This window comes from Podarcis liolepis (genome assembly GCF_965112155.1).
Source record: "Podarcis liolepis genome assembly, chromosome: 1".
In the NCBI taxonomy this organism is placed as follows: Eukaryota; Metazoa; Chordata; class Lepidosauria; order Squamata; family Lacertidae; genus Podarcis; species Podarcis liolepis.
The window spans coordinates 45,191,629-45,314,529 of record NC_139554.1 but is presented as its reverse complement, the minus strand read 5'-3'; the positions used below and the strand labels follow the sequence as shown (position 1 = coordinate 45,314,529).

Below are 122,901 nucleotides of genomic sequence, written 5' to 3'. Positions count from 1 at the left end.
TCGTAAAGGCCTTTGGCTATACATAGGTAAAGTGATTGACGAAGATGAAGATTAAATACTTTTTATTTTGACAACACTTTCCCTGGAGTTATCCAAATAATGGACACTTTCTGTTTATTCTACAATTGCCATTGGGTACTGTCCATCACAATCCTAACCATATCTACTCAGAAGGAAGTCCTATTGAGTATTCCTCACATCATTGCCCCCTACCCATGAGAGTGAAGCTCCTCTCACTGTAGAAAATGGACTAAATAATGAGGAGCTGCAGAAGGACACCTTAAGTGTTTGAAAGCAGAAACAAACAACGGGCTGCTAAAGATGTGGCTGTCTTGATGTAAAACAAATAGGTACCCAAGACAGCGATGATTTTGTGTAAGTGGGCAAACATTTCACTTATGCTTTGACTAATGGCAGACACTGTATTATGTAATCATCGGGATGGGAATCATTTAAGGGGACAGTTTTGTAGAGCAAGAAAAACCTTTATTGGTGCTAGAGTTATTGATGGTTTATCATTCCAGAGAAAGAGAAATACCTTTGTAAATAGCTGACCATTCATCACCTTGCCAGTTCATAAGGTTTTGCAGCTAGCTTGTACATCTATTTTATCTTCCAGGAAGAGCTGTGGGCTAAATAGAGAACTCTTGGTTGCAGCAACAAGGCTTCACAGGCAGATTTCCCTCATGACGCCTTTACCAGTGCTTGTATATATGTAAGCAAAACAAAGACTACAAAGCCACTGTAAGCTCTCACCGTAAGTTCATTCAAAGAAATTAAACGCTGTAGTGCTCTTCCTAGACTTCTTGCCACTCAGGGAAGTGGCAGGTTCATAACAATTTGGTGAAGTGGCATGGTAACATGGTAATTTGGCGGACGTTATGGACCACCAGTTTGTAATTCTGAACTTTGCTTTGTAATTGCTGGTGCATAGAGAGGTTGTGTCTGTACATCAGACCAAACCATCATTTAGAGTAGTGTGCAAGAACTAAAATGAACCTGAGTGAACTGCAACCCACAATCCACACACCCTCCTGCACAAGTGGGAGGACGCCTCAGTAGTGTTTACTGTCATTCCCTCCGAATTTTGGCATGCCATGACATCTGGACAAGGGATTGAAGTATATTAAAAAAAATCCTGGTTAGTTTCAGCCAGCCTATTGAATTGAAGTTGGGTTCTTTGGAAACTGACTAGAGTTTGTTATAACCCATTATCCCTGGTGTGATCAACACAACAAGCCACAATTTGGGGGAGATGAAAGTAAATGCTGCTGAGGTCCTCCTCCCTGCAGTCAGGGGAGAGGGGTCAAGCCTGAACCACTAATAGGGCTATGGGCATAGCCAGAATTTTTGTTTGGGGGGTGGGCCTTTTGTTAGGGGGGCAGAACCTCAGTTAGCTATGTATTTTTATTGATTTGGGAGGGGTAGCTGCCCTTCCTGGCCCCCTGGCTACGCCCATGAATAAGGCCCTAAAGAAGATGAATTATTTTACCCATAAGGTGTCCTAACTGTAATGTTCCCATTGGATCTGCAGGTCTTTCAGTCACGTTGACATGTAATATATATTTGAAATATGAAGAGACCATGATAGTTTCCTAAAGATAATTGAGATTATACTTTTGGAAACCACTAAAATTGCCTTATGCCTGAGTTATTGCTTAGAAACAATTGACCTAAATGGAAGTATTGTTATAAATTATTCTTAAAGTTTGGGATTGTAAATCTGATACGTAAAATTGGGCTTGTAAATCTGATAATAAACAACCTGATACCATAAATTCACTATTCAAGGATGGCTGTCTGCAGTGCTATGATTTTGATTCCCCAGGAGGAGCAAAGGTACTCTAAATGGTTTGCAAATTTGTGCTGAATGAGAGTGCATAGTTAGATAATATTAAGTATTGCAAATCCACTTTTGTGAATAGGTCTTCAAATGAATGTATTTTTATTACTAGCCTTTTTATCATTCCAGATAAACTTTATAGATTACAAGTGCATCACAATTGAAGGCTTTTTGAAGACAATCAAAGCACAAACATTAGATTGCCTTTGCAGTCTGCTGTTTGTGCTTTGCAGTAAAAACTAAACAAAAACAACATTGCAGTGTCCTATATTGTCTGCATATAATGCTATCCTTTAAGTCTGTAATCCTATACACACCTGGGAAGTTCCCTTGAATAAATGTGGCTTACTTCCAAGTAGACATGCATAGGATTATGCTGCACGCATTAGGTTCTACCTGGAAAATAGAAATAATTGAGCTTTTATTTCTATTGACCCTTTGGAGGCAACACTTGTCTGTTTAAATTGCTAGCGAGTATTAGCAACCACATATTTTTTTATTACGCCTATGTTCAATAATCACAAATCCCTTTCCTTTCTCTCTCTCTCTGGAATACCTATATTCTGTTAATGAAGAAAAACTGAGAAATACATTTTTTCTTTTTAAAAAAAGCAAAGCTGGCGTACAACCAATATGGACCTTCTTCTTTTTTCCATTGTTGATACTTTTCCTCATACAGACTGCAATTCTATATGCACTTAACATGGAAGGAGCTTCATTGAAATGCATAGGAACTGTCCTGTTGTTAAACATGCACTTCGAAAACGGTACCAAATGCAACATGTTGCAGCATTTTCATACTTCTCCTATTCCTATAATAAATCACACTCTAGACAGTTTCTTTTAGACAGAGCTACATCGGACACAGATTTACCAGCAAAACGAAAAAGTAAAAAGGCTGTTTCAAAATAGAGTATAGCAATGTGGCACATGAGGTAAGGGTAGAGAGAAAAGGCTTTTTTCACATATATGTGCCTCTTTAAAGCGAACAGTTGATAGGAATAAAGCCACTAACCTGTTTTAGTGCTCTGAGCATCTTCTCAGAGTGGGCGCTTGGTGCAGTGTGGCCAGTTTTGGAGGGGAGGCTGAATCCCCCAGCCTCAGGACGGTTTGGCTCCTGTCACATCAGTCTGGGAGTGCTGCACTTGAGAGGACAGACAGAGAAAATGGTTTCTCTCTGCCAGCCCTTGCTAATCCCCGCTGCATCCCTAATCATGCCTAAGAGATTTATTGTAGGAGACTTATGTCTTCATGTTAAACCCTGCAAAACATGCCACTTAACCAAATGTAATTTGAAACCCCTGTGACTGCTCTCAGGGCACCCACTTTCACCTGTTTACCCACCACCACCAGTCTTCACAGGTTCATTGGCTGCCCTTAGATTTCTGTATTAAAGCCCTCATAAGAAAAATTGGATTTAGCTTACGCTGCGTTCACTCTCCCGTTTACTGTACATTCACTGTGTTTTCAGTGCTGCGTTTTTAATCCATTACATTATCCAAAAGATTGTGTGTTTCCTGAGCTTTGTTATAAGATACTGCCGTTTGATGAGTTGTTTCTGAAAAGCATCACGTGAACACCTTTGCATAGGGTAAGGAGACATGCCTGCCTTGTCCTCTCATTTGATCTTTTTCCCTCCAAAGGGAATAATTTTTGGGCAAAACCATCACATGTGTATTAGGGAGCCAGCCCAGTTTTACGGCTTGTGCTCTTGGTAGCCTTTGCTTGCCTCCAATAAAACAACGAAACCTGGGCATAAATAAGGATAGTGAAGTAGAGAGGCTGGAGACAAAGCTGGGGCTCAAAACAACACAAAGTGTTTTCTTTCAGAAGCATGAATTTGCTGTATTTGTAGACTGGCAGGGGGGTATCAGCTTGCTTCTCCATTTGGGTTGCCTAATCTAAGTGAGCCAGTGTGGTGTAGTGGTTAAGAGCGGTAGTCACGTAATCTGGGTAACCGGGTTCGCGTCTCCGCTCCTCCACATGCAGCTGCTGGGTGACCTTGGGCCAGTCACACTTCTCTGAAGTCTCTCAGCCCCACTCACCTCACAGAGTGTTTGTTGTGGGGGAGGAAGGGAAAGGAGATTGTTAGCCGCTTTGAGACTCCTTAAAGGGAGTGAAAGGCGGGATATCAAATCCAAACTCTTCTCTTCTTCTTCTTCTAATGGCGGACGTTTTGCTGGAAACCGCTGTTTTGGAAGTGGAGCCTGCAAGTTACACCAAAAGGAATCTAGACAGATTGCTGTTCAGAAAGGGACAATTCCTTCTTTTGGAAAACCATTCAGTAACCTTAACTCTGTATACCACTTAAAACATGTTTGTCTACCAAAATACCCCGCTCAGGAATCAGGGCTAGGAAGGGCTTCAAATGCCTTAAGGCAAATAATGAATAATGTATGTGCTCCTGTTTTGTTGACTCCTGTCCTTATTAGCAGTGAAAAACACAAAACAATAGATGGCAGTATTGGCATGAATATCCACTTGTGTGTTTTATTTTAAAAATTCTTCCCCAGCCCTGTCCAAATTCTCTCTGCTGGTAGCCCTACCATTTGTCTCTACTGCCCTGCTTCTCACCTGTCATCTAACTGTATTGTTGTTGTTGTTTAGTCGTGTCTGACTCTTCATGACCCCATGGACCAGAGCATGCCAGGCACTTCTGTCTTCCACTGCCTCCCACAGTTTGGTTAAACTCATGCTGGTAGCTTCGAGAACACTATCCAACCATCTCGTCCTCTGTCGTCCCCTTCTCCTTGTGCCCTCAGTCTTTCCCAACATCAGGGTCTTTTCTAGGGAGTCTTCTCTTCTCATGAGGTGGCCAAAGTATTGGAGCCTCAGCTTCAGGATCTGTCCTTCCAGTGAGCACTCAGGGCTGATTTCCTTAAGAATGGAGAGGTTTGATCTTCTTGCAGTCCATGGGACTCTCAAGAGTCTCCTCCAGCACCATAATTCAAAAGCACCAATTCTTCGGTGATCAGCCTTCTTTATGGTCCAGCTCTCACTTCCATACATCACTACTGGTCTAACTGTATACTCTCCTCCATTCTCCTTCTTCATCCTCTTTTTGGCTATGTAAAAGAATGTCTTTAAACGCAGGAAGGTTGTTCCCCCAACACAGCTGCATTTCAAGTAACATTTGCATTTGCTGTACACACCAGAGAGGGGAGTCTTCGCCCAATGAACATTACTGATGGGTCAGGGCAAAGGTTCATATCTAGTCCCACATCCTGTTCTCATAGTGGCAACCAGAGGATCTAACGGGAAGCCTGCAAGCAGGACCCAAATGCAACTGTACTCTGTCCACTTGGGACTCCCAGCAACTGGTATACAGAAGTGTATAGCCTTGAACATAGCCATTATGGCTAGTAGCCACTGAAAGCTTTATTTCTTTAATGAAAGACAGCAAATTTTTAATAAAATTAATAAAAAATTAATAAAACAGCAAATTAATATATAAATTGTACAAATATAAGCCAAATTCTGACATTCTTAAAAGACTACAGTTGTGTGTGTGGAGCTTACTCCCAAGTAAATGGGATAAGGATTTCAGCCTAAACTAGGAAAATAAATAATGTGCAATGCAAGGCTTGCAATGCAAATATTATTGTAAAGCAGAGTTTCCCAAACTTGGGTTTCCAGCTGTTTTGGGACCAAAATTTCATCCCTTCCCCCATTCTTTCGGGGGGCAAGTTGGAGAGATTCTGCAGTCAGATAAATTGATGCTGGCTATGACAACCAGAACTTGCTGCTTTCTTGTAGTTAAGAAACTGGGGACGAGCAACTGCAATTTGATGCTCTTAACTGGGAGAACATTTAGTCCTCACTGTGATTCCTGCATCGAAGGAGTTGGGCTGGATGAAGCTAGGGGTCCCTTAAAACTCCACAATGTTATGATTCTAAGTAACATCTGAATATGCTCTGGGCACCTGCATGGATTTTTCTTTGTCTATGGTGGCTTATTCTTAAAAACAACAACACATACCTGTATTTATGCATTTTTATAACTGTTGTACATACATCATATGCTGTCCATCACACAATGCTTTTCTTCTAAAAAAATGTTTAGGGGTGCTCTCATTTTCCTACTCATATTGAAATACTGCGCCTCAATGAGGCCAAACTTAGATTCACAAAATGTTTAGGGGTATGCGTACCCCAGTGTCCCCCCAGAAAAAAGCACTGCCATCACATATCCATTTCCTAAGTACTACCCAGTCCACCTCTCCATTTCATTCTGTCACCTGCATATCCTGATCTTCTACCCATTTTTATCTCAAATCTTCCTTTGTTTGATATTATTTGCTGCTCACATGTTTACTTCCACTTGCAGGTTGAATTGAATATTATACTCTCTAAGATATTCTCCAAAACACTTCCACTCTTCTTTTAACTTTGTCTCATCTTATACTGTAAGCCTTTTGCTTCCTTTTGCACTGCGTTTGCTCCAATTTGGTGGTAAAACACAAGTTTTCCCAGGACAAAAAACACCATCACTTGGACACAGAGCTTTAAAGCCCAGACCTGCACCTAGAAACATGGCACAAAAGGAAATCTGGATGAGCCCTAGGACACACACATGAGAATAAATATGGTAAAATAAATGTCCTAAATTATTTACAGTATAAACTGAACTGAAAGCTATATTGTCCTTCTCTTCCACTATATTGTATTTCTTACTACATTTTAAAAATGTATTTGTTCATATCTTCCAGGCAATCTTTCGAACGAACAATTTTGTCATTTAATGGAAGAGACTTGAAGGCTTAGCATAATTAATGGGGCCACTTTCTTTGTTCCTCCCTGTGCTGTTCCCATCTGCAGCACTTATTTTCCTTCCTCTTTCAGTCTGGAGACACATGAGTCCTGTAGCACAGCATTAATACTCGACAAGGTCTGTTTTATTGGTTTACATGCCCTCTTTGGCCGCTTGAGACATTTATTAGCCTTTAGCTAATGTATATGGGACTTTCTGTCTTTTGAACATTAATTAAGAAAGCATTCCCAACTGGACATTGATGTTGTTATGAAGTAGGCTATGCTATGCTGTGTTTAAGAATATGTTGCACAACTGCATGGTTTAAATAGAGTCCCTTAAGACAGACAAAAGCTTTTTAACATTTATAAAGCGATGACACCGTGGCTTTCTGACTTTTTGTAAAGCAAACACCACTCAGAGTTGGTATAATGATACTGTGAATGCTTGTTCCATCTTACAAATAGTCAGCTGATGATCTCATGGCCAAGCCAAGTTAGATTCAATTATGCTAAGAATTTAGCACACTTATGAAGTTGTTATCTATGTTGTCCTAGGGTTCTGTCTTAAATTTGAACCAAGCTGAGAGAATTTGTTTCCTCACTTCAATTTCTTTTTTTAAAAAAATTATTACTGTATTGCTGCAGGTGCTGATATTAGTGACATAAATGTACACTACAGCTAAACTTTTCCAGATGACACAAGAAAGGAGTTTGTCCTTTTACCTTGCCATGCTGAATAATGCCTGCAATAAGCTATGCTTTGATATAATGGGTTAGGTGTCTCATATCTGTAGAATTCCACTCTCGTTTCAGTAGGTCTTATTAAAGGCTAAAGCCTATGATTAGTAAGGAGATTTATCCTACACTATATTGTGACATAAGGCGAGACACCTTTTCCCTTTCACTTGCTCTACACTTCTGTGGTTATTGCTCCCCTTCCCACAACCACTTTCTCAACTCCCATAGTCCATCAAGAAAAATCCCTTTGGAATCTCCTTTATACCTCTGTTCACATGTATCTGTACCTTTCTTACAGAGGTGGCACTCATGACCATTTATCTTATGTCTTAATATAGCCTTCTACAACTTGAACTTCAACTCTCCTCATCCCTGCCCATTGGCAACACTGGCTAGGGTTGATGCAATTTGGAGTCCAATGACATGGGGGTGGGCAGGCACCAAGCTGTGGGGTCAGACTGCTTTAATATACAGTTCCCATGCTCACATAGGCCCAACTCTAAGTGTGATGTTAACTTTTTGACACTTAATGTAGTGTAAACCACCCTGAAGGGCAGTATAGAAATTTAATAATTAATAATAATGCCCACCCCTCCCTAATCTCAACAGAATGAAAGAAGGCAGCATACAGTTCAAACAACATTTTGTTTCAGCTGATTTATTTAGACTATTTCTTAATCATCCTTCATCAAAAGATTCCAGGGTATTGTACATAATCCCTACAACATATAAAATATAATTTAAAACCAACACATAACCATAACAAAATAAATGAAAAACAAAGCTAAAAACATAATAATAATAATAATAATAATAATAATAATAATAATAATAACAACAACAACAACAACAACAATAATTTATTTATACCCCTCCCACCTGGGCGGCTTCCAACAAAATATTAAAAATACATTAAAACATCAGTCATTGAAAACTTCCCTAAACAGAGCTGGCACAACTGGTACCTTAAGTGGTTTACCATGCATGATATAAGAATATCTAGTGAACTTGTCAAGTTTCTAGCTAAGTACTTATCAATCAAGACACTAAATCCAGGGGTCAGTGTATAATGAGAATAGTGCTATCCTGGACTATAAGAGTCTCTCCTACCCCCTCAAAAATTATTAAGGGCAGAGGTCTATACTCTTGATCAGTCTTCACCCACCTAGTGCCCTCCAGATGTTTGGGACTACAGCTCCCATCACCATGGCCCTGCTGGCTCGAAGTTGTGGACAAACTCTGGAGGGTACCAGGTTGGTAAACATTCATCTAGATCTTCTGACGAGGGGCTATAGGAGTCAGTAGAAACTGCTACACCAGCAGAACATAAGCTACGCATAACACCTCAGATAACACCAGCAGAGCAAACTGCTGGCAGAGCTGTTCCATTACTTATTTTAAGTATTTATATACCACTGTTAATCAGAAAATACAGCTGCACTTTGGAGGGGTGTATATGAAATAACCAACACAGCTGGCTAGATTTTAGGACTCTACTTGGATGTAGTTCAGAATTTACTGCCACACTACTGGATTGCATCTCCTTTTTTCACCTTCCCTGACCTTTCCTCCATTCCTTAAATATGGTAAAAAAAACCATGGTTCTAATATCTTATGGCACTAGAAATTTGTGGCATCCATCACTGCACATGTGGCAGGAGGAATCAAGTACACTATATAGCATTTTTTTGAATCATGGGATCAAAATTCTTATTGATGTGTTAAATTGTAAGGTTCTGGAATAATTTTGTTGGTTACCAGTTTACATATGGAAATAAACGAGAGTAACAACAAATTATATTTTGAAATTGTGTTCTGTGTAATGGTAATCTATGACTTAAGGCAATCAGTCCTAAGTCTGCTTTCTGACCTCTAGAATTACTAGCAAAGCTATTTGACCTAAATACAATCTTCCAAAGCAGAGTATGCAAGATATTGTTTTTCAGGAAGCGGTAAGCAATGACAAAGAATTTCCCCAAGGCTTTATTTTATTCCAAAATGAATTTGGGTATAATGCATTACAATTATGTCTGAGAAAACGCTTAGCTCCACAGTTACATAGAGTATGCATTTACGTATGGTATCAAATGGTAAAATGATAGGGAGAAATATGATGCCTCTCTGTTATTTTATGTTGCACCCTAGTACTTTTAAACAATGGAGGCCTCCTGCATTATCATCTTGAATGAGGTATCATCCCATTTTGGGCAGATTGCAGAACAGTTTCCTACCACCCTAAAGTTCTGTAATATGAATGAACTAATTATAAAATTATAAATATAGATTCTGCCCCCCCCTTTTAAACATATTTCAATGTTGGTATATTGTAATGTGCTGGAATATAACTTTTAACTCAGGTATGGCAGAGATGCTCATCTGCTGCCAGTGAATAAGGTCACATAGAAACCCTGGTCTCCCAGGCAGCCTGGTACACCTGCTCCAGGCCTTGGAGGTCTAAGATGGCTGGGGGACCCCCAGAGACCAGTTCCTTTTCCATTTCAGCTTATAACTGAACTCCCTTCCTGGGATCTCAGAAAATCTCTGCACAGGCCTGCTCCCAGGTATGGCACTCTAACCACTACACAACCCAGGGATTTGACTCATGTTCCTTTTCTACTTTAAAAAGCCCTCTATGCACATTTATGTATAAATGTGTTGTGCATATTGGCATTTTAAAAATCACATTATTTTTGAAACATAGCTGTTCTGTTCAGAAGCCCCCTTTGCTCCCCAAATTTGTATCTTGCAACAGAGGGCTGGTGGACCATGTTGTTGTTGTTTAGTCATGTCCGACTCTTCGTGACCCCATGGACCAGAGCATGCCAGGCACTTCTGTCTTCCACTGCCTCCCGCAGTTTGGTCAGACTCATGCTGGTAGCTTCGAGAACACTATCCAACCATCTCATCCTCTGTCGTCCCCTTCTCCTTGTGCCCTCCATCTTTCCCAACATCAGGGTCTTTTCCAGGGAGTCTTCTCTTCTCATGAGGTGGCCAAAGTATTGGAGCCTCAGCTTCAGGATCTGTCCTTCCAGTGAGCACTCATGGTGGACCATGTTAGGACACAGAAATTTCCTTCCACAAAAATTATGGAAGAACGTGGGGCGGTTATCTTTTCAACCCCTTTATGTGTGTGTGTCTACTGACATTGGACACTGATGCTGGTTTTTTAATGAGCTTGAGCCCAAGGTTTTTTCTTTTGGGTTTTCCCAGCTTACTTTGGATATACTGCATAAACAACTATATATTGCACTTTTTACTAAAGACCCCACCAAAAACATTTTATTTTTCAGTATATTTCCCAGTTTAGTGGCTTCTGCAGCCTTAATCCTGAGTGGCTCATAGCAATAAACATTATCTCCCTTTTTGTTACAGGAAAACAAATGGCTTTTACCAGCGCGTGTTTCGGTACTTTAATATTCCAAAAAAGAGGAAACCCCAGCCTGTAAGAGAACATCGACAGCCATCTGTCAAGCCCCCATGACGCAGCCACCAACCACCACCTCTCTGCAAGCTACCATTAGGGAAATCCTTAAAAGACCCTTTCCGACAAAGGCCGGGCTAAACTACAATTCCCAGAATTCTCTTCAGACCAGCGCAGTACGAACAAACTCGCTGGATTCGCCTCATAAGCAAACGTGAGCACAGCGGCGTTTCTAAGAGACGGCCGCCCGCCGGGACGACTGATGGGGCCGCTATCCAATCTGCTCAACGGGCTCCTCGCGAACGACCCAATAGCGTTTCAAGGCGTCGGAAGGGTGGGCGGGCACCCTAGAGGGAATAGCTGGCTCACTGGCCCTTGGATGGAGGGCAAGGGAAAAGGAGGGGGCTTGTTGCGAAGGTAGAGCGAGCGAGGAGCGAGGGGGACGGGCCAGTCGCGTCCTGCGGGGACTGCAGCTGAGGCGGCGGAGAGTTGGCGACGAAGCGGTTAACCCTGCAGCGACAGAGACAACGGCCGTTCGGCGACTGCCGCTGAGCCGCTGACTGGATTGCCTGTCGCCTCCGTTAGCTGCCCCGCCCGCCGGTCCCTGCGCCTAGTCCGGCCCGGCCCCGCAGTCACCATAGAGACAGCGGCGGCGGAGGCGACGACGGCGCCGCTTGCTCGCAAGCCATGGGCAGGAGCCTGCTGCTGGGCTGCGCCGGGCTGAACCGGAGGGCGCCGTGGGACAACCGGTAATATCGCCTCTCCCCCCGTCCCCCCGCCACCACCTCAGCCGCGTTTCCTTCTCTCCTCGGAGGCCCTCGAGAGGAAGAGTGAACCCCGCGCCGGCCTCGCTCTGAGGGGGAAGGAGCGCCGGCCGCCGCGTTCCAGGTAGGCGCTTCCCCTCAGGGGCTGGCGAGCGGGGCATGGGGTGGGGGAGCACGGTCGTCACCCGGCCTTTGGCCTCCCCCAGCCAGCGAGAGGCCGCTTCGGCGGGGTGTGCGCAAGTGCCGCCTGGTCGGGGGGGGCGGCGGGAGGGATGCTGCTTCGGAGGCGCCGGGGGGGGGGGTTGGCGGGGCCTCGCGGGATGCGCCTCTGATAGAGCTTAATAGCGGAGGGAGCAGCGCCGGGTTTCTGGGATCGGAGGAGGAGGCTACACGGAGGGTAACCTTCAGAGCATCACCCGTAATTTCGTCCCGCCGGTTATCTATCCCGGTTTTCCGTGCAGGGGCAGGAGGGGGGCGGGGATGCTGCATTATTAGGGGGGGCGGAATCATCTCCCAGCCTCGGATGGGAGAAGATCTGGCAGCGCTTGGCCACTTCTGGTGTGTCTTCTCCTAAGGCCCCCTCTGTTCGCTTTGCAGGGTTGGGGAGCGGGGTAGCTGCTCGTTGTGGGTGTTTGGTAACTGGGCAGCAGCGGTGAGGCGCATCGCAGAAGTTTCCTGCCTGGTACCGATGAAATGGCAAGTGATGCTCTCGCGGGTTGAGAGCGGTTCTGCTGCAAAAATATAGGCTCTGCGGGGTGGTGGGAAAAGAGCTCTTTTGCTTATTTCGGCTAAGGTCTGGCTTTCCCTGCCTTTCTTTCATTTATTGGTGCGGAGAATGCTCCCCGAGGGGAAAACTAGGCTGCTTGACTTGTAAATCTGCTAATGTTGATGCTTCTGTGTTTCCTTTAGTCATACAAATATGCTCTGGCATACAGGCAGATGGAGGCTGAGGCTAAACATTGCCGCTGCTATCAGCAGTTACATGAAGATATGAATACAGATACATAGGCTTTCTTTTAAAAGAGAGAGGTATGGTCCTCTGCCAGAGATCTTTAAAGAGACCAACTGCCAGCAATGGGTGTAGAGAAAATCTGCTAGAGAGGGTTGGCAATGTTGTGTCTTTCTGCCATGAAACAGCAAGAGGGATGGTTAAATGATACTTCACCTTAAGTATAGCACCAAGTATTGGTGGGTTTCAAAATGTTGATAAAATATAGATGCTTTGAGATTAGCATTTTCTGTTAGTAACAGTAAGATATATCACAGATATATCCTACCATACAAGTTATTTAAGACTAATATATGTAGATGACTTCAGATTTTAAAAAATAATCAAGCAGTTTATAAGTTTCTTGAAATAAATAAACTTCAAAAACCTTTGCAGTATATTTTATATATTGTGTCATCTAGAATACTTTTTTTTGCCCAACTACAATGTTGAAAACTTTCATGTTGAAAGCAGTGAAGTAAAGAATATGACAGGATAGCACTTAACCAGAGAAAGAGAGTCTGATATTAGTGCAGAATATCCTGCACTAAATCAAACGTTCTTGGCACTGATAATCAATATTTAAATTATAAGTGAGATGTGCCAAGGCTTGAGTTTACATAAATTTCTGTGAGTAGCTGTTTCAAAATATTTTCAGTGGGATTCTTTCTTTAAATGTTTGGAACTGATCCCTGGTCTCTGATCAAGTCTTGTGAATAGTAATCTTGCCTTCCTTTGGTTGTGTGCTCATATGGGAAGTAGAAGAAACCCATGCAGATTTGTCCCAAGACAAAAGAGAAAAATTATCATAAACATGAAAGACAGTATTTGGCATCACTTGTTCTCTTGGGGTTCAAAAAAGCAAGGGAGCTTTGAAGTCCTTTAGACTGACTTAAGAAAGCATGTGGAAAACAAGGGATGGGATGCTTTACTTGTCTGGGCTTTAAGGTTTTGTGGGGGGCAGGTACTGGAAGGGTTTATAGCAGAATCAGAATGGGTGGGATGTGCTGTGTGTGTCTTCTAACACGTCCATTCAAGAAAAAATGATGCACAAAATGGGGTTGGTGTGAAGGTTAAAGGTAAAGGGACCCCTGACCATTAGGTCCAGTCGCGGACGACTCTGGGGTTGCGGCGCTCATCTCGCTTTATTAGCCAAGGGAGCCGGTGTACAACTTCCGGGTCATGTGGCCAGCATGAGTAAGCCGCTTCTGGTGAACCAGAGCGGTGCACGGAAACGCCGTTTACCTTCCTGCCAGAGTGGTACCTATTTATCTACTTGCACTGGCGTGCTTTCAAATTGCTAGGTGGGCAGGAGCTGGGACCGAACAACGGGAGCTCACCCTGTTGTGGGGATTCGAACCGCCGACCTTCTGATCGGCAAGCCCTAGGCTCTGTGGTTTAACCCACCACGCCACCCGCTGTGAAGGTTAGGATGCAGCTTATACCTCCTTGACACCGTCTTCTTAGGGAAAACATCTCCACATTTTAAGAACTGAGTTTGGAGTAAACAAGTTGCACATTGCATCCTAATTTAGTAAGAAAAGCGTAAAACACTTCCTAGGCTGGTAAAATACAAGGAATATATGTTTGGAACTTAATAGACTTTTTTGTCGGATAAAAGCTTGGTTAAATACAGATTATAACTTGTTCTGAATGACTACCGTAGTCCAGTTCACCAGTTTGTCTGTGACTGTATTTCTCAGCTGACGAAAATTTTAATCTGACTGATGTGATCTGTTCTAAGTGTAAGGTTCACATGACCTTACTAAAAACACAGCCCTAGAATTTTATTTTAGGAGTGGTGGCGGTGGCAGCAGAATACAATTATTACAAGTTGCAAAACAGAAAGCTGGTGTGTTATAATGGCTTGACATAAACTATGCAGTACATTGATTTATTCCTTGTTTTTCTGTTGGAGAAGCTGTGTCTAGCATCTCTTTAAGAGACAGAACATTGGGTTTTTAAAATAGCTTTTTAAGAACTTCAGTGTTCATATATTGCTGGTTTTTAATTAGAATTAATGATTACTGTATTTGAGTAGTCTTTGATACTCGGGCCATAAAAACATGTTGCCCCCCCCCCCCATGTCAGTAACATTTGAAAAATGTTACATTGCTTTAAGTTTATTGGAAACATATTGTAAAATGGTCTGCTAGTGCTAGTGTGTTGGGTTTCTTTTTTGGATAATACACTGGATGGAATAGGTCAATACTTTTCAGTAAAAAGATTCCTTCTGCCCCAATTCTGGTTTGAATCCTGAGATCTTATGAACAGAACTTAATTCATAAGACACCTGCTGGTAGAACTGGAGGAGGCCTTTCTTGCTGTGGAGGACAAGTGTGGGACTGTGGGGGAAAGGTTGAGTTGACGTCCTCCTTCTGCAAGTGGAAATCTCAGCTGGAGCAAAGGCCTTTCCATAAGCAGAAGGAGCCCTTTCTTCTGTTCATGGAAGGGCAACTGCAGACCCAAGCATATTTTCCTAAATTTAAGATTAATTGTACTTCATATAGCCTTAATGATTCACCTTTGCATCTTGGTATGTAGCATTAGTTTCTTGTGGTGTGGAAGGAGTTGCATTGTGGTGAGGATTGTAGTGGCCTGATGTGGCTCTGATTTCATTGCCTCATTGGGCAATGAAATGTCATTCAACATGGATGTGCTCTTTGGCAAAAGTGAGTGGGGTCTAGGCATGTCCACACTTATTCTGTATGAATTGTAATGTAATATAGAAGGCACTACAGCTCACTGAGGAGAACCTATTTTGTTTACAGAACTAGAAATCTCCCTTCCTTCTCAAGAGTGGTGTGGGTTTTTTAAATAACATCTTCATGGAAAAGTCAGTGTGGAGATAGCAATAGTACTGATGCTGCAATACTGGAATTTAAAGAACTGTTAACTGGTTCCTCATGTCCAAGGAAGCTTTTGGCTTGGATTTTCAAAAGCCATTTGTGATATAGTGTAGGAATCTTGCGTTCAAAGGGAGCGATATCAGAACTTTCATTGGGAATGAGCTACCTCTTGAATACATCTTTGGATGATGGCTACATTCTTTAGTATTGATTACTTGAAAAATAGTGTCTTCATTAGCTGGCATATAACAAAAACAATAGGCTGGATGAAAGTCAGTAAACTAAAATGGAATTGCTATAATAAAGAGGTGTTGTGGGTAGGTAGTTCTTATATCCAGGAACTGGCTGCACACCCTTCTTTAGAGGGGCTTGCCTTCTCCTTGAGGGGTATGTAGACTGGTGGTACTTCAAGATCCAGCTTCGTAACTGAGCCCATATGTCCTCAGTGGCGCCAAGTGTCCTTTTCCAGCTTCAATTGGTTCATTGGCTATGGCCATTCCTTCACAAGAGATGGCTTTGCCATAGTGATGTATGCCCTAGTAAGCTCCTATTTTGGTTACTATAATGTGTTTTGTGTTGGGGGGGGGCAAGAAGTTGAGGTGGAAGCAGCAGTTCATGCAGAACATGCTGTAAGATCATTGACTAGTTCATCCAAATGAAATCTCATCATACTGATTCTGAGGGAGTTACACTGCCTGCCTATATGCTTTTGGGCTGTATTCAAATTGCTGGTGCTGTTTACCGTAAAGTGATAAACAGCTTGCGGTCCGAAGATCTCCATAGCTTATCTCCATACCATCCTGTACATGCCCTAAGATATTCCAAGGAGCTCTTCTCTGTGTACAATGGTTGGGGGATATGTAGTGACTTTTCCCCAGGCACATACAGAATTTTAGTATATTATGTTGTGATAGGATTGCCTGCTCTATTGTTTTAGCTGCTTAGACTGTTCGCATTGGTTTTATGGTTGCATTTTATTCTATGTGATTTTATAAATTTATATTTTGTACCCTGTTCTGGGATCTATCAAGTTGAAGGGCAGGCTATAAATATTCTTAAATAAAATAACACAATGCTCAATAGGGGATTTTGCTGTTTTGTAAAAGTGACTGCAGTGTTTCCTTTCCTAATAGGTTAAAAGGGATTGATCCTTTTCTTAATAGCTTCCCAGATTCTTGTTTTTTGGGCTTCTTGTTCTTCTATCTCTACATTTGTAAGACAGTTTATTTTATTCACCACCTGTCATTAAATACTGCGAGTGCTAAAACAGTGGTCTTAACATTTCTGGTAGTTGATTAGAAGGTTAGTTTAAATAGTTGTCCATAAATGCAGTAGGTGCTACAGATATGTGAAATCATGGTTATAAATAGTATCTGTAGTTCTTTCACACTCCTCTATATGGAGGTCAAGCAAAGTCAGTTAAATCTGAGAGGAAAAAATGATTGTGATTCTTGCATTGGTAGTCTGCCTGTGGTTTCAGTAAATATAAACCATGGATTTCTTTTGTTTCTCATTTATGGGTGAGCAAGAATCATTAAGAATTCTCTGCTCCAAAGCAGTATGTATGGAAATATTATGTTGAACTTGTATTAGTTATTAAACAACAAATCTCCAAAGTACAGCAATAAGTTATGGGAGAAACAAACTATGGTGCCTTCATATTGGTGGAATGTTAGCTTAGTGAAGTCAGGATTCTACATGTGCTTAGCAGAAAAGGCAAAATGATATTGCTTTAAACTACATAAAATGTAGTAACACTCTGTGTACATATGCACCCAGCATCTGTGGCAACATTACTGACACATACTAATTGTAGCTTGGTGCATCATCACCGTTTCATCAATCATGCATAGAAGCAACCAATCAGTGCATGGTGATGGTAGAATGTCCCCAATCAATGCATAGTGATGGCAGAATGTCTCCAAGGCATCATTCCACTACTTAGGTGGTCACAAATCCAGCACACTGCATTCAGCAGTGTAAATCATCATGACACATCCCAGCATGACCCTGGCAACAGACACTTTTCAGGCATATTTGCCGACAGGGTTTGAAATCCTCCTATATCTCTTCCATGCAATAAAGCACATTTTGGGGGGACAGGAACACAAACAATAGCTTGAACAAGCCACAGTTCCTCATATTCATATGAAATGGGAACTGACAGTTTGTTGCGGACAGCAAGTAGAAGCTTTTGAACTCCTCCCTTTGTGCATGGAGGAGGAGACCATAAGCCCAATACAGGTCCCATTCACATTCATAACAATATTTTTTTATTTATTAACAAAATGTAAATACCACTTGATTTTAGTAAAGCCTCTAAGTTGTTCACAAGGAATAGTAAAACTCAATAAAAACAGTTAAAACATTTAAAAATAATTAAAATTAACAGCAAAAGAGAATGCATTTCAACATCAACTCAGTTGGTTAGAGCATGGTGCTGATAATGCCAAGGTTGCATGTTTGATCCCCATAAGGGACAGCTGCATATTCCTGCATTGCAGGGGGTTGGGCTTGATGATTCTTAGGGTCCCTTCCAACTATACGATTCTATGCTTCTATATGTCTGCATTGGCCTGCCTAAACGAAAACATTTTAAGCAGGCTCCAAAAAGAGTACAGTGAAGGCATTTGTCTGATGTCAGTAGGCAGGGAGTATAGGTAATGCCATGCTAAAAAAGAAATTTCTTACAGCTGCAGAATGAGTATTGTGCAGCACCCGTAAAAGTGCCAATTCTTCAGATTGAAGCATGGGAACCACTCACACACAGTGCCTCCATTTTGCCAGCATTGTGGCACCACTGTGTCCAGGTACCAGTCCAAGAACTGTGTGGCCTCTCCTGATTCAGATGTTATGGAAATATAGTAATAATAATAATAATAATAATAATTAATAATAATTCATTTCTTATACCCCACACATCTGACTGGGTTACCGCAGCCACTTTGGACATCTTCCAACAAAATATAAAAGAACAAAATGTCACACATTAAAAGCTTCCCTAAACAGGGCTGTCTACGAAAAGTCATATAATTGTTTAATTCTTTGACATCTGACAGGAAGGTGTTCCACAGGGTGGATGCAATAACTGAGAAGGCCCTCTGCCTGTTTCCCTGTAACTTCACTTCTCTCAATGAGGGAACTGCCGGAAGGCCCTTGGAGCTGGGGGCCTCAGTGTCGAAGCTGAACAATGGGGGTGGAGATGCTCCTTCAGGTATACAGGGCTGAAGCTGTTTCGGACTTTAAAGGTCAACACCAAGACTTTGAATTGTGCTTGGATATGAAAATTATGCAGTCTAAACATCCTTCACCCAAAATAAAAAATTTTTTTCTTCCAGTAGCACCTTAAAGACCAACTAAGTTAGTTCTTGGTATGAGCTTTCGTGTGCATGCACACTTCTTCAGATACACACATCCTTCACCCAATGAGACATCCTTCAGCTTGGTTGCAGTTTGTGGAGCTGCAGGCAGTTGTCAAAACAGTTGAGTCAACAGTCGGAGCTCAAGTGTTGAAAAAATTGTGATGAATATGAGAAACCATTATAGGGGTTGTTCTGTGGTTCATCATCTTTGGCCTCTTTTCGTATAATATAGGTGCAGCTTGTTTCACTTGCCTTGCCATCACCAATAGCTAGGCACATTTTGCCTCAGTCTTTAAAGTGTGCCTTATAGTAGTTCAGCCTGGATACTGCTAGTGCATGGGCAACTGAGACAGGCTCCATGCTCTCCAGATAGTCTCAGTTGGTATATCAGCTTAAGCTGGTAAAAAACACTTCTGGCCGTTGTTGCTACTTGAGTTTTCCCAATTTTTCCGGCTGCATATTGCATCCTTCTATGGGAGTGCACTCCTGTGCAAACTTACCCACTCACAATATCTCTGTCAATAGCAATTGGCCTAGTGAGCTGCTAAAGCTGTGGAAGATCTCTTTGTTTATATATAATCACCTGACCCTACTGGTGAATTGCCTCCAAGATTAAAAGTTGCTGCACATGAGCTGTAGATTTGCTGTCAATGGGTATCTGACACCTACAATAATTTTCGCGTCAATAATAGTGTGAGTATTTTTCTCCATTGAGTTGTATAGTGGTTTCTCCTGTAGCTGTCAACGATCCATTATTGATAGAAGGTATATTTTGTCCTATTATATAGGTTGTAATACAGCTTTCTTAAAGGAGAAAATAATCTATTTCAATGGACTTCACAGTGTGGTCTGGCAGGGGATAAGAAACTCTTACCAATCTCTGATGAAATAATTTGGTGTTGAAGGTCAGGAGAGGAGTTAGAATAAAGGAAAGCTGATATGGTAACGGTTTATGTAGAGAGCACAACCTTGGCCATGACCTCATTTTTTTAGCGTTATACAAGTCAATGGTTCTCAGCTTAACCCTCCTGCATATAGTATGGGGTGTTAAAAGGATAATGGATTATCCACAGGGGTGTTACAAGAATTAGTTTGATGCGTATGAAAGAATTGAGAATAATTATTGTTATATTCTAATGTTGCTCATTTGAGGCAGGGATAACACTCCTCAACTGGCATAAAGGTTTACAACTTTTTAAAAGGTATCTGTTGCAGATACTTTTATTTCTAAAGGAATGTACTTACACACACAGCAGAAAGCTGACTTCACTATGTAAAATATTTTTGTTTTGTTTGAAATTTTATTTCAGTTCTGAATTGTAAAATGGAAAAATAACTTTCTTACAGTAGAGTTAGGAAGGCATTCAGTTTGTCATTTTTTAATTATCAAGTTCTCATGAACTTGATAAGTATTGCTGTTTATCTTTATAGCCTCTGCTTAAATGGAAGCCACCTTTGGGAGCTGGATGGTCTCTATTGACGTAGGCTTTGCATAGCAGCTGCACCACCCCAGGAGATTGCAATGAGTGGAGGAGGGGAACAGCCAGATATCCTGAGTGTAGGAGTATTGGTCAAAGAAAGATGGAAAGTGGTAAGTATATTAAATCCTTCTTATTTCCTCCCCAGATATATGAAAGCACTAGACTAAATAAAAAGAAATAAAATTGCAAGGAACCAGGTAAAAGGAAGACACAGTCACAAACTGCACCCTGTTAGCAATATATGAAAGCATAGTAATATAGAATTGGAGAAATTTCCCCCTCTTGGACACCTTTTTTGCAAATAAATACACAAGTTAGCAGTCCCCTTGCCTGTACTTTGGTGTGCTGGTCTTTTCTGGCTGGTCTCTTTCCTGAGAGTTTATTTGTTTGTAACATTGAGCATAGTGGCTGTAGGTAAGTGATGTGGTTTTCCTCAGCTTGAAAAGCACTTCAAAACGTGCTGCTAGCTGTTGTTCATCTTTACCTTAATGTGGCCCTGTGGAACAAAAACCTCACATAAGATGCCTGTTACCTGTATTTATAAAAATATTTATATACCGCTGTATTGTAAATATATATCATAGTGGTTTGCAACAATATAGAATAGAAACGTTTTCAGCAGGCATTTAACAGTTTGCACAAGAAGGCAGCCACTGAATCTATATTGGCAGGGTGTTCCACAGGACTGGGCAAATGACACTAAAGCAGTGGTTCTCAAACTGGTGTGGCAGTCACACTGGTGTGACAGAAGAGGATAGCAACTGTCAGCTCTGTTAAATATGAAATATCTTTGTCTTGACGAGGAAATGAGAGTTTATTTATCTCAAATTAGGCCTAAAATAAATGAGATCACTTGGTAAAGGCAAGCTCACACTTCTTATTGCGTTTGTATACATACTTAAGGTACATATGATAGAGACTTGTTTATAATTATATTTTGGGAATGATTTATGTTCTTATGTAGCTGTATTGTTTTATACTTTCTGGATGTCCTATGATCATATTATAAAGGAGTTGTTTTCCATGTTATAAATCAAGCAATGCTAGGAGTTGTTTCTTTTTGTTTTCCAATGTATTTCTTATCAATAAAAAATTGGTGTTGTGTGAGCAATTTTTTATTCTGAAAGTGTGGGCCAGAGAAAAAAGTTTGAGAACCACTGTGCTAAAGGCTTGATTTCTTGTCACATTAACAGTAGTTAATAGATTAAGAAATAAAATTTAAAATGAGTCTTGAATTAAGTAGGGAAAGAGGTAACCTAATACAGTAACAGATTTAGTGGCTAGATAATATTCATAGTCTAGGCTTGTTAATTCAAAAGTTCTGTATTTTTTAAACAATGCAGAATTAATATTTTTATTCATTACAGTTCAAAAAGATAGGAGGTGGAGGGTTTGGAGAAATTTACGATGCAATGGACTTGCTTACCCGAGACAATGTTGCATTGAAAGTCGAGTCAGCTCAGCAACCAAAGCAGGTTCTGAAAATGGAAGTAGCTGTGTTGAAAAAACTGCAAGGTAAGGAGGATAAAAGATCCTTGTTCTGAATGTATGTCTGATTCTTGGAAATCTGATAGGCTCAGTGTATCAAAGTATACTATATTGGTCAGTATGGATTCCAAATATAATAAGGAAGAATTAAGATTTAGTGTGCAATCCTGTGCATGTCTATTGAGAAAGAAGCAAGTCCCACTGATATCACTGGGGCTCACTACCAGGTAAGTGGGTATAGAATTGCAGCCTTGCATTGAGGACAAGAATAGGGAAGTTTACTGATTTTTAAAATAATAATGATTCAAGTTGATGATGTGCCTTAAATCTGAGATAGGTGAAAAGATGGCAAGTATTGTTCTGAGAGAATGTGCGAGACTGATTGAGATGTGAACCTATGACTGCTGTCCTTGAAAAATGTTGTGAAATATTTTGAACACCACAAAATCCCTGAGCAACTTCTGAAATTACAGGATGACCTAGCTTACTCTCCCTGACAGTGTTACTAAATTTAAATATTTCTTTAGTAGAGGGAATTCCAACAGGTGTCGTTTGTACACCTGGTCACCTAACATAGCTTAAGCTGTATGAACATTTTTGATACTCAGCATGTATCTCTTTTGATACTCAACATGTATCTGTTCAGGTTTTTGGTTTCACTTTAATAGAGGCATAAATTGTGGTGCAGCAGAACCAAAACAAAGCAGAGTAAAAATAATTTTTTTCAGACCATTAATTTTGTAAGTGTGTCAATAGTCTTGGTGATAGCTGTCAATTTACCTCATGGGATTTGGGGGCCAATGGTGTGGGTTGATCCTCGCCACATGGTCACAGGCCGGAGAGAAGAATTGTGGGATGCAGGCACACTCCCCTCCGTTTTTTTCTCCTGCCTGTCGCAGCAGTACGTTTCTCCTGGTTCTCCTGCTTCATCTCAGATAAAAAGCTTGTTTCTAATTTATCAACAAAAAGCATTTTTGTTGCATCTTAATGGCCATGTTTGCAAATCACAAATTGGGTTTATGCTCAAATACAGGCAGTGGCAAACCCTGCTTATGTTCATCTTCATGCAACATTGTCATGGGGTGAGGTGTTTAAGAGTAACTAAAAAAATGTTAACACTGAAATATGTTTACTTCCATGAATGCTAACAACTTTTGGATAATGAGGCACTGTTTAATTATGAATTGGTGCAGAGAATTAGAGACAAAGTGGATTTTATTTTTGACAAGTTTCTTCCACGTGTCTAAGCTGTTCCTTAAGTTCTGTTTCCTTTTTTTGCCACCCAGAAATGTAAGTAATAGATTTAGGGATTTAGGGAAGCGCTTGGGGAGAGTGGGGTTAGTGAAAAGTAATCTTTCTACCACCTCCTTCCCCAGCAGCTTCCTGAAAAGTCTCTCTTGATGACTGGGGGCCCTCCTGAGTGGGGTATGGTGGGGTAGAGGGAATTGCTGAAAATAGGGTGGAGACATGTCCGGTGAGAGGGAGTCTCTGCCCAGTTTTGGGCTTATCTCTCCTTTCAGCCCCTGGAGCCACAGTGCACCCCATTCAGGAAGGTCCCTTGACTTTTAGGACAGGCTTCTCTAGAGGAGGTGTTGCCTTCCTCCAACCTCATTTCTGTAGGTGACTCTCCAGAGCTAAGGAAACATAAAAAGTTTATATTTTATTTCTGCAGGAAAAGATCATGTCTGCAAATTCATTGGCTGTGGAAGAAATGACAGATTCAACTATGTGGTCATGCAGTTGCAGGTAAGTTTGTTACATTTATTTGTTCTCTAAAACAGGTGTAGTCTACCTTTTTATACCTACTGCCCACTAATGCATCTTTCTTGATGGTAACATTTCCTTCCTGCCCACCAGTGCTCAATGGAAGGAGGATTCTGCCTGTGCCGTGGAACCCCCTACTGCCCACGTAGAATCCTGAAACGCCCACTAGTGGGCGGTAGGGACCAGGTGGACAACCCCTGCTCTAAAAGGATGTTCACAGATATAAATTAAATCTCCACAACCCCCTAAGAAAGAATGTCCAGCTAATGTAACATTGCTTATTTGATAGGAGAAGGGTAAATACAAACCACAGGCTGTTCTCCATGTGCCTTATCTGAAGCAATTGCAGAGGGTGGCTAAACAAGAATGGGATTTTTTAGTGGTACCTCCATGTCTTTGGAACGCTTATCTCCCAGGAAAATGTACATGGCACCATCCTTGTCATTTTTTCAGCACCAGGCTAGTACAGGTTTATTTACCCAGGCTGTTGAAGATTAAGTTGACCGCTACTGTGCTGCTCGTATTTTACAGGTGTAGAATAGATTTTTTCTTTTTTTATTGTTAGATGTGCAATTTATAAATTTTGTATTGCACATTGCTTTTAATTTGGGTTTTACTTGATTTTACTTATCTTGCTGTTACATTGCTTTGAGACTTCTTTGTGTTTAGCAACTACCAAACACAATAATAACAACTGCTACTGCTGTGACAGCTTATCATGCCTTGTGATCTGGGCCACCTCTTGGGGAAAAATTTGATAGCTTAATTGATACCCTATTCTCTTCTTGATCAGTTCAATGTAAAAAATAAATCTAATGTTGATTTATTTTGTCCATTATAAAATTATTATGAAAGCTAAATGGAAAAAATAAATATTATTGAAAATGTCTGTCTTCCTCATTTTGGATGGGCAGAGGGAAATTTCACTGAACGTACTTTACTTTCTTGCTTTTTCAGGGTCGGAACTTGGCCGATCTGCGTCGAAGCCAAACTAGAGGGACCTTCACAATCAGTACTACCTTGCGACTTGGCAAGCAAATTCTAGAGTCTATTGAGAGCATTCATTCTGTTGGTTTTTTACACAGAGATATTAAGCCAGTGAGTTTATCCACAAATTTTGTCAGAGCCAAGAATTTAAGTTGCAACTGTTGTCACTTATTAGGGGGTGATCGTGCAGTTAGAACAGTCAGAAAATTGGAGATAAAACTATTAAGATGACAGTGCATAGTTTAAAAGCTAATCCATGATTGTTTCTTTTATATATTGATTTTCAGTAACAGAACTCTTTAACTGTAATGGTCTTATCTAGCAAATAATAATTGCTTTCGGTTTTAAAAGTAAGTTCTTAATTTAGGAAAGCCTTAGATGATTGCATCCACTGAGAATATATTACTCTGTACTTTATTTCAAAGTATTAAGATGTTCTGTTTAACATGACTGAATAGCACAGTCCTATGCATGTCTACCCAAAAGTTTAAATAACTGTATCCAGTGGTAGTCCTACGCAGAGTAGTTTAAGTAATTGATTGCAGCCTTAATGTTGTATTCAGCGTTTGTCTTGTGTAGAGATTGTTGTTGAAGAACATGTATAGTACTATCAATCAATATGTCATCTTTTTCCTCCCCAGTCCAACTTTGCTATGGGACGTTTCCCTAGCACTTGGAGGAAGTGTTACATGCTAGATTTTGGCTTGGCGCGTCAGTTTACAAATTCATGTGGGGATGTCAGACCGGTAAGAAATTCTAATAAAACTTTTTATTAATAATTTTAAATTTGGTATATTGGACTGCTTTTAAAATAACTGTCAGGCTGAACTGTTTTATCCATGCTTGATGCATTACGCCAGAGGTCTGAGACCCAAGTTCTAATCTGGCCAAACCTCCAAGGGCTAAGTGAGTGGGACCAAACTATGGTTTATACAATCTATGGTTTAATGTTAATGGGCAACATGCTAGTATGTGCTGTTACAAAGTTTTCAGGGTAATCCTCCATCATTCTGCTGCCGCTATGCTCTAAGCAAAATAGGCAAAGTGTGGCTTGTCATGTCATACAAATAGGAACATGTGGTTTCTTTCACCCAAAACCCCCACGAGTGGTAACCAAGGTTTCTTTTTCACTTATTACTTGTTTTTTTGAGCAAAGGAAACCACAAGGCCAGGTTTGGATAACATGACAAGCCACACTCTGACTTATTTTGTCTGGCACAGTAGGAGCAGAGGGAGGGGGAGCACCATGTTAACTTTTTGTTTTAAACCATGGTTTACTATCACATGAAAGTGAGGTAATTGTGTGAGTGAGTAGGTTCATTGTCCCCTGGTGTTGTTGCTGTACATTTTTAATAACGTGTAAGGAGTGATTGGTGTTAGTGGTTTGGTGATTTAGTGCGAGATATAGGAGGGATTGGGAGGTTAGTTCGCTTCTGTGAGGTGTGGGAATAGAATGGGATGGGTGATACAGCATGAGTAGTGAATTTTGTACAATTTGTGTAATTGAAAAACAGAAGTTGGGTGAATGTTACATACTGTGAGTTAGGATATGACTTGGCAAGTTAGAGAATGAGGAGGGAAGGGGACCCTTACTCAATATGTTTCCAAAATTTGCTTCTGGATTTTGTTTGGTTTTTTAATTATTTTATTAATTTGTACTGCATCACTGTTTTTCAGTTTCATATACTATAGAAAAATTAGTATTTTGTTTTTGTAAAACACTTTGTGTTAGTATTAAGCAGTATTAAGGTAAAGGACCCATGGACAGTTAAGTCCAGTTAAAGGTGACTATGGGGTGGCGGCGCTCATATCACTTCAGGCCGAGGGAGGTAGCGTTTGTCCACAGACAGCTTTCCTGGTCATGTGGCCAGCATGACTTAATTGCTTCTGGCACAATGGGACACCGTGACAGAAACCAGAGCACACAGAAATGCCATTTACCTTCCTGCCTCAGCGGTACCTATTTATCTACTTGCACTGGTGTGCTTTCGAACTGCTAGGTTGGCAGAAGTTGGGACAGAGCAATGGGAGCTCGGATTCAAACTGCTGACCTTCTGATCAGCAATCTGAATAGGATCAGTGGTTTAGACCACAGCACCACCCACTCCCTATTAAGCAGTATATAAATATGTAAATAGAATAATAAATAAATAAAAAGTTGCTGGCTACTACTGACTTGTGAAACTTCTGTCTTATTCCCTGATCTCCCAAAATAAGGAATAAAAAGGTGTCTGACTGGAGCTTATTGCACTTTCAATTAGCAACGAGCATTAATACTTTGCATAAATCAACTAGGAGTATGTTTGCAAAGAGCTGAAAAAGTGCTTTGTATGAAGGGGACAGGGTTTTTTGTTTGTCTGGGCACTTAGTATCCTAGTCGTGGAGTGAATAGGAAACTAGCAATTAAAGTAAAATGCACTGGAATTTGGGTGCTGAAAAAAAAGGGAAATAACAAAATGGCTTCTTTAAGGTTGAATAAAATGGAACTATTTGAATAAGAACAGAAGAGCCCTGCTGGACCCATCCAGTCTAGTAAACTCTTCTCACAGTGGCTAACCAGATGCCTATTGTAAAGTCTGTAAGCAGGTCCTGAGTGCAAAAGCACTTTCACCACTTTTGATCCCCAGCAGCTTATAGTTAATAAATCTGGTTAAATAGAAAAATGTTTCTGAACTACTTAAAATGTGTTCAAAATGTGTTTACTTATTTACCATACCCATTTAAATTTTATTTATTTTACAAACATGTTGCCCCAATAACATAGATCAAACAGACCTGTGCATTCTTAGCGGGGGAAGACTCCAGAGTAGAAGGCCTACATTATTCTTTGTAGTGTGGCTTTTATGTACTGTATATCTTTAACTAACACAGTGTAACAGAATTTCTCCCCCTCTGTTGTATTGATAGCCCAGAGCTGTTGCTGGTTTTAGAGGGACTGTGCGGTATGCGTCAGTCAATGCTCACAGGAACAGAGTGAGTATTAGTACTTGCAATAGCCTGAATGTTTAGTTACTGAAACAATTACAAATGGTGTGATTATCTTAACTTTCTGTTTCACATGTCTTTTTCCTATAGGTGATTTATAATTGTAATACTGCCTGAAATATTTAAATTGTTGGCAAAAGAAAATGTCTACTTATGCACCTTTAATCATACTGGAGGTTCTTAGAATGGAAATAATACTGTGACTGAAATTTGCCAAATAAATTGATTACCATTTTAATTACATGGCATATTAAAAGAGTGCTAATTAATTTTTAGTAGGTATGGATGAAAGGGACACACATGCTCCACTCCCTATGAGAGGTTGATACAGACTAGGGTGGGGTTTGGCTTTGCTGGGAAAATGTTTTTCTGGTGGGATGTGAGAACTGATGGAAAGGATCACAGTCTTTTGGCCACTTTTGACTTTCTTTTTTTATTGAGGTGTTGCACAGCAGATGGTAACTGCTAGCTCTAGATGGTGGGTACAAAAGCACCAACAATATAATTCTCATTGTGATTACAGAAGACAGGTGGGATTCTGTTTATCTGTCTCCAGTTTTAAACCTTGAAGGTTAGCAGGAAGCCTGTTTCTGCTGTTGAACTAAAAGGTGATTTTCAGTGAAATACTAGATAATTATGTAGTTCAGGAAGAGGCAACTCTTCTTGCATATACTTCAAGACATGGCTGTTCACTCATAGCTGGCACAAGCAACTAGCAAGGCAGGCAGCTGATCATGGGTGTTCAGTGGTCCACTAACTGAGCCAATACCTGGACCTTGTACAATCTGTAAACAGCTTTCTTTGTTGGTCTCCTGGAACTTGGTATATCATCAGCAGGGTGGATTAAGGTTCATAGGAATGACACAAGGGTGTATATTTGCTAAGGGCAGACAAAATCTCTGGTTCAGGAGCAGGCCCAGAAAGACCTACAAATACACAAATCACTGCTTATCCAATAATTTAGCAAAGTACTTGAAACCACATAAAATACCGTATTTTTCGCCCTATAGGATGCACTTTTCCCCCTCCAAAAATGAAGGGGAAATGTGTGTGCGTCCTATGGGGCGAATGCAGGCTTCCTGGAGAGCGAGAGGGGTCGGTGCGCACCGACCCCTCTTGCTCTCCAGGCTTCAGGAAGCTCTCTGCAAGCCTTGGGAGCCCGTTGGGAAGTCGCGCTGGGCTCGCAAGGCTTGCAGACAGCAGCCTGCAGCCTGAAACCCGGGGAGCGCAGCAGAGCGCACCCCGGGCTTCAGGCAGCTCTCCGCAAGCCTTGGGAGCCTTGCGGACAGGAGCCTGCAGCCCGAAACCCCGGGAGCGCAGCGGAGCGTGCCCCGGGCTTCGGGCAGATATCCCCAGGCTTGCAGATAGCAGCCTGTTCTGGGGTCGAGGGAAGCTCGGGCTTCCCCTGCCCCAGCCCTGCGCCTGGGGGGGAAATATTTTTTTTTCTTTATTCCCCCCCCCCAAAAAAAAACTGGGTGCGCCCTATAGGGCGAAAAATACGGTAATTTAAGGAAAGAGGTGAAACACATTTAAACTAGTTTCTAGCTTGCTTTGCTTCTATGTATACTTCTGTGAGTATATTTATAGAGTTTCTTCCCCCATCTGTTTTGAATCTATAGAGAACATTTCAACTCTTTAAGCATTGTTTTCTTACAAGTGAGTCTTGCCACAAAATGTTGCAGTGTAGAGTGCTTCTTCTAGGGTTCCAACCAGCCATGTCCTTTCCCAGGCTATGTCTCATTCCATGTCTCCTCCCCTCTGGCAGTCTATTTCCACGCCCCCAATCAGGCCACTGAATGTTCTCAGTCTGTTCTTGGGCTGTTTTGTTTCCCTCACCCACCAAGGTACTTGTGTAAGCCCAAGAGTCTACTAATCTTCTTCCCTGTGCATGGATGGTGCTGATTTATTACGATGGACAATGAAGTGTTCTTATTGGGTTGTTCGTCTTTCACAAGACTCAGGCAGGATCAAAGAATTATGGGAGGTAGACCGTTTCCCCTCAATTTTTCCCTCCTCAGCTCTCACTGTTTTGTTGATTGTTAGTTAGCAGAGTCCTCTTTAACTACTTTCTTCGTTATTCTTAGTTACTTAGTAATTGGCTACTTTTCCTGTCTATTGGTCCTTTTATGCGTCCTCCACTGAGGTGTAAAAAAACAACAACCTTGTCTCCCTGCTAAACATCTTTCCCTGTTCTGCGTTCAGTGTTTTACTTCTATTTTCCATTAATTTCTTAATTTTTATCTTTATTTCTTGTTGCTGGCTATTGTCGTTTTGGCAGATGGGATGCCTTTTATTCCAGCTTTTTTTGCGGTGCAGGCTGCCTCGTGCAGTGACTGCGAGCTGCTTCCCTAACAGCCGCTCTGCGCCTTACCCTCACCGTCCTTTTGGACCCTTTATTCAGCGCATTTGCTTTCCTTCAAGAATTGCTGCTTCTACAGAGAAAGAAAGGGACAAAGAAAATAAGCTTCAACTCCTTGTTCTCCTGTCTGCTTCAGCAGCGCAAAGGGCTGTTTCAACACGTTTCGCGTGCAGTAATATTTGAATCAGCAGTCTGGTTCAGAGGCTCAATTTCCTCCCAATAAATTTCAATGGCGTCCTTAGAGTCTCTGCAAGGTTTGGGTGCCTCTCCGCATAAAAAAGCGAAATAAACATAGAATGTGGTCCTCTGCTTCCTGCAGTCGCTCAAATCACTCCTCCCATGCTAAGGGCCATTGTTTTCCAGTGTTGTCAGTAAGGTAAGGTCTACCCATGTAAACAAATCTCCTTCAGAGCAATCCATGGCTCAGCCACAGAGTGCTGCTCAGTTATCTAGTGAGATTTTACTGCCATCTGCTGGCAATACTAATAATGACATAGCCATATCCTCTGATCCTGAGCCGGAATTTCAGGGTTTTGCTGATGGCCAATTAGGATCTACTGTAATGAGCAAAGTTCATTGCCACCAATGGGTCAAGGTTTATCAGAGGTTTTGAATGTGAACTTGTCTGCTTCTTTAATTGATCAGTTGAAGGATGCCCTTCTTGCCTCCTTATCATCAGACCTTAAGCATGACATGTCCCAATGCTGCCTTTCCTGTGCGTACTAAATCAAAGCTTCTTGTACGCATATGCCACATTCTGCAGGGAATTCCTCCCCTAACGCTTTTCAAGTTATGTCTGAGGAATTACAGGAGGCTGATTTTACTATGCCATTATCTCATGCATCACTGGATGTCTGGGAAGAGCCACAATCTTCCAGGCTGTTTCAAGATTTTCAGGCAGCAACTTTGCTGTGTAAGATTATGAGCACTTTGTCCTCTAAGCAAAGTTTCTGGAAGTTTTGTGTCTTTTCTAACAGATACGAGTCCATCAAGCAACTTCATGCGGGTTCCATCTCTTCTAAAATTGATAGTAAAGGCAGAGCTAGATGCTCCTATGCATTTGAAAAGGACTAATGGATTGGTGAATAAATTATATTCTTTAGAGCCAGAATTTATGGCTCTAAAGAAGTCACTTTCCATTGATCCTCCTTCTGCATCTTTCCTCACATCATTTGGCCCTAAAGGATGAAGATGCTCAATTGCATGATATTACAGATAGGAGCATCGAGTTTGCCCTTCGCGAAGTACATGAGGCTGCTTCATTCTCATTGAGAGCTGCTTATATAGCTTCCTCCTGCACACATGCCTGTGTGGTATGGTTAGAGGATTTGCTCCATAATCCTCCTCAGGATGTGGTCACATCACATCCTTTCAAAACTCATAAAAGCACAAGCCTGCATGGCGGATGCAACTGTGGATGCTATGCAGTTTGCGCCAAGAGCCATATCTGCACAGGGAACAGTGTGCTGCACTTTGTGGCCTAAGAACTGGCAGGCTGACTCTGCCGCTAAGGCTAACTTGTCTGTGATACCTTTTGTGGGAGGCCAGCTACCTGTACTTGGAGAGTCAGCTCTGAAAGATATTTTGGTGTAATCAAAGGATAAGCGTAAGGTTTCTTTAAGTCAGAAGGCTGATAGAAGGTATGCTAGGCATTTTGTTCCATACCCCACTCAGTTTCATTCCTTTCACTGCTCAGGTTCCAGAATAGGCAGTGAGATTCAAGTCTCAACCCTTTAAGCAGCGTTACCAAGGTAGACAGCCATTCCATCACTTTTCTGCCGCCCCAGCCACCAAGGGTGGTAAGCAGCATACTCAATGACCCTGTGTCACAACAGGTAGGGGGGTGCCTAAAATGGCTTCTCCCTACTTGGCAGCAGACCATATGATTTATTATATGCTTGAGTTTTATTATGGAGGGTTCGTTTTCTTGACATGCAAGTTTTTTCATGTTGCTGCATGTTACTTTCTTTACTCTTGTTCCTGTTCACGTGTTAGCTAGGAGGAGGTAGGCCTTGTGTTTAATTTAGTTTTAGATTTTTTGTCATGGTGCTCCTGATTGGCCAGTCCAAAAAACTGGGGAGAAACGGTCTACCACAATTCTTTGCTCCTGCATGATTCTCGTGCAAGAGGAACAGCCCAATCCAAATACTTCATCATCCACCTAATAAATCTACTATTCAGGTAAGACTAATCATCATTTTTAGCTGCATCTTGTCTGTCTGTTTACATGTTGAGATCAATCATTTTTTGCTACATACTTCGCTATTGTGGCGTTAGAATTTTAGCATGTGATACATTGTTTTTGGTAGCACAAGAAAATGGGGAGTTGACTATATAATAACATACTGTCTCTTTTTCTTTAGGAAATGGGACGTCATGATGACCTCTGGTCTTTGTTTTACATGTTGGTCGAATTTGTGGTTGGACAGCTGCCCTGGAGGAAAATTAAGGACAAGGTCTGTTGAGAAATGTACCATTGGAGATAAACTGCAGAGAATGTCTTTGAATATGTTCATGAGATTCCTTTCAATATATTAAAGTTCTTTAAAAACAATGTTTGCTTACTTCAATGCATTCGTTTTTTAATTAACATAGCGGGCATGAGTACAGAATTTCATTAATCTTAGTTAAAAATAATAAAACCCATCTTCTACACAAGGGGTTGGGAACAGGATCTGGTGATCAACCTTCTATGGTTCTAATTTGATAGATGCACAGGGCCACCCTCCAGTCAGTTATCAGTCATACGTTGTCAGATTATTAAACTTCAAAGGAATAATTGGGAACACACTCTAAAAGTACTCCTGATTCTTATTTGCAGAATCTTTGCCGAGTATGCTGGCTGTTTGCCATAATAATAAACATTGACATTGAGAATCTTTGCAGCCACAGCTTGAATTCAACCTGCAGCTGCAAAGATTCCTGTCAAATGCAAGTTCCCACCTTCTGTGGGAATCCAGTCTACTTAGGAGCTCTGAGCTGAACCCAGTGTGTTTGCATTTGGTGCCAAATTAAAAAGACACCTAATTGAAGCCCTGTTTCAGAGGAACAATTGGGAGCACATTCTAGGGCTCCTGAATGTTTCTTCTCAGCCATAACTTTACTGATCTCACATCTGATATCATATGATGGCTGGGGAAAAATGGATATTGTTGGACAGATTATGCTCTCTGGTGTGCCTAATGTGGCCTGCAGGCTGGAAGTGCCCCCATGTTTGTGCTACACAATCAAGCCAGTGTCTTTTGTACATAATTTAATATATCTCTTCACTATATCTGACCAGCTGTTAGTTCCCCACTTGCTGTTTGGAGAAGAGCAACTTGGATCTTGGCAGAAGTTCAGTTTCATTTCAAATGGCTCTTTATGTGTTTTTAGGCTTAAATTAACAGGGAGGTATATCCAAGAGCATTTGTTTTATTTTAAAGATGGTTCGTGTTAAAGCTTGTTACAGACCTTTACCTTTAAAACCAGAGCTATTAATTTTGATCTGAATAAAGATTAGAAACTCAGATTTGATATGGTTACTGAGGACCCTAATGTGTTGAGAAAAACTCATTCATATCCTCAGAACCTATCAAATCTATGCTTCAGGTAAGAGCATTTGTCCTATCTGAGGTCCTACTATGCAGAGAAGAAGTTAAAATAATACAAAATATACTCTAATGTAAGAAAGAAGAAAGGAAAGTAAGGGAGACACCTGCTCCAGTTGGGCTGTCTTCTCGCCTGGCCAACTGTATTTTCATTTATTTGTTTAGCATTTTAAAATTCTTTACTGCTTTCAGTTCCTTTGCAGAGGGGTGGCATATAAATAAATAATGTCTATAAGGAACTGAAGGAAAGTATGGTAAATATTTCATTTTCCTACTTGTAGGAGCAAGTGGGCTCCATAAAAGAGAGGTATGACCACCGGCTGATGCTGAAACATCTCCCTCAAGAATTTAACACCTTTCTAGATCACATTTCTACTTTAGATTATTTTACTAAACCTGACTACCAGGTATGATTTTTTATGCCTTAATTTTATGTCTTATTGGAAACCCATGTCTTGTTAAACATGCATTCACACATCTGTTCCAATGAGTAGCAATAGCTAATTAGGTACACTATCATTATACCTTACTTTTGCCTCTTGTGTTTTGTCATATCGTACTTAGACAAATCCATACTAACTTTTTTACGGGACTTCTAAAGTAAAAATTGACAAGCAGCTGAAGTGAATGGTTTCCTTTTTACTCTTTTTAAGCTGCTTTTGCATGTTTTATTGTGTCTTTAGTCTGGTGTCTAAGACATATCTCAATACATTGGACATATTTAAATACATTGAATATCTTGATTTCCAAACACAATTCAGATCTCCACTGCATGTTTTGTGCAGTGTGCATATGAAAGCATTTTTCTGCAGGAATTGTACCCCTGTATCAGTTAGAGAAATTAGCTGATGAGGCAGAATTCTACAATGTTCATATTTGGGTAGTTTTGCAAAGATTTGCAGAAGAAATTGGAAAGTAGTTTTAAAAATAGAATATATCAAAGCGTCTAGTTCCTCATTTCTCCCATTGTATTCTTTGTGCTTGCTCATACAGTGTTCTTTTTATTGCCCACTTCCTGTTAATCCTTATGCCACAATATACACTGTACTTAACCTGTAATAGAAAACAGGTGTAAGAAAATGTCTTGCGATGACATGTAAATATAACGGCTTCAACTTGTTAATGAAACCTGTCCATCATTTGAATGCTGTGTTGCCTTTTTTAACAGATATCAATATAATGTCTGCCTTTCATAGGATATGAAATATTCCTCTTCTCCAAGGCCTTTGGCAAATTAAACAATTTATGGTCTTTTAAACTGTTGAGTGTCATTGTTTGTTACTGTGTTGTGTAGTTTTGTGTTTTTATAATGTAAACTGCCCTGTGATCCTTGGCTGAAGTGTCTAGAAATTCAATAAATAAATAATAGGATTTTATTTTATTTTTTAAAAAAAGTGTTCATGAATGGCGTGAAAGAACAACTTTCGTGAGTTTTCTAAATGTAACCTGGGAGCATACCAACTCTTCTCTTTTGTTTATATAGCTTCTCATGTCCGTCTTTGACAACAGCATGAAGACTTCTGGGGTGACTGAGAGTGACCTATTTGACTGGGAAAAGAGTGGAGCTGATGGCTCTTTAACAACCACCACTACTTCAACTACTCCTCAACTGCACACTCGTCAGACCCCAGCTGCCATAGGGTATGTCCTTTTGTTGTCATCCAGTTAATGAAGTGACATGTGACATTCTGGATAGTAGGCATTCTTTCTCTGTCCTAAGACCTTGATCTAAAGGCATCTAGACTTCTCTTCCTTATGTGATAGCATTGTAATGGTGAGGGAACCAGATGTACTTCTTCCATAACCAGGTGTTGACAGACACTCTGGAGAGCTTGCTTGGAAGAATCTTTCATACTTCTCTAAAAAGTCAGTGCTTCTGTTTTGAATAGTTTTAGGATGGGATTATATGTGATTCTCATTCTAAATTGTGTTGCAGCATTAAGAAAAACAGATTGCTCTGTTTCCATTTGGGAGAGTACCTGGAGAGTGTACTACTACCCAGATAACTTTGTGAACAGCCTAGAGGACTTTGTTGAATAGGTGACAAAATTTAAAACTTCGTATTAATTCTGTTGGTTATAGGTAACAAACCCATTAATGTAGATTACATATCTACATATCTCCTGGCATCCCCCCACCTTATAGCATTCTGGCAAAATAACACAATACAGTCATACCTTGGTTCTAGAATGCCTTGGTATGCATATGTTTTGGCTCCTGAATGCCAAAAACCCGGAAGTAAGTGTTCCAGCTTTCGAATGTTCTTTGGAAGCTTCCACGACTTCCGATTGAGTGCAGGAAGCTCTTGCAACCAATCGAAAGCCGCACCTTGGTTTTTGAACGGTTCCTGGAGTTGAACGGACTCCCAGAACGGATTAAGTTCGACAACCAAGGTACCACTGTACCAGCATTCTAATCTTGCTCCTGCATGCTGCACTATGGCTAGGGAAGATGCAGAAGCATAGAGCTGCCCTTCAGTCTCGGAATTGATGGCAGTGTTCTGAGTTCAGATTCCCTGAGGTTTGAGCTGAAAGGAGGTAGAGTGTACAGCCAGTAGAGAGTAAAGCTCTGTTTAGAATCTGTGTGTGATACCAGGTCTGACCAATCCAGGTGCTTCTTACTTGCTGCCAGATGGAAAGCCTGAACCCTGAAGAGTTCTGAGGATGGCACACACACTATAGCTTATTAGATGAGGCCTGAGACCTTAAGGATCATGGTTTAAACTCTTAGAGTGTAGATGGGAACCTGTGGCCCTCCTGATGTTCCTGGATTGCAGCTTTCATCATCACTGACCATTGGCTCTGCTGTCTTATAGTCCAGGGGAAGAAGGGCGGGTGTAACCTGTGCTGCATCCTTGAGTCAAACTTTCATATTGCAATACTGTTTCTTTGTTATTTTTCTTCTTCTTAATAGAATTGCAAATGCTACACCAATACCAGGAGATATGTTGAGAGAGAATACAGATGATGTGTTTCCAGATGAACATCTTAGTGATGGTGAGAATGGTATCCCTATCGGAATCTCTCCAGAAAAGCTACCAGAGTCTCCTGGACATCATCTTCAGGAAAAGGATGTGTGGGAGGAAATGGATGCAAACAGGAATAAGATAAAAGCAGGTGTCCATAAAGTAAGTACTATAATTGAGCAGACAATAACATTCAATTCTTTTTTGGTTCTATATCTTAATATTTGCTTTAATGGATCAAATAAAATCACTATAATATCAGCAAGTCAGATGTCATGGGAAATGAAGAAGCTGGGAATGTTGGGGACAACTATGTCATTTGTCCCAGCATTTGATATATTTCTTTTAACATTAAGGTTTTATTTTCTGCTATTTGATAAAGAGTTGTTCATTCCTGAAAGCCATACGAGACCGTGAACTATATAAGATAGTGGACATCTCTGTGTCCTGTTTCAGTGGTTTTCATGAGTTAATTATGCTTTCTTCTGTTTGTCCTGAAACCTACTGACAGCTTTCCATTTGATGACTCAAGAGTTCTAGTGTGTTGAGAGAATTGTTTATTTGTTTATAATTTTATAAACCTACATTTGCTCTTCCTTATTGTGGTAGTTCTTTTCCCCCATCGCAGAACTCTCCATTTTTAAGCAAGTATTCTTGAGGAAGATACTGTTTCTTCCTGATAATTTGTTGTTATTTTCTATATCTACTCCAGCTCTGTGCTAACTTTTGAGCATGGCCATAACTGCATTGTATTCTTTATATTGCTTCACCTTAGGTTACATAGTAGTATTGTGAAAATATATTCTTTTTATAAATTATTTCCTAATTTTTGTTAAATTGCTAAGGACACCTAGCTGGCATTACAGTGAGCAATTTTACTGTGGCCCCAGGCACAGCATTTGGGACATATATCAGAGTATATACTTGAAGTAGGCTAATTTTAACCCCATTGTTCATTACTTTATGTTTTCACCTTTTGACCACTGATCACAGGAATAAGCTGAAGATTCAGCTTTGTCTTCTGTGGCTGCTTGTTTCTGTAGCATATTACAATCTGTCTCCCTGATGCTTGCATTGGTCACAGCTAAGGTGGCACAAAGTATTGCTATTTTAGACAAAACAGTCCTTTCTTAGAGCTGTAATGGGACATGTAGTTCCTTCTGTGTGGGGGTAGGGATGTTGGGTAGAGTTCAGTTGTTCTGTTCCACAGATGGAAAATATTTCAGTTTGGTGAGCACCTCTGCTAATGGAAGGAGCGGTACATCTCCTTGCCTCAGCTGCTTCACAAATAATCTGCTCTGAAGAGTTTTGGGAACCCTTCAGAACAGCATGGAAGGTGGCAGGCGGGAGGTAGAATTAGTGAAAAAACCTCATTGATTCTGTTAGCAGAGGCCTCTGCTAAATGAATTGTATAAGAGCAGCTATAGAATCACAGAACTGTAGAGTTGGAAGGTACCCAAGGGTCATCTTGTCCAATTCCGTGCAGTGCATGAATCTCAGCTAGAGCATCCATGACAGATGGCCATCCAACCTCTGCTTAAAAACCTCACATGAAGGAGAGGCCACAACATCCCGTTGCTCCATCTTCCCTGTGACAGCTCTTTAGATATTTGTGTTTGCTAGTGGGATCAGCTGTGTGTGAGTGAAAGCAGAAAACATTAAAACTTAATTTTTGAAAATCAGTGATAGAGTATATTGTTTGCAACTTAGGGGCCTCTGTTTCAATCCTTGTCTTTCCACATAGGGCTAGGAAAGACTCCTGCTTGAAACCTCAGATTGCTGCTATTGAGCTTAGTCTAATTTGAAATAAGGCAGTTTTCTATGTTCATTAGTATCTAAACCCTGGATGTTAGGTAGTATATAGGGCTGCTTTTAGATATGGATACTGATTTGGAGTTAAAGTCCACAAGCAAACAATTTCAAAAGCACATTTACAGAAGACTGCATATTAGCCACAAGCAAAATTGAAAGTTCATGTGGAAATTAGTTAGTTCTGGTGGTAAATGAAGTTGAGCAGCGATCATTCTGCTGCAGTTCTGACTACATTTAGCATTGCAAGCCTATCAAATAGAAGAACTGAAAGTGTTTTGACAGAATGAAAAGCCGGGATGCCAACAACTAAATGTTACATTTTGTGTCTTTTACCTGATATTTTATAGTTCTCTTATGGTGTTTTTAATCACAGGCTGCTACAGAAGAGGAAAACAGCCATGGACCAATTAATGGCATGCTTAATGCACCAAGCCTTGGTTCTCCAATTAGAGTCCGCTCAGAGACCACACAGCTAGATCGGGATGTTCCTCTGGTGCGGAAGCTACGATCAATTCACAGTTTTGAACTGGAGAAACGTATGACCTTGGAGTCCAAGCCAGATACAGATAAATTTCTGGAAGTCTGGTATGTAATGGCTTTTGTTTTGCTAAGCTTTCTTAGCAGTTGCTTTGCTTATAGTGAGTCATCTTTAATTGATTAGTTATTTGGCACAGATTTCACTGTTACTCATGCCATATGATTGACCCTACAAATGCAGGGAAAGTAAAGGCAGGTTTTGGAAATGGGGAGCCAGTAATTCATAATATAATTTGAGAAATCCACTTCTAAAAGATTACTTAGAACAGGGGTAGCCAACATGGTGCCCTCCAGATGTTCTTGCACTATAGCTCTCATAATTCCTGGCCATTTGACATGCTGAGTGTTGATGAGAGTTGTAGTCCAAGAACAACTGGAGGATGCCACAGGAGCTACCCCAGAACATCTACTAGAAATAGAAATGTAATGATATTGATAACAAATGGCCTAATTTATCTACATTAGATAGTATCCTGTTATTTTTCACTTAACATGGTTTACACAATCCTAATTTGCTTGATCATGTTTCCTTAATTTCTCTCAACGTTCCCAAGCATGGAGAAGAAGAAAAGAGAGTTGAATCCTGGCAAAGAATCTGCTGTTGCAGCTTTTCAAAAACCACCCATGCCTCCAGTTGCTTCCAGTCATGAGCATGTTTGGCACTATGATGAAGAATACCTACCTGAAGCTTCCAAGCCCGTTTCTGGCAGCTCTCCAGAACAGGGTGATGGTGTTGTCAGCAATGGATATGTGGCAGTCAATTTGAGTTCCTGCCAGCAGGAGGTTGACTCCAAGGAATGGGTGATAGTGGATAAAGACAGAGACTTGCAGGATTTCAGGACTAATGGAGTTTTAGGGCATAAAACAACTGGAAGCCCCTCTGATGAGGAGCCTGAGGTGCTTCAAGTCCTTGAAGAGCCCCCACAAGAAGATAAGCTTAGAGCTCATACCAAGAATACAGCTATGGGAGCAGCATTGGATCTAGATATTGAGTGTCATGGTACAGCCGCTTCTGAACAGTTTACAGATCAACTAGAACTCCCAGTTGGAACTGCTGGTCATCTTCTTGCAGTCACACCCACAAGCCTAATGGAGGCCCAAGCAGAAGGGGCTCTTACTCCAGTAAGTGAACTGTTAATAGCTGTAGCTCATCTCTGTTGTATTCAGACACTGTGAGAAATCTTTAACTGAAAGCATGAGATCTGAAGCTTAATCAAAATACTGCATAGAGATAATATCCTGCTTGCAGTCAATTTAAGAAGAGTATGATAGTTAATTGCACTTTGTAGAAGCAATTTTTCAGGGTTTAGCATGTATTTCAATAACGTCCACAACTCTCAATTTTGATTTAATTAAGATTCATGCTAAGAAAGCACAAGAATGATGGTATGTTTGAGAATTATCGAAAATACAATGGTACCTCTAGTTACAAACTTAATTTGTTCCGGAGGTCCGTTTTTAGCCTGGAACTGTTCTTAACTAGAGGCGTGCATTCGCTGCTGCTGCTGTGCCGGCACACGATTTCCATTCTAATCCTGGGGCAAAGTTCTCAACTCGAGGTAACTCTTCCAGGTTAGCGGAGTTTGTAACCTGAAGCATTTGTAACCTGAGGCGTTTGTAACTCGAGGTACCACTGGACTAAGGTTTTGCAATGACGTAATATAAATAAAGTAAAGCGAGATGAGCGCTGCAACCCCAGAGTCGGTCACGACTGGACTTACTGGTCAGGGGTCCCTTTACCCTTAATATAAATAATGTTGTTCCTTTATCGAAGAAAAAAGTGGCTTGTTCAGTTCCAAAAACCACTTTTGAAATATAAAAAACATGAGGAATGCACCTAGTTTGAATAATTACCTGATATAATTTAACTTTTATTGAATTCTATTTTTATTACCAGAGGCCAGTAACTGTTGATTGTAGATACTGAAGTATTTTGAAAAAAATTAACCCACCCACCCAGGTGTAAACTGTTGTTTTCAGTTCTCTGGTTCTTCACAGCCCACTGTCTATTCAGTTCTTCATCACTTTTGCTTACTTTGAAACTCTTAACCTTTCTCAACAGTATAACTCTGTCTCTGTCTGTTCTAATCAGCATCACGTGGCTGCCAGTATTTACTCTTTGTAATATTGGTTACTGGAGGAAACAAAAATTCAAAGCTACAGAGAGCAGACCGAAATAAAGTGATCTTTATATATTTGAAGCATTTTCTTTTTTCCTTGCCATGTTGTTCTCACAGCTCAACTCACTTCACATGCTGCATTTCTCCATCCCAAGAATTTCAAGTCCCATCCTCCGTACCCTGAGCCCTATAACCCACCTCACCACCCACCCGGACCCTGTGAAAGAGGCTGGCTTTCCAAGGAGTCAATCAGGAGACAGCCACTCTTCCTCTTCCTGGTCAGCTGCCCGTAGGCAACTTCCTGTCATTCCCAGTGGAAACAAGTTCCCCCCTGTCATTCGCATCTCAAAAGCACAACTTCAGCAGGTGAATGCATCTTCATCTAAGCAACTACACTGTGTCAGTCATTTGCCATGTTTTATGGGTTCCCAGCTACTTTGCAATGCTCAAAAAGTAGACTTATGTACTCTAAATGCTTACCTTTTGAAAACATTGGTCTTGGGAAATAAAAATAATAACTTAAGAGATGTAAACTTCAGACAAAAGCACTAATTAAATATGCAGAGGCCAGAGCAGGAAAAAATCCATTAAGCTGATTTACTATGCAGAAAATGAAATTTCTTAATTTTAAGAAACGATGAATGAGAACCTCTGTAGTTTTAATCTTAGGTTAAAGCAGTGTCAGTAGATAACAGCCAGGAAGCATAGGTGACTTGAACATTTTTTTAAATGAATATACTAAAGTAAGTGTGTGTGTGTGTGTGTGTGTGAGAGAGAGAGAGAGAGAGAGAGAGAGAGAGAGAAGGCATAGGGAACTTGTAGCCTGTAGTCAAATTAGGCCCAACAAGGATCCTAATTTGGTTCACAAGGCCATTTCTTGCAAACCACACCTACCTATGACAACCCTGACAACATATATGACATTGGGGTAAATTAGGTAAAGATGAGGCCAAAAAGAAATAATTGGATGCTTAAAGTGCACTCTTGATTGTCCCTTGGAAAGTGGGGCTCACTAACTCTACTGACAGTGAGCTCTTTTGAAGTTTCCCATATGTCACTGTGGTTTGGGTTCTGCTTGTGTCTGCAAACAAATTATTTTCCTCTGTAGACTAGCTTTGCATAGAGCTTTGCTAGTCTGCAGAGGAAAACTGACCATTTGCAGGCATGGTTCGAATCCAAACCATGTGTGCAAACAGACAATGCAGGACTTGCTGTCAAAGTGCATCGTGGGATGTGTGGGAGGTCAGGATCTAGCCTACCGGATGGAAAAAAATATTGACTCTTGTGTTTGAGTCTTATTTCCCAATTGATAGAACTAACAAAATTGTTAGGTATTTCCACAGCGAATAGGAAGCTAAAGTGTATTGCCCAGGGCACTAAAATGAATGGTTGGAGTATGTAGCATAGGGGAAAGTAATATAGAAAATGCTGAGAACATAATATCCAAGCTATTTTTCTTTCCAGGCAAAAATACCAGTGTTCAAAATAATAATAGCACATAGAATTGTTAATAGCAGCTGAGGAACTTATACATGAAATGACTATTAAACAGTGTGGTTTTAACCTCTCATTTTAATCCATCCCACCAAAATACTGTCGTGCGTATAGGACATTCCAGCAGAGCTCTTCATTTTGCTTTATATACAAAATAACATTGGTTTCAATTGTCATATTCGGTCACTGGATTAAATCATCACTGCATTCTGTGCTGGAGCATGTAGATTTACTTGCATATATTGAACTTGGATACTTTTAGTTTGTTACTTGGTTTCTGAATTTTTTTAATGCTGAAACTTCAGTAGGGTTTAATATTATTGCTACTGGGAAGACTATAATCAAAATCATGATCCCATCATTGTTTTAATACATATGTTGCTGCAGTCTTTCTAAAGCTGAGCAAGTCTTAGTCTGGTCAATTCCTGTATAAGAGATAGCCTTGAATTTAATGGAAGAAAGCATGGATATATATGATCTGCTTTTAGAAAGATAATGTATTTTAGAAGCTCACCTAGAATAGTACTGTGTATCATATTTTGTGTCCTGAGGCTAGAATGCAGTTTTACTTTTCTAATACAGTATATGTCTAACAAATGGCAAACATTGTATCAGATAAATTTCTGGCAATATAAAAATAGGAAAGAACATTAAGTTTTTCACTAAATGAAAAGCTAAGGAATAGACTAGACCAGTTGTTCCCAAGGGGGGATGAATAATGCCGCCTTATTACCCTCAAACTTCATTGGGGAGCCTCCATTGGTTTCCAGTTTCCTCCATGGGCAGCAGTCGTTCCGTTTATGTAGAGGCAATAGATTACAGTTTCCAAAAGGCCAAGGCACTGTATACTACCAGTGATGAATATTCCCTTTTGGGCAAGGTGCTCAAAAAGGTGGTGGTAGTCCTGCATCAGACAAGTTTGGAGAAAACTGGTTGCTTGGATGCATTCCTGGCTGGCTTCAGGCCTGGTCATGGTACTGAAGCTGCCTTTGGTAGCCCTGGTGGATGGCATGTCGCGGGAGAGAGATGGGGGGGGAGTGTGACCCTGTTCGTTGTCTTTGATCTCTCAGGGGCTTTCAGTACGGTTGACTGTGGTATTCTGGAATGTCTCAGGGAGGTTTCCTGCTTGGCAGGGGGTTGGACTCGATGGCCCTTGTGGTCTCTTCCAACTCTATGATTCTATGATTCTAAGTGGGGTGGGCACTCTGTTTCAGAGGTTTTGCTCATACTCCTAGGGTTGTTTCCCAAATGTAGCTATGAGAGGCTACTCTTCAGCACCATGGGAGTTGTTCTCACATGGTTCCATCTTGCCCCCCTTGGTATTAAACATATATATGAAGCCTCTGGGAGCTGTCACCAGGGGATTCGGAGTGAAGTGCTATCAATATGCAAATGACACCCAGCTCTGTCTTTCTGTACCATCTGAATCAGGAGAGGCAGTTGAAGTGTTAGACTGGTTGGTTCACGAGCTACAGTCCATTTTGGACATAAATGACTTGGTCATGTTGTGGCATCTTGCAGATTAGATTATTGCAATGCACACTATGTTGGGCTGACTTTAATGATGACTTGGGTACTTCAATTAGTTCAAAATAGGGTAACCAGATTACTGACTAGCTCCTCATAGAGATGCATCTGGCATCTTCATTACACGGCTTTTGGTGAATGCTGAAGACACACCTCTCTACCTAGCTTTTGATATCTGGGGTGTATATTTTAAGGACCCACCTTATTTCCGAGGTTGTAAATTATTTTCAACTGTTTTCAATATTGTGTGTTTTAATAATAATAATAATAATAATAATAATAATAATAATAATAATAATATACAGCATAAAACAAAACTGACAATGAGTAAACTCCACCTGCAGGCTTACAATATAAACAGACATGTGGAAAAATGGAAGGAATTAGGGAAAGAAAGCACCATGGAAAAAGACAAAATATAAATTAAATATAAAAGACTTTAGCTGTGGAGGTGTAACTTCCATAACCTTGAAAACAATTGTACTGTAATAATACATTTAACTCTACAACTTTCATATTTCAAATAAAAAGGACCAGTGATTAAATCCCAAAGTTTAATCTGTTTTAGTCTTTTAACTTTTGTATGTTTTAAAGTAGGGTTATATTTTTTTCCTTGATTTTGTTTTTTTATCTTTTTGTAAGCCTTTTTGAGGCTTTTTACAATCAAGCAGTGTATAAATTTTATGAAATAAATAAGTTCAGTAATACAATATTGGGCATTAACTTCAAAGGCATTTCATTATTGCGGGGGGGGGGGGGCGCAGCGCATATGTTGCCCTTCAAACTACTTTTGAATTTGATTTGTTCAGCCTCAAAACCCAAGAACCCTTCAGTAGGTGATAATGGAATTAGGGGGATGGAAAAGAAAAGCTTTTGTCTCTCTGTTACAGCAAGAAGGACCTTTGTTCTATTACCCTGCTTAACCTGAGCATGAACAAATGGGTCCTTAAAATTGGTTGCTTAGTGCAAAGTTTTCCAGTTGCTGGAGTAGGGAGGAAGGCCCACCGATTTCTTATACTATAGCAAGGCTAACCAGCAGTTCTGGCTGCTCTAAGCTGTTTTATTACCATAATGCCCTTTAAAAAGAATCTCTATCGATAATGAGAAGGCCTCTTTTAAGTATTGACTAGGTATCATAGTTTTGACTTAATTTTTATTCTTATGGAAAAAACCATTGTTTCAAATCATTGCTATCTTTCCTACTTTAAATAATATCACTTAGTCTTTGCCCACCAGAGGGAGACAGTGAGCTATTTTTTCAATGAGCGTTTCTTCAGTCATGTGAGCCACTGCATGATTAAAAATAGAAATGTCAATTTCTAAAAAATCTCTTTTCATAACAAGCCTATAACTTAAATGGGAGATGGTAAAAAGTCAGAAATTAAATTTTTGATTGTTATCATTTTCATAGTGTCAGCTAATACCCATATGATGATGGCTTCCAAATCTGTTCTCTATCACCTCTTTCTGTTTGGTCCTATATCTCTGTGTTGCTGATTTATTTTCCTGAATGCCTTGTCATTCTCAAAGACAGAAGACTTACTATTTCTGCCTAACCCCCAGCCCTACCATGTGAGAAGTGTAGCTACATTTTGTTTAGCTTCATTTCCTAACTCATAAGCATGCAACCTTAGTCACCTTCAGCAGTTACAAATGTAAATATTTATTTTTGCTGTGTAGTTTAGGAAATAGCATGATTTTCCGATTAAGAACCTACGTGCTAGCAAGGAAAGAATTAAAAACCATGAGTACTATTCAAATAACACTTATTCAGAGTATACCCAGTGAAATTAATGAACATGTCTTAAGTTAGGTTTATTAATTTCAGTGGATCTACTCTGAATAAAACTTAGCTGAATATCATTCTAATCCTCCCCACCCACCCCGGTCAACAATGTGGATGATAATGTTAATTACTATAGAGTAATGATGAATAGGTCAGTCATTGAGATACTGAAATTGAGATGATAGTGAGACCTCTAGGTAAATATCGGAGAGGCAAGTGGCAATGCAGGATTAGCCGAGGCAAACGTTCTGGAGTAGAAAGGTATCATTGAGTGCCATCGTTCTCTACATGGTAATGAGAGATACAGATTTTGATGAAGTTACTCAGGAAAAAAAATGTGCAGAAAGAGAATAGCAAGGAACCAAGAATGGAACCCTGAAGAACTCCACAAAACAGTGGGAAGGCGGAAGAGGACCATATTTCTGTGGAAATGCTGAAAGAGTGATCCAGCCAGGATAAGGACAACCATCTATGAACAGAGTCATAGGGGGTCAGCCGTATCAAACACCACATAAAGATTGAGTTGGATGAGGACAGAGCAGAGATCTGTAGAGCTGGCAGTGAGGAGATTAGTGATTTTGATGAGGACTGTTAATGTTACCACACACAAACATACATTGAATTGCCATGTAAACCCTAATTTACAACCCAGCTAAAAAAAATTCTGTTGTCTTCCAGTTTTTTTCCAGTAGAGATTGCACCAGTTGGCCCAGCACAGAGATACAAAAATATAGGGCTGTGTAGTTGTGCAAGAGCAAGTTATCTATTACTTGTCTTTTTGAACCTGAAAATATGATATGGCAATATGTAATTTCAAAGCCAATTAAAAATCTTTTCTGTAATATCATTTCTTTCTTCCTGTTTTCTGTCTAGGTTACAATACCCAGACCATCAATGGCATCCACACAGTCTGCTTCTGAGAGTTTTCATTTTGGCCAGCAACTAGAGAAGAAGGACCGGGATCCTCGGCTTTTGGAACATACTGTTGAACTTTCCTCTCCTAAGGAGAACTTGGTTGGCTTGGCAGCGGCAAACGATGCACTAACTCTTAGTGGCAGTAGAACAGATGTAGTACACAAGTTAGACCAAAACCTAGAGGCAATTGGAAAGGATGAGTGTATTGAAGAATGTGTTGGAATCCAAGATCATAGCCAAACAGACCTACTTGAACAATACATGAAGAGACAAGGAGAAAATCTCTTCGAAAAAGTGGAAGAGAATCAGCTTCCTGTGGCTTATGAAAATGATATTGAAATACAGATTGAAGGACCATGTTCAACTGCTCAAGGAAACACTGAATCTGTATTGGATGGTCCTCTGGCTGTTACAGAACCTGAAGAACTGAGGCCAATTCCTTCCTCCTCCTTGCCAAATCAGGATGCAAAACAGGAGTTACAGAAGCAGTCAGCAGCTGAAACATCAGATGTTTCTTTATCAAGAAGTACCGACCCATTTGCTCAAAAACAGGAAAGCCAAGTAGTACCAGTGCAAGAAAATGGTTTCCATGATGATGGGGATATTGATCATGCTGAAGAATTGCAATGCCAACAGGTGAACCTTGCCACCTTTTTGCACCAAGAGGGGAAAGAAGAGCAAAATGTCCAGAGAAATGGAGAATTGTTGCACTCCAGTTCAGAGAATGAGAGTTCTAATCCATCCAAGAAGGAGTTAGTTAGATCTGCATTCGTGGCTAGACAGAGTCGCATTCCAGTTTTAGCACAAGAGGTAGACTCCTCATCAGAATCGTCTCCTGTTTCAGCAAAGGAGAAGCTGCTTCTTAAAAAGGCTCATCAGACAGACTTGGTTAGATTACTTGTAGAAAAGAGACAGCTCAAATCTTTCCTTGGTGACCTCTCAAGTGCCTCTGACAAGTCACTGAAAGAAAAAGTAGTTGCTGGTCCATTACCGCTTCCTGAAGATGTGTTGTCCTCCTTTTCAAAACTGACACTGGACACTCATTTGCACAGCCAAGTAGAGGAGAGTTTTTTGTCACCAAGCAATCCTCAGTCCAGAAAGAGCAAAATCCCAAGACCCGTATCTTGGACTCCCACAGATCACGTTAGCAGTTCAAATTCAGCTCAGTTTTTTCCTCGTCCACCACCAGGAAGACCACCAACAAGGCCTGGAGTAGAAGCCAGGTAAGTAAAAACAGCTACACCTTTGAAGCAGATTTGAGCAGTTGGGGGAGGGCTTTGTATGATACCATGCAAATTGCACTAAGTACTCTCTGCCCCCCCCCCAAATACCTGCAGTCAAGCTTATGTGCATACACACATACAGAATATTTTTCTCTTTCAAAATTCAGAAAAAAATTACCTGAATAAGAACATTAACAACATTTGTATACAATGTTAATTTAAAACACTAGGTTTCTAAAACATTTTGCTTCTAGATTTAAGTGAACCTGGATTGCCTATAAAGACCTAAGAGTACACACCAAGTGAGCTGGATATGATAGTAAGAAAATCAAGCTGTGACTCTTGATATAAACCACTCCTTATCATGTATCTTTGGGTAATGCCATTAAGAAAACACCTTTTCTGTTACCATTCCTTGTCTGATTTACCCAAAAACCAACCAACCACTCAACCAAGAACTGATCATATGCTTTTTCTTAAAGCTGGACCTTTGACTATTAAATATTTAAAGGACATAATAGCAGAATGTAAGCGGAAACAAAATATTTTTTATTTGTAGCTTTTCTTTCAAGCAAAAGCTTTTCCTGGGTGGTGTTTACAAGGTAATGCAGATTATGGCTGAGAATCATGGCTTTTCAGAGACTTTGAAGACGGTATGAGACAGCTCTTGCTTTTTGCGCTACACTCTCTCTCTTTTTCCTCTTGTCCCGTTAAACAGGGTTTTGTACTGCAGGAAATTGTAACATGCTGCCTTCAAGTCACAAAAAAATTATCACCGAGGAACAATAGCCAAGACCTGATTGTCCTGACCAGCACTTGTACAGATTCTGAATACAGATTGCATTCTTATAGGCTTTGTAGCCACACTTACTGAAGTTTAAAAGTTGCTTTTAGGATGCTAAATTGGGTGTCAAATACCAGATTTTGCATTTTACAGTGAATGCATGCAGTATACTTATTCCTATGTATTATTTATTCAATTTATTTATTTACTGCTATGTCATTTAAAAAAATCAAATCAGTTTACAGCAATAAAACTTAAAAATTATGCAATAAAAACCATAAAAAGTTAAAAAATTAAAAGCATACATCAGTTAACCATTGTGGAAGGATGTATTCTTAATCGCCCACATAGGCCTTGTGGAATAGTTTCAGGAGGCATTTAAAAGTTGGTGCAGAAGCTGCCTGCTGAATCTCTATTGGCAGAGTATTCCACAGGACTGGGCTGATGGCATCAAAGGTTCAGTTTCTTGTGCTTGTCAAATGAGTTCTTGCCTGGATGCAAGAAGAGAGGGAGCCTGCTGGATCACATGAGGGAGGCCTTTCCTCTTTGGTGTTATCACTAAAAAAGCTATATTCCTTGTATCTACCCATCCCATCTCAATGATGGAACAGAGAGCGGGACCTCAGGTTGATTTCAGGACTTGGACAGCTTCCTGTAGGATAAGGCAGTTCTTGATTTGCCTTGGTCCTTTTACAGTAGCACATTAGGCCAGGCCTGGAAATAAGTAGTAAAGATGCCACATTGTAGTAGTAGTTATTGTAGAGTTAATGCATTCATTGCTTTTGACAAAAGTACCTCAAAGTGACCTATAAGAATAAAAAATCCATACCAATACAACATTTAAAATCGCAACAATACATTAAAAGTGGCCATCTACTAATTATAATTAATCAGATTACTCCATCCCATACACAACATAAGCACGATCACCAAGAAATACATAGCTAAAATTTCCACAGGAACCACAGTGATATTAATGCTCAAATACGTAGGAAGGGAGGATTTCACCTGGCAGCAGAAGGTTGTTAATGCCAGTGCCAGCTGAGCTTCCCTGCAAAGAACATTCAACAGATGGGGAGCTGCCACTGAAAAGAACTCCACCCCTTGGACTTTTGCTAGAGGGGCACACAGAGAAGTGCCTTTGTTCTTAGATCAAGGAGTATGAGCCTACCCAGACCTTCTCATGGCACTGGAGAAGGAGGAAATGGTACTAATCAACTTCTCTTTCTCTTAAAGGTTGCGCAGGTACAAAGTACTAGGAAGTAGCAGCTCTGATTCAGACCTGATCTCTCGCCTGGCTCAAATTCTTCAGAATGGATCTCAGAAACCACGAAGCTCTTCTCAGTGTAAGAGTCCAGGGTCTCCACATAGCCCCAAAACACCACCCAAAAGCCCAGTCGTCCCCAGACGCAGTCCCAGTGCCTCCCCTAGGAGCTCTTCTTTGCCTCGTACTACCAGCTCCTCACCATCCCGGGGTGGGCGTCCTCACCATGAGCAGAGGAGCTCATCCCCACATCTTGGAAGGAGTAAATCGCCTCCCAGTCTTTCAGGCTCTTCATCTTCCAGGAGATCCTGCCAACAAGAGCACTGCTACAACAAGTCTAACAAGAATGGGTTGAAAGGATCTAGTGGCTCCTGCCACCACTCCTCTAACGTTAAGTCTCCCACAGGGAAGAGCAAATCAGCCAGTAAACTTAGCAGATAGGAACTGAGTCTGTGTCTGGTGTCAAAGCCCCTTAATCCGATGCATGTTGTGTTTGTGTACTGTGTATTTAAACAAAAGTCTTCAAAAATCAGTGTTCATCCTGACTTTCAAAGGAAACAAAAATTAAGATGAAATATTTATAAGGTCCACTTTGTATATGAGTGGCCAGGCATTTCCTAAGAACATGCAGCAAGCAGATCAGGGAGGCTAGAGGGCAGGGATGGAGCATCTGGAAAGTCCAAGATGTGTGAAACAGAACAGTGTCTTGGAGGTGAGTGTTTTTAATAAGATTTTAGTTTACTTTTTATTTCATATAAAAGCATGACCTGTTTTAGGCTCTTTCAGTTATCAAACCTGAAATTAATTTCACCTTGGCACTATGACATCTGAGGTACTACTCAGCTGTGTGTGTCTGTAGAGTTTTTAAAAAGCACATTATTTGAAACAGCAATACTCCTGTAAGTTTCTATCAGTGTTGGGCTTCACACATCTGTTTTCAAGTTGCTCACTGCCCATGTTCCTCCTTTTAAAGCAAAAACAGAAAAACTCAGCATCTTGTACCGCTGTATATTTAATGTGGGCTACATTCTTATATGCAGTAAATGTGTACAAATCCACTGAAACCAATGTAATTTAACATTTATGTAAATTTACCTATATTTTCAGATTGGTAACATTCTATTAACTGCTGTTCAGATCCTGAATCTTGGACAACTTGATCATTTATCTGTGTGTGAATTTCTGGAGTTATGGCAGGTTTACATCATATCATATATGAAGGATCTGGAGATGATGCTCACAGTCTGAGTTAAGAAGGAAAACCAGAAGAGTTTGGACCCTGGAGCATTCCTATAATTAAAACATTTGTTTGTGCAATAGTCTCTCAGGGTACAAAGGAGAGCCACTGTTAAAGCTGATCAGAATTTACCCATTGGGGTGAGATGTTTAGTCCATTTACCTACCTTATTTACAGTGTTCCTCTCAGTGTAACTGTACTGAGGAAGAGCAAAAATGTTTACACACTTAGACTTCTTACTTGAGAATGTAATCTAAATCTGGAAGATAAATGAAGCTTTCACCACCTACTAAAGGACACTGCAGAGCCTTCATACGTAGTAGGTTGAAAGAAGCAGCAATTCCTTTGTTTTCTTAAGAATCTGAAAAATAATACTTGATAGTAAAACCTACAACACTATTTCTCACATGTCAACATCCCTAAACCTATATTGTATGTCAAGAGCACGTCTGTCCAATTTGCAGATGTTGCTACCAAAATCTGAATCAGGTAATCATACATGTTTATTGGGGGTTTGGGTGGAAGCCCACACCTCTGTAGCTTCCTGCAATACAAATATACATATTCTTGTGTTTAGGGACATTATAATTTGGAAAACAACATACTGAAAACTCATGTTTAAGGATTGTCTTCCATTCCCTCTGAATAAGATCAGTGGCTTTTAGTTTTCCCAAAATTTATATGGGTATCATTTTTTGACTATTAGAGGAATGACTTGTTTTGCTAGATTTAGAAATCAATGGTGGATCACATAGGGATGTTTTAAAAGGGATACAACTAGCTCTCCAAAAAGGTTCCTGTTGTAGGGGATACTGGATGTGTGGGTAAATTTGGAAATTACTGATCTGCTTGCTATAGTCATATGCCTGTAGCCAGCATAAATTATTTTTAATTTAACTTTGTTTTATTTAACTTCGTTTGCTGCCAAAATAGTATCTTTGGATGGAAAAGGGAATATTTTCTCTCTGAGCTAACACATTTCTAATGCTGCATTGAAGCTGCACTGAATTTCTCTGGTTCTGTCAGAATGTGTTGGAATTTTTTTACTCTTAAATGTGTATATTGTTTCCCATAAGTAATGTAGCACAGTGTGAAACCTTAGCCTCATTCAGGTTTCAAACACTACAGAGGAATGCAGTAGGGAGAGCATACCTGCTGTTTCTTGAGAAACTATATGATTTATAAGACCTATTATGTTGTATTATATTGTATGATAGGTGCTATACCAATAATTGCATGTTCTCATGGTAAATTATATATTATAAATATTTATAAATATAAATATATATATATATATACATATGCTTCTATATCCTTAACTCTCTCATTTGCATTTGTAACATTATGGACCACAGACAATGCAGTACTCCTTCAGTTGCGTGCCTGAATTAAATACCCTTGGCCTTGCTGCTCCCATTTCCTGGCATGCACAAAGCTGAATATTCTTCATGCCTCAGTTCAGGACTGAAGGGTTGGTGGTTGCTCAGCAACTCAGTGTTCAATATCAGCTTTGTCGCTTCACTTTTAAATTTCAGAATGAAATGGAATGAATCAGGGGAGCTAAGTATCCGATGGCCAAGTGAGATGTGTATTCATGATTTTGACTTTTCATCTTTCCATCAGCAGGCTTTCGTGTTGAAATTGTTCCTTGTGACACTGGGCAGTGAGTGATGATAATAGATCAATATGATACAAGCAAAGAAAATTAATTTTCTCTTTGCCCTTGCCTTGTCAGCTCTTTTCTCTTGCCCTCTCCCATGTCTATGAAAAGCTGCTGGGACTCTCAACGCTTCCCTGAGGCTGCAATCCAAGTGTCTGTGTTCTGGTCTTCACATGTTACCAAATTTTATAGAGTTACTTTCATCTAACAAATTGTCCTCATAGAGTGTGGTTGAAACATTCTACATCAGTCTTCCCCAACCTGGTGTCCATCAGATTTCTGGACTATGGCTCCCTTCATCCATGATGGCGAGTTATGCTGCCTGGGACTGTTGGAAATTGTCCCAAACTTCTGGAGGACACCAGTTTAGGAAAACTGGGTTACATGACATGCCCCCTTTTGAGATGGTTAAAGAAACTGGAGTTCTTGTTGAAACTGCACTGAAAAGGATATATCAAGAACTCTGGCCAGAGTTCTTGGTATACCCTTTTGAGATGGTGCATAAGTGCTTCCAGGGAATAATTTATCGTGAAGGTAAATAATTCTTGTTGATACAGAGGTACATCACTTTGTGATAACTGCCTTGAAACAACAAAGTTATGAATTCTTCATGCTCATTCTTACATTTTTGTGAGGCATTTAATGTCATATAACCATTTGATTTCTAAAGTTCAGCTTAAAAAGGCATTCCTTTATTTATGACTTGTTTAAACTGCTTGCAATATTCAGTTTTTATATTTTGTGCTAAATCCACGGTCATGATGCTTCTAGAAGAGCCCTGGAGGAAAACCTTTATAAACATGCCCAGAGCATCAGTATTAGAAAAACAGTTCCCCTTGCATGTAGGGAGAGGCATATCCCAAAGATGTATTTTCATGCTTTGCTGTCAGGGACAAAATAATTCCTATCCTATGCATTTACTTAAAAAGAATGTTGTCAAAATGCTGTTATACATTCCTCTTACTTATGGCATATGTATGCTAATGTTCAAACTATTTTGTGTTGAAATGCATTTGTATTTCTTTCCATGTTGTACAAATGCAGTCGAGATATAGGTCAGACTAGAAGGTAATTGTGGAAAGCACAGGAGGTTGCCTATGTGGTTTTTTTAGTGCAGTGACTGAAAAAACTATTTTCTGGAGTTGTCACTTTGCCAAACATCTGATCCAATAGTGATTAGAAATCCTTTAGTTTACTAATGAAGCTTTAAATTAGCATGTTGGCTTACTATTAACCAACTCATTTTCTTTGTCTTAATCCGTGGTTTAGTTTCTCCATGTCATGTCTTACACAGAGATCTGCATAACCGTTACCACTTCTGGAAGTGAACCAAATAGATATTGTGAATGAATTTTGATTACAACAACTCTAGCCACACAGGAATGAAGTGATTGCTGTCATGGGGTTAATTTGAATTGCTTAATCTAGTTTGTGTTGGATAATAAATTTCAAATTTGAATATGTAAATCAAGGGCAGCAAAGAATTAATAAGCATGGCTGGGATTGAATCAGAACAAATAAAACTAGTTTCCTCATTGGCTTGAGCCAGAGTAAGGAATAGTTGCACAATTTTCTGAATAGGCTGCAGACATTTACCCACAAACAGCATCATTTTGCCAGTGAAACTCCATTGGTTGTATCCAGCAGTGTCAATCAGCTGATGATAAGGAGGGTTTCCCAACTCTCTGGAGCAGGTTTAGGAAGGGCAAAGGGACTGCAGCAGCAGATTGGGGGAATCACCACAAATTGTTTCCTTTCCTGTTCTGATGACAAAAGCCTTACTGTCAGCTGAGCAGCACTGCTCAACTTAAGTTGAGAATACTACTCCAAAGCCGTGACAGGTATAATAGATACAGTACCTACTCTACAGATTCTCTAAACTGTTGCCACTTTGTGCTGAATACACTTTATGTCACTGCTTCCGGGAACATCACAGCATCTTTTGCACAGTTTTTAGTATTATCATTTTTAGGCTGCTATATTATGGTATGTAGATCACACTTCTAAATGGTATTGATGGGAAACATCTCAGAATTAGAGGTTTATTGCTGGCAAACTCCATTTTTACCTTGTTCAACAAACTCTTCTATAATAGTTGGAGGGACACTTGTCACATCCCTGACACATGTTGTGGCTACAATATAGCCTTGCTAGATGGGAAGGGAATGCAGTTTGAAACTTATGCATAGCACCTTTGTAGGGTAACAATAAGCATAGCATTCCTGTGATACTCATGTACTGCCTGTGGTAAGGGTCATTTAGAGGTTTTAACACCTGCCTTTGAGATTATCTGTCCCTAATGCTTTTCTTTAATAGTAACAAAAAAATAGAGTTGTCTTTTTGATTCAGGTTTCCTTTTATTTTAATTCTACAGTACAACACGTGTATTTGTGGGAAATGTTTTGGATATAGTCTCTTGCTCTTGATAACGTTCTGTCTGCTACACCTTGCTGAACATCATCCCCATCAAGTCTAATTAAAAGAAATTACCAATATTCAAAACCCTGCTCTAATTTTACCTATGGCTTATTTTTATAATTTACAAATTTAATGTTCTCTGATGCCACCAGATGCAATTCCTCCCTGAGGTAAACATAAGTAATGCATTGATTTGTCTACAGTAGTAAATCTATGAAATGCTTTTGTATCACCTCCCCTTTGCAGAAAACAAAGGACAATAATTCTAATAACATAAGGAAGACAATGAATATATGCCAATAATGTACTTAAATATGAAAGCGTAACTGTGCCTGCATTTTAAAATCTATTCCTTCAATTTATCTAAAATATTATTTGCACGTTTTCTTTTATTTCCTCAAAACAAACCAATTAAAAATGGTAAAAATGTAAAAGGCCAACTGGTTTATTGGCATAGCCGAGAGAAAACATAACCTTGCTGCTTTTATAGGTTCAATGCTGCAAGATACAGGACAGTGTTATTTTCCCAGTTAATGCTAATAGGAAATTAAGATAGTGCGTATCTTGTTGCATTGAGCTCCCAAATTATATGCTGTGATTCCCAAATCACTATGCTGCTATACTGTCTCCTGTAGTCTTGGTCTTCCTGCATTTTGAGTTAAGGACAGCCCAACCCGCCAGGATAGCGGGCACAGATCTCCTTTGCCCAGCCTTGCACCGAGGAAGAATCCTCTGACGGCTTCCTTTTGTCCTAAGATCAGGTTTGTTATTGTAGTGACTCCTCATAAGTAACATTTATTTAAGAGGGGAAAGTGGTCAGAGAACTCACTACAATGCTTGCTCCTCTCTGTATTACTATAAAACATACGTGGTTGCATAGAGGAAATCTCTGCAGAGCACTGACTCCTCCTATGCACCTGAAGATTCTGGGAGCTCTGACAACACATGGGGGCTCACTGAATGAATGAAGACCCCCATCCCGCAGTATGTTGACCCTGCTGCCTTTGAGGATTGGGCTGTAATGGCTGTAATAGCTGACTTACCCAACTGATCCCCTTAACTGTTTGAGGATTGCCCAGAGCACTCTGACATTTTAGGGTAGTGCCTAACCCCTTCCTTTGTCTCAAAACAAAAAGCAGGGAAATAAGAAAGGCAACTTTTTTGCTTTTGTTCTTGTGTAGTCTGCTTTTCCACCAACTAAATCTGTTGTTAGTAAAACAGGTTAGTGGAATGAGTGGGCACAGGCCTTAAACCAGATATGTAGTATGCTTATTGTTGTGCATGTCTTTTAGTGATAAATTGATTGATACCTGTACTTATGAACAAGGATTTGTATATAACATAGCTTTCTCCAAATTTTGGCCTTCCATTTCAGAGGAACTTTTTTTCTCCTCACAACCCTACAAGAATAGTTTTCTGAAAACAAACAAATTGAGTAAGATGGAATATTAACAATTCTAGTCATAGGATCTTAGGCGAGTGTGTTGCCTATATCATCTACATTTATGTAATTATTATCACAGCAGGCTGTGTGCGTATATGTATATATATATATATATATATAGAAGCGTATTGTATGTTGGTCTTGTTTTTTAACTTGGTGGTAGCTCCATAATTTTATTACTTTTAAATGGCTTTGGTCTCTAGTAACAGTGTCTATTAACAGTTAATAATGGCCAAAAACCCCTAGTGCTAGAAAATCTTTAAATTGAACTTCTGCAGCTTTAGACTAGCAACTTGCTTTTATGAGCTCAACTCAGCTTGCTTGTAGGTAACTTAAAGGAATACAACTTATTTCCTTCTGCAATAAGTGGTCACAAGGACATCACACAGAGAGGGACTTCTGAGCAGTGGTGCACTCCATTATATCTAAAACTTTCATATAGTTCTATAGGCTTAGGAATTTGGGTTAAAGTTCAGAGTTCATCTGTCATTCGTACTAGAGAGAGCAGTGCAACATCTAAGTAGGCTTTACCTTGAGTGTTCATTCAACGAAAGAGATTTTCTGACATCTGAGTGTATATAGATTTAGAAATTTAATTCCTTGGGTCTTTCACAAAATCTTTGCTTTGGTAAGCGTTGACTTTTGCTGTTCTGCATTTGGATCTTGCTATCTCAGTTTTCTGCCGGACATACTATGTTGTACTTTTGTCCATTTTTATGCAGGCATAATTCCCCATGGCATTAGCCAAATTATTGCCTTTAAAGGAACTAAAAGAATGAGCCGCAGACGATAGTTGTGTTTGCCATGATTTCCCCCCTTAGATATACAAAATATACATTTTGTGCAAAAGTGTATAGATTGTGGATTGCACCAGGAAATGTTTCAGCTGCTCTGGCTCACATATAGCAGAGTCAAATTAATACAAGGTTCTATCCAATGTTAGTCAGACCTGGAGGAGACTCAAAGAAATTAATGGTCATGAGTAACAGGTCAGTAGGTCTGTTAATTTCACTGCGTCTGAGTATGAATAATGTTAGATACAACTCACTGTCTTGATACATAAAAGGCTGCCTTTTAAAAAGGCTTTTTACACAGGTCTTCAGATCCTTCAGAAGAGCAGTATTATGCATCTAGGTGGTCCTCCAACCTCTCCTGCATACTGTTCCTTGGTGGCCAGAAAGTACGTTTCTGTAACTCTCTCCCTAAACATCTGCTTTCTTACTGAACTATTCATGCCTGATCATGTTTTATATTTGGGTTTCCCCCCTAACTACTTTACAACAGAATCCAAAAATGAAGGAAATGAAGGCTTTGAAACCAGGAGTGACCTCTGAAGCACTGAACTTCTAACTAATCTGAAATTGCTTAACAATATTTTAAAAATGAATTATTTCAAAATTAGAAAAAAATGCACTTGTTATTTACTAGAAAACATTTAGCATCTCAAGAATAACAGTTATGATGATGAATTTAGGTAGAAAGTTGTTCTGGAGAGGTAACTTAGTATCGTCAAGTATTCCAGTCTTTCCCCACTTCTTGTTTCCAAAATTCAAATTGGATGTCTTTTTATTTATAATTTTTGCTCAGTTGTTTAAGAACATAAGGTACTGACATAGTGTCTTTGTAATGGTCATTTGTACATAAAGGTGTAGTTATTTATTTCCCTTCCCCCATTTGTATCATATCAAGGCTTTGTAAATGTTTTAAGTTCTGTTTTTCAAATTATTTTGTATTTTATTTTTATAAACTGGTTCTAAATAAAAAAAAAATCATTCAGCATGCAAACAATTATTTTGCCTACATTTGTTCAATTTATTCTATATGGAACTTGACCAAAAATAGTTCTGGAAATGCCTTCCTTTGAAAAGCAATGAAGTTTATTTCCTATGAAATGGAAGTGTGGTGCTGATCTGTGAATTATCAGTTTTGCAATGTTGATGACATATTAAACATCTTTCCCCGCTACAGTAGTGAAATGAAAATGGACGTTTTTCTTGTTGCTTGATTTCTCACCATTGCATTCCATGAATCACAGCCAGGTGCAAATTGCAATTGGGAAATATACACCAAGTTCCTTTCAATGGGAGTAAATATGATAGTGTTTAAACATCAGTGAATGCTGAGTTTTGTCCAGAAAATAATAAATACAAAACAGGCAGGGATGTTATAGGGATAGCTTATTTACATAAAGGAGTGTGCAAAGATTAAGATCTATAGTGAAGTCTCCATCAAACAAAGTGAATTGTAAATCTTAAGTATTCAAAAAGAAGCATAATCACAAACACCTACAATTAGGTATTCATAGAACTGTAGAGTTGGAAGGGACCACAAGAGTTGTCTAGTCCAACCCCCTGTAATGCAATAATTTTTTGCCCAGGGTGCCCAATCTTTTGCCACAACCCTGAGATTAAGAGTTTTATAGTCTACTGACTGAGCTGTGCCAGACACATTGGCTTGTTGAGAATTACAGACTGCTTTAACAACCCATAGGTAGTTAACTGTTACATCTCTGGAACAACTTGTAAACTTCCTTTTGGTCAGCTATATTTCAAGTGCTAAGTGGGTTAGATTAAAGCTGTGAACTGTTGGGAATGACCCAGTACTGTTTCATATACTGACACAAACTCTTGGTTGGAGAGATCCCACATTAAAAGTAAATTGGGATTTCTTTTTTCTTCTTTTTTTTGGGGGGGGGGATTTCTTTGATACACTTCTCACCATCGTGTGAGGAGAGAGTGCGAAAGGCTTTTTGGTAGAATCCATGACAAAGTGTTGTTCAAATAAGCTCTATGGCGTTTGGGTCTTTAAAAAATAAATAATCCCACATTTTTTAAAAACTATCAAGCAATATATAAATTTTATTAATAAAATACAGTAGCATTGGTTGTCTCTTCAGCTTTCTGCTTATTCCCTGTCCCTCACATTGATTGTTCAAGCAGGTAGATGTGTTTTCTGGAATCAGCTTAGACTGTGGAGTAACCAAAGAAAATGTCCACAGCTGCCTTTGTTCTACATTAGGAACCTCTGTTAACTGGGGTGAACAGTAAGGGGTGTTGGCAACCTAGCAAAAGGGGACTTCATGAAATCTGAAACTGCTGGGAGAGGAGCTGGAAGCTGGGAACTTACGGCTCGGAACCTCGAGCAATGGGAAAGCTGCCCGTGAATCCCCACCCCTTCTCCAAATCAAGGGAAATCTTTTTACTTCAATGACTGGATTAAGAAAAGGTAATTTCTGGATGCTGTTATAGTAAATTTGGTACCAGGTTTCATCCTGGTTCAACCTTTTTGGTGACTTTTGCGCTTCAAGCAACAACTAAGCCCAGTTCCTTTACAGGACATTAGTGCAACGGGAGGTTTGCTACTACTGTTCAGTTTCCACCCCACCTTTATGTGACTTGACGCAGTTCTCCACAAAACACTTCTTTCAATAATACAATTCAACAAGACAGTAAAAGTAGTACATTTATATTGGGATTAGCTGCAACTAATATGTGTGGATTGGCTCTATAGAATCTGTGTGGGTTGGCTCTTTTTTTCACAGGGCTGTGAAAAAAGAAGCTTGATTCATGGGTCTGAAAAGGATCCAGTGGTCGTCTGGTTTATTATCTTGCTCAAAGACAACGTGGGAAATTTCGGACCGCGTAGATGTTGTGCATTAAACTCCTATATTCAATTCTATCACCCAGACCCCAATAGTAGTACTCTTAGATGGTAGGAGAAGAATGTATCTTAAAGTCATTGCAGGGGAAAAGTGATCCAAACTGCGGGAGGCAGTGGAAGACAGGAGTGCCTGTCGCGCTCTGGCCCATGGGGTCACGAAGACTTGGACACGACTAAACAACAACAATAGAAGTTAAGAGGTGAGTGTACTTCCAACTTGAAAGATTTGTACTGTGCCAAAAGTGTGCAAATTCTGCAAAGCATGGAACACCCTCCAGCTACGTTATTTATATGGTTCAATACCTTTGGGAGGCAGAAGAGAATACTGCAGCGGAAGTTGCAGTAGACCCTTTATCCATGACACAACCATGTATTTAGAATACTGTCTTTATCTATACCAGGGCTGACCAAAGACATTTTGACACCTGCTAGGGAAGAAGTGACTGAGTCCAGCAGGATTGCTGTCCTTCTGAATCTGGTCACCTCATCTTGCCTTATGGGTTGGCTAGCCCTGGTCTGTACTACCAGTAACTCTAAAGCAAGCTGCTTAAGTTCTGTAACACAGATTTGCTTCCCATTAGTTTAAATGTACAATTACTCATAAAGTTATCTCTGTAGTTGTGTTAATTCAGTGTTTGGCTTTTTTTTAAAAGGATTTTATTAAGTTTTTCATAATACAGTACAAACAAGTTTAAACAAAAATAGGAAGAATGCAAAATCTTCTCTCGTCTTAACCCTTGTCTCACCAAGAAAGAGGTGGATCGGAACCTCCCAACTCTCACCTGGGAGATCCCCTTTCTTCCCCCAGCCTCCCGCCCAGAGAGATCTTCCTTTCCCTGCCTGTCACACAGGGCCCTTCAGCAGCTAGCCATCACCTTCATCTGCATAGAATCCCCTCATTGACCCAGAGTAGAGGACATAAGAAGCAGCAGCAAGAGCAAAGGGGAAAAAAGGAAAGAAAAAAGCTACAGAAAAATAAAAATAATAGAAAAATAAAAAAGAGGAAAAATATAAGGAAAGAGAAATAAATGAAAAGAGCTTCCAATTATCCATCTGTCAGTTGTATATATAAAATTTATTCAAATATTCATTCCAGAGTGGTATCCAGCTGTTCTGCTAGGTGATGTTTTTCCAGTTTTCAGATCCGGGTATCAAGTTAATTTTCCTTCTGCACAAAACATCCAAAAGAGGTTCTCGAATTATTGTTCTTATCAATATATGTCAACAGTAGTTTTCTTCCTGTCCAACATAACAGCTTTACCTCCAATGTTGGAAAAAAAAAATCCTTGATCTTTATTCCCACAGGAGTCTCTTTGCTGTGGTCATATATTAAAACAGTAATCCATAATTATTTGCTTATTGTATATTCATTAATCCACACTCAGTTCCGTATATTCCAATCCCATTTCCTCTTTTCCTTAGTTTTCCATCCTTTTTTAAATAAAAAAATAGTCCTTTCATTTCCTCTTCCATTCTTTTTCCAGGGGTGTTCCCAGAGGCTTGAAAGCTTTCCCCTCTGAATTCACTGCAAATTGTATGCGGAATCCTTTCTTTCCCAGCTCTATCTCTGCCAACTCAGGCAACCCTGACAGATGGGTGGGGTACAAATAATAAAAGTATTATATTTCTTAATCTCTCCATACATGGTTTCATTCCATTCCTCCAGCATCATAGCTCCAGAATCTGCCATTCCACTGTCTCCAGCTTCACCATTCCACTTTCCCGTTCTGGCAGTCCTCCATAAATATTATTTTCCGAAGGCTCTGTGTCTTCTTTAGCCTCAGCTTTGTCTAGTTCACTTTCATTCACCATTTTATACATCTCAGCTTTGAGCTCTTTCAGTTGCTCATCCAGTAGTTGCTGCACAATGCCATCAGTCAGTGGGGTAGTTTTGCTATGCTGAGTGCTTTTAATATATTAGTCTTTACTTATCAACAGTATATTCCTTGCATTCCCTTTTCACAGTGACGTAATGTAGCTTCACTTCACAATTAGCACATTCATCAGTGAGGTGGATAATTTAAAATAAAATTTACTGGTTCCTTGGCATAGAAAGCATGCCTTTCAGAGCATTGGAAGTTAAACCCTGTTATCCCTGTTCCCCTGTATCCCGTTCCCCCATAGATAATGTGATAACCAAGATTTATGGCCAGGAGACTTCTAGTGTGCCATGGTTCCTCCCTGGAAGCCTGCAGTGTCTGGCATCATTTAAGAAAATGTAAACCACTGTTGTCTTGAACTGCTGATTGCCACTATTAGGCAAATATAAATTAAACAGCTACAGAAGGTTCTAAGGATGAGTTATGGCAAAATTCAAACACCAAAAACAAGGGCAAGCAGAACAAATAATGTCTGCACTCAACACTCTGTATTGCTATGTGTGATAGTAAAAGGAATTAACTTTTCCCCCTATTTAATTTCTTAATGCTATAATCATGTCTTTTAAAAGCCCCATTGAACTCAATGAGACTTCTTTTTGAGTACTTACCGGTATTTATGTATAGGATTGTGTTGTGAGTCTCATGAGTGGTGTTACATCATGCAGAAGAGCATTTCCAGACTCATGCCTTCTATACTTATCCCCCCTATATATCACTTTTAACATCCTGAGGTCACCCATCTTTCTCATCCATCCAATATCGGCACCAGCAGTGATGACGTGTTCCCTAACTGAACAGAATGCCATTTAAATCAAAGAGAATATTGGCTCCTTCATAGCTTACTGAAATTGAATCTTACAGAAATGCTCTTGTCAGAAAGTTCTTCCTTATGTTTAGCTGGAATATCCTTGCTTGTAATTTGAATAAATTGGCTCAAGCCCTACTCTCTGCAGCAGCAAAAAAACCAAAGCTCCCAAAACAAGCTTGCTCCATCACTCATGACAGCCCGTCCCTTATTTAAAGATGACTGTTGTATAACCTCTCAGCCTTCTTCAGGTCAAACATACCCAACTCCCTGAAGCATTCCTCGTAAGGCTTGGTTTCCAGACCCTTTGTCAATATCCTTCTCAAAATGTGGTGTCCAAATGTGGCCACAGTGCTCCATTTGGGGCCTGATTATAAGGCAGAATAGAGAGGTACTATTACTATCCTTGATCTGGGCACCACTACTATGGATGCAGCCTAGAATTGGTTTAGCTATTTTCACTGCTGCATCACACTGTTGACTCATGCTAAGCTTGTGATCTATTCTACAAAGACCTGCAAATCCTAAGTGCTTGCAGACCAACTGCTTCATTATGTGTTCTAGGACCCTTATTGGTACTGACATCAAACTGACTGGTTGGTGGTTGCCTGATCCTCTTTTTGAAGATGGGACATTTGGCTGCCTCCAGTCCACAGGGTCATTTCATTATCACAAGAGAGTAAGCTGTCTTGTCCCAAAAAGTCTTGCTCAATCTGTAATTGCAAGAGAGGCTAAACATCCATGCTGATTTTGTTCCATCATCAACATCTGTCTCAGATTATTTGTGTGTTTCATAGCAACAAGGCAGGGGACAGGTAAAAGCTACCTGAAGGCTTAAGGCAGTGTTTCTCAACCTGTGGGTCCCCAGATGTTGTTGGACTACAACTCCTATCATTCCTAGCCAGCTCCAACAACATATGGGGACCCACAGGTTGAGAACTGCTGGCTTAAGGCTTTGGTTTAAGGAATTGTTGGTGGATCTTGGGGTCTCAAATTTGAGCGGCACCCTGTGCGATGCCAAAATTCAGCACTCCTCTGCCTCTCAAGTTCTGTTGTGCCCAATCTGGTCATGCTCCTCTAAATCTGCCTCAGAAGGAATGTGTAGCCTGCTGCAATGTATAGCCCCTCTGCTGCAAATAATTGTTCCCATACAACATTGTAAGGATGAGGTTGCACAAAACATTGCTTCCCCCACTCGGCTCTAAACTGACTTGTTCTTCTTTGGGGAGGGGTGTTTGCATATTTCCCAATATGTAACTTAATTATGATTTGAGACAAAAGGTATTACATTTTTAAAAAATGAGATTAGCTTATGTTATCAGAAGCCTAATTACATCAAAAACATTTATTAATATTGATACTGAGAAACAAACTGTGGTTGAATCTCTAGAGCCAGCCCATAAATAAAAGGAGGAAATGATTATGTGTAATGTGTTTGAAACACTTGGGGACCACACTATTACCATTGGCAATGCACAGATGTTCTGTTCTAACAATATTTCTTCAACCAAAATTTATAAAGAATCCCTCTTAAAGTGGCTTACCCTCTGCCTCAATTTCTCCATAGATTATGTTATGCCATATTTATTTTTATTTGTATATTAAATTTGAAATATACATTATTTTCTAAATCTGGTGTTGATAAAGTTGCTCCTGTCTCCTTCAGTCTTCCATGGAGCAAAGGCTTCAGAATGCAATACCTTTTCCTTTCCAATCTGCACCCAATTGGTAGGCTGTCCGCTTTGAGATCTAGTGATATAGCTATACATCCAAGGAAAACAGTCCCATATATCTACAGCTCTGTTTAGGGAAGTTTTTAATATCTGAAGGACTATTGTATTTTAATATTTTGTTGGAGTCTGCCCAGAGTGGCTGGGGAAACCCAGCCAAATAGGTGGGGTATAAATAATAAATTCTTCTTCTTCTTCTTCTTCTTCTTCTTATTATTATTATTACAATGGCAGATAAAATGTATTATTACAAATATTATTATTATTACAATAGCAGATAAAACTACTCTGTGCATTCATGGACCTCTGCTCCTCCCAGCAATCACTATTCCAGTATCTTAAGGGAAATATTGTAGAACAAATGCACACAGGAAGCTATCTTATATTGTGTCAGATGATTGGTCCATCAAGCTTGCTGAGTGACAGCAGCTCTCTCACCAAGGTTTCAGGTAGGAATCTTTCCCAGCCTACATGGAAATGCCATGTACAGGGTCTTCCTCCACTTACAATTTCAAATATCTCCAAAGTAAAACAGAAGAAGCTGTGGGCCACAGCTCAGCACTACCTCTGGCACAGCCTGGAGGGGAAGTATCTGAACGGGGAATGCGAATGTTTTATTTACAGGCTCAAACCATGCTTTATGATCCCAGGCATACGTTAAACTAACCAGTAATCCCAGATCAGAATAAAATAATCCAGTGGAGGGTGTGAGATGGAGGCTTGCTGCTGATCAATCAGGCACTGCTAAATCATTATTTCAAACTACATCCAAAACAGGGGTCCAATAATGTGTTTTGCAGCATCTAAGTACCACACATACCCTCACAGGGAGCAGATTCACTCTGCTGATGAGTATCAAGCACATTCAGCACTCAGATTCTTTATTTTTTGGAAAATTTTCTTTAATTATGCAACGTAAGGCAGCCTCCCCACGACTGCATGTTGTCCGCAGGGAAGATGCATTTTGAGGAGCTGGACATGAGCAACGAAGAATGACGAGCAAGGAAAATTTAAAGCACTTTGCTTGTGGCTCAGCACCCACATTCATTCCCAATCCCACAACAGATAAACTCCATGTGCTCCTTACAGTAGTAGTACTATTAGGCAGCTTTTCTTTGTTTTTTAACAAAGTACAATCAAGTACTAAATTCTCACTAATCTGCAGTTAGGTTGGCTAAAAAATAAAAACAGAATGTATGATCAATTCTGTCCCAGATACTAGATAAATTTGCTGCTCCCTTTTCATACTTCAAAAGGTCAAATTAATACCAGGAAGATCTAGATGAGTCAAGATTTCCTCTTCCTCCACTGGCAAAGAAAGCAGAGGAGATGCAATGTAAGACGTATCAACCAGCTGCAGAACCTACTGGATAACTACTAATGTTGCAATCCTACGCACTGGGCACTAGTCCTGAGTAGGCCTAGATAGGACTGGGCTCGAAGAGCTGTAGTTTAAAAAAATTATACCCCACCCTTCCAATGCACTCACATTGCCCAGAGTTGCTGACAACAATTCAAATACAAGCCCATAATAAATCAATGTAAAAACAGTTAGCATTATGCCTCCTACAATGTAAGGTTTCCCCAACTGGCGGTGGTGGAGCTCTTACAGATATAGCAGTGTAGACGGCGGCAAGGCAAGCCCGCTCTGTGATGACGACGCATTCTTGAGTGGGGTACAAAACAGCCCTTCTCAAGGAACATCGTATTCAAGTCTTACACATCTGCAAAACAGAAATAGTAACAGCCATTGGGATGCTCCTTCTTAATGGTTCTGTGGGGGGGCCTGGGGAATTCTGACGGGCCTGGCTCTTGCGACATGGAGCTGGAGCTGCAGCTGCTGCTGCTTCTGCTACTGCTTCCAGCCATTGGTGCTCTGATTCTGTCCTCCACCAGTGGGGACCCAGGGCTCAAGTACCCCGAGGTGGTCTGAGTAGCCACCGTAGCAAAGGTGGTTGGGCCAGCATTGTTTTTCACGTAGACATTTTTAATCGCCACTAAAGTATGTGCTGCCATGCTGAGGCTGTTGTTGAGATCTTGCATGCCTTGCTGCAGCAGCCGGAGATTGTGGTTGATTGTATCAAAGCCAGACTGGATGATGTGGAGCTGGTTCTGTTGGATCTGCAGGAGATCCTCTTCTGTAATTTCACTGGGGTCTATCTGGGGCTGAGTTTTTGTTTTGGCTTTTACTTTTCCACAGGGGCCTCCATTTGGCAACCCCAAAAAAGGGAGTGGCTCCTGGCTAGGAGGAACTACAGACATGTCCTCTGAACTTTCTTCTGGCTCCACGACTTTGACTACTATTTCTTCTTTTAGATTCATCTTCTCCACACACGGCTGGTGGGACGGACCTGGATCATCTGTAAAACCTAAAAACAGAGGAGGGGGAGAAAAGAGGTTAGGCTTCACTCTCTTTGGGGATTCAGCTTCTGGCTACCAGCCTATCATAACCACATAAAATGTTGCCTACATTTATCTCTAGACAACAGAGTTTTTATTGAGTTTTTAGCTTCACCTGGTGATTAAGATATACATGAAACGTGTCTGCTAATTAGGTGACACCTGCCATTGCGATAGCTCTTGCCCCTTGCGCCCCCATCTGTGCTGGAGCCCCCTCCCCAATTTTCAACAGCAGTGAGGAAGAAAAGTTGCACAAGACATCTGTTCTGCTCAAGGACTTAAAAACCACTTCTAATAATTTTTAAAGAGACAGTGATATTCAATGGTACCACTAGCTATGTTTTCCCATGTGGCACTTGATCTCATAGCCAATTCCTGCAGAAAGCAGCTTTGCCAGCTCTGTGTTTGGTACTTGCTAAGCTGTTTGTGGTGCCGTTCCCAAGAACCTGACAACCAGCAGGCTGCTGGGCACTCTGGAACCCTTATGCAAGAGATTTTTGCAGGTGGGTGGGACAACCCACCTGTCAATAACTGCCATAATTATGTCAGGTGACTGACAGATTGTTCAACCCACCTGTCAAAGTTGGCCCATAGGGTCAAAAAGGTTCCCCATCCCTGAGCTAAATTATGTATCATGCCTTGGTCTGTGATTAAGATTGCACCCAGTTATTATTAGACAGTTCCTCATCTTTTAAAAAGAAACATATGCACAATTGTGTCAGAGAAACAAAACTCTCAATGGGATGAAGAAGCTTTTTGAGCGGAATGCCTTGCTAGCATCATGTAGAAAACAAAGAGTAGGACAACAATTGGTGAGATCATTTCAAATCTGACCACCCTATGTGTGCTATCCTGAGCAGTTGGGGGGAGAGGTGGGATACAAATGTGGGTGGGGGGGACGGACGGACAAAAGATGCTCAGCACCTATCCAATACCCCTTGCTGGTCATCACATTGGTTAAGTACAAATGACTGATAATCTATAACAGGGAAGGTGGCGAAAAATGCTGCCTCGTTTTGTATACTGCTGCAGGCATTTCAAATTCTGAACTGAAGCTGCAAACTAGACATGTTGCATGTAGACATACCCATAGACTGAAGTTCTGAGTACCTAACAGCAAATAACATTTGCAAAAAAGTGAAGAGTATTAGATGACTGTGCTTGGAATGAAAAGTTGGAAAAACAAATAGGCAAGCACCTTAATAGGCCGAAGGTCTATTTTTCACAAGTAATATGCAAATTGCTTTTTTAGTTTCCTGGCCTTTGAAACAATGCAATGTTTATTTCAGCTAGAGTGGAGACTGAATTAAAATGGACTTGCTTCCACCTTCTCCTCCAGATTAACATTAAAACACAAGGGTGACTGCAGAGAACATGGCATGCATGCAAAAGGTAAAAAGGGCAATATATAGTATATGCCAAAAAATAGATAAGGTTCAGTCCCCAGCATCTCTGGAGTAGTACTACAAAAGACTCCAGTGTGAAACATCCGAGACAGAGCACCCTTGCCTTTAAGCGTAGAGGAGACTGAGTTAGATAACTTATGTTCACAAGTGACTCACTAACTTTAGCATATAATTCGCTTGTCCCCTTGTGAAAGCATCCTTCACAACAGAAAGGTCCACTTGTCGACTCTTGGACCCTAAAAACCTATCCTCGAGGCAAGCTTTCTGATACTTTTACTTTTTATGGCGCAATCCCAGTCAATGGGGAAAGCGGGGATGGGATATGGCGAGCGATCCTGAGCATCTGCAACTGTTCCAAAAGCTGTGAGGACAGAGAAAAGGCACAGCAGGGAAAGCTCTGTAGCGGGTAGAGGACGGAAGCGGTCCCTCGCCCCGCTTCCAGGTTTTGTGGGGTGAGAAGGGCAGCCCATACACAAGGCACCAGCTGTGAGAGAAGGAGCCCCGACCTGCGCCGGCGGGAAAGGCAGGATCGCACCAGAGAAAGGGGCTCCCTGCTGCCCGCCTCCCTCTTTTCCCTACTCACCGATCTCCGCCACCGAAGCGGCGGCAGCTCCGGGCAAGTCGAGCGTGTCGATGCCGCCGACGATGGGCAGCGCCTCGCTGGCGGCGGCGGCGGCCATCCCCGGGGCATAGGATCGGAGGTGGTCGGGGGGCGAGATGTCCTCGGCGGCCATGAGGAGGCCGAGCGAGGCCGGGTGCGGGACGGGCCCCTGGGTGACGCGGCAGAGCTTGCTCCGGTCGCGGCGCTTGAGGTCCCGCCAGCGCTTCTTCAGGTCCTCCACCTCGCGCGGGCAGGCGGCCACCGGGTTCACCTTGTGCCGGATCAGCTCCCACACTTTGCGCTTCTGCCCCGGGGAGGCCCGGCCGGGCCCCGCCGCGAACAGCACCTGCTCGTGCTTCAGCACCTGCTCGATCAGCACCTCCGTCTCCGCCTCGTTGAAGTTGGCCTTGCGCCGCTTCGGGGAGTCGTCCGCCATCCTGAGCCAGCGGACCGACCGATCGATCGCCCGCCCGGCGGGAGCCGCTGCGGCCGGAGCGCTGCGCCCGATCGCGCTGCGCCCTCTGCCCGCCGCCGGCTCTAGGCCAAACCCCGGGCCCGACTCGGGAAGCAAATACCGCGCATGAGAGGAAAAGACGCGCAAACCCCCGGCGCAGGCGCCCCGCTTGTTGACACGGGAGGGGAGGGGGGGAGAGGAAACGCTGCTGGTGCCGCTGCTCCTCGGCGGCGGCTCCTCCTCTCAGCCCGCCCTGCCAACATTTGCGCCAATCCCCGCCCACTAAAGCATTCGCGCCTCCCAATGGGAAGCCTTGCCGGGCGGCGGGCGCTGCTGCCTGAGAGTTCTGAGGCCACGCCCACTTTCCCAGAGACTGGCGGTTCTGAGGGATCCAGGGCAGGGCCGGCGCGCGCGCGCGCTTCTTGCTGCCCGGGCGCTTGCTCTAATCCCGCCTTCCCTGGGAGGGAGGGACGGCGGTGGCCGCGAGCGTCCGGGGTGGGGCGCGCGCTGGCTCTCCCTGGCGGCCCCCGCGCCTGGCGTTCTATCAGTGCGCCTCCTCTCTCTTTCCCCACCCATCCTCCACGTGCTGCGCTCTAACCCGGAGTTAGAAGCGAATTAGAACACGCCCCCCGTGTGTGGTGTGTTTTTTTGCTGTTCCTTTTTTTTAGGGCTTTTTGGCGGCTTTTGGGACGGCGTCGAGGGGTGGCGCCCACGCTCCTTGCGCGCCCGCCCCGGAGGCTCGCCCGCGCGGTAGTGCTAGAGGAGGAGAGAGGTGGGCATGGCGGCTGTTTTGGAGCTGTTGCTGCAGGACGAAGTGGCAGCCAGCGCTGTCGTGCGGTGGCTGAAGGCGAGCCAGAGCCCCTGCGCCGTGGAGGTAAAACGCGCAGCGCCGCCCTTGCTTCACCCAGCCCTCGGTTCGAGCGGGAAGTTTCCGGGAATACGGAGTTGATGCCGGCCTTCAAAACTCTGCGCTCCAAAAGGGAGGCGGGAGGGGAAAAAACAGGTCGACCACTTGAGGTTTCCTCCTCTGGCGGGATGCTAAGTGGGAAGCTGCAGCCTTCAGGCCTGCGCTATGCGAGCTCCTGAAGGGCTCTTGCGGTAGCTTTTCGGGAGCCCAGGTGTATATATGTGCCGCCTGAGGGAGCCCTTCACTGAACCTGAGAACCCTGCTGTGGAGTTGGTGGGACTGAGTTGCTGTGCGCCCTTACGAGTCCTTCCCATATGCAGCTTTAATGATTCAGAAACAAGACCTACAGAATTCGTTGGAAGTTGCAAATAACCGTGCACAGGATTTCAGTCGTAGTCGAAATCACATTGACGCCTCTCTTCTGCACATGTGTGAACGACTATAATTTTCAAAGCGGTCTGGATGCACTAAATATCGTGGAGGGGGGACAGGTACACAGGAGAGCAGGCATCGAAAACTTTTAGTCTTTGGTCTACCTGAAGCACGGTGTTGGATAACCATCTGGGAAACGAGCGACCAGGGTTCAGAGTGCGCACGAAGCTGTCTAAAGCAACAGATTCCACATACTATATCCTCCCTCCCTCTAAGTATCTTGTATAGGGCTAGGGATTCTTAGGTGATGGTTAACAGGCCAGTTCTGTGTAGATCTACTTAGAAATAAGTTTCTTTTAGTTCATTGGGGCTTCTGTCTAAGCATGCATAGGACTGAAGTCTAAATCACTTAATTTTATGTCTGATGAATGCCACAGCCTGTTAGTGTGAAATGGGTCAGTAGTGTTTGAATATATTTTTGTATTTGTTTTCATATGCTAACTTGTGCATACCTGATTCCAAAGTGGCTTTTCTGTTTTCTGTACTCTGCATTCATAACAATGAATTTCAGATTAAAACTTTTTGTGTTACTTGTGAAAATGTTCTCACTCACAACCTTTGGTGTGTGGCTGGAAGATGGGAACTAGCCAGTTCTTCTGTCTTGGCCCAATTAAATGAAAAATACACTCCCCCTGACAAAGCGAAGATGCTACCCAGTAGTTGATAGGGAAAGCTCTAGTTATTGCACCTAATGGTCACATTGTATGAACAAGATAAAAAAAATAAGCATTGCATGAAAATTTCTAGAATCATGGTTCAGTGGTTGAGTTCAGAGGTAATGCTAAATGTTATGGCATAATGTTAGAAAAAATGAGCTACAGTAAATATTGGGTTCATGTGTTCTCACCCCACCTCCTGTTCCATTGTGAGGAGACTGGAAGCTTATGTTTCCGTTGTAGTCTTGTTGTTTATTACATAATAACAAAGAAAAACAATACTCCCCAGTATAAAAGGCTGTAGGTTGCTTAATTAGCCAAAGGCCTGGGAGAAGTGAAATGTTTTTGCCTGCTGCCTAGGGATATGCTGTGAAGGTGCCAGGCGAGTCTCCTTGGGGAGAGCATTCCACAAGTGGGTAGCCACCACAGAAAAGGCCTGTTCTCGTGTTGCCACCCTCCAGACCTTTCTTGGAGAAGTCACACGATAATGAGCACAGGGTCTGGGTCAGTTCATATAGGGAGAGTGTTGTTCAAACCCTATACAGTTGCAAATCTTTACTATGGTTTGTTGAAACAAATTATGCTTTGAAGTTGGCATTTTTTAAACAAACAATAGTTGAGATGAACAACTGTTTGTTTAGATTTGCTTGATGTGACAAGATGCAATTAGTTCTAAGCGGAAATAAATGTTTCCAAGCTCATTTTTTCAGTCATGCTGGAATGGTAGGTGGATAAGTTACAAGGGTTCTTGTAATGCTAAATCGTGATTCAACATTATGTCTAAATGAGGCCAGTATATCTTCTATCACCAGTTCAGCATGGAAGTAATTTTGCTAAGGAACACTAGAGGGCAATGTACCTCCTGCTTAGTGATATTTCTCACTTTGTGCAATATACTACAACTGTTACTCTAAAACTATCTGATGTGGACTACCAATTTTCCCCCAGTGTGCCAGGGCCCAGTACCATATTTGGTCCCTGAAGTGTAGCACCCAACACGGGCTATGGTGGAGTCACTGGACTGGCAGCCAATGTTTTGTGGATCAACATCCACTTTGAGTAGTATGGTACTGCATTAAAGTTGCATTCCTAATCCCACAGCCTAGGGAGTAATCCCATTTGATTCATTATTAGGTCTTTTGGGTAAATGTGCTTAGGATCATACTAAAATTTCCAAACTTCAGGGACGAGTGTCTATCTTTATATAGCTAAATGACTATATAAAATCTCTGGCTACAACAATGGTGAAACTTAGTAAATACCGTAGTAAATCATGTGTGAGAAAAAATAAGTTCCCTGCTTTAATCAGTTGTGAAGAACGTTTGCTTCCTGGTTTTATATCCTTTGAATGGAGTTAGTCTTTTCAGATTGGTTCACTTTGCTTTATATGTTCATAATCGCCTTATTCTTATAAAAATGGCAAAATATCAGTTACTTTATATCCGCTGTCCCTCTATTTCTTTTTAAATCAAGTTTATATTAACCATGGTTTGTTTTGTTATGTTTGTGTGTGTAGGAAAACCAAGTCCACCCCAAGCTATCCCTCCTGAACTTGCTTCAGAAAGACTTTGTGCCTTTTTTGCTGAATTATTTAAGGGAACAGACTAGTCGGATACTGACCAATGGGCCGCCTACTCCTGCTAAAGCACCAAACTCCAAGCTCCTGGGAAGTTCTTCTAGTTACAGGAATCAAAGGCTGGGGTCTGAAAGGAGGTCTCGTAGCATCGCAGGGTCTGGCAGTAGTCGAGGGCAGCTTTTCTTTGATTCAACTCCCATCACCGGCAATTCTGCCTTGGAATCGCATGGATCTTCTGTCATTACGGGATCAAACTTATTGGGTTCTTTCAGCGAATGCCTAAATACGGATTCTGGCAGCAGCACGAGTTTTGGTTCAAGCCCCATTTTTTCTCGCAACGAGAGGCGCTCTGCTCAGAAAATAAGTTTAGGGAGTTTCCTTGTTGCTACCCCAGCGAGGAGGGGCAGAAGAAAAGGCAGCGGCTCTGCAAGTGCCTCTGGCCGGCCAGACGCGGGCAGAGGCTTGACCGAAGAAGTAAAAGGTGACAGTCCATCACTGGGTTCATTGAGGCAGAGGAAACAAGGTGAAGTGAGCCCTGTCTGTACAAGTTCCCCACCTGACCAGCTTAACCTAAATGACTTGGAGGAATTCCCGCTCATGTGCGCCGCTGGAATGGCAAAGTAAGTCTTGATGTGAAGCTTTCTCAATTCCCACTGGTATCTATTGCGAGAGTAGTTTTGCAGCTTACTATTCTGTATCAGTAAATGGGAGGGAGGTACTACTTCTAAAAATGGCCCCTCCCAGAGCAGGAGCAGCTTGCCAGGTGGGCAGAGGGCAGAGCCACAGCAGTAAGCCTCCCGGCAGCAACATTGCTGCTGTTTGCTCTGGGGGAGGAGGTGGCAATGAGTTCAGGGCTGCGCTGGCACACGAATGGAGCCAATCCTGAGCATCCACTGGTGCACAGGGATGCAGAGCCCTGACCTTGCCAAGGCCTCTCTCCTCCCAGTAAGCAGCCGTGACACCCCAGCTGGGAGGCTTTTGATGTTGTTCCACCCCACTGGGTGGGCAGCTCCTGTCTCAGTGGTTTGCTCTGGAGGGGAGCACTAGCCCAGTGCTCCTCCCTCCCAGGGCTGGGGCCTAGAATGCCCCTTTTCACTCCTTGGCTTCTGTTTGCCAGCCACCTTCCAAATGCCATCGTTTTAAGTCCCATTCTCCTCCCTTGCCTTGAGATGCTGAAGCTAGGTTTGGTCCAAATAAGCATGCTTAAAGTTGATATATGCTTGCTTGATTACTCTTAAGCCTGAACTCTGACCAAGGTATTCTGTGAGATTTTAATACCTTAGATAATATCTAGAGCTATTGTGGCTGAAAGATAGCAGCTTGTGGTAGCAACTTCTCTTTTTAAAAAACCTGCTGTTGGACAAGGAGCAGAACTATTTCTTAGTAAAACTACATGTTTTATACTTTGATTTCTCACTTCAGACTTCCGTTTGCACTGTCCTCTCTATGCTTTAAAGCTCTGTGTCTGAGTGCTTTTTTTTTTTTTTTTTGTCTAGGCAGTTTCCCTGCGAAAACCTGCATTTTACCACTGAATAGGAGCAAACGACAATCTCTGGAGAGCTCCACTGTTGCTTGCTTTGATTCAGCATTAAAACCTGGGTTTTCCTGAGGAAAGTGCTGGAACAAACAAACAAACAAACAAAAAACACTGCTTGGCCACGGAGCTTTAAAGCCTAGACCTATGCCTGGAAATGCAGCACAAAAGGAAGTCTGGATGAGCCCTTGGTTAGTGAATCTAGGACCACAGTAGTATGTGTCATCAGCTGGCTTCCGCACAGGTGATTGGAGCAGAGGGATAATATATTGTGTTTTCATCCTCTTGATCCAGTTTTACTTCCCGTTTCAGCAAAGCCAAACCGTCGAGGAGAATCAACCCTACTCCAGTGAGTGCTGAGCGAACCTTCTCCAAGCCCAAGATGTGCTTCACTTCCACTCCTGTTGGCCAGTCTCAAACTTTTCAGTCTCAGTCCGGAACAAGTCCCGAGGCCCTTGTTATATCTCAAGAAGTGACCCTGTCTTCCAGTTCGGGTAGCCTTCAGGAGGAGAGAGAGATGCTGAAGAAGGAACGGTACGTTATGAAATCTGTGATGGGGTGCTTAGTGAAGGGAAGCATCCGTGATGTGAGAAATGTTGATTTACATTGCCTTAGAGAAGTAGAGCTGAATGGACCATATTGTCTTTTTGTGAACATGCCACATTTTATTATGCTTTCTGTATTGATTTGCTTTTGCACACTGCATAGCTAGGTGGTATAAAGAATGAATGAACAAACAAGTAATATTTCTAGGGGCTGTAATTTCAATACAGTGGTACCTCGGGTTAAGAACTTAATTCATTCTGGAGGTCCATTCTTAACCTGAAACTGTTCTTAACCTGAAGCACCACTTTAGCTAATGGGGCCTCCCGCTGCCACCACATGATTTCTGTTCTCATCCTGAAGCAAAGTTCTTAACCCGAGGTACTATTTCTGGGTTAGCGGAGTCTGTAACCTGAAGCGTTAGTAACCCGAGGTACCACCGTATTAAAAATGGTTGCTTTCTCTGTCACATTCTGCAGCAATATGGTTCACTAGCTCAGAAATCCTATGCTAAAGCAAAACAATGTTCCTAGAATCACATGTCAATATGATTTAATTCTTGATACCCTTCAATCTTACAAGTGCTGTGTTAAGATTAGAATTTGATCCATGGATCTTTAACTGTTTTAACATGCTGCAAATTGCATTTGTGAAACATTTTATGTTTCAATGAAGAAATTGATTCCTTAATGAATTGGTGAGCGTTTGAAAGAATCCCACTGGGTACTACAACAGAGTAGGAGTTTTTCAGTCTTCTCTTACTGCTCTTATTTCATACCTTTGAATTGCAGGTCCAAGTTGCTGCATCCCACATCTTCACCAACAGGATTATCTCTGGATTCTGGCATACCAATGAAACCTAATGTCGGTCAGAATGCAAGCCTTTCCTCTGAAAACCAGTTGGTAACTTCTGCCGACGTCAACAAGGTTTCCTTCAGGAAACAGCTGGAACAGCTGGCTCAACTTTATTCATTTTGCATAGCAGGTGAAGAAATGGCAGTGGATGCTTTTCAGTCCATATTGATTTGGGAGGATGCTAAGAATGGCAACCCATAGAAATGTCCTCAAATTAATTTTTTTAGTAGTAATGAAAATTTCAATGAGCCTTGACTTCGCAAATATATCATGGCTTGGATTTTCCTATTGTATGACAAATGGCAATTTTTGACCTTTCATAGAATTTCTGACAAAATTCCCAACACTGATAAATAATTTTAATGTTTTGGGAGTTGTACAAAGGAAAGCAATGAATTCTATATCCTTTTTTAAAAAATCCTATGTATTTAAGCACTTTTTTGCTTACATCCAGATCATGTTTTTTTTAGTTGTAGATATTTTTATCTTCCTTTAAAAATGCATCTTATATAATTCAGGTTTTGAAATTAATGTGATTAATCCTATCATTCAGGGTACAAGTACAAATCAAAGGTCCTTTTGCATGTTTTTCTCTGTTCCTTTACTTTCTTTGCAGAAAACCTTGTGCCGAATATCTTCTTGGAGATCTTTTTTGTGTTCCAGCTGCTAACATCCAAGGGAACTTCCTCTTTAGAAGATGGAGAGAATGACCTGAGTTTCAATGGAGAGTATAAAGGTTGGGACTTATATTGGATAAAGATTCTTGGCTACTAACAGAATACAGATTGTACCACCTTCGAAACAGAGTTAGAGGAGGGTATACATTAAATATATTCATTCATTTAATGAACTTTAAATGTAATACAAATAAAAAAATGTAATAGAAATTCCACAGAGTACCAGCGGCTCAAAATTAAGGATATAATAATTCAGTCCATCACACGTGGATCACTGTATACGGTACTTCATGTATATAAATCAAATAAAATTGTGAGGTTTCCATTTATATCCATTTTTTTTAATATGGTAAGATCGCATCTTATGCAGGGATTTGGTTCCAAGGGTTTCCTGTATACACAGAAACCCATATAATCAAATCTTTTAAACTGGCCCTTTTCGAGCATCTGGAACAAATGTTTGGAGAGAGGGCCTTGCCCCACTCCAGCAAAGCAGTGAGCTCCTTTTGCTCTGGGTTTCCCCAGCTCTCTGCCTTGCTCCCCAGCAAGACCCTCTCCTTGTGCCGCCTCCAGAAGCCCCAGGGTGCTTTTTCCAAGTTCCTGCGAGATCTCACCGGAGCATTCCAAACCTAGTGCACAGAGAGCATAAAAACTGTTTTAGTGCTCGATTTTCCTGGTGCAAAAAGAGCTTCAAATATCTCTGCCATGCTTGGGAAGAAAGGCCCTCTATGTGTACTGGCTCTACATTTCACTTGTGGGATTTCAACTACCATATTTACTCGAATCTAATGCTCACCTTTTTTGGCCAAATTATGTTGTGAAAATTAAGGTGCGCATTCGATTCAGTGGCACATTTACATTCGCCAGCAAATACTTATTTTGTTTTGTTTCAAGGTTCTGAAAATTTAGGTGTGCATTAGATTCGAGTATATATGTATGGTTAAAATCATGCAGGCTACATGCACATAAGGCATTATCATACTGTAATGTCTAGGACTACTTTACCCTTATATTTTGGTATTTATTCTTATGCTTCCAGTACTGAACAAATTTGCCCCATTGTTCTAAAGTATACAATTTTGTAACCCTCTTCCCATATCATCTTAAAATACACAATCATAGACATTTATATACAATGCTATATGGTACTCTGCCACTCATGTTATGTTGGCAGTTCCCTCCCCTCCTCCCTCTCATCTTAATATTCGCACTGCAACTAACATATAAACAATCATGATTGTGCACTTAAGTGGCACTACCCCCCCCCCAGGTTACTCTGTAAAACTGCAGGGTCTGTGGATAATTTACATCCAGAAATGTAGTAAAACTACAGTATCTGATCCTGCTGCCAGGAATTCTTGATGTCAATGTTTCAAAAAAGAAAGAAAGAAGCTGCTCCTCCCTTGAGATATGTGCATAGACAGTGGAAATCTGTAAGTGTCTTCATGAAAATGTGGATTATGTGCGCACACACACACACCCCGGCAAAGAAAAAACACTCCAAGTTAAGCTTGAGCTTTGAATAAAGAATAATGTACTTTTGACACATTTTATTGTTTGGGGCAGTCTTTAATTTTATGATACTGCTCCCCCAAACAGGCTGATAAATTGACACAACCTAATTGATGTTTGACGTTCTTCTGGTATTTGAGATGAGTGAGAAGTAATAAAGGTAGGGATTTTGTGATCTGTTGGTGACCAGTGGCTGATCTGCCTGTTCTTCCGTTCTTCCACCACAGGGATTACTTGCAGCTTTCTGTCTGATGATTTAAATTTTTGTTTTGTTTTGTTTACAGATGCAGTAGAGAGGCAACACTTTCGAAGTGTACACAACTGTGTTTATTTTGCTGTGAAAGTCTTGGATTATCAGTTTCAGTAAGTTGAATGGCTTAGGCTGTTCTCATCAGTGTACATATACTTGCACTTTGAAGTGCTTGGTTTATTGCCATCATAAGTTGGAATATCTTGCATCACATTGCATACTGTTAACATATCCTTAAGTTTGAAAATTTGGGTTCTGTCATCTATTAATTGACAGATAGTTCCAGTTGAACAGCTGCCCTACTTCTGTAGAAGGGTTTTATCTGTTGTGTTTGGAGATGGTGTTTTTGCTTCTAGTGTCATCAAAACTAAAAGAAATCTGAGAACTTCCTTCTCTAATGACATGAGTTTAGTATATATGTTGGCTTTTATCAATGGGGATTAGAGATTAGGAATCCGGTGGAATAGGCTTTAACTGAAAGATCAAATCTAAATACTATAGTGGAGTGTTCTTCCTCTTTTTGCTGTTTTTCTTGGCAGAATTATATCACATTTAGAGAAAGGAACACTGAAGCTCTTAGCTGAGAATGACAGGATCACATCCTTTTCCCCTGACTTGCATGAGAGGCTTATGGCAGTCTATGAAAACAGCACAGCAAAGGTAAAAACTAAGCATGTTCTAGAAGAACAGTGTGAAATCAAGGTTCTCCCAACAGTTATTGAAACTGTTTTTACTCAGTGTCCTCCTCACTATTATGGTATCTGCAGTATTCCATCCTCTTCTAGAAACAGATTAGTTTTCTTGGTATATACTATATAGAAGCTTCCTCTGCAGCTCTAATTAAATGAGGAGTGAAAATACTATATCTAGCACTGTGACCAAAACAAAAAACAGAGTGAGATAATGAGATTGACTTGCATTTGGTGGGTTAGAAAATGTTGATCTATTGCAAACCGGCAAGTTAGTACATGTTACACCATTAAGATCATGGGACTTTTAAGCTGCAGCAATGGACAGAAGGGAGAACAAATTGTAATTCCAACCTCCTTGTTTGTGTTTATGGAGAAAAGTATGTTAAATTAGGAGGAATGTATTACACTTACACATTATTTTGCATTGAACAGGTCTCCCTGTTGCTGCCTTCAAGCATACAGTCAGTTTCCTTTCAGCCAGAAACTGACAATCGGTCTAACTTTTCCAGTGATAAGGCATTTCATGTGTTTAAGAAACAAAGGTATCCTCTGTTTTTTATCATGGGATTTTGTCAAAATGTACAATTTGTCAGTTGTTTTAGTTTATTGAACATGCATCAGAAAATAGAGTAGCTATCAGGACTCTATATCAGTTATCCAAACCCACAGGCCTGGTTTGGACATTTCCTCCCAAGCTTCATAAATTATGTTTTATGAAACCAGGAACAAGTGTCTGGATGTTAATGTCAGCCTTTTGAATAAACCCACAAAACACATTCATTGGCAGAATTTCTTACTAGCCTGCTAAGAAGCTAGTGGCGTAGAAAAACAGAGTAATAAAAAATAATAAATGCACCTTCTACCAAGTGAACAATATCTGGAGTACTCTGTCTAGCCCACTTGGCTTCCACGCTAGCTGTGGAGGAAGTTGGCCAGCTTACCCACCTGTATGGGATTCCTGGGACATTGTTAAATGCAAGGCTGATTAATGTAGTTCAGAAATGCAGAAATTAGCAAGAAAGGTTCCCTGCAGCTGGAGCAAACTCATTTGGCTTTCTCAGGTCAAAAGTAATAGAAGATATGGCCTCCTCTGCTCTCCCTATGCCCACCTTCTGTTTAAAGTACTTTCCATATAATGTGTTGGTTGAATTTATTTAAATGGAGTTTTCTACTTTCTATTTGTGCCAGTGTGGTGTAATGGTTAAGAGCGGTAGACTTGTAATCTGGTGAACTGGGTTCGTGTCTCCGCTCCTCCACATGCAGCTGCTGGGTGACCTTGGGCCAGTCACACTTCTCTGAATTCTCTCAGCCCCACTCACCTCACAGAGTGTTTGTTGTGGGGGAAGAAGGGAAAGGAGATTGTTAGCTGCTTTGAGACTCCTTCGGGTAGTGATAAAGCGGGATATCAAATCCAAACTTCTACTACTACTACTACTACTACTACTACTATTACTCTTCTTCTTCTTCTTCTTCTTCTTCTTCTTCTTCTTCTTCTTCTTCTTCTTCTTTTAAGATAGCAGTTTAAGGCTGCAAGCCTAAACCCACTTGCCTGGGATTAAGCCTCAGTGAACTCAGTGGGACTTACTTCTGAGTAGACATATCTAGGGTTCAGCTGTAGGTGTGCTTGCTAGGTTCTTTGGTCTTTATTCTTGAACTATTCTTTAATTAGGGGGATATTTGTCAATTGTTGGCTTTGGAATGAAAATGCGTCTTGTAGGAATGGTCAAAGGGACAGATTCAACTAATTTGTTCTGCTAGCAGAAGCCAGTCCTGGTTGCACAAAGGATCCTTTCCTGCCCCCCCTCTCACCCTCCCCCAAGTGACCTTCCTAAGTCAGCTTGGGAGGGACCCCTAGAACAGCAGGCAGGAGCAGGAGAGGGAAGATGGTTCTGTTTGACAAGCAAAAATGCTTGTGCTGACAGAACAGTCAACTTAATGCAACATTGAATTCCACCCAAAGCTTTGTCAGAACTGTGGTGCTTGCGCATAAGCAGAATATCATGGCCCCATTTTTGTATGTTGATAGCACATCTGATGACTATGATTTTGGATTTTGAAGCTAACTTGTTTGCCTTGCTCAATAGAGATATTTTCTACGAGTTGCTGCGTGAATGGGAAGACAACTGTGAAAAAACAGGCTGGGACTTTGAGAAGTGTCTGGGAGACAGGATCAGGTAGGAATCTTTGCTCCGTAAATTTAACAAGACTTGATAAAGAGTGCTGCTTGTTGCTGATGTCTAGTGTGGTCCTCCACTGAGCAGCTGTTCACCACGTTCCATCGGGAGGATTGTTTTTAAAGTGCAGTTTGCAGCAGCTGGAAATTGCCTCTGGTGGTATACTTGGTTCAGTATTATGGATTAGATCCAGTGGTATGCTGGGACACATTGCAAAACTGACTTGCATTTGGTCCTAAGACCATGTCACCACTGTTACCGAATAAATTTGCGGTCATTACTTTGGGCAAAAGAAAACCTCAGTTTAATTTTTTTTTAGTTGTTACACTAAGAAATTAATTCATTTGTTTTGATATAATGGGGTCTCAAAGACTGTAATTTAATTACCACTCTTCCCCCCCCCCCCCGGCCAAAAGAGGGATAAATATTCCAAGATAAGTTGAAGATACAAATGTCTTTGAGCGCCAACACACAGGTTGCATTTAATCCTGAAAGACAAGAGTTACAAGAGAGCAGTACTGGCAATGGACATTTTGCAACCCAATTTAGCAACAAAAACTAATTCTACAGTAAGCTACTTAGTTTCACAAAGGGGAGAATTCTCAGTTCACATAGAACTTTTTCAGAATAGTATTTTCATAATTATTTTTAAAACATTAAAGTCCCCCAGACATTTGCTGTCTTCTATATATCTGCATAGAGAGTAATATTTTCCTTATTTTTCTTTGTAGCACTATTAATTTGTTTCTGGTTTCACAGGGTCATGATGGCTCACCTCTCTGCTGCTTGCAACTACAGCCATTTTGCCAGGCTCTTTCAGAAGCAGCTTCTTCAGGTAAAGAAACGCTCGCTTCCCATAAGGAAAAAAAGAGTATATTTTGCAAGTAAAACTTTTCTTCAGTTCATATCTAATAGGTGAAAATACTTGTTCATTGAATGCATAATTAATTCATAATCTAATTTCCTCAGTTAGTCTGAGGTTTGTGCACCTAACAGTTTATGGTTTGGGCTGTAGAGACTGCTTGTATTCATAAACAGATTACAGAGTTAAAAGTTGGCACACTCACAAATTTGACCTCTCTTTTCTCCCCGCTCCCTCCTCTATGCTATAGATGTGTAAAGGTCCAGTTGGTGGTGGTACAAGTTGGGGAGACACCCCAGACCAGGATGTCCTTAACATGCTGGGTTCCGATAATCTGAGCCGCTTGAAAAGGCTGCAAGAGAGATTCCTTGTCCCTCAGAGCATCCGAGGGCCTTGCCCACCTCCCTCCTTCCCTGGATGCCAGCAGTTCTTCAGGGACTTCATCCTCAGTGCAGGAAGGTTAGATACTTACTGCTATTTCTATCTAGGATGTGTCTGGGTGAGTGACCCCGACTGTATGGTGGTGGCTGGGTTTCCTAAATGAACTAATGCAATGGCCTTGTTCAGTGTCACAGTAAACCATGGTTAGTTTGTGATAACCATACTAATCTTGATTTTGTGTTCTTGGTTTCTTTGGAGCGAAGCAAACCATGTCTGGACATCATGTTAAGCCAGGGATTGTGTTTCTCCTATGTGTTAGCAAGTAGGGACAAAGCAGTTGAAATCAGCGCGTTCACAGTAAAGCATACATTGTTTAGTAGCTGGATCCATAACCTAAACAGATGAGCATGAGATCATTGCAGAAAGTAAACGGTTTAGATGAAAAGGCTTTGGTAAAGAATAAGGTCTTTGCCTGGTGCTAGAATGACATTAAGTGGGCTTTACCAGGGAGTGTTTGGCAGTGTTTGTAGCAGTGCCGACTACCAGCACGTGAGGGGTTTGGTAGGAATTAATCTGATTTTAAACTTGCATTGTAGTAACCATTCTCAAATGCTGCTGTGGTCACTTAAGAGGTTACATTCTTTGCTGAAATTAAGTTGTTCTCCTAAAGAGCTCATTATCTTTTTTTGGTTAAGTTATCAATTTAATCAGCACCTTATGGACAGCCTGAGCCTGCAAATACTTGAGCTGGATGGCCTTGCCTTGGTGGAACATGAACCCAGCGATGGAGAAGCAATGGATGAGCAGGTGTGTATTGCATGGAAACAGCCATTCACAGTAGAGCTTCAGAGGTGTCCATGTGGGTTATGATCTCTTCTACTGCTTGGAAGGAAGAATTTGGCATTCATTGGGAGTGCTACTCACTTCACACCCTGTGTGTGTCTTCCAGTTCAGGCTTGTTTGTCTTTCTTTGTCTATTTGTCTTTAATAACATCTTGCTGTTCTAGTGTGGGTCTCCTTTACTCCTCTTTTCGTTGCTCCTCCCTTCTGTCCTGCATTGTCCTCTCTGAAAAGAGGTGTCTGTCCTTCAAACGGTCTTTCTCTCCTGCGATGTCCCCCCTGCCTCAACTCCTCCATCATTGCTCCTCCAAAACCACCTGCCCCCCGTCCAAGTGGTGGAGCAACAGTAGAAAGCCTGGGTGGTAGCTGCAGTGTAAGCCCCATCCCACTCCTTCTCCAATACAGTGCAAGTATATAGAAGACAGTAGCGTTCTCTGATGAGCCCCAGTTGTCCTAGGTAGACCTGCGACTGATACCACCATGGTGATTTGTCTCTGATTTGGATAGTCCTGTCCGTGCTGCACACCCCACAAAGTAAAAAAAAAAAAAAAAGGACCCACCAAAGTGGGAACATAAGACTTAACTTATAGGTTTGTTGTGAGCATTCAAAATGTTAGGCATTGCTGCTGTTATCTGACTATAATATGTCTGACCTTTCTTTTCACTGCAGGATGAAAAGAAGCGTTTTGCTGCTGTCCTTATGAGCCTCCGACTCCTGGCAAAGTTTTTTGGTTTCCTTGTCTTCCTGCCTTATCACACATCGGAACCAGCAACTGGAGACTTGCTAGAATCTGCAGTGATGTTAAGAAACCAAGTGCGTAAAATTTACCTAATAGAAGTATTTAATTTTGTTATTATCAGAGAGATGTGCAGGCATTTCATTAGAGGAGCCTCTGGGCTCCTCCTGAGGTGGTAGATACTTGCTGTTAAAACTCCTTTCCTAGTTAAGCAACCTCCAGTATGGGGATGGATGGGGTCCTGTGGTCCTGCAGATGTTGTTGGGGAGCCACAGCTCCCATTAGGCTGTGAGGATGCTGAGAGCTGTTTAATAACATCTAGAGGGCTGCAGGTTCCCCCTGCTGTGCGCTATTATTGTTTCAATGATGCTGCTTGTGTTGCTGCTATAAACTGAGGGCAGATTGAGTTACTCATGCGGTACAGCCATATGAATTAATGACACTCTTGATATGGAAGGAAGGAGAAGTGTTTCATTTATTGGTGAACACAGTTGCATCAGAAGCTTGCACGTTTGCAGAAAGCGTCCTTCTTGATGTAAACCTCTGATACAGGGATGCTCCAAACAAGTAACCCATAATGTCAATAACTAATTCAGTACATTGTACAAACTACTCCTCTGGGATAGTCTCCATGGAACATTATTTGCAGTTATATTGTTTACTAGATTCATGCCTCCCCACCCGCTCACGTCAAAGTCCAACACTCTTGTTGCTAAACTGCACTGGCTCTCTTGACATCAGATTGTGCTGTGTGGTTTGTCAGTGTGCCGGCTGAATGTGGAAAGCGCGAGGGGTGCTTATTATTATTATTTCAATTTATTACCTGCCTTTCGCTCCAGGGTCATAGGGCAGGGTACAACCATTTGAAATACAGTTTAGCCAGATGAGTGACTTAAGATTGCTGGATTTGAATAGGCTTCATGTGCCAAAATATATTGGGTCTCTCTAAGACACTGCTCTGATACCTTTCCTTGATAAGTGAAACTGATTGCACGCTTGTGTCTTTCTGTCTTCCCTGCCCCACTTCCCCACAAAAACTGTTTTTTTGAGCTCGGAACTTAACTAGCTGCTCTGAGTGATGTTAGCTAAAAACACCCCACTTTCTTTGCCAAATTAAAAAGTATACAAAGGAAGATGCAACGAGACCTGAATAATAAGCCCAGGTGCTTCTGTGCTTATGGCTTACCTCCATCTCTGCAACAGTGTTCTGTTCACACAAATTAGCCAAGGAAAGAGTTTCCCTCTTAGTAGTGAAGGAAAGAGAACCCAATAAAGGGGAAAAAATGAAAGAGGAGTTGGATATGTTTATTTCCCTTTCCTACTTTTGGTGTTTCATCATCAAACACTCTGGTGGTTGCCCATGATAGTAAGTAATGTGTGCTGAAGAGGAATTAAAGTTAACATTTTCCTAATGTTTTCCCTTAAGACCCATCCTGTGCTGGATATATTGAAGCTGCTTAGGCAATCAATACAGAAACGCTGCACGGTCTTGACTGTACCTTGGGTTGTAGAGTTCCTTTCCCTTATGGATCATATCGCCCCATTTCTGGACTACTATGGGAAGATATTTTCTCTCCTCTTGCAGCTGTACAGGTAAGAGGTTGGAAAGAAATATTTGCATCTTAATTGAGATCTGCATCAAGGACCTAAATTATTGTGAGGGTAGGACATTGGCTTCTTAGTAAAGCTTTTATTGTACTCATTAACAATTTCTGGGTCTATGGAAACGACTTAAAGCTTTCTTTTACAGTATATACCAAGAAATTTATAGCACAGTTAAATATATAATTACCACAGTATAGGAACGCTCCGCTGATGACTTGAAATATATCATATTCCTCCAGCTGCAAATGTTCACATCCTTCCATTACATCTCAATATTAGCAGAAACAAATGAAGAAGTTGAAAGTCAATTTTTTTCCAGTAGTGCATTTCAAATGGTAGTTGTGTTGTACAGTTAACCATAAACCATAGCTTACCGTGAACGAGCAGCATGCTAGTGCATTCTTCTGAATTGCTCCCATTTTGTTCCTTTGTTCATGGAGCCAAGAGTAACAAACCATGAGTCATGGCTCTTACCCTGGGAGAAACAAACCACACACATTGGTTCACATATCACGGCAAGCCAAGGTTTTTTGTATGCTACGCCCTGGCTTCATGAATAATGGCGGGAAATAGGAATAATGTAGTAGCTTGCACATGTCTTGTTTACGGGTTTGCTGCTGGGGCCAGAGTTTTAATATGCAAGGGAAATGAGAGAGCACAGCAAAAGAAACTTGCAAAAGGGGGAAATGCAGAGGTGGTATAACTGATAAAACCTTCGAAGTTTATTGTTCTCTATTCTCTAACTTTTTGTTACAGATACCTGCTGATTTCTGAAAATAAAGAGATGTGTTTCCTGAACAAGCTGCTGATTCTTGCCATTTTGGGATGGCTTTTTCATGTACGGATGAGTGCTTGTAACAAACATTGTACCTTTGAAAAAATGTCACAAGTGCTGTAGAAATTGTCAAGTAAAACTTTCCTTACTGTACTTTCCTTAAGCCTTTTAAGCGTTTCATCCATGTAACCATTCATCCACTCCTGTATGTGAAGCTGAATTTTCGCTTAGCTCTGCCCTCCTTGGAGGATTAACTATTTGGGGCTTGTATTCCAGGTGCCTACTGTCCCGGGGAATCTGTTCTTTGCGGGCGAAGTGAGATCAGAAGAACTGGCAACAGACTCTGCAGCAACAGCTCAAGCTCTGGTAAACTTACGTCGATGAGTGTCGGCGGGTGTGTTTGAAAGAGAGCAACTGTCATGTTATTTGTTTAAGACACGCGAAGCCTAAGAGTGACCTGAAGAATAAAGAGAAGTCTGTGGGCTTCTATGCGCTTATCTAATGCTTCTGAAAGGAATCAATCTGTTGTTTGTTCTTTTCCCCTTAGGATTCTGTGCCTGTGGTGGATCAGCAGTTACTTTATACCTGCTGTCCATATCTTGGTAAGTCATTTATCAAAGTATGTCCTGTGTCAGAAACAATATGCTGCTTGAGAAATCTGGAATCTCTCCTTTGCCTGGCACTGGAAAGAGCGTCTAGGGATAAAACATTGAGCTTCCTACTCCAAAACTGAGTTAAAATTATCTGTTAAAAGGTTTTTTGTGTGTTTCAGTGTGGCACTTAAACTGGGCCCACAGATTAGGGGGTTGTGACCTGTGGAAATACTATTTGGTTATTTGTCCTTGCTTTTCCATTCACCGTTAATAACAACCTGAACTGCTTATGATTCTGAGCTCCTACTCAAGTGTGGTTGGGATCCTGACTGCTTTTTCCTCCAGTGTTCAGTCTCATACACTTCTCTGCAATTTTCTGTCTCCAACTGTTCCTGGATTTAATTATATTTCACTCATTTCATTGTGTCTGACCTGAATAAAAGTTAGTTGGATACCACCCCTAAATTTCAAAATTGTCAATCAGATTGAATTTTAAAAACCAGAGTGTTCAGATATCTACGTGTGCCGTCTTATAATCTGCGTATCCTTCTGCTCTAGGTGAATTGAGGAAACTGCTGTCGTCTTTTGTGTTGGGAAGCGGAGGAAAGAATGGTGGTTATGTAAGGAAAATAACTCCGACTGCTGCTGAGACCTTGGTTCCAAAGCCTCCCATCACACAGCAGAAGCTTCAGGTGAGAGGTGTTTTGGGACTGCCACTCCCATCATCCTTGACCATTGGTCATGTTGGCTTGGGATGATTAGAGCTGGAGTCCAGCAAGATCTGTAAGGCAGCAGGCTGGGGAAGGCTGGATTTTTCAGGGAGGAATTTCTCAACTTGCACTTTGATATTTTTTTAGTGGAGCTGTGCAAGAAGTAGGCATATACTAATTTTGTGTGAATTGCAAGCATGCAAGAGGTAATTGACCCCAAGCTAAATAAAGAAATGGGAAAGGGAATTAGGGAATTAGGGAACAGAGTTAGGAAAAACCTGAATTTGCTGCCAAGCTTATGAAATGCTAAAGAAACTGGTGGGTTTGTTTGTTTGTTTGTTTGTTACAATCGAGCAGTATATAAATTTCATGAAATAAATAATATGCAATCATTAAAAAGTCTTTATTTTGAGGGCAGGCCAGTCGATTGACAATTCAACATGCTCCTTTTTATATTTGTCTCTGGTTCCTTGCTCCCCATTTATGGGACATTATTTGGAAGGCATTTTTTTGATGTTTTGTTTCAAGGGTAGTGGCATTCAACTAACTTTTACTCAGAGCTGACCCATTGAAATTGATTGACTTGATTATGCCCACTCATTTCAGTGGGTCTGCCCTGAATAAAATTTAGTTGGATACCACCCTTACATTTAAAAAATGCCAATCAAATAGAATAAACAACCAAAGCATTCAGATATACTTTAGGAATGGCTCGTGTTGGGGGGGGGCAATGCTTCATGTAGAATTCTTTGGTTTCCTTAGGATTCTTGGTCTTCCTGTTTTTAACAGGCAGAGCTGGAACAAGCCTTCTTCCACAATCAGCCCCCATCTCTGCGGAGAACTGTAGAATTTGTGGCAGAGAGAATCGGATCCAACTGTGTCAAGCACATCAAGTAAGGGCAGGAAAGGCACCTGTAACCTGCTGGACTTTATAAATGGTCTGGTGGGGAGAATTTACGTCGAAAGATCTTTCCCCCTTGTATTAATCATATAAGCAGGCAGCTTTTAAATGATGCAAGGACATGCCTGTGGGTTTTACTGATACAGCTCTTAGTCTTGTGCATCCCTTGTTGTTGTGAAATTTGTCAGTAGAGCAAATGGCAATGGTGAATTGTGAAATGTGAGAAATATTGAGAGAGATCATCAACTGGTTTTATTATTAAATGTAAGTGCTAAGCCTTTTTTGTGCTCACCTCATTACAGAAGCTCTGCAAGTCATCTGCAAGTCATTTTGGTGCCTGACAAAGACCCTTTTATTTTCCTACTCTTTTAAATCTCCAGTACATTGCTTTTAAGCTCCTTTGGGTTTGTTCTCACGTGTTGTCTGTTTTTGTAATGCTTCCCCTTCTTAATTCACTTTTAGTGTGAGTTCTGTGGCAAATATAACACACACACACACACACACACACTTACACACTTTAGGCTCTTTTGATCAGGTTGTGCATGTGTGATTGCTGCCTGCTTATATTGTAGCTTTATCCACATATTCTCACTTATATTTTATATAAAGTTATGCCGTGACCTACAGTAATAAACAATAGAAAAATGTTAAGATTGGCACACACACCATTATGTTTCTAGGTCAACAAATCCTGTTTTTTTGATTGGCAGTGAGAAGCTTAGGAGCGTCTCCCTCTCATGCACCTAGATTCACGGCAGACGCATATTAAACCATAGTATCCACCAAACCATTAATAGAAGGCTTTCCCGCAAACCTGATTCAGGATGTAAATTCTGAACCTGTAATTTCTCAGGATATATTTTGGTTGTCTTTTAATTATTGTGCTATTACTATTGGCTTTTGCAGGGCAACTCTGGTAGCAGAGCTGGTGAAAAGAGCCAAAGTCATGTTACAGGACAAAGTGAAGGCGGAAGTTGGCAATTACGACAAACTGCTGGATGAAGTGTGCTCTCAGCTGTATGAAGAAGGGGCACAGGCTCTTATTCAAGGCAAAGAGTAAGGAACAACAGCTGGGTGACATAATATATCTTCCCTTGTGGTCATGCTGCTGTCCTGGGCTGCCACATTGAGGCTGCACCCAGTATGTGGTCACTTCAGTTCTCACCTTGGTATCAGCCAGGATAACTACTGGCAGATTGGCTCAGTTTCCCCTCTGGCTTTCAGGTGTAGGTACCCAACTTTAGAGGGAGCTGAGTAGGAAACTGTTCTGCTTGCAGTTACTCCCAGCAATTTGAATCCATTTGAATTCATATTTGGGCTGCATCCCTGGGGGGACTAAAAATACAGATTTTCTAATATCATGTCTTACATATAATGTTTCAGGCGGTGCTTTTTATAATGCCTATGTACATCTACAGATTTTGCAGGAAGAAGGCCCCTGAGGCTGTGAAAATCTTGTTGCCAGAAGAGACATCTGCAGCTGTATGTATATTTTAGGATACTTGTCCTTTTTTCTGATGCTTTCTTTTTGCTTTTTCTACATTGGAAAATTGTGCTTTTTTTTTTGACATGGTGACTTAAAAATGGCCAGAAGCCAAAAACTTCTGAACCTCGTGATCATCTAAAATAGCCAGGCCTTTTTGCTAAAACGAACAAGCATTTGAAACATTAAAGCTGTTTCTAAAATCTCAACATCCTCATTCAGTCAGTCATGTTAAAAGGAGGTGTGACAGTTTCTAGCTCTTAAGGCCCCAAGTAATGCTTCCCTGCATTTTTTCCAGCTAGAAAATAAAATGGTCCAATTGCCATATTGGGCCGTTCAAGGAACAGTTGCTTTATATTCCTCTTAATCAACATTTTAGCGGCAGTTGAAGGAGCTGAAGCCAATTCTCATTTATCGTTCCAGCAGGATGGTGAGAGGCCAAAATCAGTCCCTCAATTTTCATCTGAGGCTAATTTTCCATCTGATTTCTTGTGCTCGCTGCAGCTTTGTATTGATTTGTTGTGACTGTTGTTGATAGTGTATTCAGTGGAAATAACTATAAATCTCACCTGCTCTTCCACCCAAGGTTTTGAGCTGTGCAGCAAATATTGCAGTGGGACTAGCTACCGAGAAGGCCTGCACTTGGCTTACCACCAACATCACAGGTAGGCTTTTCCACTGTTTCTACGGGCTTTACCCCTAGGTGCCATTTGGTGGCTGTGGCGAAAAAGACCTTTTCCCAGTATAAGTGGGTGTGCCAACTGCGTCTGTTTCTGAAAGAGGCAGATCTCTGGTTCCCAGTTATCTTAAGTACTTTGGACCTCGTTTTTCAAAAGCCAAGCCATGTTGCTGTGTGAATGGTGCTACCATACCCTCCAACGTGTCCCAGCACAAAACTGGGATGTGCATCTTCTGGCCATTGCTCTTGCATGAGTCATGTGACCCCATGGGATGTCCAACACAGCTGATGGGTACATGCCACAGACACCCTGGGTGGCTATCAGCATGCGACCGAAGGTCTACAGACCACCAATTGGGAAACACTGCTTTAGATACATCGCATATGAGCTACTGCAACACACTCTGCATGGGGCTGCCTCTCAAAAGCATCTGGAAACTTGTTCAAAGTGTGGCAGCGAGGATGCTAACCGGAGCTGGGGGTGGGGAGCATGTTACTCCACTACTGAAACCACTTCATTGGCTCCATGGGTGTTTTCAGGCCTGATTCAAAACTCTTGCGAGAGGGATCAGTCTCTCGCTGGCAGCCTGCTGGCAGGGGAGTGAATGAGAAGCGGGTAATAGAAACAACTGAAACAAGTGGCCCTATTTTGCTGCCTTTCAGCCCCTGACAGATTACCCCTGAGGGTAACCCAGAAAGGCTGCCCTCTCTTGTTCAGATTATGCTGCTTGAACTTGCAGAGGTGAACTGTCATATGAGTGCTGATATAAAAGGAGGAACCACATAAGGCTGGTGCGGGGAGGTGGCTCTGTATTATGTAATGGGCGTCCAGTTTTCAGTGTCCAGGGTGTGAAAGCAAGTGTATGTTTTGGTTCCTTTTACAGCCTTGATTAAGAGAGAAGTGAAGGCCACGTTCAGCCGCATGCTAAAAACGCAGGCGCTTTCTCTGCCTAGTACTAGCGAAGCTGTTCAGAAGAAGAAGGGGTGCTCCCCAGACTGTCAGCATCAGGCTGCATTCCCCTCACAGATCATAAACGAAATCAAGGTATGAATCTGCTGCTCTCTCCTCTTAACCTGTGCTGTTATTTTGGCTATTTATTAACAATATTTATATGCCTCCTGATTCTCTGGGTGGTTTACAGTAACAATAAAATTGTGAAATAAGCAAAGCAATACAGCTTAGAAATTAAATAAACAGATTTTAGATAAAAATAAAAAGGTTTTCACTTGGCACCAAAAAAGTTGCAGAGTCAGGCAGGCTAGGCGAGCCTCTGAAGTGATAGCATTCACCAACTGGGGTGTCACCACCCAAAAGGCCCTCTCCCCAGCAGCTGCCTGTGACACCTTTGTGGGTGCAGACAAAGCAGGGCCTCCGAAGATCATCTGTGGGCCTGGGAGGGGATCCTTTTTTAGGTCATGGCAGGGAAGCTCCAGCCATTTTCCTCAGAGGATGAAACAGGTGTGGGGGTTTCATCTGAAAGTCCTTTGCAAAAACCTTCAAAGGAGCTGCCACCCCACCTTTAAAGGAGAATGGAGGTGGCTGCCAGGGCAAAGCAGCTTTGAAGCTGCAACAGGTTCCCAGCTGGCTGTTGGGTACTTGGAAACCCCACACATTTTGAGAGTTGGGTGGTTGCTGCCTGCCTGTCAATCATGTGATGTCATTGGTGATGCCACGTGACTTAACAGGTAGGTGGCACCACCCAATTTGTCTTGTATGGCCAGTCCTGATAAGGATCCAGTCTATGGAGGTTCTGCTTTAGGTAACTTGCTCCCATTAGTACCGTATTTTTCGTCCTATCGGGCGCACCGGCCCATAGGACGCACCTCGTTTTTTTGGGGGGGAAATGAGGGCGCCCCGTGCTTTGGGCTGCAGGCTGCTGCCCACAAGCCTTGTGAGCCCGCGGGAACTCCCGCCGGGCTTGCAAGGCTTGCGGATAGCTTCCTGAAGCCTGGAGAGCGAGAGGGGTCGGTGCGCACCGATGCCTCTCGCTCTCCAGGCTTCAGCAAAAGCCTGCTTTCGCCCCATAGGACGCACACACATTTCCCCTTCATTTTTGGAGGGGAAAAAGTGCGTCCTATGGGGCGAAAAATACGGTAATTCATTTGATGGCGAAAGCTACCACTCTCCCACCCCAAGCTTTTACTATGTGACATATTTCTAAGCATCCTTGTCTACAAGGAGGCTTATTTGATGGGGAAATGGGTGGGATAGCCCAGCCCTGTGCTGCCTTCCTTGCCCTTTCCCAGGCTTCACTGTGATATTTTGTCTTTTCTATATGGTTAGCAGAGCTCTCTAGGATTCCAGAACATATACGTGCATTCTGAGTCACAAATGCTGTTATATCTAGGATGTGCTGTGCCTTGCTGTCGGCCCAAGAAATGAGGATGAAGCAATCCAGTTTGTCGATTTGGAAAATTTGTTGGGAAGGTTGAGCCAGACCCTTGGATGCAGAAAGGTAGACATGAGTGCATTACTTGCAGAATTATTTCTGACGTAGCCTTTTATCGCCAGTGGAGATGGAGAGAGAGAGAGAGAGAGAGGCGGGTGGAGGAGCAGTGTAGATATATGTACTAGGTTCAGCAGTTGTTTTCACTTTTCTTAATTAACTTATGGTTTATGTGTATGCGAGAGAATTTCTAAATTAAACTGCCCTCCTAAGGTTTACTTGTTAGGGAATTTGCTTGTAAATCATACGAAAGGCACATACATGTATTAGTTAACAGCTTTCCCCCTTTTATCCACTGGGAAAGACTCAAACCCCCTGCTGGCCTGTATATAAAGCCATAGCTGTGCATGTCTTTGTAATTGCTTGCAATACTTGAATACTCAAAATGCAAAGTGTTTGATAAGACAGCAGCCTCAGATACATTCTCTGTACCTGTGAAAGCATTTCTTCGTAGTCAGTTTTCAGCTTTGTGTTTTTCAGTTCATATGCCCAGCGTCAGAGCAGCAACTGGCCAAGTGCACAGTAGAGCTGGCTTCCCTTTTAGGTAAGAGCTGTAATTCTTATCCCTGTTCCTCTTCCCTTCGATCTTAATTAGACCATCTCATTTTGGAGGAGTGGCTGTCCTGAATGGTATCAAACTGTCAAGGCTTGCTTATGTATTTATTTTCTATACCCCTCTTATCCGAGAATCATCTGGTTTACAATATAAAAACACAAAAATACAGTTATACCTCTGGTTACAGATGCTTCAGGTCGCATGATTTTGGGTTGTGCACCGGAACGGGTTACTTCCGAGTTTCGGCGCTTGTGCATGTGCAGAAGCACTAAACTGCACTTTGTGCATGTGCAGAAGCACTAAATTGCAATCCGCGCATGCGCACACACGGCGCTGCAGGTTGCGAACACTGCGGGTTGCAAATGTGCTTCCTGCATGGATCACGTTCGCAACTTGAGCGTCCATTGTACTACAGTAATAAACTATAAGTATAGTCAGACCATAGATTGTTTAAATAGCAACTAAGGCACCAGTTGAGTGTCCCTGGAGAGAGCATTCCACAAATGGGAAGCCACCAGAGAAAAGGCCTATGTTGCCACCCTCTGGACCTCTCATGGATGAGGCACACGAAGAAGGGCCTCACATGATGATCGCAGGGTCCAGGCATGATCCCACAGTAGTATTTGGGGGAAGCTGAGTTCATTGGTTAGCTGTGAAGGCCTCCTAAACCGAGTGGGCTCACCCCATACCCTGGAGGTTCCTGAAGCCCTTCTCCTCTTGCGTGGATGGAAAGAGTTGCCTCCATCATGGTATGATGTCACTTTTTCAGAATTAAAAATAACTCACATGAGTAAGTCCAGCATTTCTATCTCAGTTGCTTCTAGTTTCAGACCGTGTTCCTATCCATGGGCTGACCTTCCCAGCCCCAAAGAAGCAGGAGCAGCAGCAAGCAAAGAACCGCTTCATCTCTAGCCTTCTGAAGTCCCTGCTCTCCATCTGGAAAGAAGACTTTGAGGCACCTGTGCCCTTGCAGCTGATCTTCAGTAGGAAAAATGCTGCCTACCTTGCGGAAAACAAACAGGACAAGGTGGGGGGCTTCCGAGTGCTTTCAGAGCCACTTGCTAAATCTCCTTGTGCTCCTTACGTTTGGCATAATCTAACATAAGATTGGGGAGTGCTTGGCTTTCACTGTTCAGTGAAAGAGGAAAGTTGTCACATACTATTTCTGCAAAGGTGCCAGTGAGAGATATAGGTAAAAGTATGTGGAAACGTGGGTGGCGCTGTGGTCTAAACCACAGAGCCTAGGGCTTGCCTCCTGTTGTTCAGTCCCAGCTCCTGCCAACCTAGCAGTTCGAAAGCACGTCAAAGTGCAAGTAGATAAATAGGTACCGCTCCAGCAGGAAGGTAAACGGCGTTTCTGTGCGCTGCTCTGGTTCACCAGAAGTGGCTTAGTCATGCTGGCCACATGACCCAGAAGCTGTAAGCTGGCTCCCTCGGCCAATAAAGCGAGATGAGCGCCGCAACCCCAGAGTCGTACGCGACTGGACTTAGCGGCCGGGGTCCCTTTACCTTATGTGGAAATAAGTATTTTGTTCAGGGATTGCCAAGCTGGCACCAGTGAAGGCTTCTTGGCCACCAGGTTGACAACCCTTGTGAGTTTTTTTACTTTCTTTTTTTTGTGGGGACGGGGACTGGTAGACACTTACTTTGCCTGGGAGGGGCGTGACAAACATCCACATTTCCGATGGGTGCTGGGTTAACGTGGTCACTATTTAGAGTTAATTTCTCCCTATATTCCCACAGCAGAGGTCTTATAGCAGTAACTCTTTGCGGTAGTGTTCTTATTTACCGGCAGCAAGATGTTACAAGGATGAAGCACTTTTAAAACAAAGCAGGAATGTTATTTGGTTACACTCAAAAGCTTTGTGGTTACTGTTGCAAGGCACAGTACTTGGTTTCAAATAGACACTCTTAATAGAGATGTTCAATAACTGTCTTAATGCTGTAACCCTGTTACTGGTTAATGTAAGTTCTTTGTAGGACAGCTGTTGGTTTACGCTATCCCTAAAACCCATCCAGCCCCTCCTGAAGTCCTAGCCTTTTCTTCACTTAGGTAGATTTTAAATCATATGGCTGTACTGTTATATCCTGCCCTGGCAGTTTACAGTGAAGGGCAGGTAAGAAATCCGGTAATAAATATAAATAAATAAATGGACAAACTGAGGTGGCGATATAAGGAATGGAGACCAGCTGTGCTGGAGAAATTAAGCTAGGTGACCCTGCCTCCCTATGTATGTATGTTCTGCCTCTTCCATCTTTCTGTGCCTAGTCCCAGGGAAGTTTCAGAATCCTCAGGAGTTCATGTGGGGAGCATGATATACCTCCAGGCTTTTAGATGGATGAACTTGTTATTGGTGGAACACGTTATTCCTTCCAAAGGTCAACGCACATAACCAATTAGCAGCGTTCCCATCTAGGGAAAAAGCATAGGATCTAATTTGGAACTTTTGGCTAGCGGGAGAAACATCTGCAGGCTTCCATGCAAGACAGCTTCATGGCGTTTGTGCCTTGCCAGCTGGGTTCATTCTTGTCCTGCCCCTTCCAAACCATCAATTGACAAATGCGATTAGGCAGTGTGCCTTTCTGGTGTGAAATTGCCCTCACAATTCTGGGTAGGAGAGATGTGGCTTTTCTTTCTTAGCCTTGTGCCTGGTGTATGATTTCATGCAACTGTTTCCTTGATGTATCAGGCAGTATTTTCATTTAAGCAGGATTTTAATCACAAGGAAGTTCATTGGCATATTACTTAGAGGCCCTGATGCTCCGTTTCTTTTGCAGTGGGATTTGTTCTTGTTCATGCTTCGTGGTCTTGTTGAACATGGATTAATGGCAGATACGGAGATACAGTGCTGTTTGCATGACCTCCAGAAACTGCCTTGGCCTTCAGTAAGTATGCCCATTTCAGGTTTTTTGGGGTTTAGAGCATAGTTAACACACAAAACACTTCACTTCTCGTTTCCCTTATGCCAGCTGTGACAGCTACAGACTGACCTCATGTAACTCCTTGCTGACTAAGTGACTATCAGTTTGTTTCTTGGGCTAAATCCAAGGTGCTGGCTTTGACTGTTTAAAACCCTAAACCAGGGGATGGGAACCTCCGGGTCCTCCTAGATGTTGCTGGATTTCTGCTTCAATGAGCTGCAGTCAGTATGGCCAATAGTTAGGGATGAAAGGAGTTGTAGTCCAACATCTGGAGAGCCACAGGTTCCCCACCCATGTCCCCAAACACCCGGTTTCAGGATGGCTTATGGGACCATCGCTTTGGATTCTACCACCATGTGTAGTAAGGGCATCCTCCAGAAATAGGTGCCATCATGGAAAGATCTACCTTCTAGCAATCCCTCTCAAGATCTGCCAGGTCCAATCTTCATGTGGCTAGCAAAAGACTACTTTAGCAGACTTGGTGTTTACTTTTTCCTGTATATTTAAAACAGTCTACAACTCTTTGCTTGTCAGCTCATTGTAGTTTTTATGTTAGTTATTTGTATAAGCCACTTTGCGGTTGAAAGGCAGCCCATACATTTTAATTGAAAATACTGTCTCGCTTCAGCCTACTTTTTTCCAGTTCCCATGGAACAAGAAATTAAGAAATTAAGATGAACAAACTGATGTAAAGGCACAGAGACCACACCAAAGTTAAGAGTGCTGTATGATGCTGCTGATCTATTTATTTAGAAAGCCCTCCATCTACAGTAAGGTAAAAAAAGCAGTCAGTATAAATGATTAAAAGAATACAGCAGCAGCAGCAATAGCACTTATGGGCAGTTTTAATAGGAAAGCTTGCAAACCTAGTGATTAGCTCTGCTAAGGCTTGTTGTGAACCTTCACTAGATTATCCAAAGAATTGCATATTCCCCTACACTAATTCAAACTTTGTTCTGCATTTTTTCCACAGGACTTCTCCAAGGAACTAGAAGCACTGTTACGAATATTTATTTCTGAGGAGTGCATTGCAGAACCAAAGACCCTGCCTTGTGAATTGGTGGGGCAGTCTAGAGGCCCCGTAGCAGCACAAAGCTAGCAGAGAGATGCTTAAAAGCTGCTGAAATCGTTCATCACTTCCTGGCTCTGGTTGCACTTGGGCATTACTGTGGACCTCCTTGGTCTTCTGCAAATAATGCCCAGATGTTTCAAGGGGAACACAGTGTTGCAAGAGGAGCCATTTTAAGCACCTTAATCGGAATTGCAGGAACAAGTCAATGTTTCTGCGTGTGACAGCGTATAGGGTTTAGGCCTAGAGCAGCAATGGGGATCCTGTGGGCCTCCAGATGTTGTTGGACTTCAGCTTCCATTAGGCCCAGCCAGCATGGTCAGTTGTCAGGGATGGTGGGAGTCCAGCAGCAGCTGGAGACCAGAGGCTCATTCCTGTTCCGGAGTGTTGGAAGAGCCTGGAATCTGAACAGATGTATAATAGACTCCTAGGTGTCTGAGGATTCTTACTTAGGAAATTCTCAGTTCTAGTAATGTTCATGTGTGGCCTTTGGGGCAGAACTCGTAATATTTATCAAGAACTCAAGTTTGAAAATTTTTAAATCCTTTACTCCTTTTAAAAGGTCAAATCATGTCTTAAAATACAACAATTTCCCAAGCATTGGATTGTGGGTTTTTTATGAGTGTTTGCTCATAAAGTAGATTTTAGTACAGTATATGTTTTTTTTAAAAAATAATGAAGGAAGGTTTTCTTTTATTAGAGAAACAGCTTTAAGTGGCAGCATTTAATGAAATATTTCCCCTTTTTGATAGAATGCTTTGAAGAACTGCAGAGTTGGAAACTCTGGCATTCCAGCATGTTTTAAAAGACAATCCTTTCTTGGCTGTGCTCTATAACTCTGTAGACCTACCTATAAAAACGGACATTTCCTGTGAGCTGTAGTCCCTCTTCTCCCCTTCCTTTATTCTTGCACCACATACTTTTTCTTCAGGAGTCCTGCTTGTCTTTTACTTTATTAAAAAGTAATTAATAAAAGGATTGTATATGCCCCACTTATTCGTTCTTTATCCTTTGTATAACCATTTCACAAATTCTCTAGATGAGGGTATCAGTCACTATATAACAAAATCTTCAATTTAGGCTACTTGAATGTTACTGATTTTGATCCAAGGAAGAGATTTGTGGAAAACATAAATTAAGGGTGCCTGTAGCTAAACCATTAACATTATGCTGTTGTAATAGTTCCATAACTGCCATTTTATGTAGTAGTGGACAGACAAGACTCGCAGCATGTATCTTCTACATTACCTCTTTTTTGCTGCTCCTAATATATTAACAAAGTCTGGAACAAGGCAAAAAGGAAAACTGATGAAAGAGATTTGGGCGGGGGGGGGGGGGCAAGCTTAGCAACATCTCTTGCTGCATAGCCTATTCAAAATATTCAAAATAGGCCAGGAAATAATTGAGCTTTTCTGTAATTTCCATATATAGAAAATTATTTTTATTGTGAGGCTATGAAAATAGCAATCTTGGTTAAAAGCAGATATGGGCTAAAGATATGGTACAGTAACTGAGTATATTTCCCCCCCACATTCAATAGAAGATTTCACAGAAAATAGTTTTGCCTCACTTTAAGACTATTCTTCTCATTCTAGGCATTCACAGGTACCATAGTGTTATAGTTGCAAAAGAAACCAGTTATTATATAAATAGTACTGTTGAAGTATCAAGTATTTCTAAAAAGCATACATTAATCGAATACCTGGAAAAATAATAATTAGCTTCAGCATATAAAACCATATATAAATAACTTAATTTGTAAACATAGAAAAACAACTGTGTGCAATTATAAAAATAAACATCTGATGCACTGTACAATAAGACATTATCCTTCAATAGGCACCATCTGTGTTGAGAGTAGAGTCCATCTTAGATGTTGTTCCTGCTAAAGCTGTTTGGTTCGTTAACAGAGTGCCATGTCCAAAAAAAATTAAAAAGAAACAAACTAATGTAGCAAATACTTGGCCAGTGATTGGAAATATCTCCTAAAATATGTGATTGCTGGTACTGTGGGCAATTTACAGAATACCTCCCCCCCCAAATAATAATTATAGGCAAGACTACGCTGGTGTTCTTGATTCTGCAAATCATTTCCAGTTTCAATTGCCTCACAGGATTTCCGTTAATACTGTATTTGGCATATTTCACCAAACTTTTTTTTTACCAAATAGAATTTCTGTGCTTTGATTTCTTGATAACTGTAATAGCATCACTGATGCTGACAGAAGGGTTAACGATCCTATCCCTGTTTATTCTGAAGCAAACCCTATTAGAGTCAACATAAGTGTCTTGAAGTAACTGCATTGGATTACAGCTTCAGTTGTGGCGCTAAGAGCTCTTCTGCACAACCAGCAGCTAAATGAGACTTGTGAAATTACTGAAATTTGAAGCAGAGTACCGCCCCCATTTTTAGAAAACACACGAGTGCTAGGCTCTAGGCTCCAGGCAGCACCATCCCAGAGCACAAGGCACGCCTACAAATCAGGGCAGGAAGGGGAGTGTCCCTCTTCCCCACACTTCTGCCACAACAGGAAGGAGTTAAACACTATGGCGCTGGTACACAACTACTTGGGATTACTATATATAGCAGTTATCAAGCTTACTTATTAAGCTCACATACCAACAATGTATGCAAACAGCCTTAGTCTTTGCCTCGTTTCCGTTGTGAGAAACAAGAGGTTCACTTCATTAGCTAGAGAAGTATTGCAGCAAAGGAAAGAAAGCTCATGGTCAGGTTATATCTCCTGTTACTCACATGGAATGCTGCAAACAAGTTCCGAGCAGTGGAAAGTTCTAAGAAAACTGCTCCAGAAGCGAGTTCCTAATGGACAAGAAGCAGGCTGGCAGAAAATGATGCAGTAGCTATAATACGATGCCATTGTACTACTTGCTTGCTAGGAGTCTTATTTTAAGAAACAACTTGAATCAAGTTGTCTACACCTTCACATGAAGAAAACATGCTTTTGGACACTATAGAGTAAGTAGGGAGTTGGGAAAGAGAATGCTAATGCTATTCCTTCACTACGAACAATTGGAGTGGAACAAATCATAACGTGATTTATGTGATATAATTGGGTTTGATGGGTTACTGCAGACGAGACGTTGAGCAGCAGAAAGTGCAGTTACGTAATAAAGAGGAAGGAGTCATGGGGAATACCAACAAGCATGGTGGAGCTGGGAGCAGAGCAAGAGAAACTCTCCCTCAGGCCTTTACAGAGGGGGCAGGCAGGTAGGTACACTCGCCCTGGTCCTCGGAGGGCTAAGTCAGCCAGGGAGCCCCACCAGGGACTGCTGGTTTTTGTTTGAGTTTATCACTTTATGCTTTCCCACCCGCAGGCCTCAGACAAGCTCTGCATGGGCTTGCTTCCACTGACCCCTAAAATCAAATTCATCTTGGTAGGGTAAGCATCTTAGTGAATTACCCTGCTGTGAGCTTATCTTCACAATAATTTAACCTGCTGCTGATACAGAGATTTGATGAGTTTTTAATCTAATGGCTTCACTAGATAATGTGTAAGAAGCTTCAATTCATAAGTATAGAGCAGTTGCTGCTCTACAGTAGACTAGTCCCTGTTCTTGCGTTGAGCTGTCGGTTTGGTGTGGCTCAACCCCTTAGGCTTGCGGCGCAGTGATTCTGTAGTAGAACAGTGTGTCTCTTCCTGAGTTATGGTTCTGACTGAGGGCAAATGGTGACCACAAGACCTATCAAACCACCCACTCTTGTTTAACGCCTGGAACTTGGTATACCCTCACTTCCCCTGGACAGGACTGGAAAGTTATCCAATCAGTAAGCTGACATTGTTCAGTGATTAATACAATGCATTCTTCATTCACAAGTACCCTTTTGTTCAGGCACTCTGCAAAGGACATTACAGTAGTTTTGCTTCAGTGGTGAAGTGCTCCTTTAAAATAAACGTATCACTAAGTTTCAAGTTTTTTTTACATGGCTTACAGCATCAGCAGTCGTCCAATAGTCTGAATGAAGAAAGTTTTCAACTGAAAACTGCTAGTGGTTACAATCAGGCTTTCGCCTACCAATGTTGGTAGTTTGCAAAAGGAACACTTTTCGCTTGGCCATTGTTTCTGTTGAAGTTGCATTTCTCTAAAAGGCTGAACAGGAAAACTCAGCCGAACGACAGATGCTTCATTAAGGTTCAGTCTCCGATTGCCATATCGAAAGCAGGTGCTCCTTAGTGGTTTTGTGTTGTGCAGTGAGCTTTCCTAGGAGTTCTTTTGTCCTCCCATTTTTGAGTTATCTAGAAAACAAGTTCTGGCATTGCTGGTATCTTACATTTTGAGTTTGTGGACCATGTATACCACACATACCTAACCAGCCAGAAAGTGGCCAAGCCTAGCAATCACCAAAGGCTGTCGCTTGGCAATGGAGCTCAGAAGCCTTGCAGGGATGGCTGGGGCACCAAGGTCAACCTGGAGCAGCAATAAAAGAAAGCTTTGTCAGTAAGCGTTGAGAGTCCATTTCAAGCGCTTCTGTAGAAACATGCCAAATTGTATCCTCTGCAGTGAGATGGGGGAGGCTAGCTGAAGGAGGTTGCATTTGTCAGGCAGGTAGAAACTGGATCAGTAAAAGCCCCCTTCACATGTTCCAACAAATGTGTTAAATGATAAACAGCTGCTACATGCATGAGATTCCCGCTTCCAGAACACAATCATCCTGCATTAGGTTCCCAAGCCTGCTAGACTTCTAGTTTCTAGATCTGCACAGACACTTACCTGTACCATGTAGATAACTTTAGTGATATCTTTTCCATTCACCATATCAGGCTCTAATATCCAAGCACTGGGCAAAATCTCCCCTCGTACCATATCTTTACAGGGACGAGGCATCGACTCTTCATACACAGATTGAATGGCGAGGATGCACACATTCTCCTGGATACAAAGAAATCAGAATAAAAAGCTACCCTGAGAAAAACCAGTAGGCGCAAGTGTGGAGTTTCTCTTCCTGGCTGTTAGTTCCTTTCTCCTGTTAGTTAGGGTGCTAGACTTCACATAGTTCAGCTGCTTTTGTTAACAGGATAGAACGGTTCATCACAATCAGTCTGATTTGAGTCACTGGATTTGTGTCCAACCATCCATGTGTAGCATGGGATCCAAAATTGTAATTATTGGTTAAATTTATGGAATCACCTATCAACAGATAAACCAAAACCCATAACATAGCAAAAAATAATAAGTCCCCAAACAAGAGAGTTAATTGCAACAGAGAGCATAAAAAAGCTCGGATATAACACACAATTAAAATGCTATGGTAAGTAAAAACCTATTCAATAAAATATCGTTGCAGTGATATTGTATGGGAGGTGTCCCAACTTTCACCACAAAGCTAGTTTTGATTATTTTTCTTACACTGTGTTGGATGAGGATTATTGAACATTGATATAGTTACCTCTTTGGCTTCTACAGAGATGCAGCAGAAGTCTCTTGGTTGCTTCTGGTAGCACAAAGAAACGTCACTCACAACGTACACTGAAATTAAATCCATAGAGTAGAAATGAGAACCATTTCCCCATTCATTTAGGCAGAATTCAGTCAGACTTCACATTAAAAAATACAACACTCGGAGGATTAACCTAGCTGTTCTCCCAGCTGCTTGTTCCCATGATGCTGCAAACATGTCTCAGGAAATCTGGGAGGAGGGGTTTTAGGGGGGAAAGCAGCGGGTGGAGGGAAGGGTTATGATCCCCCACCACCTGCTCCTTTTCATACTCACCCAGCTCAATGTTGCTGGTGATTTTCTTATGCACTTGAGCCGTGGTAATGGTTTTGTCATACAGATGTCTCTTACTAGGATCCTTCAACATGCACAACACGGTGGAAAGGGGTTTGTTGATCATGCCTGCTCCCAGGAACCCATGTTTGGTTGCTGAAGATGAGAAGGCTTTATAATAAACTAATACATCCTTCTCCACACATTGGTATCTGATTGGAAAGGCAACATGAAAGCGCATTTTCATTAAGAATATAATAAAAAGAGTCTTGAGAACACTTGAAGGAACAGTTGCTATAAACTTACTTCCAACCAGCTGTTGCCTGGCCATTGTAAAGATTCCTCAGGTCATTTGAGCATACTGCCATAACCTTTGAAAGCAATTAAAATTCCTTGTTATAGTCATGGACGTTACAAATCCCTTACATTTAATTCAGCTTTGTTTCAATTCCGTGACTGAGCTCAGCTTGAGAATGGAATTCAGTAACCTCTTGTGAATGCCATGTAACTATTCATTAATGAAATTATCAATTAAAATATAGAGACTGGGAACTATGTTTTGCTATTCTTTGAAGAACTTTCATAGTAAACAAGCAGGCTAACTGGGAAGCATAAACTGCTGCTTTCCTTGGATCGTAATTCACACTCCCATTTGCTGTCATTATAAAAACATCCACCATGCTGGATAAAAAATGAATCAGCTGGTCAAAATCACAAGTTGCTGTTTCAGATACAGTGGTACCTCGGGTTACATACGCTTCAGGTTACATACGCTTCAGGTTACACACTCCGCTAACCCAGAAATAGTGCTTCAGGTTAAGAACTTTGCTTCAGGATAAGAACAGAAATTGGTCTCCGGCGGCGCAGCAGCAGCAGGAGGCCCCATTAGCTGAAGTGGTGCTTCAGGTTAAGAACAGTTTCAGGTTAAGAACGGACCTCCAGAACAAATTAAGTACTTAACCCCGAGGTACCACTGTATATAAAAACAGTTTCAGTGTTTTTTTCTAAACCAGACCTTGGCAAATACGTTCAAACTATGTTAAGGTCCTTTCAGATGCATAAGCTGCAATCATACAAAACATTTTCACTTCAGATTAAAAACAGCCAGTGAGATTATTATGGAACATTGTGGCTCGACGTACTACCACACTTTAGGGTCTTGGTTTTCTTAGCCAACGGTGGGAAAGTACACTTGGACAGATAAAAGGATACCTATTGTTCTCTCTGAGAATCTTCTGATTCCCTCTCTCATTAAAGCAATATTTTACATTCAGCAGAGTACATTGGTATTTTCTTGCAGCTTTAAAGCAGTGAATTTTGTACCATTTGTATTCCCTCAGATTACTTAGGGCCATCTCACAAAGGACAGCTTGCATTCATGACCCAACCTCCATATAAGAAAAACAGGTGTAGACAATTATGAAAAAAATCACGTCAGTGCTTTTTTTGTTGCCATTATGTGTGTATAGGACCTACATTCTCAGCATCTTTCAGATATACACACAACCAAAGAAATTATCCCGCTAGTGTCAGGGCCCTACAAATTCTTCCTTATGTAGATGTTGCCCCCCTATAAGAAAAATATCAGATGTGAGGAGGCCCTTGTAAAGGGAACATTAAGCTGCAAATGTATAAAGCTTTTCCACAGCCTCCTCTAGGCCAGATAAAAAAAGAGCCACCATCGCATTCACCCACTCACCTCTGCAGTAGCATTGGCCAAGACGTGTTTGGACAGATCTTCATATCCTTTCGTAGGAGAGGATGGGAAGGCGCTAGGTGAAACAACTAGGCTATGAGAATACCTATGGCTGGAAGCAAGTGGTGACGGGATACTGCTCCTTCCCATAGATGAAGAGGTCATAGGAAAAGTCTCTGAAACAGATGAGACAAATAAGGAATCGATGCCCCACCAGATGCTGCAGAGAGCTGGATTTGATTTGGATGATTCTTTTGCACATGCATGATGATCTTTAGTGGATCGGTTCGACAGTCTATTTAGCAAACAGGTAGTGATACTACCTAGGTTCAAAAACAAGAGTGGAGATATTCCCAGCTGTGATGCCCAGATGTATTCTGAGGTGAGCTCCCCAACCCTGAAATTCTTCCTCATAATATAAATCAAGAGTTACAAATTCACGCATGGTCTGCACTCATCATGCTAGGCACTCAGTGTGACCATTGCTGCTGGCTTTATGTCAGAAGCTGATTCCTTGAACTCCACCCTCTATTGACCAAATTTGCTAGTCTATGGTGTAACAAGTCTAACATGGCCACCCCTATGGACCCGTGGTCAACTAGAGGTTTAAAAAATATACACAGAATATCTTCGCTCCAGAGAAATCAGTTGGGTTGGGAATTTCCAAGGTTGAAGTCTGTTGTACTTACACATTTGCAGCCCAATCCTCGTGGAGACTGTCCATTTGGATCTTAACTAAGCAAGAGCTCTACAACAGGTAAGTATTGCACCAAAGCAAAACTCCACTTGCTCCATAAGGTCAAAGTTGTGAATTTGTTTCCTGATTGGTTGGTTGCATTTGTTTCCTGACTGGTTGCTTGCTTGCTTTTTTCACTTGTTGGGGTGGGTTGGAGTGAAGGAGTTTCATGCATCGGAGGATTTTGTGCTCAATGGATGATCTTTGCTCACAGCTGCCTTCCCTTACTCCCACACTACATTTCTCAAGCAGCATGTGTGAACATATATGCAATTTGGAAAGCAATACATGCACAAATAATTATGAGCCAATAAAGAACTGAAAACGGAGGACTGGATGGGAGAGTCTCCAATGATGCTCATCATCGTCATCTCATTGCTGAGCTGAAAGGAGTTAGCCCAGCGGTCAGCAACCTTTTTCAGCTGTGGGCCAGTCCACTGTCCCTCAGACCATGTGGTGGGCCAGACTATTTTTTTTTGGGGGGGGGAGAGAAATGAACGAATTCCTATGCCCCACAAATAACCCAGAGATGCATTTTAAATAAAAGCACACATTCTACTCATGTAAAAACACAATGGGTTAGATTGAGAAGGCGATTGGGCTGCATCCGGCCCCCGGGCCTTAGGTTGCCTACCCCTGATTTAGCCCATTGGTTGAGTCAGGTATTTACCAAGGAAGTGTATGATAACAAAGGTTCCAGTGCATTCCTATCAGCAGACATACATCCAATTGATTTAATATTGATATTCTTCTCCCCCATGAATTTTACAATGTCTCACCACCAGCTTTTCTATAATATGTAAAGGATAATTAAGTAGATGACCCTCGTGGTCTTGTTCAACTCTATAATTCTATGAAGGCAATATATGTTTCCCATTGAAGTGTGCCATAAGATGTTGCTAACTTGCTGTGAAATTTGGGGAACCTGCATTTTCTTGGAACGTGTGAAATAGCTACTGCTCAACAACTATATCTGCTAACTGCTACTTTCTTTATCAAACTGCTGGTGCATGAAATACATGTTTATAACGCCATGGCTTTTTTACTTCTCTCCTTTTTTAAAACAAATGACCCATCCCATGGAATTCATGATAAGCAGATTTATTTAACCCTCACCACTTGCAGAACCCTTTTGAAGCTGTTCAAGTACATAAAGCTGACGGTTTCTGATAGATGAGCGGCCTCTTGCATCGTCTCTTGTGTGTTCTGGATCTTTGGGAGAAGTCTGCTAGATAGAAAAAAAGGCAATGTGCATTCACAGGTGAAAACCAATAGCCACACTCAAATCTATCAGCTCAATATTAGACAGTCCCCTTTCCTTGCCTCCTTTACCCTTAGTGGCTTCTGCAGCAAACTTCCAAAGCCATCACATGATTGCTTCACTTTTTTATGCCCTAAATTAGGTGCGTCTAACACTTTTCAAGCCAAAGACCATATTGACCCATGACCAACTCTCCAGGGTCTCGTGATAAAGTGGGTGTGGCAATTTCCCTGCAAAAGGCCACTTTGGAGGGGAGATTTCAAGGGCATCAGAACTTTTGGCATCACAATGTTGAATTCCACCCACTGTACTTCCTTCACTGACACACATTGTTTTCCCAGTAGTGATGTATGGAAGTGAGAGCTGGGCCATAAAGAAGGCTGATCGCCAAAGAATTGATGCTTTTGAATTATGGTGCTGGAGGAGACTCTTGAGAGTCCCATGGACTGCAAGATCAAACCTATCTATTCTTAAGGAAATCAGCCCTGAGTGCTCACTGGAAGGACAGATTCTGAAGCTGAGGCTCCAATACTTTGGCCACATCATGAGAAGAGAAGACTCCCTGGAAAAGACCCTGATGTTCAGAAAGATTGAGGGCACAAGGAGAAGGGGACGACAGAGGATGAGATGGTTGGACAGTGTTCTCGAAGCTACAAACATGAGTCTGACCAAACTGCGGGAGGCAATGGAAGACAGCGTGCTCTGGTCCATGGGTTCATGAAGAGTCAGACACGACTAAACGACTAAACAACAACAACAAGCCAAGCATCAATTTGTACTACCCTTATGCTTCTTTGACACATAAGTTTTTGTTTTACCTGGCATTCTTGTTTGCCAAGGATGCTAGTAGGATAAGTGGCTGTGTTACTACTGTTGTATCCAGATGTTGGTCCTGAAGACAGACTGAGGGTGGAATCTGTGCATAAAGTGCTTGTGCTTACAAGGGTCTTCAGTTTGGTTTCTTCCTGTAATTAATAGACCAATGTTATTAATTCTAGAAAAGCAAATAGTTTTGGAGTTTGTTCACACAACCACTTAAGATGCTTATTTTCCATCTAGTTCTTTTTTAATATCTCATTTCGATTTAGTTTTTCGTTTTTTCCAGCTTGCAATTTACCTAATAATGCTAAAGTGAGTGACTGGTCCTGTCTGCACTTTTGCTTAACATACAAGTAATAGATTTCCTGAAAACATAAGCAACTGACAACTTTATGAGAAATTTAAGCTACCTATGGGAACCAGTGCATTTTCTTCTTCCCACTTTCTCTCCTCTGATATGCACACCTGACTCTGAATCTAGCACTGATTTCCACCCCTTCCAGACACTTGGCATCTTTATCCAGAGTCCTCTTTAAAAAATAAAAATTTAAATGTAGGGTTTTAAAACCAACACACACACAACAACAGCCTTGAAACATTATTCCAGGCAAGGGGGGGGTGTCTTCATGATCGCCACAAGGGTTTGCTAATTAACAGACTGTACAGCCAGCTAGGAAGGAGGTAGCATAACTGATAGCTGTTACAAGGACCAATCAATTTGCACTCTGCATAGGTGGTTTCTGCAAAAAATGGGGGAAATTAGTTACTCCTCAGTTCACTTCTCTGAGGAATATTGGGCATCTGGCCAAATAAAGGTGTGAGGATCTACAGGATGTGTGTGTACACAGGCTTACTGGGGCTCTTTCTGAATCTGTAGTTGGGATTTTTTTTCCTGTTTGTGGGATGCATATTTTGGGGGTATATAATAGACAAATAGCTTAAATAGTTAAATTCTGAAAAATGGAAATAAGTGATTATCATTATTTTTGTTGGTTAATTTTAGTCAGTTGCTCCTGTACTACTAGAGAAATGTTTGATGTGTATCACTTTTTTATTATTAACATTAATATTCCGTTGGGAGCTACCCAGTGTGGCTGGGGAAACCCAGCCAGATGGGCAGGGTATTATGTTTGTTTATACACTGTTTAGCATTTTTAGGACAAAAATGTGGATGCAGCTCAAAACCTTCAGACACTGGGGTGGGGTGCCATTTCCATGAGTGATAAACTGTGTTTTACCTATTTAATGTGTTTATACCCCACTTTCCTTCTGGGGAAACCAAGGTGGTATACATGGGGTCCCCATGCCGTCTCTCATCCAAGCCCTGATGATACTGTACTGGCTTTGCTTTAGAAAGGTTATTGCATCGCATGCCTCTAAATAGACACAACCTTCAGTGGTTTAGAACTTGCCTTCTGTAGCTGAGAGTGCATCTGCTCTCGAATGCGCCTCTTTTCCTGCTCAGCTCTTTCTCGAAGCTTGTCCCTGGCTCGTGCAATTTCCATTTTGGTCTCCTCTCGCGCCCTCTGGTAATCTCGGAGCAGCAACTCAATCTCTGTAGGATGCTGGATCTTTTTTGGTTCTTGAATTCTTGGGGGGGGGGATGAAAAAATCATTACACTCATTGTCTTTTATTAATAGTGGTAAATATTAGAGCAAGCACTGCTTTATGACACTAGAATGAGAATGCACTTTACAAAATAATAACAATATTGCTTTCTCCTTTAGCTTTTCCAATTCTAGAATATCTTTGTCAAGCAGAAATCATGGGATGTGGTATGGATTGTGCTTCTTCCCTACTGAAAAATCCTTTAGGATTATGGGGAGAATTCAGTTTGACAACAACCCAGGAAATGAAGCCAAGAGAGGCATCAACCTAAGAAGGAAAAGAAATACTTCTATCTACTTCCAAGACCACCCTTCTTGAGATGTGATTTTGTTTTAATGGCTGAGAAGAGAGTTCAGACGGATCAAATAAGGCCTTCAGCTGGCTGGAACATGAACATGAGCTATCTTCTAGTCTCCTCAAATGTCTCATCAGTGCTGTCATACAATATGAGTGTTTTGACACCAGTAAAGGCCCTTGGCCATCTCTACCTTGTATTTTCCACAACATCCCGTCTCAGTTGTTGTAGGTATTCGCGGCGGCGGCTAGGGAGATCTAAATCCCTCTGGTTCGTTTCCACTGTCTGCAAAAGGCTGAGGTGCTTTTGTGGGCTGAGGCTACGGCTCCTTCTGAAACACTGAAGCTTCTCCTCCCGCTGCTTTCTCAGTATTTCAATTGACTTCCTGTGCCTATAGTGGGGATGGGGAGGGGGGAGAGAAAGGTTAATACTTCATATAAAATTTACTGGGTAACTGAGGCTGTATTATTACAGAAAGGGGGAATGTGACACATGGAGGCTATTGTCAGCAGCTGCTTTGTGTCTTCAGAAGACCTGGTTCTGTTGTTATTAAATTTGTACACTGCCCTATAGCCATAGATCTCAGGGTGGTTCACAACATGGAATTACATTATAAGAGACACAAAATACATAATAAAATACAAAACAAAAATAAGAACAAAAACAAACCAATAACCTCCCCCCCCCCCGTTCTAAACAAATACACCCAACAGATTATGTAGTTTATTAAGAAGAAATATTCAAGACTGAAAAGCACCACTTCTAGCCAATTTTCTATTATTTTAAATGTAAAGCAATTCACCTTTCATAGAGTCGCTGTTTTATGGGTACTGATGTCAAGTCCTCGACTACTCCACTCTGAAGAATCCTCAGCTGGGCATCTGTTTCTCCAATGCCATAATTCAGCTTTGCTTCAGTAAGTTCCACAGTAAGAGGATGCTGGTTCATTTCTAAGTGTATGCTAGACATAATCTGGGCACGCTCTCTTCGGAGCCCCTCAATCTCCCTGGCTCTCCTTTCACTAAGCTGGGATCTCTCTTCTGCTTCAGATGCTCTTGTGTTAATGGTCTTCCTTTCTGCCTGGCTGTGGATATCACCAGCACTTCTAGTCAGGCTAGTTAAAGAAGAACGGGAACCTCCCTGCACACCACACCAGTTGCTGAATTTATTGTGCAGAGGCAGGTCACGAAGACTGTAGCTTCGAAATCTGTGGGTCTTTACCAAGGAGGTATTCTCACTTAGTAGAATTTCAGTGTTACACTCACTTTCAGTATCAGATCCTGTATCATCATCTTCATCATCATCTTGCACACTGCTCCTTTCAGACATTGGAAAAGGGCAGTGCTTTTGGTTTCTCCATGTCTGTTGGTGTTGCAGAGAAAAAGAATCAGGCACACATTCTGGTGTCTCACTTAACGATCTCTGAAATGACTTTTTGGTGGGTGAGCATTCTGATTTTCTAATGGGACTTTCATATTTGATTCCTCCAGAGAAGTTTCTCGCCCTCCTCGTGGCTCGTATCTGACGAAATGAACGTTCCACTGGAACAGCCTCTCTGTGATCATCAACTAAGTATTCCCCATGGCTAGAAAGTTCTAAAGTGCTACTTGAATGATAAAGCCTTTTGGTGTGAACTGCAGTATGCGTGTCAATAGTAAACCTGTGCTTTTGTTTTGAAGCACCTGAAAATTCTCTAGCTGCATTGTTATCAAAGCCCTCTTCAGGCATTTTGTACATTTCCTTGCTCTCTCTAGACATGGTAGACTCACTGTCCACCTCAGTTTGTGAAGAAGAGTCTACACATGGCTCCCAAGTTCCAAAGTCATATTGTGGATCTGAACCATTTTCCCTAAAACTTGTTTCTGAGCGTGCAGTACGTTTCCGTTGTCCAACAGATCCTTTGAAAGAACAAGCAGACTTGCCTGATGTAAGTTTCTGGCTGACTGGAGTGGCACTAAGAGTCAAAATTGGGGAAGAGGCTCGGTCAACTAGCAAGCTATTATCCCTTATTCTTGGAATGTCAGTTTTTCCAACAGGCTTCCTGTCCTGAGAGTAGCATGCTGGAGAAAGAGAAATGCTAGAGGCAGGGTTACCAACCACAACATCTGAAGACTCAGGTCTAGAACCAAGTGAAGATGCAACAGGGAAAAGTACTGCTGGGGCATGTAATGGTACTATTGGCACCTTTGATGAAGAACTGGAATCTCTACTTAAGGAAGGCTGAGGCATAAAAGAATCTTCTGGGATATCATCATGGCTTCCCTGGTCAAGCATGCCCTGCAATTTGTGTCCCATGCCTTCTGACATTCTCTCCTTAGTCAGAGCGACAGTATCTGTATGTACTAACTTCACAATAACATTTACCTCCTGAGACTTCATTGTCTCACTTTCTACATTAGTGTTGATTGTCCTTTCCTTGTCTTTGTTCTGAAGATGTCCTAAAATATCTGTCTGAATGCCTATGTCTTCTGTTGTTTGGGTACAGCTGTCAGTTACAGTGGTTCTGGAGCTTTCTTCACCAATCGCTTTATGGTCACTTGGTTCACTATCTTTAACATTCTGTAGCGACAAATTTCCTAGCAGCTCAGAAGTGTTGTGAAGCAGCTGTGAAAGATGCAGGGAAAGATTCTGCACGCTTGACCAAGAAGAAGGCTGCTGGAATGTATCCTTGCTTGGCTCAGGATTTCTTGCAGATATATCTGTGTTGCTTCTCCGGTGTCTCTTCTGCCTTCTATGCCTTGTTGGTGCCTCTGTCTGTGTTTCCCGGTCACAAGTGAGTAGTTCTTGTGGTTTATTGGAGGATTTCTCCGACTCAGAAGGGTAGAGAAGAACAATTTCGTCAACTTGCATGGAAGCATTTCCAGACTGCTGAGAACCATTTTCACATCTGGAAATGCAGTTTTCTGGTGTAGCCTCAAGTTCATCATGAGAAACGTTGGTACAAGGCTTGCCACTCTCATCTGAATGGGTCGAGTCAAAGCCTTCTCTTGCAACATCCCACCCCTGGAGATCTTCTGTACTACTTATGGTGCTGGATAACATTCTTGCATTAGCATATGAACTGAGATGAGAACGGAAAGGGGAGATTTGAGAATTCAAACCATTATCCACACTGGAGCACCTCATAACTGCTTGATTATCCAAACTCAATGGAGGTGGGTTACTAGAGACATCACTTGCACTTCCAAAAACATATTGTTTCCAACCAATCTTGCAGCATTCATCTTGCTGCCATGGGTGGATATATGGGTTGATATCGCTTGAACTGAAGTGCATTGCATCTTTATTGTCTCTTGCCTCCATTTGATGTCTTAGATCTTCATGTGTACTCAAACTGTGTTGGTGTGCCAAAGAAACATTATTTGAGTATTTCTCTGTTTCTGTATCCATGGGATTGCCAGTTGTGTGGGCAACAGCCACTGGATAGTGAGCAGTGGAAGGATCTGAAGAGTGACTTTCCTGAGTGCTCTCTCTACGGTTTCTTTTATCACAGTAATTAGACCTCTGGGCTTGAATGGATTTCTTTTGAAATCTGGGTTTATATTTAACTGGCACAACATTGTCTGTCTTTAATTTGGGTATGCTTTCAGCTCTTTGCAGGTCATCCTCAGTTGGAGATGGTGGTTCTACACTCATATTTAACTCTTGTAACGACTTAGAGGTAGAATGTACAGAAAGGTCAACTTTAGAAGTTTCTGAAGCACACTCAAAATTAGATATAACAGTAATAGATGGTGCTGATAAGCTATGACTCTGCAAACATGGCCGTTGTCCATCTTCTTTGCTTCTGTTTGAATTCTGTGAAGTAAAAACTGCATTTTCAATTTTAATTGTCTCTGGTGCAGGTTCTTCCTGCAAAGTCAAACAGCTGCTTCCTGATAAATACTTTGAGGCCATGCTGTCATTTACTATTGAAATATTTAGCTGTTCCGACATTAAAGATTCTCTCTTACTCTTCATCACCTTATGTGCAATTATATGATTATTTGCATTTGTATTAGGGAAGTTGTCTATATCAACCCTGCTATTTAACTGTGGTGTACTCTGATCTTCTTGCATATCAAGACTTGAATGCGATGTGTGATGTAAAGTTTTGCCAATGTTTTCCAAATAGCCCTTTTGCACTGAAGTTGTATCCCTTGGTTCTTCACAAACATCACTTTCATAATGGAATTTTTCAGTTTTAAATTCGTGTATTTCGCTGCAATCTAAAGCTGAGTTTCCTTGAGAGCTAGAGTTAGTATCAGAAAGTGGGAGACAACCACGTTCTTTCATAAGAGAAAAAGAAGTAGTTTCAGAAGCACATGGCTGTGGGTCTACTATCACAGAATTGTCACACTGGCTTTCCTGCATCAGACTGCTGTCAAGTGCAGGACAGTTTGATGCAGCAGCATTCAGAGGACCATGTGTCTTGGCATCACTGTGACTAGTATTGAGGCTAGAAGAGGTATCTGAAGAAAAGCAAGCAACATTTGGAAAATCCTGATGACAAAATGCTCGACTTTCTTGTACTTGAAATGAAGTTGACAAAAACGTATTCTGCAGTGAGTCAGTATATGGTGGATAGAGAGAAGATGTGAAGCCTTCCGGTGATCTTGGGGGCTCTAGAATGTCCACATTTTTAAGCACAGTACTAGTGGAGATATCTTCAACTGAAAATAAAGCAGGTGGCAATGCTTTGTCACTTAGAACTATCTGCTCTAAACTTTGATAAGGAAGCAAGCTTTCCACTTGCAATTTTATTTCTGTCCTATCCACATAATCCCCAGGCTGTGAAGACTTAGTATTTTCTTGTTTATGTAGACATTCAGGGAAATAATCTTGACCTTGGTTTTCCTTCTGATACATTTCCGCCACTCGCTGAGTATTTTTACTATAACTAGGATTAGTGATTTTGCTGTCTTGCTGGTGGTGTACAGAGTAATCACCAACAGTTGAGGCAGGGACATTAAAAAGGCCAGAGTCCAAATATTTGCTTTCCCCAAAATACAAAGCATCATCTTTGTAGTTGCCCGTAGGGCATTCTAGCAAATGCGTGGGAAGCACTGTTGAGCTGTTCAAGTGACTAGCAGAGTATTCAGACAAATAAGAACTCATCCTGCATCCTGCAGCTTTGTCTTCACCAAAATGAGCATTTCCCCATAGGGCTTGGTCAGAACACCCTGAAAGTTTTGCTCCATCCTCAGATACTGCTATAGAGTCATTTAAGCACCCCATACAAAGATCATTAGAAGTTCTGAACATGCGAATCTTAGTTTCTGGTTGGCACTCCATTTCTCCAATACTATTTATTCTGTATTCTGTCTTGATGCAATCAGTGCCTAGGGATTTATTTGTCTGTTCATATGGGACTAATGAATCTTTCTGACTGACAATACTGTTAAAACACTCATGAGAAGAAAGCTCTGGTAACAATGGTGTTGCTTCTTCTACATTTTCTCTGAAACCTGAAGAGGGATAACTAGTTGTTTTATCTGAGGTTAATGAGTCTGATGTGGCAGTTTCTTTTTGCGATGTGTTTAATGAATTTAGACACTTTTCTTCTTCTTTTGTGCTGTATTCTCCTCGAAACCTGTCCGTATCATCACTTGTACTTTCAGAAGGAAACAATGTCTTGAGAGGACTAGCTTTGTTTTGTGGGTCATCAGTAGTAGCTGATACTAGTGATACACGGCTCTCTGCAATATATGGTTTTGAAAATGTGTCATCCTTACTAGGATTCTGCTCAGCTGCAGTGTAATTAGACATTTTATTGGATATGAAGTCTTCCTTCCCATGTCCATTCTGTTCTAGCTGATCAGGAGGAAATGCAATACGTTTATTATTCATGACAATGTCAGAAAGTGAGTCATTCCCCCCCACTTTGTTAAAGGTACGTGACATTTTAGATTGCAAGTCACTATCCATTTGTGTTTCATAGTACTGGAGAACTACTTCGTTGTTGATACTATTACTTAATAGCATTTCAGGATTGCTTATTATAGTACAGTCACCCTTCATATTTTCTTCATCTGTCCTTATTCCAGGCAGCAAAGAACTATATGCAGATTGATTACAAAGGTCTTCAGCAGTCGCAGAAGTTAACCCATAGTTTTGATTTCTGTGTTCTAGCGGACCTGTTTGGTTAATGGACATTGAATCATCAAAAATTTCATTCCTTGAAAAAATGAGAGGCAGCCTTTCCTTTTCTTCTGATAAATCACTTAACACGGTGTCATTGTTTGAAAACCAATGACTACATTTGTTCTCCAATAGAAATTCAGCTTGATTTCGTGAAACATCCACTTCTAGGCTTTCTCTGTTTTCTTCCAAATTTCCCCCAACTTTTTGTGTTTTTAAAATATACACATTTGGTATAATAGTACTTTGGTCCAGTTTCACAGCTGTTGCCAATGGCAGGGGGGTTGCTGGATGTATTGATTCTTTTTCCTTAGGTATGCAGTTAACTGGCATACATTTATCATCACATATGCTTCCATCAAAATTTGCATCACAGTGTTCTGAAATATTTCCATGAGAATTTGTAGAAAGACATTTGGATCCATTGGTATTTTCACCACTGCCAGTTTGTTTAAATTCGTCACTAATCCCACTCTGTCCAATTACAGCTTTTTGGTCACCTGCACAACCATTACTATTGTCTTCTGGTGTCTCATTAATTATACCTGTGTAAGTCCAAAGCCCTGATGGTTTTTCATGCTGTTGTGTTTTAATAATATCAAGACACACTTCTGTTATCTGGTGCGCCTCCTGTTCTTCTTCCAGATTGGAAGAAGTGAAGTATATTTCTGGTATTTCAGAATTTGTTCCATTATTGGTGGTGTCACAATTAATAAAACCATGTACTGGATTTTCTTGCTGCAATGCAACATTGTCATCAGTGTGTAGCCTAGTTAGCCTGGAATTCACATTTTCTGTTGCGTCACAATGTTCTTTGCTCCCCGTTTCAGAACAAATCACGTCCCCATTAAATTCATTTTCTTGAAGAACAGTCTTGGGGTACATTAACAAGGTTTCTATTACAGATGTCTCATTGTCAGTATATATATTTTTATCATCTTCACTATAGGTTAAAGCATCTTCTTGCCTACAATCAATGGTTATTGCAGTTGCTGAGGGCTCAAAACTCAGGACATTTTCTAAAATTCTGTCAACCTGAACTGGTTTTTCACATTTGTCAAGTAAGTCTGTAATATTTTGAGGAAAACTTGTTGAGCTAGAACACCCAGCTGGCACAGCGCACTCAGAGCTCGATTCTATGTCTGCGGGACAATCACTCTGTTTTACAGTTTCATGGATTTTATTTTCATTAACACTGCTTGAATGAATAATGCTATCGGGTTCCATTGCTGGACATGGTTCTCCTTTGTTTTCATCAATCAGCTGGATATCTGTTTCTTCATATGTCACTGTTGCAGCCAGCTTCTTATAATGTTCCTCGCTGGTACTCTGAACCAAGCTAACATTTTCTGAGTTCATCCTACTCTCTACAGTTTCACTTTGAAATTCACATCTATGGTAATTGTGCAACCTCTGACTATATTTAATTTCCAATATGTCACATTCCAGCTTACTGACACTATTCATTAATTTAATAAGTTCTTCAGAGTTTATCGTCTTACTATTAAGTTCACATTTATTATCTTCAGAAGTAGTTAAAGCTCCAGTATCAACGCCATTTTTTGTATGTTCAGATTCTTTATCCACATACAGATTCTGTTCTTGGAAAGCTGTGACTGGTTCAATTCCATCATTTCCCAGCATTCCCCCACAGTCCTTTTCAGTGTTATTTCTGGCTTGATTAGAATTCACTTCCATTTCTGAGCCATCATTTTTGCTAAAGTCCACATGGAAAACTGCAGCTTCCTTGCCCACGCTTGATGCAGGTATATGCCAAGCTTTGGGTTTGCCAGACTGAACACTGGAGCCAAACAAAACAGTATTTTCAACTTCCTGTTGTACTGTGGGTTTCTGATCAGTGGTGCCAACAGAGTTAGGATCATTTACATTATTTTCCACGGAACTAGATTTGGTCAGATGAACATCCTTAGGTGCCATGGAACCCTGACATTTCCCAGCATATTTTCCCATTCCAGCTGTGTCTTGATAATGCATATTTGAATTAGATTGGAAAGTGGATTTATCACAATCAACGGAAAGTTTAGTTTCCCCCCCATTTTTGTCCATAGTTGAACATACTGATTTGTCAGTCACCAAACCCACAGAAGTAGATGAAAATGTTCCCTGGCCAGAAAAAGAGAGCATGGTTTTCCCCCCTTCACTGGTCTGTTCCATCATATTTTCAGCATCAGAAGTTAACGAAACATTTTGGCTAACACTACTTCCAGAACAGTCAAGTTCTGAACCTGAATGAGAATCACTTGTTAATAATTTAGTCTGAATTTCACAGTTACTTTCTGAGCACAAGTCTTTCTCTTGAGCTTCTTCTTCTACTTCTCTAAATGAAGGTACCTCTAAAGCAGATTCTGTCACAGCATCTCTCTTTTCTTGCATACTGAATCTCTCAGTCTCAGAAATTTGTATTGGTAGAGCAAACTGATCCCTGTGGCAAAAATCTGTTTTCTCACTTTGACACAATTTATTCTCTATACCAATTTCTTCTGCAGCCACTTGTTGGTATCTTGTTTTTGGCACCAGATCAAAATTACTTCCACCATGTATTAATATCTTGTCACTAGAATATTCTTCTTCCCCAACATTGTTGGTACTCTTGCTTAATGCATCACAGAGATAGAAACTTTCACCACTAAATAAATTCACTCCCTCTTTTGAAAGCAAATGTTCATGACCTTGATACTTTTTCTGTGCTTTATCCAATGCAATCAAGTCAGGAGATCGACTAGGTACCGTGCAAGTGGATTTATCTATGGGGTTTAAGTCAACTACCTCCAAGTCTCTTATGTTGCTGTTAGAGTCACAGTCAAAATCTTCTTTTTCAATTGTTCTAAAGAGGCATTCTTTGAAATTAGTATTTACATAAATGTCTTCTTTCTGTATAGTAGCAGATCCACCCTCAGGTAATTCATCAGGCTGCTGGCAATTAGACTCAGGTAGAGAAGCAACTTCAGAATAACCATATTTTGTAATAAATGTAGAACCATGACCAAACTGAATGTTTTTGGTTGACAGAGAAAATGGTGGCATGGCTCCCGGAGCTTCAATTTCAAGGTGTTTCCTTGTTTCTGGAAAAGGTACTGATGGTGAAAATAATGTTTCTATCGTGTCTGGCTCATGAGAAACCCAATAGGGTTTTTTATAACAGGAGACAAATGATAATTCTGCAGCTGACTGCCTTAGGTCATCTTTCTTCATCCAGCAGTTTGACTTGTTAATAGGGTGAAGCTGAGCAACCCGGAACTCTGAGTGATCTTGGGAAGAAGGCATCGTTATGATGGGGCTGGTCTTTCCATTTTTTGAGTCACAAGACAACCAAGCATCTGGGAAAACAGGAAGGTTTTCACCTGCAGCATTTGATCTTTGATCAAATGAACTCTCTGGTCCTGAAACACAAATTTCCATTTCTTTTACTGATTGATCATAAATGCTACTAGAACTAGACTGTGTACTAGCATCCAGATAAAAAGAATCAGTATTCAGATTCAATTCACTGGGTCTTTTTACACTTTCCTTACAGATCTCATGGTTTTGCTGCTTGTTGCTCTTTCTGGATTCTGACCTTGGGTTTTGCAAATTCCAAAAAGCCTCTGCCGGAACTTCATCAAATGACTCTAATTTGGATTCCTCTGCTATATCTTCTGAAACTTCATCAACATCCCCTAGACTATCAAGAGAAAAGCTTCTTTCATTCATAGTCCAATTATTGTTTTTTGATAAAGATGTGTTTGCTAACGGTGAGGCAGACTGACAGTTATTAACAGGTTCCTGATGGACCTCAAGAAAATTAATTGTATCTTGACTTTCAGTTTTCTTTACTTTTTCTGAAAGAGAATCTTGGGACATCTGGCTGTCATCACTTTCAGAACCTTCCAGCTCAACTGTGTCCTTGATTCCAGATGACTCCGTATGACTCAGTTGACTTGTCAGGATATTTGCACTAGCAGATGAAAGGGAATCTACAGAATAGGCACTATCTGTATCAGAAAACTCAATGTCATCATCTTCTTGCCAGCTTCTCAGTGGCTTGGGGACTGCTTTTGAGTTTCCATCGCTCAACACCTCAGCACTGTGCCACCTTTTTTCCTCATGACAGAGCAGTGTGGGGGCATTTATATTGTTAAGGCTTCTTGCTGAAGTTGCTAACCTCAGGAGTTCAAGCTCTTCCTCTGATTGTTTGTCCTTTGCATGTCTTTTCACATTATTTGCTGTTTGGCTTAGATGCTTTTCTGGTGGTTCACCATATATTGCTGATTTTTTAAGTTCCTTAGAGGAATTTCCTGGAAGTGAACTTTTGTGCTTTTTTCTTGTATCGGTTCTAGTCTTTCTGCTAGCTTCCTGAGCGTCACTCTTTTCTAAGTGCTTCCCTTTATGCTGATTTGAATCTGCTGGTGCTTTTAGTTTTCCCACCTGTCTTCCTGTTTCAGATTCACTTTTTTTCTTGAAGTGGTCAGGAGAACTGGTCTTAGAAATCTGGGCTTTAGATCTAGTTTGCCTTGGTCTGCTATTTGATTTCTCCATTGTTTCGATTTCTTCACCGATAAGGGAAGTTACTTCTGTATTACTACTGTCATTGTTCACTCTTCCTTTACTTCCCAAATATAATGACTTTTGAATTTTGATCTCCTGTCTGTTGGTTGGGAAGGCAGAATCTCTGTCATCATGAATGTTATCTCTTCTGGAAAGTTCTTTAATTGCTCTTGGAAGATACTCTACAGACAGTGATTTCCTTGGTTGGTTAACTTCACAGCATCCATGGCTGTGTGCTGAGGTAGGTACTTGAGAGGGATCCCTCTTCAAGAAAAAACTAAAAACAAAACCAACAATATGTTAAGAAATTTGCTTTATGGTGTCTTTTTTTAAGGCAGGTGCAACATTGCTTTCATAATCATGCTTACCCCAATGGAAATCCTATCATTGTCATTTGCTTAGGAGTCAAGTGGTTGCTCTGTGGTGGACTAATAGGCAAAGTACCTAGGTTGATGCTAAGAGCCTACAGCAGGAATGGGCATCCTGTGCCCCTCCATTAGATGTTGGAATCCAATTCCCACCAGCCCCAGCCAGCATAGCCAATGCACAGAGCTAATGGGAATCAAACAACGTTGAAGATTATAGGCTCCTCATCCCTGAACCTACAGTATGATTGCAGGTTCTAACCCAAGATCATAGGGACAGTATTCAATTAAATATTTCAACCAGTGCGACAGGATTTCCCCCTTCTCCCCACACATGCCCTATACTGTCCCCAAATCTGATCTAGAGGGTTGAGGGAACCCCAAGTAGAGAGTTGGGGGTGAGGGGGAGAACATTCAGCTGGACAGGCAGAAATCCTTGCCCTGATAGAACAGTCTCCTTAGCACTATGTTGAATACAGTCCTATGTAGACAAACATACCAAATCAACAGAGTTATGAAGCACTAGTCTTTACCTGAATGGCCCAGCAATTGAGAGACCAATAGGAGGCCTTGACAAGCTATCAAATCTTGTTGGGATGAACCTGCTGACCAGCAAATCTTAATATGACATGGTCTGGATTACACTGGATCTGAGAGGATCTTAGTGTTTGTTGAACTGATATGTTCATTCTTGAAAACTGGATATTACTATATAGGCAACCTCTGAGCTACTGCAGGAAGTGTGGCAATTTATACAACATTTCACCAGTTCTTAAACAGGTGATTTGTTTCCAAGTACAAGTTTGGTCTATAAAGTCCTAAATGCTTTGGAACTACTGCATTTAAATAACAGCCTTCCACCTTCCAAGGCAAGAAAGGGGACTATGCTTTCTCTTATGGCAAGCAGCCTCAACAATTCCCTCCTCAGAGAGGTTTGCCAAGTGTTGTCCTGTTCTTTTCCAATGTCACATCAAAACTTTTTCATTTGCCTTAACTCTCACTCCTGTCTGTTATGACGGAGCTCGAATGATTAATCAACTAAAAGTTTAGTTGACACATCTGCTGATAAGACTGAATAAGCTTGGAGCCACAACATTTAACATGCACTTTGAAGTTAATGAAAAATGAGCTTTGTCAGAACAGATTAGTGTTTTGAGAAGTATTGTGCAAATATTCACCTGCAATGTGTTGGCTGATGATTTAAAAAGCTGTTTCTTCTGCATTGCAAGGAGCATGAATCTGATTCTGGCTGTGAACACTTGAAGTCCCCAGAAGTTACTGTGGTATCCTGGTCCAGAGACTGGGAATGTTTCACATTATCCTCATTAATCCAGCAATTAGCTTCTAAGTGTTCCAGGTTTTTCTTGGCCTCTAGCAATTTTTGCTTCTTCACAATCCTCTCAAGATGCACTTTAACCTTCTTCCTGCTTAAATGTCTTTCTGCTTTCTTCAAAGAGTATTTTCGTAAAAGTTCTAACTGTACCAGTTTCTTCTTGTTCTGTTCTGTCAGGGACAGGCCAGTTTCTGACTCCAATACGTTCTGGACTCCAGCTTCTGCATATGATTTGACTTCTGTCTGCACAGCAGATTCCTGCTGCTGTTGCTGGACAGCCAGCCGTTTCGTTTCATCAATGAGCCACTGCTGGTCTAGGAAAACAAACAAACAAATGAACAAACAGCATGAAAATGAGCAAGTCTTGTTAGTTCTGTTGTAATTTATCAACAGCACCGAGAAAAATCAACTCTATGTCAATTTTACAATTTGTTTTGAGAAATAATTTAAGCAAGATCAGCCTGACATTGTGGGTGTAGGTGCAGTGAAATTGTGGCGGAGTGGCCAAGGCATGCTGAAGCTTCAGTAAACAC

The 122,901-nt window shown here is 41.3% G+C and overlaps 4 protein-coding genes across 13 annotated transcripts in view; 2 read left to right on the top strand and 2 right to left on the bottom strand.

The window, feature by feature from the left end:
- Nucleotides 1–11,018: 11,018 nt before the first annotated feature.
- On the top strand, nt 11,019–58,345 carry TTBK2 (tau tubulin kinase 2). Of its 4 annotated transcripts, none has more exons than XM_083506251.1 (17): nt 11,019–11,642; nt 20,149–20,308; nt 21,566–21,713; nt 23,359–23,432; nt 24,408–24,548; nt 25,079–25,183; nt 27,345–27,410; nt 32,145–32,237; nt 33,653–33,778; nt 34,855–35,012; nt 36,285–36,498; nt 38,522–38,733; nt 39,240–39,807; nt 40,923–41,171; nt 46,486–47,750; nt 49,771–49,880; nt 50,906–58,345. In XM_083506251.1, exons 2-17 carry the CDS (start codon nt 20,240–20,242, stop codon nt 50,911–50,913), a joined length of 3,606 nt encoding a protein of 1,201 aa, XP_083362377.1. In that variant the 5' UTR covers nt 11,019–11,642; nt 20,149–20,239; the 3' UTR covers nt 50,914–58,345. The 4 variants fall into 4 exon arrangements, 3 of the variants coding, with proteins under 3 accessions (XP_083362377.1, XP_083362376.1, XP_083362375.1); XR_014526914.1 differs by having other exon boundaries at nt 11,020–11,642; nt 49,771–50,510; XM_083506249.1 differs by lacking the exons at nt 11,019–11,642; nt 50,906–58,345 and adding an exon at nt 12,529–12,547 and having other exon boundaries at nt 49,771–50,362.
- Nucleotides 58,346–65,512: 7,167 nt separating this feature from the next.
- Nucleotides 65,513–69,688, bottom strand: LOC310709604 (uncharacterized protein). Its single transcript, XM_083509469.1, has 2 exons — nt 69,022–69,688; nt 65,513–67,001 (listed from the first exon to the last, which is right to left on the bottom strand). The coding sequence occupies exons 1-2, from the start codon at nt 69,473–69,475 to the stop codon at nt 66,349–66,351; spliced, it is 1,107 nt and encodes a 368-aa protein (XP_083365595.1). The 5' UTR covers nt 69,476–69,688; the 3' UTR covers nt 65,513–66,348.
- Nucleotides 69,689–70,024: 336 nt separating this feature from the next.
- On the top strand, nt 70,025–98,851 carry CDAN1 (codanin 1). 3 transcript variants are annotated; one of them, XM_083506283.1, is made up of 28 exons: nt 70,025–70,131; nt 73,005–73,684; nt 74,911–75,132; nt 75,933–76,126; nt 76,613–76,732; nt 78,470–78,548; nt 78,975–79,095; nt 79,560–79,669; nt 81,212–81,301; nt 82,061–82,136; nt 82,414–82,622; nt 83,240–83,351; nt 84,055–84,198; nt 85,548–85,714; nt 86,483–86,564; nt 86,778–86,867; nt 87,049–87,103; nt 87,653–87,786; nt 88,594–88,697; nt 89,612–89,761; nt 90,124–90,187; nt 90,775–90,853; nt 91,752–91,912; nt 93,216–93,323; nt 93,795–93,858; nt 94,695–94,897; nt 96,649–96,756; nt 97,766–98,851. In XM_083506283.1, the coding sequence occupies exons 2-28, from the start codon at nt 73,662–73,664 to the stop codon at nt 97,889–97,891; spliced, it is 3,195 nt and encodes a 1,064-aa protein (XP_083362409.1). In that variant the 5' UTR covers nt 70,025–70,131; nt 73,005–73,661; the 3' UTR covers nt 97,892–98,851. The 3 variants fall into 3 exon arrangements, 2 of the variants coding, with proteins under 2 accessions (XP_083362409.1, XP_083362408.1); XM_083506282.1 differs by lacking the exon at nt 70,025–70,131 and adding an exon at nt 70,214–70,367; XR_014526930.1 differs by lacking the exon at nt 70,025–70,131 and adding an exon at nt 70,234–70,367 and having other exon boundaries at nt 94,685–94,897.
- Nucleotides 76,653–122,901, bottom strand: part of STARD9 (StAR related lipid transfer domain containing 9) — a 107,399-nt gene continuing 61,150 nt past the window's right edge. For 3 of the 5 annotated variants that reach the window (XM_083504664.1, XM_083504666.1, XM_083504668.1), the window contains 12 exons: nt 122,214–122,682; nt 110,808–120,947; nt 110,199–110,396; nt 109,510–109,691; nt 108,101–108,243; nt 107,138–107,249; nt 105,289–105,461; nt 103,896–103,960; nt 103,593–103,801; nt 103,269–103,348; nt 102,593–102,751; nt 99,280–102,289 (listed from right to left, as the gene is read on the bottom strand). In XM_083504664.1, the coding sequence (XP_083360790.1) occupies nt 102,188–102,289; nt 102,593–102,751; nt 103,269–103,348; nt 103,593–103,801; nt 103,896–103,960; nt 105,289–105,461; nt 107,138–107,249; nt 108,101–108,243; nt 109,510–109,691; nt 110,199–110,396; nt 110,808–120,947; nt 122,214–122,682 (12,032 nt within the window). In that variant the 3' untranslated portion in view covers nt 99,280–102,187. Of the gene's footprint in view, nt 76,708–85,620; nt 85,707–99,279; nt 102,290–102,592; nt 102,752–103,268; nt 103,349–103,592; nt 103,802–103,895; nt 103,961–105,288; nt 105,462–107,137; nt 107,250–108,100; nt 108,244–109,509; nt 109,692–110,198; nt 110,397–110,807; nt 120,948–122,213; nt 122,683–122,901 lie in introns of those variants that run through there. The other 2 variants (XM_083504665.1, XM_083504667.1) reach the window with 2 other exon arrangements.

Excerpts from the sequence above, each read along its gene's own strand:
- CDAN1 (XM_083506282.1), top strand. The coding sequence starts at position 70,272 with ATGGCGGCTGTTTTGGAGCTGTTGCTGCAGGACGAAGTGGCAGCCAGC. Across the intron at positions 86,868-87,048 it reads CAGCAACAGCTCAAGCTCTG|GATTCTGTGCCTGTGGTGGA; the intron begins GTAAACTTACGT and ends TTTTCCCCTTAG. Across the intron at positions 91,913-93,215 it reads AGATCATAAACGAAATCAAG|GATGTGCTGTGCCTTGCTGT; the intron begins GTATGAATCTGC and ends TGTTATATCTAG.
- LOC310709604 (XM_083509469.1), bottom strand. The coding sequence starts at position 69,475 with ATGGCGGACGACTCCCCGAAGCGGCGCAAGGCCAACTTCAACGAGGCG. Across the intron at positions 67,002-69,021 it reads CGCTTCGGTGGCGGAGATCG|GTTTTACAGATGATCCAGGT; the intron begins GTGAGTAGGGAA and ends CTCTGTTTTTAG.
- TTBK2 (XM_083506249.1), top strand. The coding sequence starts at position 20,240 with ATGAGTGGAGGAGGGGAACAGCCAGATATCCTGAGTGTAGGAGTATTG. Across the intron at positions 33,779-34,854 it reads TTACTAAACCTGACTACCAG|CTTCTCATGTCCGTCTTTGA; the intron begins GTATGATTTTTT and ends TTGTTTATATAG. Across the intron at positions 39,808-40,922 it reads CAGAAGGGGCTCTTACTCCA|CTCAACTCACTTCACATGCT; the intron begins GTAAGTGAACTG and ends TTGTTCTCACAG.